The sequence below is a fragment of the Periplaneta americana genome, chromosome 16, assembly GCF_040183065.1.
Source record: "Periplaneta americana isolate PAMFEO1 chromosome 16, P.americana_PAMFEO1_priV1, whole genome shotgun sequence".
NCBI lineage: Eukaryota > Metazoa > Arthropoda > Insecta > Blattodea > Blattidae > Periplaneta > Periplaneta americana.
The window spans coordinates 172,950,535-173,094,713 of record NC_091132.1 but is presented as its reverse complement, the minus strand read 5'-3'; the positions used below and the strand labels follow the sequence as shown (position 1 = coordinate 173,094,713).

At 34.4% G+C, this 144,179-nt stretch overlaps 8 protein-coding genes across 14 annotated transcripts in view; 4 read left to right on the top strand and 4 right to left on the bottom strand.

The window, feature by feature from the left end:
* LOC138691951 (zinc finger protein 723-like) overlaps nt 1–1,507 on the bottom strand; it is a 13,294-nt gene extending 11,787 nt beyond the window's left edge. Inside the window, exons 1-2 of one of the 2 annotated variants that reach the window (XM_069814620.1) lie at nt 1,419–1,507; nt 1,141–1,238 (exon numbers count right to left, since the gene is read on the bottom strand). In XM_069814620.1, the coding sequence (XP_069670721.1) occupies nt 1,141–1,233 (93 nt within the window). In that variant the 5' untranslated portion in view covers nt 1,234–1,238; nt 1,419–1,507. Of the gene's footprint in view, nt 1–1,140; nt 1,239–1,414 lie in introns of both variants that reach the window. The other variant, XM_069814621.1, reaches the window with a different exon arrangement.
* A 4,470-nt stretch (nt 1,508–5,977) lies between these two features.
* On the bottom strand, nt 5,978–22,109 carry LOC138716548 (zinc finger protein OZF-like). Its single transcript, XM_069849707.1, has 5 exons — nt 21,992–22,109; nt 19,763–19,857; nt 14,676–14,813; nt 10,911–10,999; nt 5,978–8,296 (listed from the first exon to the last, which is right to left on the bottom strand). Exons 2-5 carry the CDS (start codon nt 19,850–19,852, stop codon nt 7,357–7,359), a joined length of 1,257 nt encoding a protein of 418 aa, XP_069705808.1. The 5' UTR covers nt 19,853–19,857; nt 21,992–22,109; the 3' UTR covers nt 5,978–7,356.
* A 7,545-nt stretch (nt 22,110–29,654) lies between these two features.
* On the bottom strand, nt 29,655–46,583 carry LOC138691950 (zinc finger protein 83-like). The gene is made up of 6 exons (XM_069814619.1): nt 46,484–46,583; nt 41,063–41,188; nt 37,230–37,367; nt 35,555–35,634; nt 33,213–33,409; nt 29,655–33,103 (listed from the first exon to the last, which is right to left on the bottom strand). Exons 2-6 carry the CDS (start codon nt 41,162–41,164, stop codon nt 31,890–31,892), a joined length of 1,731 nt encoding a protein of 576 aa, XP_069670720.1. The 5' UTR covers nt 41,165–41,188; nt 46,484–46,583; the 3' UTR covers nt 29,655–31,889.
* Nucleotides 46,584–54,362: 7,779 nt separating this feature from the next.
* LOC138691948 (zinc finger protein ZFP2-like) lies at nt 54,363–66,817 on the top strand. 4 transcript variants are annotated; one of them, XM_069814613.1, is made up of 5 exons: nt 54,363–54,457; nt 55,912–56,009; nt 58,639–58,761; nt 60,913–60,989; nt 65,505–66,817. In XM_069814613.1, the coding sequence occupies exons 2-5, from the start codon at nt 55,917–55,919 to the stop codon at nt 66,664–66,666; spliced, it is 1,455 nt and encodes a 484-aa protein (XP_069670714.1). In that variant the 5' UTR covers nt 54,363–54,457; nt 55,912–55,916; the 3' UTR covers nt 66,667–66,817. The 4 variants fall into 4 exon arrangements, with proteins under 4 accessions (XP_069670714.1, XP_069670718.1, XP_069670715.1 ...); XM_069814617.1 differs by having other exon boundaries at nt 58,657–58,761; nt 65,505–66,816; XM_069814614.1 differs by having other exon boundaries at nt 54,370–54,453.
* A 4,562-nt stretch (nt 66,818–71,379) lies between these two features.
* LOC138691949 (uncharacterized) lies at nt 71,380–86,859 on the top strand. The gene is made up of 5 exons (XM_069814618.1): nt 71,380–71,515; nt 75,768–75,868; nt 80,160–80,297; nt 82,003–82,140; nt 86,433–86,859. The coding sequence occupies exons 1-5, from the start codon at nt 71,509–71,511 to the stop codon at nt 86,562–86,564; spliced, it is 516 nt and encodes a 171-aa protein (XP_069670719.1). The 5' UTR covers nt 71,380–71,508; the 3' UTR covers nt 86,565–86,859.
* A 2,966-nt stretch (nt 86,860–89,825) lies between these two features.
* LOC138691440 (zinc finger protein ZFP2-like) lies at nt 89,826–92,511 on the top strand. The gene is made up of 2 exons (XM_069813366.1): nt 89,826–89,833; nt 90,003–92,511. The coding sequence occupies exons 1-2, from the start codon at nt 89,826–89,828 to the stop codon at nt 91,171–91,173; spliced, it is 1,179 nt and encodes a 392-aa protein (XP_069669467.1). The 3' UTR covers nt 91,174–92,511.
* A 6,625-nt stretch (nt 92,512–99,136) lies between these two features.
* On the top strand, nt 99,137–125,510 carry LOC138691438 (zinc finger protein 665-like). Its single transcript, XM_069813365.1, has 9 exons — nt 99,137–99,226; nt 104,437–104,522; nt 106,798–106,923; nt 108,407–108,492; nt 108,719–109,291; nt 116,552–116,614; nt 119,722–119,827; nt 121,359–121,499; nt 124,816–125,510. Exons 1-9 carry the CDS (start codon nt 99,211–99,213, stop codon nt 125,392–125,394), a joined length of 1,776 nt encoding a protein of 591 aa, XP_069669466.1. The 5' UTR covers nt 99,137–99,210; the 3' UTR covers nt 125,395–125,510.
* Nucleotides 125,511–144,039: 18,529 nt separating this feature from the next.
* The window catches only part of LOC138691947 (zinc finger protein ZFP2-like), a 23,518-nt gene continuing 23,378 nt past the window's right edge, over nt 144,040–144,179 (bottom strand). For all 3 annotated transcript variants that reach the window (XM_069814610.1, XM_069814611.1, XM_069814612.1), the window contains one exon: nt 144,040–144,179. This exon is cut by the window's right edge and continues 1,269 nt beyond it. The gene's annotated coding sequence lies outside the window, so the exon portion shown is untranslated.

Genomic DNA, 144,179 nt, shown 5'->3' with positions numbered 1-144,179 from the left:
AATATGGAATACGTGTTCGTAATGAACGCAGACTGGTTGTAAAAGTTATTGTCTCCAATGACATACCTAATCAATTAGCCACTCAAACACATTCTTTCTTTAAGTTTCTTTCCCCCCCCCCTTTTTTTTCCCCACACTCTATCTTACGCTCTAATTAGTATTCCTGTAAATGTCCTGTGTCAGCTAGTACGTAGTGTATCACTTCACAGAAAATGACATTTCACAGAGATGAAGACTAAGTAGATAGCTGTTTACCCATGCTGGACTGTGTTACCTTTCCCAACAATTGTAACTAATTTTCAACCAAGCTAAAGTCAGGATAAAATAAAGTTAAGAAAATCGATACATTGTATGCCTTATTAGTACGAAAATCACCAAACGCCGAATTTTAAGTTTCTCAACATTTCTTAAAAGTGAATTGTATACCACTGAGCATAATAAAAGTAAATCAAATAAATAACAGTTTCTATATAGTGTACTTTCTCGTGAACAACAACTGCTGGTGAAACAAGGGTTGAGTGAGTTCCGACGATTTTGCAATAGAAAATGTTCGAATTTCAAAGCGAATTTGATGGAATTTTTGTGGAGATGCATTTTAAAACTTAAGCATTCTATTGGTAATTGTAGAGATATGTGGCAAATTACCTGTGAAATGACACGTCCAACGTAATGTGAGTGCAAACGTTCTGTTTTCTAGTCAGTGAAACGATTTTAGTAATTTGAAACACACGATGCGATGTAATGTGAAGAACGCAGAACTGTTATTAATTCAATACGCACTGAAAAACACTCAATGCTCACTCTGTGAAAAACTTGAAATCTGCTGAGAACGTCTTATCAGATAACTTGAACTAAAGTTAAACATCCCCTTTTTGGGAAAGGGTGTAAAATACCAGTCTACTTAGAGTACATCGTGCATTTTTATTTAATGACGCTAAATCAACTATATGCGTTATTTAACATGGATGGAACTACTGACAGACAAATGCAATTCGGCGAGATGAGACACTGACTCCAATAAAAATTGATTTAAACAAACATCTCACATGTGACATTTTTTTGAAATAGGATAACCACCTATCAAGCGATTTATATCAGACAAATATCTAAGAAAATGCATAGCAATGACTTTCAGTTTACCTGACATAAAGGCTTCTTCTCTTCCGTATCTATGCCATCACTTGTTTGTATAGCCAAAGGGTCGACATCTGGTTCCGTCTTTATTATATCCATCACGACTGAAAAAATTCAGAAAGTGTCACTCATTTACTTTTAACTAGAAACATTTCCAAATTGACAGTTTCAACACAATATTATCTAAAATGCATTTCACCAATGTTCCCATTTTCTGAAAAGGATACAGTGAGTTCTAGAGAGATGATATTTGGTATTTGTATACACAATATTTACATACCTACTTTTATTAAAAATTTCGACAGCTATGTTTCAGCAGCAACAATTCCTACTGTAATTAATTACGATTCAGCTGGATGTACACCATGCTGTGTCATCAAGGTCGCCGTGGTAATACGTCAGCGTTTGCAAACTTTTACGTAAAGGATAAGCACTGGATTATAAAGTTCTTTACTGTAACGCTCATGCTATGCTCACGGAACGCGTGATATGGGAGTCATCATTTACCAAAATATATTACAATATTGATTTCATTTATTGGAGATTTTAACATATACCGGCAACGTTAAAAGAGATAGGAAAATATTTCGTAGTATATTTTTTCTTTAAATTGTAACTTACAAACTACTCAAACAATATCACAAACTTACTAAAGATGAAAAAATAAACTTGCTAATTTTAATACCATGATCAGGAATTTCGGGTATCAACTCCATCCCCATGTCAGGTGGGGCAAAAATTATTTTAGGCTACTTACTTTCAGAAGGATGGCGAGTAGGACATTGATGGCAAATCCAATCTTACATTGTCAATGATTTTAGCAATATTACGTTTTAGATACTATTTGTTTTTAACCTCATATAATTGACAAATCTGTACATTTTAACCTGATTTTATACTATTTCTTTTAAAACTTTTACCCTGTTTCAGTGATTATCTGGTGATTGTATATTTATTTTTTTTTTTATTTTATTCTTACATTTATTCATATTGTAATAGCCATGTATTATATCTACTCTGACGTTGTCTATGGCTGTAAATCGCTGAATGACATTAAATTCATCTATCTATCTACCTACCTACCTACCTACCTATATCTATAGATTTACACTTTGCTACGAAAAAAAATACAAAACTAAATACCGTTTCATTTAAATAGTCGTCAAAATAGAACTGTAATCATTCATTCACCCTTAGACTGTAATAAAAGTTCTTCGAAGAAACGTCTCTGAAATAATGCTCTACACAGTGACGTGCGGTGGCCCAACAGATTAACCAAGCAGCCATGTAGTCAAGTTTCTTTTCCTTCTTATTATTTATATTTGATTCAACATACTACTACTACTCAACATACCAATGAACCAACAAAATTACAACGAAGAGCTAAACACAATCAAATACATAGCACAAGAAAACGGATACAACCCCAACATAATAGACAACATAATACGTAAGACAAAACATAATCACAAAAATATAAGAATACAACACAAAAACAAGAACACAAAAAAATATATCACACTAACATACGAAAATAAAAACACACACAAGATTGCAACCTCATTCAAGAAATTAAATTAGAACATCGCATACAGAACAAATAACACTCTATAAAAACATCTCAACACACAAACAAACAAATACAACCACACAGGCATATACAAACTCTAATGTAACACCTGGAACAACTTCTACATAGGACAGACTGGCAGATCGTTTCGAACACGTTACAAAGAACACATCACAGCCATAACAAAATTGAAACCATTATTACAAAAACTGCCCCAGTCATTTTTAATGAAATTGAGTTAAGGACACATTTGCTACTATTTCAAATGTTTATAGACCTTAAAAAATGACACATATCAGGTACAATAGCCACAAGGATAAACACCAGTTGTACGGAAACAGCTGACATGTGTTGTTCTATTTATTTTTATTATTTACCTGAAAAATAGCAATTTTGACAAGGGTTGTTTTCGTAATAATGTCTTCAGTTACAAAACACTTCCACATGCACAACACATCACAAATGCTAACCAAACCCACAGAGACATCAACACAGACATGGAAATACTGCACATCCAACCAAAAAGCCAGAAACTAAACACACTAGAACAATATGAAATATACAGACACAAAAACACACCCCAACGAAATTCTCAACACACAACTCAACTTCAAAACACACACACTCTTTGACTCTACACTATACCACAGGAACACACCCTCACAGGAAACAGAACAAGTGGCGCCAAGACCAACAACGACCAGTTCTGAAGATGACCCATAAATAGGTCGAAACATGTAAACAAGGTACGTTGAAATTTAACACAGGAAAGTCTTACCATACATATTCCGAAATTAATATTAAAGGAGAAAAACTCCGCTCCAGCGCCGGGGATCGTAACAAGCGCTCTAACCATTCAGCTAAGCCGAAGTTCAATGTACAGTACCGGATCGAATGCCTCTCTTCTAGTTTTTTTCCCCTTTGTGGCCGATTCCAAGTTCGACATGTTGAAATTTTTATATTAAGTCAACTGCCATTGTACAAGGAGTGCACTCAGTTGAGTGACTTGGTGGCCGGGATTCCACAGCAATACGCACTGTTGCTCGAAGAATCTACGTAAAGATTAATTTTTTGGTCCTACAGAATACGTCTATTACGGTAACAATTAATTTTAGAGGAAAAAAATTCGCTTCGGCATAGCTCAATGGTTAGAGCACTTGCTACGTAGAACCAAGGACCCGCGTTCGATCCCCGGCGCCAGAGCGAACTTTTCTTCACAAATATTAATAAACTTACAAGGTTAAAGTTGTAACAGATTTATATGAATGATATAAATAAATTCCTCAAATATAGGAAAAGAGTCATGATTATTTATTTCAGTAAATTTTAAGTAATACACTTCATCAATGATATTGTGGCACAATGATATATATTTACAATAATATCTTAACTGAATTAAACGTACAATAGCGATATTAAAGATGAATAACGGAAAGAAAAATTTTTGTAAGGCAGGAAAGTTTATATTATAGTTTTATTAATTTGTCTTACAGAATAATATCTGTAATATTGACTATTAATATTTGAGGAGAAAAAATCGCTCCGTCGCCGGGGATCGAACCCGGGACCTTGGTTCTACGTACCAAGCGCTCTGACCACTGAGCTACGCCGAATTCAATCCACAGCACCGGATCGAATTCTCCTCCTTCGATGTTACCCTTTGTGGCCTGACTCCAAGTTAGGCATATATGTTGACGTATATGTCCAATGTCAACTGCCATTATACTAGGAGCGCACTCAGCTGAGTGACTTGTTTGGCCGGGATTCCGCTGTTACGTGCACAGTAATCTGTACAGACATATGCAGTGCAGGTATGAGAATATTAAAGATTTATTAATTTGTCCTATAGAATAATATCTGTAATACTGACAATTAATATTTGAGAAGAAAAATTCCTCATTCCTATGTTTAATTCTCCTTTGTATGTGTGTGTATATACAGGGTGTTTAAAAAATACGGGGTATAATTTCAGGTATGTATTTCCCACATGTAGACAATCAAAATAGTTCATTACAACATGTGTCCGGATATGCTTTATTTCCGAGTTATGGCCTTCACAACATTGAAATTCACCGGAACGTTTTTCTTTCCGCAGGTCGTTGCCGTCAAAGGAGACATTAAGAGGGCACTCTGATAGTTCATTCCGAGGCGAAGGTTACATTCAGTGTTGTGTAGGCGTTAGACTGTGCGACATGTATTCAAATCAAGAGCTGGCAGAGATACACTTCATGTACGGTAAGGCGGACAGCAATGCTGCGCTGGCTCGTCGTTTGTACCAGGAGAGGTACCCACAGCGACAATGTCCAGATCGGAAGACATCTGTACGTCTCCATTACCGTCTGTGCGAGTATGGAATCAATTGTATCCTTATCATTTGCAACGTGTACAGGCCCTTTCACCAGCAGATTACCCTGCACGAGTTAGGTTCTGTCAGTGGTTCTTGCAGCAGTGTGGTGTAAATCCGAACTTTCCTGCCTTTTTTTTATTATTTACAGATGAAGCACAGTTCACACGAGATGGCATAACAAATTTCCACAATCAGCATGTATGGACGTATGCAAACCCACGTGCAACTGTTCCATCTCATCACCAGGTGCGGTTCTCCCTCAACATGTGGGCCGGTATCATTGGTGATCGATTAGTTGGACCCCATGTACTTGTAAACAGACTTACAGGGCAGGCGTACACAAACGTCCTGGAAAACACCATACCTCATGTTTTAGAAGACACTCCACTGATCAATCGTCGTCAACACATTCACTTCTTGCATGATGGCGCTCCTGCACACTTCAGTCGTACGGCTCGCCGGTACTTGGATCGAAGGTTTCCTGATCGATGGATAGGTAGAGGTGGCCCAATTGCTTGGCCTCCACGCTCACCTGATCTGAACCCTCTCGATTTCCACTTGTGGGGCCATTTAATATCATTGGTTTATTCGTCTCCGGTGCCTGATTTGGAATCCCTTCGGAATCGAATTGTGGCATGTTCTGAGGACATACGCAATACTCGTGGAGTTTGGGATCGTGTTCGCAGGTCAATGAGACATCGATGTGAGGTCTGTATTCAAGCAGGAGGTGGACATTTTGGACATCTTCTGTAATGACAATGACCTGTGGAAAGAAAAACCTTCCGGTGAATTTCAATGTTGTGAAGGCCATAACTCGGAAATAAAGCATTTCCGGAAACATGTTGTAATGAACTATTTTGATTGTCTACATGTGGGAAATACATACCTGAAATTATGCCCCGTATTTTTTAAACACCCTGTATATAATTTTCCTCATAGTTGTATAGTTACAATTTACGTCTGAATTTGTAATTAGTAATATTGGTTCACTTACCACTTCCATATTCATTGAGTGTAACTTCTAAGCTTATATTATTTAGTGTGTTTGCATTATTTTACTCAACTTGTGCTTGTATGACTATATCAATTTTTTGTATTCTTTAAATACGTCTGTAATCATTAACTTGTATTACTGCAAACTGTATCAGTTTCTTTTGTCTCCGACTAAGTGGAAGAGAAGGTCTGGTAGTCTTAACTTCGCCAGAATAAATAATAATAATAATATTATTATTACTCCGCTTGCACTATCACCTTTACTTTTTAACTTCGCTCTACAATATGCCATTAGGAAAGTTCAGGATAACAGGCAGGATTCGGAATTGAACGGGTTACATCAGCTTCTTGTCTATGCGGATGACGTGAATATGTTAGGAGAAAATACACAAACGATTAGGGAAAACACTGAAATTTTACTTGAAGCAAGTAAAACGATCGGTTTGGAAGTAAATCCCGAAAAGACTAAGTATATGATTATGTCTCGTGACGAGAATATTGTACGAAATGGGAATATAAAAATTGGAGATTTATCCTTCGAAGAGGTGGAAAAATTCAAATATCTTGGAGCAACAGTGGCAAATATAAATGATACTCGGGAGGAAATTAAACACAGAATAAATAGGGGAAATGCGTGTTATTATTCGGTTGAGAAGCTCTTATCATCCAGTCTGCTGTCAAAAAATCTGAAAGTTAGAATTTATAAAACAGTTATATTACCGGTTCTTCTGTATGGTTGTGAAACTTCGATTCTCACTTTGAGAGAGGAACATAGGTTAAGGGTATTTGAGAATAAGGTGCTTAGGAAAATATTTGGGGCTAAGCGGGATGAAGTTACAGGAGAATGGAGAAAGTTACACAACACAGAACTGCACGCATTGTATTCTTCACCTGACATAATTAGGAACTTAAAATCGAGACGTTTGAGATGGGCAGGGCATGTAGCACGTATGGGTGAATCCAGAAATGCATATAGAGTGTTAGTTGGGAGACCTGAGGGAAAAAGACCTTTAGGGAGGCCGAGACGTAGATGGGAGGATAATATTAAAATGGAATTGAGGGAGGTGGGGTATGATGATAGAGACTGGATTAATCTTGCACAAGATAGGGACCGATGGCGGGCTTATGTGAGGGCGGCAATGAACCTTCAGGTTCGTTAAAAGGCATTTGTAAGTAAGTAAGTATTACTCCGCTTCTCCTTCTCGATTTATTGTGGATGAGCCTTTAATATTTCGCAGTTCTGTGAATGCCATTGCACCTATGCGTAGAGTGTATGATTTTCCATATAACAGCTCTTTTCAGGATGTCGTGACTACCGCGTGTGTAGGCGTTCGTGCCTCTTGAGATGCCCGGACTGAGAGAAACTCTTCCCACAGACATCGCATTTAAACGGCCGCTCACCAGAGTGCATGCTTGCGTGCATTTTGAGACTCCACGATTGCGAGAAACATTTCCCGCAGACAACGCAACTGAATGGCTTTTCGCCTGTGTGTATTCGTAAATGTTTTTCGAGATCACGCGATCGGACGAAAGACCTTCCACAGACGTCGCATCTGAACGGCCATTCGGGAGCATGTACGCGTGAATGGGTCTTCAGGTACGTTGAATTAGAGAAATATGTATCGCATACGTCACATTTTAAAGGTTTTTCACTTGTGTGCTTCTGAGAATGCCTCTTGAGATGCTTTGCAGCGTTGAAGCTCTTCAAGCAAACTTTGCATTCATAGGATCTCTGTTCGGAGTGCAACACTGCGTGAGTTTTCAAATGTGTGGACTGCGAGAAACGCTTCCCGCACATATCGCACTTGAATGGTTTATCACCCGTGTGCAGGCGCGCATGTCTCTTCAGGCCATCGGCAAGTAAGAAAGACTTCCCACAAACGTCGCATTTGAACGGCTTCTGCCCGGAGTGTTGACGAACATGCCTTCTGAGATTGCCGGACGATATGAAGCATTTCCCACACTCACTGCATTCGAAAGGCTTTTCCCCAGTATGGAGGCGTGAATGTATTTTGAAATAATCCGCATTCGAGAAACATTTTCCACAGACATCGCATTTGAAAGGTCTCTCCACTTTGTGTAGGTGTGCATGCCTCTGTAAACACCCCGGCTGAGTGAAACACTTCCCACAAACTTGGCATCTGAATGACTTCTCAGAATCAGCGTGGTCTTGCTGTATTGTTGTGTTTTGTGCATGCAGAATACTGCAACCGCTTTCTGATGACGTACTACTATCATTGGTAATTCCAATCCTGCAACGGAAACTGATAATCAGTCTCATCAACATGACAAAACACTAAATTCCAAATAAAAGTTGAAATAAAATCTATTCAAATATATTTATAACTAGCCGTACCCGTGCGCTCCGCTGCACCCGTTAGAAATAAATATAAAGTAATTACATAATTAAAATTGCACGTTTGATCCAGGGAACATTCGTGTTTGATAGAAGGATAAATCGTTTACTATGTTACTTAATTTAAATTGCATCCAAATAATTAAAATGCGATCATTTTGGTCCAGAGACCACTCATTTGGCGCAATGACAATTCCTTTAACATGTTTCGTAACTATTATTACATGCAACCACAGTTTAATGAACATTGACATCATTTAGATTTAATGTGTATACTTTATTTTACTTCCTATGTGTTTCTATTGAATTATGGTAAAAACATAATTTTAATCCTTGTTTTCTACGTATTCAGTAAATGTCGCTTGGCCCACTATGGTTTTGAACTCTTCAAATAACTTAAATAACTTAAATTATATTATGTTATATTATATATTATTATTATATTAGGCCTATATGTTATTATATTATATTATATAAAAAGTGTGTTGATAACGGATGTAACTTACATAAACATTATTTTAAAAAATACAGGAAACGAATATACAGAATAGCCTATCAAGTTTTCTGTGCATAAGAAGCTATTTTAATCTTACCTGTCCTCGATTCACTCAGAAGTTACTGTGATAACATTATAGCATTATGTCCATCTAGAGAAACTACACTTTTCAATGGTGAAATAATAATTAATTATACAAATCGGTTAATTTAGCTTCTGATATTGCTTCATACAAACACAGAAACAATCTCTGTAGGCTTTCGATTGTTGTTGTCCAAGGCCCCTTATAGACGAAGTCATTTGTTTTTTATTTCACTACACCAACTCAGATGGCAGTTGTTTTAATTTTAAAACTCATTTATCTCATTAAATATCAGTCTTATAAAAATTTTTCAAAGAATAAAACTTATCGGAAATGATTTTTAAAGAAACTTTTGTTACGTAACATTTTTCACAAAAATCAATAATAAGAGACATATTTCGATTTAATTCAGACCCCCTTATAACCCCCTTTTAAATAACGTATTTTAAATGCCATATAGCCTAAAATCTAAGTTAAAACGAACTTACTTTATATTCTAATTTTCATCGAAATCCGTTTAACCATTATCACGTGAAAAGGTAACAAACATCCAGACAGACGTAGAAACAAACATTTCAAAAAGGCGATTTTCGGTTTCAGGGTGGTTAATTATGTATGTTAGGACCAATTATTTTTGGAAAATCGAAAATTACGAGAAAAATTTCGGCTACAGATTTATTATTAATATAGATACATCTGGATTACACAGCTTTTAACACTGTATCACTTCGGAATATGTATGGTAAGACTTTGTGTTAAATTTCAACGTACCTCGTGTACATGTTTCGACCTATTTATGGGTCATCTTCAGAACTGGTCGTTGTTGGTCTTGGCGCCACTTCTTCTGTTTCCTGTGAGGGTGTGTTCCTGTGGTATAGTGTAGAGTCAAAGAGTGTGTGTGTTCTGAAATTGAGTTGTGTGTTGAGAATTTCGTTGGGGTGTGTTTTTATGTGTCTGTAGATTTCATATTGTTCTAGTGTGTTTAGTTTCTGGCTTTTTGGTTGGATGTGTAGTATTTCCATGTCTGTGTTGATGTCTCTGTGGGTGTGGTTAGCATATGTGATGTGTTCTGCATGTTAAGGTAATTTATAATTTTCTTATGGCTGTGATGCGTTCTTTGTAACGTGTTTGAAACGATCTGCCTGTCTGCCCTATGTAGAAGTTGTTGCAGGTGTTACATTTGAGTTTGTATACGCCTGTGAGGTTGTATTTGTTTGTTTGTGTGTTGAGATGTTTTTGTGGAGCGTTATTTGTTCTGTATGCGATGTTAGGTCGAAAAATGTAAACAAGGTACGTTAGAATTTAACACAAGAAAGTCTTATCATACATATTCCGAAGTGATACAGTTAAAAGTTGTGTAATCAAGATGTAGAATTTTCATGCTTGAAGTATAAAGAAGTCAAAGAACAAAACGTTTTACACACACCCCAACTATAGTAACACGAATAAAAGAAAGGTGACTGGATCAAATGAGCTCTAATTCTCAGTCGTGAATTATTATTTTTTTAGTTGGTTATTTAACGACGCTGTATCAACTACTAGGTTATTTAGCGTCGATGAGATTGGTGATAGCGAGATGATATTTGGCGACATGAGGCCGAGGATTCGCCATAGATTACCTTGCATTCACATTACGGTTGGAGAAAACCTCGGAAAAAACCCAACGAGGTAATCAGCCCAAGCGGGGATCGAACCCGCGCCCGAACGCAACTTCAGACCGGCAGGCAAGCGCCTTAACCGACTGAGCCACGCCGGTGGCTCGTGAATTATTGTTTGGTAGAAAAAAATGTTTCGATAAACATAAGAGGGTATTCTTAAACGAATCCTACCCAAAAGATCGAAAAAAAAAATATATATCGTAAGACATTACGTTATCATTTGAGTGAAGTAATAAAAACTAAGATGAAGTCAAAATATGAACCCAATGCTCACCTCTCATTGTCTGTCAAAATTTCATCCTCTTCTGTCGTTATTTCCAGCTTCAGCTCCTCCTTCATTTTGTCTACGTCACATGAGCCTTCCTAAAAAGGAAAGTAAATGAACCCAGAGGTGTCGTTATTTTAGTTCAACAAGTAGTAACTCAGTTTCTTCGGACCTGAATTTCGATCCACTTAGGTTCAAACAGATTTTTTTTTGGAAATGAAGAAGTTCTTAAGAATACTTCACCACTAACTAATATACTGTTGAAACACGTGACTAGTAAGTAAAACAAAATGACTGTCATACTCAATTGGCAAGTCTATCGTGTTATCAAAAAGGAGTGCGTTATATGGCAGTAAACATTTTTCATTCGGCTGCAAAAGGGTATCTGTCGGATACAGGGGGGGGGAGAGCCATTAATCCTTCCCATTGAAGGCTTTAAGGAACCAACCTGGACAAATACCCAATGTCCCATCCCCACCTTCCCGTGGTGCAGCTGTTAGTAAGCATAATTTTACAAGCTGTACTAAAGGGAGGGGCTACTCATCAATTAGCACTGGTCAGCTTGATGAGTTAATGACTGAATTTGGTATAATTTTCCTCTATTCAATACCTAATTCCCTCTCTACCCTTTCCTATCCAGTCCTCTGATTGAACTCTTACTTTCTTCGACCCCGACGGCATTAGAGCATTTGAGGCCTAGGGGTTCATTTCCCTTTCCTTCCTCCTCTTTCTACTTTTCTGTTCCTAGTGCTGACCTGCTATGGCACTAAAATCGTCCTCCAGTGGCTTAAGGAGGGAAAGCTGGTGATCAACAAGATCTCCCAGCTAGGTCCAATGGGCCCGTCGACCAACAGCAGGTGTGGTCCTCCAGACATTCTGGGGGTTGTGTGTGAATGAAGTAGCCACCAAAACGTTAAAATATGGTGTTCACTTAAATCGGCTACAACTTGCCATTTTTCACTCCAATATTTAAAATTGGAATATATCAGTCCCCTAACTGCCCACTGTGCAACTCTAACCAAGAAATGGATTCGGGACACCTCAAAATCTGTGCTACAGTGGCTGGTCATGATAATATCTTTGAAAAATATTGGAGTGCAAGAGGTCAAATGACTTTATTGTCAAACGCCTGGCATTAGAAAACAACAACAACATTTTTCATTGCCTTTGTATCGATATAAAAAAATCAAATTCAAAACATAAGATTATTTAGGGCCAAAATTAAGAAGTACCTAATTTCTCTACGCCTTCCATTCTGCAGGTGAATTCATAACATTCAACAATGCTTCATGAATATTTCTGTGTTCTATTAAATATAGATACTAAAACTTTGTGTTGTACCAGTAGACTATATTGTGAAACTCTTGTGTATATATTTTTTATTTTAGTAGGTTATTTTATGACGCTTTATCAACATCTTAGGTTATTTAGCGTCTGAATGAGATGAAGGTGATAATGCTGGTGAAATAAGTCCAGGGTCCAACACCGAAAGTTACCCAGCATTTGCTCATATTGGGTTGAGGGAAAACCCCGCAGAAAACCTCAACCAGGTAACCCGGGCCACCTGGTTTCGCTAACCTTTACTCCACAGATGTGGACTCTTGTGTACATATTTCAACTAGACTGTGACTATAATTAAGACCTTACAGTACTATTAAGGTTTTTTTCTTCGTTTGATATGTTCCATATTCCAGCTGTGAAGCAATGTACGAATACCATGGAATGTAAATAAATACCATAAAATAGGCCAAACAATTTTATTGTTAGATTCAGACATAATTTCCCTGTATTTCATTTTCTCTTACCACGATTAGTTACCTCATTTTATTATGACATCTATTATATTTCTATTTTAACTATAAATCACTAGGGAGCGGATTTTTATGTGCTAAAAAATTTAAATATATTTATTTTTTATGTGCTAAAATGTACGAAAATATTTGCTAAAAATAAAAAAAATATATATATTTTTTTTAATATGACAAAAATATCTTGCATAGCTTGAAAAAAACATGTTAGTAAGTACTGACCAACCACACTTGAGTGCTAGTAGCTGGCCGAGAATTGCAGTGAACAACAAAGGTCATCTCCAAATTCTCCATCACAAATGCATGCCGATTATCTCTGAACAACGACTTATACTGTGAAAACGATCTTTCCACGTCATAGGACGTCAGACGTGCATATTTAAAGAGAGGAATGTCACAAACACAAACACCGTCAATTTCACCTACAGGCTCACCCTCCAATGCAGCTCCCTATTTCAGACAAGACATTTTTGGATGTTTCGAGTTTTTTATGGTGTCACACAAAAAGCTTAAATTTGCTAATAGAAAAGCCAAATCGTTTTTTAAACAACCATCTTTCAGTATACCTTGAAGGATATCGATTGGCGAAGCCCGATAACAGGGAATCACAAGATAATTATTGTCTTACTCGACAGACATGAGCGAGAGGCGAGAGATTTGTTTAAATTAAAGAATGTTCATACCCGAGCTCTTATCTGTTGTGTTTCACAAACAAAGCGTGGAATGAAATCACCTTCAGCAATAAACATTCCTAATTATGTGTTACAAGATCTCTCCTCCTTGTCCATGTTAATTTATTCTCTAATAATAACACTGATATGCTGCCTAGCAGTTCTCAGAACTTGAGGCGAAACTATTACAAAAATGAATGACGGATACACCACACAGCGCTTAGAAACACGAAGCACCAATAATTCTTAAAAAGATAACGTACTTCTGAGTGATATAATTGATTTAGTTTTAAAATATTTAAAAGTTCTTGTAAAAAAATTATTTAAGTAAAAAATCTCCAAGATTTATGTATTTATAATACATTTCCTGAAAATATGTATTTACATAATTTTTTTGTGAAAATATGTCTTTTTATGTGAAATAAAATTCGGGTTTTAAACTTGAAACTTCATGTTCGTAATGTTTAACTTTGTTAATTGTGTTTTATCACACGCAAAAATAACATTTAATTACTTAAGAATCCGCTCCTTATTAATCACTTGTTAATATAGCTTTTATTTCAAGAAAGTATATTGAATATTAAAATAATAAAATACTCCTTCCTTAACAAAAACAAACAAAGCTAGCTCACCTTCTAACTTATGTGTTCAAATTGGTAGCCCTCAGCTGCTTTACAATGTGTCACTCGATCATAGAAACCATTTAAGGAATGATTTAACCAGGCTTTAGGAATATCTTGCACCACTTCCATTTTTATTTAGCAACACTGAATTTGTACAGAAGTATCAAGTGTGGGTACGTTTTGAAAAGCTCTTAATGAGCTTTATTCAAATATAAAAAAATATATATTGAGTGTTCCATTTAAAAGAAGAGAGTTGGAGTTACTGCCGGTTAAACCAGAAGTAGAAAAAACTCGGTAATACCATTATTGAGTTCTTAGTATATGGTTATCCTTACATACCAAGTTTCATGTCACTGAACCGTATGCTTCAAAAGTTATTTAGGTGGTGCGGGACTTTTAATTAACCCTGTATAAACTTCTTTTGTTTCTGACTGGGCGGAAGAAATAGGCCTCATGCCTTATCTCTGCCAGAATAAACGAATGAATGAATGAATGAATGAATGAATGAATGAATGAATGAATGAATGAATGGACGAGGGAATGAACAACCGACAGACCAACTGAAGAAACAAATGAAAGAAGGAACGAACAAATAAACAAATAACCAAATAAATATATTACAATTTGAAGGTTAGGAGCAGGAGATCTCGCTCAGGTCATAAACCCACCTACCTCAACCTCACTCTTCATCGAGGGAGGACTAACAGGCACTGAGGTTCCTTCAGCTTTCAATGACAATGTGAAATCATAGCTCTGGTCCACGTATTCTGTCTTTACCCGAGTTGCCTCGAGATTCAATATATGACCTTCCTGCAGAACAAAGAACATCATAAATGAATGATTTTTTTTTTTTTTTTGCTAATCTCAGGTGTTACCAGCGAATAGGGATTATAAAGAATGGACACTTCGCGCCGGTACCTTTGATGTAGCCGGACTGATTTCAATGACCTTCAAGCCAGCTAAAGCGTCAGATTCTGCTTTCTCCCTAGAGTTGGCACTGACATCACGCCAGCTAGCAGTCGACATAGCGGAAATATATCACATACAATTAATACATCTAGGTACATTATGTACTCAAATAAAATAAATTGGATCCATATTAATAAATCTGTCATTAACTGTAATGTCTAGACTCTAGAGTTCCTTTATAATGAGAGTTGAGACGTTGACCCCAACAACAATTAAAATATGTATTGATTTGATAGCGCTGAAAATGGAAAAACAAAACTCTTACGAGAAGTAAAACCATATACCTATATTATATTATATCAAATATTAAACGAATTTGATACTTAATTTTATAATGTATTATATTATTTTATAATATAATTTATTAAATCTGAAATATAAAAAAATTATTATTACAACTAGTTCGTCACTGAGAAATAAGGAAAAGCTGTTAACTTGAATTTATTTGAAGCAAAGCGTTACTGGATTATGCAATAAGGTAGGCGATGTTCGGATCCTGTGTCTCAACTCTATTCTCAATTATTATCTTAGCCTATGCTCGATTACACTAACCTCTAGCGCTTGAAAGTGGAACTAAACGCTGGAGCACAGAGAAACAAAACACAGGCAAATTCGCTCAGTGTCCATTCTTTATAATCCCTATTCGCTGGTGTTACTGGCTGCACTCCTGTTTCTTCATGCAAATGTTTGACATGCACTTACTATGTGTCCAGAAAGATTAACATTTGATATAAGAACAAAAAAACTTCGTATTCGATACACGCATAATGATACCACTTTGAAGTTCAGTGAGATTTGTCGTCTTTGATTTGAAGACAGTGTTAACGAGAAGCTTATTTTGCATTAATATGAGGTTCCGAATGTTAAACAAAAAAATAACAGTTTCTTTTGCAAGCTCGAAATATTCATGCATTTTGATCCACAACTGCTGTACTTTATGAAAAGGCTTGTTTCAACATTCTATCAGTATTGCGGAGCACAAAGGAGAATTACTTCATAGTTAAATCAAGACATACATGTACATACATACATACATACATACACACACACATACATACATACATACATACATACATACATACATACATAGAAACATACATTATATCAGTAGGTGCGTACATATTTTTATCATCCAGTCTGCTTTCGAAAAAGCTGAAAGTTAGAATTTATAAAACGGTTATATTACCGGTTGCTCTGTATGGTTGTGAAACTTGGACTCTTACTACGAGAGAGAAATAGAGGTCAAAGGTGTTCGAGAATAAGGTGCTTGGGAAAATATTTGGGGCTAAGAGGGACGAAGTTACAGGAGAATGGAGCAAGTTACACAACGCAGAGCTGCATGCATTGTATTCTTCACCTGACATAATTAGAAACATTAAATCCAGACGTTTGAGATGGGCAGGGCATGTAGCACGTATGGGCGAATCCAGAAATGCATATAGAGTGTTAGTTGGGAGGCCGGCGGGAAAAATACCTTTGGGGGGGGCCGAGACGTAGATGGGAGGATAGTATTAGAATGGATTTGAGGGAGATGGGATATGACGATAGACATTGGATTAATCTTGCTCAGGATATGGACCAATGGCGGGCTTATTTGAGGGCGGCAATGAACCTCCGGGTTTCTTAAAACTCATAAGTAAGTAAGGTACGTACTTATTTAAACGAATTTTTTCTTCATTTTTTTTTTAATATCAGTCAGTTGAAAGCAACTGTCTAAAAATGGATTTAGTAACCACGTGTGACAGTCGTAGTGTATTCATTGTGTTCCAGAATATACTTAAAAGTTTTTGTTTAGAATTATGCAAAGTTAATTGCATGTTTGCAGTATTTGTCGTATCATACGTAGCCGAATTTTACAGGAGTTCTTTATTAAACTGCAATGAATCACAATCCTTCATGTCAAGTAATGTCTACCAGAAATCAAGTTTCTTTATAAATCCTTTGATTTTTTCGCTAGCTGTTATTATGTTAAGGTCCTGGCCTTGAAAACTATTATTCAAAGCATTTAAGTAGGCTACTAAAAATGATGTTACTGTAATATCGCGTATCATTGCTATACATTGTTGTTGTGTGGCTTCACTTTGTTTATAGTGTTCTTTTTCTCTCTCTATTTCTTGTGTAGCTTTACTGTGTAAGTGTATTTTTTTTCTGTTTATTTCTATTATTGTATTTGTATTCCTGGTGTTGTGGAAGAGAAGGCCTGAAGGCCTAACTACACCAGAATAAATAAATAAATAAATAAATGAATGAATGAATGAATAAATGAATGAATAAATAACTAATAAATAAATGAATGAATGAATAAATAAGTAACTAATAAATAAATAAATGAATGAATAAATAAATAACTACTAAATAAATAAATGAATGAATAAATGAATAAATAAAAAAAAAATAAATAATAAATGAATGAATGAAAGAATGAATAAATAAATAAGTAACTAATAAATAAATGAATGACTGATGAATGAATGAATGAATGAATGAATGAATGAATGAATAAGTAACTAATAAATTAATAAATAATAAATAAATAAATAACTAATAAATAAATGAATGAATGAATAACTAATAAATAAATTAATGAATGATGAATGAATGAATGAATAAATAAATAACTAATAAATTAATAAATAATAAATAAATAACTAATAAATAAATGAATGAATGAATGAATAAATAAATAACTAATAAATAAATGAATGAATGAATAAATAAATAACTAATAAATAAATGAATGAATGAATAAATAAATAAATAAATAAATAAATGAATAAATAAGTAACTAATAAATGAATGAATGAATAAATAAATAAATAACTAATAAACAAATGAATGAATGAATGAATAAATAAATAAATAACTAATAAACAAATGAATGAATGAATGAATGAATAAATAAATAAATAAATTAGTAACTAATAAATAAATGAATGAATAAATATCTAATAAATGAATGAATGAATGAATGAATGAATAAATAAATAAATACATAAATAAATAACTAATAAATAAATAAATGAATAAATATCTAATAAATGAATGAATAAATGAATAAATAAATAATTAAATAAATAAGTAACTAATAAATAAATAAATGAATGATAAATATCTAATAAATGAATGAATGAATGAATAAATAAATAAATAAGTAATAAATAAATTAATTAATGAATGAGTGAATGACTGAATAAATAAATAAATAAATAAATAAATAAATAAATAAATAAATAAATAAATAAATAAATAAATAATCTTCTATTTTAGTCGTTCTTTGGATGGTCTTCACTAATTCTGAGTAAAATCATCGGTAGTGGCGGTCGCATACAGAAGTGGGTGCGCCTCCAAAAGGTTTGGGAACCACTGCCCTCTAGAGTAAATTGTGAAAAACTTGCAAAGTAGATTGGGAATTAAGGACATGCTCCCAGCATTCTGACGCCAATATATGCAGCTGGTCTCAGAGATTGTCATACTCTTTCCCCTTTTCTCTGAATGCCTGTTTTCTATGGAGAGATGCTTATGTTAAAATGAAGTAAATATATTAGCTTTGCACTTAATTCAACAACTTTTTTTTTTTCAAGTTACCGTATTTTGTGGTATCAAATAGACATCACCATAAGCAAAACAAATAACAGACACGAATTCAAAATGTACAGGAAACCCACTACAACCACAACACATATACACAATTCATCAAATCATCCCATACAACATAAACATGCAGCTTTCCGTACAATGACACACAGATTAATTAATATACCAATGAACAATGACAACTACACTGAAGAATTAAACACAATAAAATATATAGCACAAGACAATGGATATAACCCTAACATAATAGACACACTAATAAAAAAGGCAAAACAAAAACAGAACAAACCAACACAAACAGCACGCGAGAATAAATACATAACATTAACATATCACAATACCAATACTCACAAAATTACAACTTCATTCAGAAAACTAAAATACAAGACAGCATACAAAACAAATAACACAACACAGAAATATCTAAATAATCACATTAAACATTCAAGTAAATATAATTAAACTGGAGTTTACAAACTAAAATGCAATAGTTGCCCACATTTTTACATAGGACAGACAGGAAGATCCTTTCACACAAGATATAATGAACATATTAAAGCTATAACCAAACCCTACATCACATCAAATTATGCAGACCACATTATCAACAATAATCATGACTACAGTAATATAGAAACAGATATGGAAATTTTACACATCACACCAAAAAGTTCACAGTTAAACATCTTAGAACAATACGAAATATATAAACATACAATAACATACCCACAACATATTTTTAATACACAATTACAGTTCAATACCCACACATTATTCGACGTCATGATACGTCATAACACACAAACAACCAGCCCCCACCATAAGAGCAACACACCCCCAACCCTACAACTGACAAATGCACATCGCAGAATTCAAGATCACCAGTAGTTCAGGAGACACTGATGAAGACGTGACATCACGTCGAAACGGGCCGTCTGTCCAAGGTATATAACTTTTTTTTAAAATTGTAACACTTTTTAACGTGTGACTAAGTAATTTGATGTTTTTAACAAGCAAAGTGTTAACGTGAATTTTAATCAATGTATCAAATAGAGTTAATATGTTGGTTATAAGCACTATTATTAATGTACTAAGACTTAATCCTCAGATATTATTCTGTCAATGTATATCTAAGAGTTACAAAAAGCATTAGACATCTCGATTATATGTACAAAAATATAAGAGGTAGAATTTACCTCCAATACAAGTTTCTTCTCCTCTGTAACTGTGTCATGATTTGTTTGTGTAGCCAATGGGTCCTCAGGTTCTATTTTAATCACATCCATCACAACTGAAAGAATTAAGAAACTGTTATAAATTACGAGATATTTAAAATTAAATTTAGAAACCCGTTACAAACTAGAAAAATGCTGAACAGTTTTTCTCTCGAAATTATTCAAATCAACTTCACAGGGAGTTATACCTGAAAGCTTGATTTGCATAATACACGTCACTGTTCGTTCAAAGACAACCACAATTTAAGTCACAGAGTTAGTGTGCACTCAATGTTGGTTGTCAGCGCAGTTTGAGGTCTGTGGATATAGAAGGAAAAATTGGATCAGTGTCTGGTAGAGTTCTCGGGTAGCACAGTTGGTAGAGCGTTGGTACGTTTAACCAAAATTCCCGGGTTCGATACCCGGCCCCGGAACAATTTTTCCCTCGAAATTATTCAAATCAACTTTACAGGGATTTGTACCTGAAAGCTTGATTTGCCCTCTGTATAGCATTTTTTCTTATACGGCGATTTGTGGTGAACAATTCAAAGTTGATGTCTGAATGATGGTTTCATTACCAGCTACCTGGAGAACAAAACAGTCCAGTTCTTCAGGACAGACTTCAATTGAGAAGTTTACTTTCGCTGTTGATTATCAGACGTTAATATTGCAGAATATTTAAAATGTTATATTAAATTTTTTAATGCAATGAATTCTGATCTTAAAATTTATATATTAGTCCTATATTTAACCCAATATTCACATTTAATAATGGACATTCGGTTCACGTAGCCTATATAGGTTAAGTGTGCCAGGTAACATGTAGCTATGTAATCAACTGGCGTAGCTCAGGCAGTAGCGCGTTTGTCTGATGTTCCAGAATTTCGCTTCGTAGTGGGTTCGATTCCCGTTTGGGTTGATTAGCAGGTTGCTTTTTTTTTCCAGAGATATTCCTAATTGCACGTCGAATATCACGTAATTCATGGCAAATCCTCGGCCTCATCTCGCCAAATACCATCTCGCTATCACCAATTCCATCGACGCTAAATAACTCAATTGTTGATACAGCGTCGTCAAAGAACTGAGTAACTTAAAGGAGATTCATAGAACCCCTATAATTGCATGAAATGTTCATGTTCTTCGTATATTTAAACCTTTGATGAATTGGTTTTTATTTATATGTAAAGATTGTGAATATGATCGAATGAAATAAATAAGTATTTGTGTTCTATTATTAGTGATTATTTAATTTATAATAGTGATTGTTTGTCCTTAACTTCTTCACTGACTATATAACACATATCGCTACAAGTATTCTACGAGTATTTGCAATGCAATTACTGAGTTTCATCTGAATGATCCGACGCTAAGCAACTGACTTCACTTCCTGACTTTTCGTAACATATTATTCATTTCATACTCGGCCATAAACGTTTAATTTAAAAGAAAAACATGTATGGTACGGTTTAAATTGTATATGGAACAGAAGATAATGTCACAGATTTAAGAATATTAAGTTTTCCAATACGTCTCTACAAAATATTCCCTACAAATTCAATCATTTTGTCTTTAAAAATCAACGAAACTCAGCGTTAGACTTCTTAAGAATTGAAGTCTTGCGCCAGATTCACAATTGGTTAACACGAAAAACTATAAAACTTTTATTTATCATTATTTTAATGGGTTATTTTACGACGCTGTATCAACATCTAGGTTATTTACCGTCTGAATGAAATGAAGGTGATAATGCCGGTGAACTGAGTCCGGGGTCCAACACCGATAGTTACCCAGTATTTGCTCGTATTGGGATGAGGAAAAAGCGCGGAGAAAACACCTCAACCAGGTAACTCATCCCGACCGGGATTCCAACCCGGGATACCTGATTTCGCGGTCAGAAGCGCTGAACGATAAAACTTTTATACATGTGGTAACCGATCTCACTTGTTTGTTGAACGAGTCGAACTCAAGGACTTAAATCGGATATAGTTGAAGAAACGGAAACAGTTCGGAAATGTAGTAAATTGTCTCACATGAGAGATGCGTGGTGACAATATCCATCGCAGAACCAGTGGCGTGGGATACATTGTCGTTTGGCTCATGGAATAAGATTACTTTGGCATACTCTCTCATGGGATCCGTGCACTTTTTCAATACATAAAATATATACCGAAATATATATGTCCTTTTGTGAAATACAGACTTATTATTTACCTGTGTTTCAACTTCAAGTGTAACAAAATCACCTCAAAATTAAATCAACGCCGGAAGTTATTTATTTCCATGTTCAGTTTAGCAGGTAGGTACATTAAGTGGGCCGTGAAAACAACGGTGGTAACGTAACTGTCGTTATAGCAAAGGCTAAAATGTTAGGTTAGGTTGCGTTACGTTATTAAAGTTGATTTCCGATTACTGAAAGTATTTCTATCATTTTTACAGCGGTAAAATACGGCAAAAATGAGACTTTCAAAAAATTGTCCAAAATCCATAATTACAGGGAAATATAATACGCTCTACAACTTACCAATCTCCACACCTCCACTCTGAATGGTATGCCGAAAGTAACCGAGACCTACTGCATTTATCTTTCTCAAGAAAAATAACAAACATAAGACATGTCCACGGTAAAAATAGAGATGATTGAAGAATACTGGGTTTGTAGTAGTAGAAAACCTGCCTCTGGGCAGGAAATTATTAATGAAACTGGCGGTACAATATTTTCTTAAAATAAGAATATTTTCCCTGGACCTTAAATATAATATTAATGGAATATAAATTACTAGCTTAATAGGACCAAATTTCTGGTAAAATGGTTTAATTACACATTACCATTGATTAACTGTGGCTGTTCAAAAATTCTCAAAGCACATGCAAAATCAATTAACTATCACACAAGCAAAAATCTCAAGAAAAAAAACTACTCACGCACTCTTGGGGAAACAATTCTTTAGCAATGACACAAACACAAAAAAATATTTTAAATTACAAACACAATAAGACTTCAATAACCCGTAAAAAAAACAGCCAACAAATTCTACTGCATCCAATTTGTTTGGCTGGCATTTTTGCCAGAAATAAAAGTCGAAAGGTACAAGCAAAAATAGTTGTGTGGAAATGAAATAATTTTATTCCTCTGTACACCTTATTTATGTGTATTTATTTATCTGTACATCTTACACATACTGTATTCACCTGACGTTGTTTACGTTGTCTACTTACAGTATTCCATTCAGTGCGCTGTCTGAGGGGTGGGGACAGGAAACTACACTAAAGCAATGCAGATAGCGTAATGTGTAACGGACATTGTCGGTCCTGATATGCACGTCTGTAGACAGCAGTGTATGTGTACAAGTTGCAGTGTCCAGTCGATCAGTCCTAGTGAAATGGAGGAGTACACGAGAGCGGAATAAGCAGACCTGATTTTCGAATACGGATGAGCCAATGGGAACAGTAGACAAGCTCACAGATTGTATTCACAAGTACCTACGTAGGAGACACCCAGCCCATACCATCTTTCCACGACTGTTCCAAAGGTTAAGGGAAGGAAGGCACGTGGTGCGAAATTACAATTCCATTTCCACACAAATTCAGACAGGCAGCCAAGCGCCTTGCCCGACTGAGCCATTCTAGAATGTTGTGGGAGGTTTCATCATTCCAAATGTAGTAGTAAAGAATAGTGAAGAAACCATAATGCTTAAAATAACCTTCCATCATCTTGGAAGTAAAATACCGTACTAGTCATTTAAGGGTATATGTACATGAACAACCACGATTATTATTAGAAAATGCAGGCACTAAATTTCTGAAATTTTATAAAGAAATGAACTCACAATTTGACAAAAATTATAAGGTATCACAACAAGACTTATTAGAACTTAAATATCTGATAAAAGTATAAAAAAAGGTTACTAATAATATTTTTAAGAATTCAGTTTTTACTTTAAATTAAATTTTCCAAAATTTGAAAATTTTCACACATGTTATTTCATAACTCCGCAACCATTAGAGATAGAATTCTGAAATTTTGTACACTGATTTAACATGCATTTATGCAAAAGGTAGACTACAATAATGCCCATTTCTTTAAAAACAGAAAAATTAGGTCCCAAAAGAGTATGTAAATTTTAATATTTTTTTTATATAGGACAAGTAAAACATTAATTGTATTAAAATAAACAACTCTACATGTCTGAGAGTAGTCTACTTTTCAGAAATAAGTGTTTATTACCTGCAGGAGAAATATTAAAGATATCAGAGAGACCATAACAATGTTATAGTTACCAAATTATATAAGTGCAAAATTTCTTTTGTTTATTTTTCATACTCTGATAAAACTGGTTTGAAAAATATTTCTTATCTTTTTTATACTTTTATGAGATATTTAAGTTCTAATAAATCTTGTTATGGTACCTTGTAATTTTTGTCCAATTGCGAGTTCATTTTCTTATTAAATTTTAGAAATTTAGAATCTGCATTTTCTGATAATATTTGTAGTCGTTAACGTACATTTACCATTAAAACAACGAACATTTACCTTTTGTCTGCACTTACGTTCCCAGACAGCTGGTTAACGGACTACGACTCAAGTGTAGGAATTGGGCCAATATTATCCTTTTGTTACCATGCCTGTTGATGGACAACAAATTATGATAAAAAAGAAGAGCATAATGACACCAATAAAAAGTTTATTAATTAGGATACATTTAACAAAATAATCATCTCATCGGATTCCAAATCCAGGCACGGCAGTATTGTCCTTTCCTAAGACTGCAAGTGAAATGGGATGACAAAAAAGTTACATCTGCATTACTTAATGATGGCAAATCAGTTCTCTTCAACAGATCCCTAACATTGTGAGGTTATTGGTAACTGCAAACATAACTGCCAAAAAGAGATATCTTATTAGCCGACGACAAAGAAATTCGCGTCCTTAAATTACATATTAATTAATCGACATATACAGGAAACAATGAAAACAAATGAATGCAACTAGAATCAAAGCAGCAGTCGATAAGAGATGGGATTACAAAGAATGGACACTTCTCTCGGTACCTTTGATGTAGCCGGACTGATTTCAATGACCTTCAAGCCAGCTAGAGCGTGAGATTCTGCTTTCTCCCTAGAGTTGGCGCTGACATCACACCAGCTAGCAGTCGACACAGCGGAAATATAACACATATAATTAATACATCTAGATACATTATGTACTCAAATAAAATAAATTGGATCCATAAAATAATAAATCCGTCATTAACTGCAATGTCTAGACTCTAGAGTTCCTTTATAATGATAGTTAAGACGTTGACCCCAACAACAATTAAAATATGTAATGATTTGATAGCGCTGAAAATGGAAAAACAAAACTCTTACGAGAAGTAAAACCATATACCTATATTATATTATATACAAATATTAAACCAATTTGATATATAATTTTATAATGTATTATATTATTTTATAATATAATTTATTATATCTGAAATATAAAAAATTATTATTACTAGTTCGTCACTGAGAAATAAGGAAAAGCTGTTAACTTGAATTTATTTGAAGCAAAGCATTACTGGATTATGCAATAAGGTAGGCGATGTTTGGATCCTGTGTCTCAACTCTATTCTCAATTATTATCTTAGCGTATGCTCGATTACACTAACCTCTAGCGCTTGAAAGTGGAACTAAACGCTGGCGCACAGAGAAACAAAACACAGGAAAATTCGCTCAGTGTCCATTCTTTATAATCCCTATTCGCTGGTGAACATATAACGAATATGAAAATCCGAAGAAAAAAAAAAATCCAGAGTTTCCACGAAAAACAACAGTTGCAAAATTTAGACTATATACTGGGAATTACTGCATAAATATACCTCCCTTACAGAAACAAATGCATACCAGTATTGTGTGAACACTAGGACACGGATTTCTAGTTCCATACCAAATGAAGAATCCACTGCAAGAATGATGGATGTGATTTGGAATACATTTTTCAGGAGAAGCAATTGAAAGTTTGAAATGCTTAGCGCTCAAAGTTCAACTGTGATTTTCCGATCATTACTGGACAATGACTATCAGTGTTAATGCCATATAACTCTCTATGTACATTCTATATGTCATAAGCTATGCATTGACAGTCTAGGTTCATTTTCGACAAGAAAGTGACATCCATTATTCCTGCCGTGGACTCTACAATTTTGTTTGCTACATCATACAAGTTTATTATTCAGATATCACTCTCTATGTTTCATGTACACAAGATTCCCTTTTTAAAATTCTAAAGCTTTCAAATGAACCACGAATTTTTGTAAATGCATAAAAACTATGTTTGTGCTTGAAAAGGTCCCTTTCAATACTTTGCGTATATTTATATAATACCAGTGCCTATAAAAATGTAAAAATGCACCAAAAAACAAGAAAAAGACAATTAAAACGCAAAAAAATAAAGATCTCTCACGCACAATCAATGGTCTAGCAAGTTCGTTCCATATTGGTCTTACAAGATTTTACCTAATATCCTGGAACTGATGTTCGTTTGGAAAAATCCAACCTAACATAAAAGAGGTGGTAGGTTGTTCAGGTTAGGTGAGAGCTTGCAAATTCGTTTTCGCGTCAATGCACCCACATCATGCGAAATGAAACAAACCCATCACCAATTAGTCTCTTTCACCCTATGCAATTTGAATGAGTCTTAAGTTTTTTGTATACGAAGATCATTTCATAAATATGTATGTGTTTATTCACATTCCAAATGGATAAATACCCGGTGGCAGTGGTAACTAATTACACTTAATAATAAATTAATAATAATAATAATAATAATAATAATAATAATAATAATACTTACTTACAAATGGCTTTTAAGGAACCCGAAAGTTCATTGCCGCCCTCACATAAGCCCACCTATCCTGTGCAAGATTAATCCAGTCTCTATCATCATATCCCACCTCCCTCAAATCCATTTTAATATTATCCTCCCATCTACGTCTCGGCCTCCCCAAAGGTCTTTTTCCCTCCGGTCTTCCGACTAACACTCTATATACATTCCTGGATTCGCCCATACGTGCTACATGCCCTGCCCATCTCAAACGTCTGGATTTAATGTTCCTAATTATGTCAGGTGAAGAATACAATGCGTGCAGTTCTGCGTTGTGTAACTTTCTCCATTCTCCTGTAACTTCATACCGCTTAGCCCCAAATATTTTCCTAAGCACCTTATTCTCAAACACCCTTAACCTATGTTCCTCTCTCAGAGTGAGAGTCCAAGTTTCACAACCATACAGAACAACCGGTAATATATGTTTTATAAATTCTAACTTTCAGATTTTTGGACAGCAGACTGGATGATAAGAGCTTCTCAACCGAATAATAAAACGCATTTCCCATATTTATTCTGCGTTTAATTTCCTCCCGAGTGTCATTTAGATTTGTTACTGTTGTTCCAAGATATTTGAATTTTTCCACCTCTGCGAAGGATAAATCTCCAATTTTTATATTTCCATTTCGTACAATACTCCTGTCACGAGATATAATCATATACTTTGTCTTTTCGGGATTTACTTCCAAACCGATCGCTTTACTTGCTTCAAGTAAAATTTCCGTGTTTTCCCTGATCGTTTGTGTATTTTCTCCTAACTAATAATAATAATAATAATAATAATAATAATAATAATAATAATAATAATAATAATACTAATAATAAAATAGCAATAGTATAATAATATTAACAAGGAGCATGCTAAATTAAATGAAGCACGATCACGTAAAATATCACTTAAAGTAAGCCAAATTTGTAACTAACCCTAAGTTCTAACTAAAACTCACGACTATGATATGTCCATACATGCACAAGTACCTTTCAGCACTACAATCATTTCGCTGTCAACTCACTCACTGCACTGGAACTACGACACATATCAATAACATTTCAAAGATATTTCATTGTTCAAATACTTTACACTATCACTATAAACTATAAAACTTCACCAACACAAGCACACTTCACTTCAGTGACACAACACACTTCTTCACTGATACAACCCTTCAAATAACAAAACATCAATTACACCCTTTAAATAATAAGCATAATATAGCCTACTACGATCTATTAGTAAAGTACTTAAACCTATTTTAAATACATTTTCGGTTATTGCTAAAGCCTTTAGTAAAGCATTCCAGTCCCTGATAGTACGATTGAGAAAAGAAAACTTTCCAGTGTCCATCGTCTGTCTTCTTTCCCTCAATTTATATGAGTGCTCGTTCCTTGAAGAGTAATATGGTGGCTGCAACCTATTTTTTATTACTCTCCAGGCAGGCTCACCTCTGTATGTTTTGAACATTGCGCATAATCGAATTCGCGTTCTCTGGTCCGTGAGTGCGTCGCATTTTAATGTTGAATTATTACAACTATCATGGCAACCATGTTGTATCTCTCGAATTACCGAAAATGTGACCAGTTCAGTATATACGTTTGAAAACCTGTTGTGCACTGTACGAAATGCCACGGCCAGATTGTGCCTATGTGCATTGTATGTATGTATTTATTTACACTGCAAGCGGGCAAGCACCCGGTGGCAGTGGTATACACAATATAAACAATACAAAATAAAATCATAAACAATTCACAATAAAATTCACAATACACAATACAATTATACAATACACAATACAATTTAACACAATAATTACAATTAATAATAAAACATAAAATACCTAATTTTACAATACAACCTACATAATTATGTATAGGCCCTACATAAGTTTCAATAGTCTTTCACTTTACTCTCATCTCATTCTCTGTAGTGGCACTATGACGCATTTCACTGACACTATAGAACACATTTCATTGACGCTGTAAATTATCACTGATCGGAACTATTCACTGCACTGTAAAACCATAACTCCACTGACTCACCTCGCTTCACTGATACAACAGTTCAAATAAGTCAAATAATTACACCCTTATGCATACTTATAAGCAGAACTACATTTAAGCTAAACATTTCTAGTCTAAGGTCCTCTTACACGCTGTTTTTAAATAATTTACAATTCAAACCAAGGAAGTAACTCATCAGGCTAGATAAATACATGTCACCTTAAAAAATTAAATGTTAAATAACACCTTAATTTTAATTTGCACTTTATACACAACTTTTTAAGTTATTCTTGAATCTCCTTAAGGAAGGACAGACCTCAAAGACCGCTGCAGGCAGGTCATTCCAATCATTTATAGTTCTATTTAAAAATGAGAATTTACCTACATCCATTTTCCGTTTCCTACATTTGATTTTAAAATCATGATAGTTCCTACCATAGTACGTTGGCTCTTCTAACTGAGCCGTTATGTCTACCCATGCTTTCTGACCTAGATGTGCTCTATACAATATTGGTGGCTACTGTAGTTGACAGCTCACGCAAAAGTTAGTATGCTACAGGCTGTGCTCCAAGATGGATGTAAGTAAAGTTGACCTCTCGAGAAGCATTGGGTGATAGTGCGTTGGAACACACTTCCTACTCACCTGATCTCAGTCCACGCGACTTTGATCTCATTCCGCAGTTGAAGAAACAGATGCGCGAGAATCGGTTTGCAAACAGGGACGACATCTTAACGGCGTATCGACGAGAGGTGGTACACAAGACGAATTGCATGCAGCTGATGGTATTCAACGCCTGCATCATCGTTGGCAAAGATGTGTGGAAGCCTTTGGGGTTATTTTGCAGGGTGTTAGCTGTGAGTAATATACTTTGTTTCCTTCTCTGCATAATAAAACAATGATTTCTATTTACGCATTTTTTAATTTCCCTTACCCATTGCCTCCTGTACCCGGACCCAGTTTGGTACTAGCATTGCGAACCACATCCCAGTGACTTTCAAACGTATATAGTGAATTTCTATTCCTGCAGCTTTATTTGCTGATATGATATAGTTGCCATGACATATGAAATGACCCTCGTACATTCAGCGTAACGGAACAACTGGATAACACCCACGGCAGAGCAATGTCGATAGTCGACGTTACTCGCTGGCCACTAGTCACCGGGCCGTGTCAAACAGAAGACAATCGAAATGGTGGTAGTAAAATTCGCGACTATATTCTTAAATAAATCACTCTATTAGTCAAGTGCAAGATTAATGCCGTACAACGACGATGTTTTGAATGCACTAAAAGAAAATGGTTATGTAGTAAGATCTTAAAGTAGGTTATGACAACGAAATAAAGAGGGAAAAGGTGTGGTTCACGGAATATCATTTAAATAACGGAAAGTAAATTTCCGGTTAATGTTCACCAAAGCATTAAGTACATAATTATGACCGCGTTGCAGTTTCATTTGTGGCCTAAACAAAATACCTAGCCTTTTACGGGGAAGAAAAAGAAAAAAAAAAAACTTTCAGGGGCCATGAAATTATTCACTGCTTTAATTCATTAATTGTTTATCAATATTACGAAATAAAAACTGTCCTAAAGGGCATGACCGACTAGAAACATCGATACCGAAGAGATAAATCCATTAGGCCGTGATGAAACAAATGAAAATGCGAGAGAGATTTTAGTTCGAGATAAAGTGGGCACACAATTTTGATGAAAATATTGTAACTGGAGATCCCTTGTAAGATCTGTCTTAACCTTCTATGAAGAAATGACGTCCAAGCAAATTTGTGGTCGTGGGAATAATCATTGCAATAGATAAGAGTAACAGTGGTGCTATTTCTCAGTAATGTTCAGAACGAAGGAGGTAGAGAGAAAAAGAAACAAATTTCTCCTTCTAACGACACCACAGACCAAAATCATGTTCTTATGTTGGCAACATTGTGTATGTAGTTAAATTTGGTGGTAAACGTAACAGCATGGTTCAAAGCTACAGTGGTAATTCTCCAGTATAGTGAGCGTAAAATTAAATATTTACTAAAATTTGTTCATTGTTAATTTCTTATAAACTCCTAAATGTCCTAAATCTCTCTATTTTAGCACCTAGATATTCGCTCCCTAGTAATCACCCTGTTAGTAAAATACAGAGCATTCGCCTACGGGTGGGGCCAGGAAAGCGGCTTGCCTGCGGTGTCCCTTGCAGAAATCGTCTATCCGTAAGCTTCCGCTTTCTATACTATACTCTGTAGGGTTTTAATTTTAAAAGTTTAGCAGCAGTAAAGACTGATGTTTGTGAAACACTAACTTCCTGTGAAACATATCTTAGAGATTTATTAGGGGAGCGTGTAAATGATGCACTGATTTCATCAATTTTTTCTCTCGTCAATACTCTTCGTTTTCGCTTAGGAATTGTAGCATTTATCGACCCTGTTGTCCTTAATTTGTTAACAAGACGTCTAACATTCTCTATACCCAGAATTGGAGCACCCGAATATTTCACTTCAAATTGCCTACGCACTTCTCTACACGAGTGTGTTTTCACATGTGCATCATACATAAAAACTCTCTGTTCAAGCGTGAATATTGCGTTTGCATTATTAACAAATTTTACACAACGCTGAATATTTAAGCAACTGTGTCAAGAAACTGCACTGTACGTGTTAAATCTGCAACATCTGGCTCACAACTGATAACTTGTCGACTTTGATTGCCGTGCATGTCTGAACAACATCGCGTACAAAGCGGCGTGTCAGTACATGCCACTTTCCTGGCCTCACTCGTAGGCGAACGCTCTGTACTTTTGAATTCGGTATACAATAATCTCTCCTTATCTGCGGTCAACCTTAACAAACATTTCTTTATGTAGTTTAGCTCAACTTATCTTAATAAGAAGTTTTGTAGAAAATGTAAAAATTAGTAGCAAATTGTGTTCACTAACTGTGGCAATATCAATAACCAACACTGTCCTCAGTGGCATTACCACCCCACTATTTACATTTCATGTGCTGCAGTAGCAATCTACCAACGATTTCGGGTATCCGCGGTAAGTTTCAGATTGTATCCCCTCTCCCCACCCAGCTATATGGGGATTATTGTATCAACCATCAACTTTTCGACTGCGTGATTGATATAATTAATAACTGCATATTAATTGATTTCTATTTTATGTTCTGATGCCACTTTTACAGAAGTATTTATGTTTCAGTGTTTGTCGTTGCTGTGCATTCTAGACGCTTATCGCATCTGATTGTCTTCTAAGTAGTGTGCTTCATATATAAATGATTATTCCAATATTCCTTACTTACAAAGCACAACTTACAGATATCACATTTGAATGGCTCTCCGCTGGTGTGTATACTGGCATGTCTTTTAAGATTCGAAGAATTAGTAAAAGACTTTTCGCAGATATCACATTTGAATGGCATCACACCAGTGTGAATACTGGAATGTACTTTGAGTTTCCGAGAACTTGAAAAACACTTTTTGCAGTCATCACATTTGAATGTCTTCCCGCCAGTGTGTATACCAGCATGTGTTTTGAGACTTGAAGAATATAAAAAAGATTTTTCGCAGGTATCACATTTGAATGGCTTCACGCCGGTGTGTATTCTGGCATGTGTTTTGAGACTTGAAGCATATGAAAAAGATTTTTCGCAGATATCACATTTGAATGGCATCACGCCGGTGTGTATACTGGAATGTCCTTTGAGTTTCGAAGAAGATGAAAAAGACTTTTTGCAGATATCACATTTGAATGTCTTCACCCCAGTGTGTATACCGGCATGGGTTTTGAGACTTGAAGCATATGAAAAAGATTTTTCGCAGATATCACATTTGAATGGCTTCACGCCAGTGTGCACATTGGCATGTGTTTTGAGATTTGAAGCATATGAAAAAGATTTTTCGCAGATGTCACATTTGAATGGCATCACGCCGGTGTGTATCCTAGCATGTATTTTGAGTTTCGAAGAATTTGAAAAAGACTTTTTGCAGATATCACATTTGAATGTCTTCGATGAACAGTGTGTATCAATATGTCTTTGGAGATGCGAAGATTCCGAGAAAGACTGTTTGCAGATATCACATTTGAAGCCGGTATGTAGCATTAAGTGTTTCTTGAAATAATGCGAATTCAAATAACATTCTCCACAGAATTCACATTGGAACGTGTTTCCAACTGTGTGCTTAATTGAGTGACTTTTCAGTTTTGCCAGTTTGCAAAATAACTTTCCACAGACATCACATGCAAGGGGCTTTTGTCCGCTGAGCTGCTTTTTATGTAGCTTGAGAAACCGCAGAAAAAAGAAACGCTTTCCACAGACATCACATTTGAATACCTTCTGACCTCTGTGTTGGTTTGAATGTATTATCAGATCTTCCTCTATAGCGAAACACTCACCACATATAGCACAACTGAAGGTCTCACAGTTTGAGTTCGTGTCACTAGGTCTTTCAGGAGTTCTTGATTCTGCAAAACATATACCACACACATAATATCCCCTCACATGTTCCAATACACTTTGCATGCAAGAGAAAGTCTTTCCAAGAAAATTCCACTTGACTGAACCACTACGTACCTGCGTCAACGTCGCAAAGTGTCGAACGGGATGACTCTGTAAATTCATCGTCAACTTTCCTGTTATCAGCTCCCTCACGGGCTGGTCTTTGTGGGGACGAATTATTTTCTGGAAGATGGTAGTGCAAGGAAGAATCTCCATTCCTTATTCCTTTATCATGGGCAACTGCAATGTTGTCACCAACATATTCCAAAGATCTGCAAAATAGTTAATACAACTATTGTTCCATCTTTTATAATAGTTGTTTGTAATGTTTCATATTACAAGACTGATAATCAGTCCAGTATTATAATATGAAGTTACGACGAAAAACCAGACTCACCACATTGTTTATGGCACAAATGGGACACAAAGCATGGACCGATATCAATGCTAGATTAGCAACGCCATCATACTTAGGAAGGGCTGATCATATTAGGAAGTTTAAATGTAGAAAACAAAGAACAGAAGTGGCAAAATTTTCCTTGTTAACCGTACAATAGTAGACTGGAGCAGCTTACCTGCGGCAATCTTTCAGGGTGGTCCTCTTAAAATCAATACATTTAAGGAAAGGTTGAGAAGATTAGACTGAAAATGTAATTGGAGGTCCAGTGTAATTATTTAAGTTGTGTCATGTAATTAATTGAGTTGATATATAATTAAGTTGATATGTAATTAATTAAGATGATATGTAATTTAGTTGATATGTAAATAAATTAAGGTGATATGTAATTAAGTTGTTAATAGTTGGGTGAAATAGAAATATTTATAAGTTAGATTTACTTTTGCTTATTGTAGGCGTTATTATAGAATAGTTTTTATTTATAGTCCTAGGTTTATTGCATCTACTATTTATAGATTTACGTTTATTTTATTTTATTTCAAGTAATTGTAATTATTGTATATTAAAAATCACTGTGTTTACCCAATTCTAGTGTTAATACATACATACGTACCTACCTACACACATAAGTGTATCATACAATGTTTTATCCACTTCGATAAACAATTAATTTGTAATAAAAATAACTGTTTTATATTTAATAGTTTTGAACATGTCTTTTCTGGATATTATTATTATTATTATTATTATTATTTTTTTTTTTTTTTAATTTCTTCCTGTAATTACAATTCGTTTATGTTTGCTCTATTAGTTTTGAACATAACATGTTTTCGTTTATAACAGAATTGCAGCAGTATTAGGAGAAATATACAAATTTTGTTAAAATGGGTTCAAACGAGAAATGAAATATAAAAAATTTGTTCTAAGAAAGATGGAGGATGGAATTCCAGTTGCGTAGCAGAAGAGTATGTGGAAACATGTATCGAAAAAAAAAATCAATAGGTACTGGTAGTAAAATAATTGAGGAAAGTACCAATATTCCGATTTTCAGTATTCTGCAGCATTGTCAACTGCAGGAATTAATAAAACAAATTGTGAACATACTGTTGTTAATGTTTATAACAAATACAATCAATTCCATTTTATTTAATTGTGATTCACATTATGGAACTAGATAGGTAATACCGTTATCATTACCTAACTAGTTGCTAATAGCAGTATCATTACCTAACTAGTTGCGTAATAAAGTACCATTACCTAACTAGTTGCTCAATGAATGTGTGTACAACATTTTTTTAGTGATATAAAGTCCACACTGCATAGTCAAAGACGATAAAATAGTTATACTAGTATTGTTACGTCATATAAAGTGTATCATTACACAAGACAAGAACAGGCTGCAGTCTGTTGGGTAGGAGAGTTTCTGAGTAATTGTCTCTTTCAGTAAACAGTGTCTTGAGATAATATTTCCGATAGTAGTAGATTGCTTACATAAACCATGGTCTAAATTGAGGTACCGAAATAAAAAAAAAAACTAACTAGTCATGCAGAGGTAATTTTGAGAAAAATACAGAAACATTTCAGAAACTGCATTTTAGTTTCTTTAACCCTTGTTTTTGGTATAGTTACTTTGCACTTGGCCACATCTACGTGTTTCAACAGGACTTAATTTTCATTAGTTAATGGAATATGTAGAAAAATAGGATTAAAAACTGCTGACATGGCCCTTCTTAATCTAAAGAAACAAACATTCCTAAAAAGTAAATAAATTAAAATAGTTATAATGTCTCATAGACCCCTCTATAGTAGTTCCGTGACAATAACTCTCCATAGTACTTCAGGGTTAATGCACAGAAACAATGGAAATGGACTGGATCTTAAAACAGAAAGGATCAGAAGGAATCAACACGTGCATAGCTTTACTAATCTACATATTTTTAAGAAGGAACTCTAATATATTGCAATCTCATAAATTAATAATTGAACAAGGATGAAGTGGAAGCTGTCTCACTGCACTCACCTGTCAATGACGAAATGATCTTCCTCATTCACTTCCAGGCTATCTTCCTGTTTCACTGTGACTACATCTTGCAACTCTCTCTGAAAAGAATTTTGATGCTGAAAATTTTCATCGGTATTCATTCATTCATTCATTCATTTATTTTATTCCATAGATCTTACATGAGCAATGAAGCTTTAAGATGTGGAACATGTCAACATTTTACAATATTACAATTACAATTTTTACAAATTTCTTTATCTTCATAATTACCTAGTGATCACTTATCACTTCAAAGTTATTCCTGTGATTACAATTCTCCAACATGATGAAATTGGTCAGCTATTGTAGTTTGGGATCAATTACTTCTTATATTCAATTAACAGAAATTTAGGAACCGTTTCATTATTTGGCAAGTGTCTTACGTCACCACTTCAAATATGATTCTTATTGTTTAGTCAGTTGTTCGTAGACAGCTTTGAACCTCGTGACACCAATAAGGCATCATTGATGACGCAACTAAGCCAGGAGACAATAGGTTACGAAGGTTAGTTTCTTTCCCTCTCCATGTACACATCGCTGATTACCTACATATTACACAGATGAGATTTTAGATGCATACAAACAATTGTTCTTCCTCTGACACATACCGTCAAGTGAGATGTAATGACTGACAATAGATGTACATATCAGCCAGAACCTCAACCAGGCTAAATTTAATTTGTAAAGATATTATTCCAGGATAACAGAGAAGGTTTGGTATCGAAAGGGTTACATGTGGATGACGTGAATATCTTAGGAGAAAATCCTCAAGCTATTAAGGAAAACACGGAAATTTTACTTGAAGGAAGTAAAGCAATAGGTTAGGGAGTAAATCCCGAAAAGACAAAGTATATGATTATGTCTCGTGACCACAATATTACACGAAATGGAAATACAAATATTGGAGATATATCCTTCAAACAGGTGGAAAAATTCAAATATATTGGAGCAACAGTAACAAATATAAATGAAACTCAGGAGGAAATTAAACGCAGAATAAATATGGGAAATGCCTGAGAAGCTTTTGTCATCTAGTATGCTGTCAAAAAATTTTTAAGTTAGAATTTATAAAACAGTTATATTAACTGTTGTTCTGTATGGTTGTGAAACTTGGACTCTCACTTTGACAGAGGTACAGAGATTAAGTGTGTTTGAGAATAAGGTTCTTAGCGAAATATTTGGGGCTAAGAGGGATGAAGTTACAGGTGAATGTATTGTATTTTTCACCTGACATAATTAGGAACATTAAATCCAGATGTCTGAGATAGGTAGGGCATGTAGCACGTATGGGCGAATCCAGAAATGGATATAGAGTGTTAGTTGGGAGGCCAGAGCGAAAAAGACCTTTGGGGAGGTCGAGACGTAGATGGGAGGATAATATTAAAATGGATTTGAGGGAGGTGGGATATGATGATACATACTGGATTAATTTTGCACAGGATAGGGACCAATGGCGGGCTTATGTGAGGGCGGTAATGGACCTGCGGGTTCCTTAAAAGCCATTTTTAAGTAAATATTAGTATACTGGTACTTTATGAAGTTCAAACGTACAAACTCAGATTGTGACACAAAGTTATAAATTTGCGAACTCAATGCACAAGAACTGTAAAACATTGTGAAACAGGCACGAGAACAACCAATAAACTCCACTCACCTCAGATTTACGCCACACTGGAAAGGTAATGGGCACTGGAGTCTTCTCTGCTTTCACCTCGGAAATGAGATCACAGTTAATATCCCCGTACTCAGGCTTCATGACGGCAGTCAGCTCTGGATTAATTAAGTTTACTGCCTGCAGAAGATAAAGATGCTACATAGTTGTATTATGTTAGGGAAATCAATGGGAAAGGAACGGGAGTTGATGGAATTCCCACTGAAATAGTGAAATGCTTGGGTGACGAATAGTAGGAAAATGGATCATTATACAGGGCTACTACAAAGGCTTTACCCGATTCCATAGCCTTGTATTATGAAAAGTATGAGACATACATTATTGAAAGTTATACCAATAAAAAGAGAAACTCATCAAGTTTTTGGTCCATCAACTGCTACAAGTGCTCGATGTGACAAACATCCACTCAGTAGTCTAACTCCTGCCACACCCGCTGGAGCATATCACGATCAACTCTAGCCACTGCCGCACGGATCCAGTTATTAAGTTCTCCAAGATTAACTGGCAAAGGAGGTACATACACTTGATCTTTGACAAACCCCCATACAAAAAAAAAATCACAGGGAGTCAAATCTGGCGATCAAGGAGGCCAACGCAGAACACACCGATCGTTGTTTTTTTTTATTGGGTTATTTTACGACGCTGTATCAACATCTAGGTTATTTAGCGTCTGAATGATATGAAGATGAAAATGCCGGTGAAATGAGTCCGGGGTCCAGCACCGAAAGTTACCCAGCATTTGCTCGTATTGGGTTGTGGGAAAACCCCGGAAAAAACCTCAACCAGGTAACTTGCCCCGACCGGGATTCGAACCCGGGCCACCTGGTTTCGCAGCCAGACGCGCTGACCGTTACTCCACAGGTGTGGACCCGATCGTTGTTAGAAGCCCGTCCACACCAACGTTGTGGTAGATGCTCATTAAGATACTCACGCACTTCCAGATGGAAATGTGGTGGAGCCCCATCTTGTTGAAATAAAAACCCTGGTTTATCTTCATGTAACTGAGGCATCAACCACATTTTCGGCCTCATCTCGCTATCACCAATCCCATTGACGCTAAATAACCTGGTAGTTGATACAGCGTCGTTAAATAACCAAGTTAAAAAATCTTAATCATAACAGTACTAGTACATAATAATAATAATAATAATAATAATAATAATAATAATAATAATAATAATAATAATAATAATAATAACAACAATCGTGAATAATTTCAAAACATGGTCCTAAGAAGAGCAGTTTGGCTTTAGCAAGGGAAAAGATACAGGAGATGCAATTAGACTGCTACGAACAATCGGCAAAAGATACCTAAGGAAAAATAAAGAAGCGTAAATGTAGTATTTGCATTATGCTTCTGCAAGTAAACAACAATCGTGATTCTGTCCCCTCCATCTGTCCACGCCCATGTCACTAAAATTATTCAATTAATTTTATTGATATTTATGTGTCGACCTCTGACATTCCAACTACAAAAAAGCACGTTTGTGCGAGATCGTGCGTATTTGCTTGTTTTCCGCACAGAACCAATACGCGGTAAGTGTGAAATTACCACATTCAGTATCCCCAACGTAACACACATAACAATTTCCCTCTTCTTACCGCTTAAGCGCGACATTCATTTTACTGCTTTAAGCTTTTAACATAGGCTATTATTTTTAGAGACGTTTAACATAGTAATAATTATAAATTGGAAACTTACCACTGCAATTTCACATGAATTGCAATGTTAATTATTGTTTTTAAATATTTGCAAAAATTAAGTAAAGTCTACTACTTCACGAAACTTATTGCATTCCTGATACAAGTAACATTAAGGAAGCCGTGAAAAAAATCAACAAGATTCCAGATGCCGATGTTATTACTGCAATATGTTATATAAATAATATTGTTAAAATATTAAAATGCAAAATAAATCATTACATAACCTTACCGTTTGTTTTAAGTTCGCATTATAGACTGGGGGGAAAAAAAGACAGACGTATATCACGGCCTGCTGCAGTATAGTAAACACAGAAAATATTTTATAGCAACAATGTTGAAGAAAGATATTTTGGTTTTCCGAAGTTGCCGTCATTAAACAGAAACCAACATGGAGATTTCATTGCAACTAATTAGAAATTTGTCTTTCAGGTATGTAATAAACGATCTTCGCACAAAATAATGTACGATACACGAGAGGTATGTTAGTTTTCATGTTCTCGGAAATTAAAAAAAGCTTAACTACGTTTCGCTTTTTCAATCTTTTCCTCGACGATGACAACGTCAACATACCGCTCTTGTAATGTATATTACTATTATGCATCTAAAGTAGATTTTAACTATTACAATAGGCTCCAAAATACTTTTTCCACTCGTATTATAGGCACATCAGTAGAGAACTGAAGATGAAGATAAGTAATTTTAGGTAGCCCTACCTAAATATAATTATGCAAATTTCAGTTCATTACAGGTACCTTAGAAGGGGACCAGCAGTGTTAGAATTAAAATAGAGACAACTAAAATCCTATACCTAAATTTAATTAACTTATGTAACTGTGATATAGGTCAGTTTCTATCTGATGCTTTTCCAATTCACTGCGGGCTAAAGCAGGGAGATGCACTATCACCTTTACTTTTTAACATCGCTCTAGAGTATGCCATTAGGAAAGTCCAGGATAACAGAGAGGGCTTGGAATTGAACGGGTTACATCAGCTGTTTGTCTATGCGGATGACGTGAATATGTTAGGAGAAAATCCACAAACGATTATGGAAAACACGGGAATTTTACTGGAAGCAAGCTAAGAGATAGGTTTGGAAGTAAATCCGGAAAAGACAAAGTATATGATTATGTCTCGTGCCCAGAATATTGTACGAAATGGAAATATAAAAATTGGCAATTTATCTTTTGAAGAGGTGAAGAAGTTCAAATATCTTGGAGCAACAGTAACAAATATAAATGATACTCGGGAGGAACTTAAACACAGAATAAATATGGGAAATGCCTGTTATTATTCGGTTAAGAAGCTTTTATCATCCAGTCTGCTGTCGAAAAATCTGAAAGTTAGAATTTATAAAACAGTTATATTACCGGTTCTTCTGTATGGTTGTGAAACTTGGACTCTCACTTTGAGAGGGGAACATAGGTTAAGGGTGTTTGAGAATAAGGTGCTTAGGAAAATATTTGGGGCTAAGAGGGATGAAGTTACAGGAGAATGGAGAAAGTTACACAACGCAGAACTGCACGCATTGCATTCTTCACCTGACATAATTAGGAACATTAAATCCACACGTTTGAGATGGGCAGGGCATGTAGCACGTATGGGCGAATCCAGAAATGCATATAGAGTGTTAGTTGGGAGGCCGGAGGGAAAAAGACCTTTAGGGAGGCCGAGACGTGGATGGGAAGATAATATTAAAATGGATTTGAGGGAGGTGGGATATGATGATAGAGAATGGATTAATCTTGCTCAGGATAGGGACCAATGGCGGGCTTATGTGAGGGCGGCAATGAACCTCCGGGTTCCTTAAAAGCCAGTAAGTAAGTAACTGTGATATCATTTATATTAGATATCTTAGAAGAAAACAGAATTACAACGAAAGACAGGGGATTCGTAGAATTAATTTTAAAGAAAAACTTCTAAAAATAAAACACTGCGAAACAAAACACTACTTGTAGAATATGATCTATACCATTTGTAAAGATTTCACTTACTTTATATAGCTCAACTGTACAAACTCAGATTCCGACACAGAAATTAGCAATTTACAAACAAAAATACAAGTAATGTAAACATTGTGAAACAGGCACCAGAACAACCAAAACTCCACTCACCTCAGTTTCACACCATGGAGGAAACATAATGGGCACTGGAGTTTCCTCTACTTTCACTTCGAAAATGAGGTCGCAGTTAGGGTCCCCGTCCTCAGGTTTCATGATGGCACTCAATAAGTTTACTGCCTGCAGAACATAAAAGGTACCAATACTTGTCACGTATTGCAATTTAAGAGAAATTAATGTTATGCGTTAGAGCCAACACTCTAGGTTGCTGCTTGGAGCAAAATAATAATAATAATAATAATAATAATAATAATAATAATAATAATAATTTATCCTGGCAGAGTTAAGGCCATACGGCCTTCTCTAACACTCAACCTGGAGTAAAACTGCGTTACAAAAAACACTACAAATTTACACACGAAACTGAATAAGATAATATATTATTTCAATGTACCGAAGTACATATGATATTTCCATGCAGATATTCTGCGTCATCATACGATGGAAGAGATATGGAACGGAGAAAAATTCTCTCCGGCGCCGGGATTTGAACCCGGGTTTTCAGCTCTACGTGCTGATGCTTTATCCACTAAGCCACACCGGATACAACCCCGACGCCGAACAGAATCGTCTCTGATTGAGTTCCAACTCTTGGGTTCCCTCTAGTGGCCGCCCTTTGCACTACGTCATAGATGTCTATGAACATAGGACCGAAGTCCACACATGTGCTTAGGTGCACTCGTTGTGAGTGACTAGTTGGCCGGGATCCGACGTGGCTTAGTGGATAAAGCATCAGCACGTAGAGCTGAAAACCCGGGTTCAAATCCCGGCGCCGGAGAGAATTTTTCTCCGTTCCATTACTCTTCCATCGTATGATGACGCAGAATATCTGCATGGAAATATCATATGTACTTCGGTACATTGAAATAATATATGATATGCGTATATCACGAAGTGATTTAAGACGGCGCTTATTCCGTCGGATCCCGGCCAACTAGTCACTCACAACGAGTGCACCTAAGCACATGTGTGGACTTCGGTCCTATGTTCATAGACATCTATGACGTAGTGCAAAGGGCGGCCACTAGAGGGAACCCAAGAGTTGGAACTCAATCAGAGACGATTCTGCTCGGCGTCGGGGTTGTATCCGGTGTGGCTTAGTGGATAAAGCATCAGCACGTAGAGCTGAAAACCCGGGTTCAAATCCCGGCGCCAGAGAGAATTTTTCTCTGTTCCATTACTCTTCCATCGTATGAATAAGATAATAATAATAAAATATAAACAACAAGTAAGTAGAAATCAGACATAATATATAACATACAGAAAGAAAGGAAAAAGCATAATAAAATGTGAACAGCACGTCAAAATAAATGACACATACAAAGTATAAGAAAATAGACAATTATTGATAATAATAATAATAATAATAATAATAATAATAATGATAAAAATAATAGTAATAATAATAATAATAATGATAATTATAATGATAATACTAATAGTAGTAATAAAATAGTGCAGTACAAAGCATACAATGAATACAATATTTTTAAGTACACATAGTAAGGAAAATTATGATTATAGACAGCTCAACTTATCACATTATAGATATACCATTATCGGAAAATATGAAAACAAAAATATAAAATAAGTTAAATATCACTAGAACATAAAAAAAATGTAAATACGTGGTAACATGCAATACAACACTTGTCACAATAGTAAGTTAGTTTGGCAACTCGTCATAAAATAATTTTCTAACATGGATTTGAAAGATTTCAATGTTCGGCAGCCCTTGACTTCAGGCGGCAGAGAGTTCCAGTGACGAGAGGTAGCAACAGTGAAAGATGAGGAATACAGAGATGATGTGTGAAGTGGAATTTCTAGCGTGTTATCGCGTTGTGATCGAGTATTAATATTATGATAGCGAGAGAGAGTATGAAAACGAGCGAATAAATGATAGGGGGATGAAGTGTGCATAATTCGATATAAGAGAGAAAGTGAGTGCAGATTTCTTCTCTCATGTAACCTAAGCCATGATAACTTCTCGAAAAAAGGAGAGATATGATCATAGTATCGAACATTACAAATGAAGCGGATGCACGCGTTATGAACACGCTGTAACTGTTACACGAAGTAACTGTTCAAAATACTGGGGGTATTAAGCATATCTTTACGGGGATCACGATAAAAATGACGAATAGCAATAACTTCAATCTACATCAGAACTACATATCGCAGCTTAACTCAAGATATTCAAGGAACAATTATCAAATATGGATCTTATAGCCAACAGTTCGATGTCAGGTTCCGTCTTGATCACATCCATCGCATCAAGTCATGAGATATGGGTGTATAAACATATACGCAATAACTGATAAAAAATGACAATATTGTTTACCGAAATTTAAAGTAAAATAAACATTCTGATACAAACTTTTACTGAATACAATATGCCTTGGAAGAAAGGGCACGTTCTTAAACAATAACTTTCGATAATCATTTAAAATAGAATCAACACATTAATTACGTTTGTAATAAATTACGTAAAATAGTATATTATTTTGTTTTATTGAGGAATTACTTGTCAATAAGTTTATTACGCACAATATATTTAACTTTATTTCAATCGATAATTATGTATGGAATTATAGGATGGGGTAGCTCATTTAAATCCAATTTTAATCCACTTTATTTATTACAGAAGAAAATAATTAAAATATGTCTTCATAAACCTGTTGATTTTCCATCTCAAAATTTGTTTTTAGACTTTAATGTACATAACGTAAGACAAATTTATTATATTGTATTAATAAAATTCATACAAAAAAATCGAAATAATTTTGAATTGTATTCTCATAGTTATGAAACAAAAGGTATGAATTCTTTACGATTGTTAGAACCAAAATGCAACACTGTTACAGTATTTAAGCATGGTAGTAATTTAGGCCCAAGAATATATAACAAATTTATATTTAAATATCCTAATATTGTCAATTCTAATAGTTCTAGTATTAAATTTAAAAAGTTATGTAGGCCTATGGATTTTATAATAACTGAAAAATTGTAAATTTAAATTTATATACTATAATTTCATACTAGACATAAGACAAATTGTATTGTATAATTATTAATTTCAATTCAGGAATCCGCCCCTGAGCATGAATCCTACTCTTTCAGGGCCGAGCTAAAGTTTTCCTGTATATATTATATTTTATGTTACAATTATTAGCAAAATAATAAATAAATAAATAAATAAATAAATTGTGAATATATGCGAGGCAAAACAAAAGCCTAAACTAACCTAACCTGTCACTGATTCGATCTTACAAAAACTCCTTTTTGCTTATGATCAGTAAAGAATCGCATGAAAAGAGACTCGATTGCAACCCAAGGATGTAAATACATCTGTTCTTTAACGCGGTAACGTAAGAGTAAATAAATGCGCCTCTGGGTTTAATTCATCATAAAAGTAATATCCAATTTCATTATGTTTGAAACTTGTTTTGCTTCATTCAGAAAAATCTTAACTATTTTAAAAAGAACTCTTAAATTCATGATCATAACACTAGAGCTGCCAACAACTTGAATGTAAACTCTCATAATATTACCAAAAATCTTAACAGTACTTCTCATAGGGTAATCTTATTATATAACAACATACTGGAGATCAGAGATGAACAACGAACGACAAAGTAAAACCAGCGCCCGCGAAGCCGAAAACCCGCACGACAATGTTCTATACGTCGAGTCGTTGACGTAAAGACTGTTTGTGTTTCGAGACGTCGAGTTTGATCACTCCCGAACGTCAAGCAGCCTTGAATTGCCACAGTTTTTTTATACCTGACTGAACTTTTATCTACTTTGGCAACTGTTATATATGTATAAACAATGAAGTAGCCTTTTTTAAACATCATCTCTACCTTTCAGTGTATAATAATTCGTTCCCCAGTCTTTATTTAATTACTAGGCCCTTATTGAAAAGCTAGGAATGTTCTTTTCATATGTTTGAGATCAAGTGTGCAATCTCAAGAAAAAAGATATTAACGTTATGTTTTATGTTTCTTAGAAATGCAAATTTATTTGAGATTTTTTTTTCTATTTATATAACCATAGGTAATATCATATAATAGAACTAGAACATTTTGATAACTAAGATACTGTTCTGCTTTCTCTTTTTTTTTGTCTCATTTAAACATCTCTAATGTTATTTATTTCAATGATGTATGTTATTCAAAGTTACGAAATCTTTCCACGCCGACCAAATGCTATTTCGAGAATGATGAGCGAGACTCGAAGTGCACGAGAATGACGAGACGAGACTCGAAAGACAAATGCAACGAACACAGCGAGCGAGAGCGCCAGTTAATCTTGTTCATCTTTCCAGGAGATATTAAACATTTAAATTATGAAAGTTTCAAAACCAGTTTTGCTTCAGTCCATGCCTTTCAAAATTACTGATTTTTTACAGTAAAGCCATAGAACAGAATACCTACCTTCACTACATTTGCACATAATTTTTCCCCGAATAAATTTCAGAACACGGTTACTTTCCTTCGCCTCTTCTCACAACATTCTAACCTTCTGCACACAAAATAAATTACTGACACTGGTAAAGTGATTTTTCGCAAACATGATGATGCGCATTCGACAAACAGAGACAAATCTGCTCTTTTTAATATTTTAAGATAATTGTTGGCGGTGAGGCAACCATATACTGAAGTTATTTGTATTATTATTTTAGACGTATTTATAAATTTAAATTTATTATGTCTCTTGTTATTTATTGAGTGAAACTAGCGTTGAAGTACTTCCGGTGATTTCGGAAGTAAAATTCGATGAATTTATAAGGAATTTTTTGTAGAGATGCAGTTGAACACATATGCAAGGCATAATAAAAGCCTAACTAATGAAACTTAACCTGTCACACACTCGTATATGCAGGGTGTATACGCGGAGTACGATGGGAACTACCTCAGCGCAAGTTTTCACATTTATTGTATATTTTGATGGTATTATTATTTCTTTGAAGAACAAGCTAAAATTAAAATTAAATCCATATTAAAAACCTTATTTTATGTGCGTGTATGTATGTTTGAGTACCTAATGACGAACTTATGATGTGTAATAGATTGTACAGGGAATAAATAAATACGGCCATGTTAAAATTTAAAACAGAGGCTGCGAAAAAAAAAGTTCGAACAATCCGCACATTAATAGGAAATGCTAACTTACACCACATTCTTGAGATAGTAGTGGTATAAAAATACGATTTATCAGGAGCCAATACGTCTCGTCGTGGTTCGCAACACACGTGAAAAGCAAACAAATAACGGATGCCAGTAACTTGTCCAAGGCATTACGAACGAAATACTTTCGTCGCTATTACAGAGGTCTTACGTTACGATAGGTATTATATTACAATAAATTCTATACAACTTTGTCCAACCGTTTGTCTCTTCAAGAATTACGTACCTGAAAGTATTTCTTAAAAACATTCTTCCAATTTCTTTGTTCTCACTTTTTATGCTATCCACTCCTCGTGTTTTGTAAATGATCAATATCCAACGCAGTGCTGCCAACTTCAGCGAAATTCTTCATGTGCATAGCAGAAAGTCAATCTTAGTGAGAAGATGCCGCGAAAACTGTAAAGCTTCGGAAACGTAGCGACATTTTACTTTTCAATTCTTTCTCTTTTTTACAAAAAATAATAATAATAAAAAAATGATAATAATAATTAATAAACTTAGCACGATTTCTCAAACATTGCCAAATTAGCTATAATTCACAGTAGGCCTACTGTTAGTGTTGCCTCGTGGAAAGTCAGAATAGAAAGCGCTTTCTTTATAATGGATGATACTCTATAAAACAAAAACCAGAGAAAGAGCTTAAAATTCGAAAACCTTAGTGACCTTCTAAGGGTCAGTTTAGATTTACTAACCAAAAACAATACGAAATTCAAAATAAAAAAAAACATACCATCGTCCGATGAAGATAAGCTTCATTCTTTAGTTATTACATTGCCTTACGTCTTGTATTTCAAGTGGTTTAATGAATTCCCCTCCATCCCCATTTTAATGTTATTTATTGTGTTATAAGACGAGTAGGCCTATTATAAATCAACGGTATGAAAAATTACGATGTCACAAATGGTGTCGAAATATCGTAACATCGGTCTATACCATCAAGTTTCACCGTATAGCAAATCTCGACGTGAAAGATAAGATTTGATTATTTTGTAAATAATTATTTACTTCTACGTAAAGGAGCCGTAGCAATACTTAGGCTATTTGTGTTGGCAGTACCTACAGAGCAATGTTGAACCTCCCGTAATGGCGGGCACTTGACTCTCATACCTCTCATAGACTTACTGTTTATTATTCAACCATATGAAGCCAATTGTGTAGAACAGTAGAGCAATAAAATTTACCGACAGAGGCGTTTCCCAGGTTGCGCTGGTCTATACTACACCCGCGATGAGATGATTATGGAGATTTTTTTGGGATCATCATAAATCCACTGCTATATAAATCCGTGGTGGTGGGCATTTCAAAGAAATCTATTTCAAATGAAATTTCAATTCTTTTTTCATTCTTCAAATTCATACTCCTCAAAGATCAGAATCATATTATACAATGACAAGAGATACATGAGGAATCTGTTGTTCCTAGCCTCTAACACAAATGTTCTGTTTCAAAGTGCCAAGCCAAGCTCTTTCATGTAGGAAGTAAAACCTTAACCCCTAATATTCCTGCGATAAGTGGACTGGTCCCTCAGATCCTACTGTGAAGACTGTCATTTCCTTCATCTTCTGAACCACAGTATGTCATGACACATGTTCCAATATGTTTACAAAAAACCGAATGCAGAAATCTATTGGTGGAAAGAATTTAATTGCTTATACAGAAGGTTCAAAGTTAATTATATATAAATACATCTTTTACCAAATGTATCTAAAATTAACACAAAACTGAACTATTGGTACATGAACTTATATAAATTTATGCAAAATACTCGAATTTCAGTACCATCAGAAAGGACACAACAGGTATCTCATGTAACCACACTTTCTCGCATGCTACAAACTTTCGACTCGGTCATTTCCGGACCAGGGTTCCTTATCTCAAATTGATACATGTGCCCTCCGCCATCATCCCTGAAAGTTTGTAACACCACCTCGGAAACACTCTGTATATATAATGATAATAGATAAGTACAAAAAGTCTTTGTGCCATGTCTACTCACATGCCAAAATCTATTGGTTTAAGTGTACTTAACCCAGATAAGACTGACGTCCTATATATAGGACACCGGCCGTTTTATTTTTTAACATTGTTGTGTAAGATTTTCATAGTCGGCAATCATGATATCATAATCCTTATGTGTTATAAATTGCCTCCAATTTTTTTATTATGTTCAGTCTGTCATAGTCATTGTGGTTAACATATTTGTGTGAGTCATGGCTGTGGAGCAGAACATGTTGTTCTCGAAGTCGGTATATATCACGTGCTATAGGTATAATGCTTTTGATATTGATAGGGCATACTCGTATGATGTACTTCGTGTATAATAATTCATAATTAGATTCAATTTTTTCTTTAGTGTTATGCCATATCATGGTAAAGTTAGGCGTACTACATGTAGTACGTCAGTCATAAGAGGGGACATTTCGTGAGACTAATGGTCTCATGTTATTATAGGGGGTTTTCATTAAATGAAGCCTTACAAATGATTCGGGACGACCAAGTTGCTATACCTAAGTGCAATAACATTTCCATCACCATTTTGTCACCAAAATATGCGTGTGGTAACGTAACTGATGAGGATTCTGGTGATGAAAATAACCCTACAATTGACAATATGCCTGGTAGTCAGTTGCGAGCTGAGACGGAAGTAACCCTCAACACACAAGGAGAGGGAATGGATGATTATGATGACGAAAGTCATAATGGTGATGATGAACATAGTAAAGGCGATGGTGAAAATGGCAGTAGAAATACTAGTGATTGAGCATCCGATATAGAGATGAAGAGAAAGAATAATAAATTTCAATTGGGAAGAAGTTGACATACAGCAGGGAAATACTATATTTTACAATTTCCGTGCACACAGTTTCAAGATACTCTAGAAATCTGAAGAAGAAAATATCGGTGAAATAGCCCAATGTCATATATTAGTACAACAAAAATATGGGTGGATCAAAACATCAATCTGTACAAAACATCTATTAGAAGCAAGAAATGGTACTTTAGTAGTCTGCATTGACGTAGCAGAACAAAATGCATGGCAGTTATGCAAGATAAACTCCAACGAAAAACTCGATCATCTTGCATTTCGCAAACGTCTTGTCTTATCTGTTCTCGAATCCACTGCTCGACATGTACAGTCAAGCGGTAGACCAGCGGTCGTCAACTCACTGCACTCTCGGGCTATCGTCTCTTACCCACAGGTGCATTTGTGGCTGCTGGCTGGTATGCTCTCTACCTAATCCTGCTGCACTTACCCTTTACCCATTTCAGCAAATGCTGACGACCACTGCAGTAGACCATCTCATCTAAGACTGAGCAAAAAGATTCAAGGCTTGCTGGAAGTAATCATTTTGTGGTATCTCAAGAAAAACGAACTCGATGCAAACAGAGTCACACAAAGACAACAATAATATGTATGAAGTGTGATGTTGGTGTACATGTAAAAATGTTTTATCACGTATCACACATCATAAACATTCTCGAAAAATACAATAATCTTATTGTGTGTGAGTGATATTATAATTTTGTGTTAATTTGATGTATCGTTAAGCTAAACAATTTATATATATTTGTGCTAAAACGACTTATGTCATATAATGCTTTTTCATGGGGATATGACTGACGTCCTATATATAGGACACTGAAAATCTCGGATACTATCAACATAAAAAATTTAAAAACAGCTTTGTTATGTTATATCAATTACAATTAAATAATTCATACAAAAAAATCTTATTTTTTAACAAAAAATAGTTCAGTCTTATCTGGGTTAATTCATTTTTTTCCTACTCAAAAGATCTGTTTAAAACAGTTTTCATAACAAAAAAATTGTTATATAATTCATACTTTCAAACAAGGAAGATCAGTTTAGAGTAAAATCCTTCGTTTTTCACTCGCATCTGGTCCACGTATAAAAAGAATGCAGTTTCAGAAAAGCTTAAGGACATGTGTAAAAAACTGTGCCATAGAGGTGTGTCCGTAATCATTTGACAGACAATGTAAATAACTGAAAATTATTTTAATGTTAGGGTGAAGGTGGTAGTGATAGGGATAAGGGTAATATATCACGGAAAAACAGATTTTCCTGGTTAGAATTTTTTTTTCCTACTTCAGTACATGCCATGCCTCAGACTTAAGCAGCATTGTTGACTCCCGCTTCGGTCTTCTTAGATATTCTCTCGAGTGTTCCGGTAAAGATATAATCAATATGACAAAAAATGTCGCCATGGACAAAATTCACATTGTGCCAATTATGAATGTGGACAAGATATAGTTTGGAACAATCTCTGACTCTCATCACTTAGTACGGTAGCGTAGATCATGACTGATCACGTTTTGACAGAAACAGAGTTTGTAGCATTAAGAACACATTCTAAACTATGGGAACTGATGTTAAACTCGATTTTGTTCAGTGATGGACATAACACTGTTTGCAGCGACGCTTCTCATATTATTTGAATTACTACTTAACCCTAGAATGCATACTGGGGTGATGTGTCACCCCCAAAAACTTACATTTTGTTGCCATGTCTTTGAATGGCTTTCAACACCTTTCAAATCACAGGAATTCCTTCACTACTTAGAGTACTTTCCACTCCTCAGTAGGCTGTGAGTTTCAAAGTAGTAAACAAGTTTCACGAGCTCCATGGGGTGGTTAGTAACCCCAGGTATACAGGGTATACAGGCACGTTTGTAAGTTTTTATAACCGTTTCTAGTCATTATGTTAGTGATGGCTGTAAGAGGTTATGATATAAACTTTAGTGTATGTATCGCGGCATGGATTGAAACAAATGAAACAATGAATTTAAAAACTATTATAGTCACAATCATGCCATGGTATGAAAGAAAAATTTCACAACCTCGAGCGGGAATCGAACTTGCGATTTCCTGTTCTCCGGTCAGGCGCTCTACCACTGAGCTATCGAGTTCGTCGAGAGCGCCTGACCGGAGAAAGGAAATCGCAGGTTCGAATCCCGCTTGAGGTTGTGAAATTTTTCTTTCATACCATGGCATGATTGTGACTATAATACTATTTAAATTCATTAATATGTCACATCAACGGACGTGTATACGTCACCAAACATCGTAAGATGAAGATTACAAATGAAACAAGCTAGATTTGCTTTATGTCCCCGTGCTGAGAACAGGAAAACAAAATTGTCTTGTGTGAAGTGCAACAAACTGGCATGCTCAGAACATAGGACAGATACCTGCGTTGAATGTGCAAAATAAGGGTGTTTTTATCCTGCAAGTCTGAAAATAATACTGTACTACAATTATTTCCAAATTATGTAGTATTGTTAGAAACATGTCTCTTCTAAAAATAGTATATTCAATTTGTAAGCAAACTGTAATATATTATTTTAATGTACCGAAGTACATATGATATTTCCATGCAGATATTCTGCGTCATCATACGATGAAAGAGTAATGGAACGGAGAAAAATTCTCTCCGGCGCCGGGATTTGAACCCGGGTTTTCAGCTCTACGTGCTGATGCTTTATCCACTAAGCCACACCGGATACAACTCCGACGCCGGTTAGAATCGTCTCAGATTAAGCTCCAACTCTTGGGTTCCCTCTAGTGGCCGCCCTCTGCACTACGTCATAGATGTCTATGAACGCAGGACCGAAGTCCACACATGTGCTAAGGTGCACTCGATATGAGTGACTAGTTGGCCGGGACGATTCTAACCGGCGTCGGAGTTGTATCCGGTGTGGCTTAGTGGATAAAGCATCAGCACGTAGAGCTGAAAACCCGGGTTCAAATCCCGGCGCCGGAGAGAATTTTTCTCCGTTCCATTACTCTTTCATCGTAAACTGTAATATGTTACTGAGTTATTATATATCCCAAATATGTTATAAATTTTTTAAGCTGATGTGAGAAAAATAATTGTGTTACCAAAAATCTCTATGCTTTAAAAACAATAATAATTAAACAATTTTATAATTGATCAGTTATCAGTAATTTTGAAGCACTAACATTTCCATTACAGTTATTAAATTCAGAAATTCTGTAATTTTGTAATGTTATAAAATTAAATTGTCTTTTCTACTTCAAATAAATGTTTTCATAATCCAAAAATTCTTGCATAACCTATCCATAAAAAATATAATATCAAATAAAAGCCATTGTATACAATAGGACCAAAAGAATATGAGGGGTCAGTAGTAACCCCAGGTATACAACCAAAGCTGTCAAAATAGGGTATGCAGTCCAGGGTTAAAGTATATTTAAACACTGGCATATAACATATTGATTATATAGTGATCTGTTTTAAATTCTGTATCCCAAAGATGTAAAGCGATCAATGCCCTCGAGGCCGAGGGTGACACAGGCCTAAGGCCTTCACGTTCTATCGTCTCCTATGGACAAAGTTAAAAATGTTTCTACATTGCCAAAGATACGACCCTTATGTATTATGATATTCTTTTATTAAAAGTAGTTTCATTTTGCACTCTCCAGTTACTATTACTATATAAATGAAAGTTAAGCCGATTAGGAGCTTTGCAATAGTTCGACTTTCTCTTGCCTTCAACTGTTCCCGAGTTATGCATGTAGAGGAATAGAAAAAATGCTTTGTACAGGACACACAAAGTAGATGTGGAGCAGTTTGGGCTCTCGATGCTACTAAGATGCTTTTATGGTCATATCGAGTTTCCCCCCCACCCAGATAATTTGGAATTAAAACTGAAATTCCGAGAAAAGTGAGATAACACCAGAATAGAACTTCGCTGGTTTCAAATAAAGGGAAATAAATTATTATTATTATTATTATTATTATAATTATTATTATTATTATTATTATTATTATTATTATTATTATTATTATTATTATTATTATTGTGTTGAACTGTAATTGGCCACTGGCTGTTGTACAGCACATCTATACTAATAATAAATCTGTAGCAGAAATTTTTCTGGTAATTTTCGATTTTCCAAAAACAATTGGACCTAACATATATAATTAACCACCCTGATACCGAAAATCGCTTTTTTGAAATTTTTGTTTGTATGTCTGCCAGTCTGTCTGTCTGGTTCTTTGTTACCTTTTCATGGGATAATAACTGAACGGATTTCGATGAAAATTAGAATATAAATTAAGTTCGTTGTAACTTAGATTTTAGGCTACATGGCATTCAAAATACGTTATTTAAAAGGGGGGTTATAAGGGGGGCTGAATTAAATAAATCGAAATATCTAGCTTATTATTGATTTTAGTGAAAAATGTTACATAACAAAAGTTTATTTAAAAATCATTTCCGATAAGTTTTATTCTGTGAAAAATTTTGATAGGACTGATATTTAATGAGATAAATGAGTTTTAAAATTAAAATAACTGCCATCTAAGGTGGTGTAATGAAATAAAAAACAAAATGACTTCGTCTATAAGGGGCCTTGGATATAATATAATATAATATAATATAATATAATATAATATAATATAATATAATATAATATAATATAATATACGTTATTTGAAGGGTTCGGAACCATAGTGGGTCAAGCGCCATTTACTGAATACGTAGAAAACAAGGGTTAAAATTAAGTTATTACCATAATTCAATGGAAACATATAGCAAGTAAAATAAAATATACACATTAAATCTAAATGATGTCAATCTTAATTAAACTATGGTTGCATGTAATAAAAATTAATAAACATGTTAAAGGAATTGTCATTGCACCAAATGAGTGCCTCTGGACCAAAATGATCGCATTTTAATTATTTGGATGCAATTTAAATTAAGTAACATATTAAACGATTTATCCTTCTATCAAACACGAATGTTCCCTGGATCAAATCTTCTATTTTAATTATGTAATTACTTTATATTCATTTCTAACGGGTGCAGCGGAGCGCACGGGTACGGCTGGTTAAATATAAATAAATATAATAATAATATTATTATTATTATTATTATTATTATTATTATTAGTAGTAGTAGTATTATTAGGGATCGAAGGAAAGGGCGGAACACGCATGTTCGTGTTTTATATGTATTTATTCCATGTGCTGTAAGATGAAATAGCGTTTCACACCTTATCAACAGTTCCTAACTTCGTAAATTCCTGCGATACGTTTCACGGCAGTCTAGATCTCCCCACCTGCTCAACATGTAGTCACATCAATTTTCACTTGTACTTAAATTTGGATTATATTTATAACATTTAAAACTGAACAGTGAAAACAAGTATGTGAGTGCATTTATTCTCCCACATAATGCTGCATATTGTTACAATATTCTCATACAAGCAGAAGTTATATGATCTTGTCATCACAAAAGGATGTATTTCTTATATAATTTTCCAGTGCTATAATTTTACAATTTTTAAGATTCAGTAGACAATATGATAGATTTAAAAAAGACGTATGACTCGGTTGAGAGATAAGTTTTATATGATATTCTTATTGTATTTGGTATTCCCAAGAAACTAGTTCGATTAATTAAAATGTGTCTCAGCGAAACGTACAGCAGAGTTCGTGTAGGTCAGTTTCTATCAGATGCGTTTCCAATTCACTGTGGGCTAAAGCAAGGAGATTCACTATCACCTTTACTTTTTAGCTTCGCTCTAGAGTATGTCATTAGGAAAGTCCAGGATAACAGAGAGGGCTTGGAATTGAACGGGTTACATCAGCTGCTTGTCTATGCGGATGACGTGAATATGTTAGGACAAAATCCACAAACAATTAGGGAAAACACGGGAATTTTACTGGAAGCAAGTAAAGAGATAGGTTTGGAAGTAAATCCGGAAAAGACAAAGTATATGATTATGTTTCGTGACGAGAATATTGTACGAAATGGAAATATAAAAATTGGAAATTTATCTTTTGAAGAGGTGGAGAAGTTCAAATATCTGGGAGCAACAGTAACAAATATAAATGATACTCGAGAGGAAATTAAACACAGAATAAATATGGGAAATGCCTGTTATTATTCGGGTGAGAATCTTTTATCATCCAGTCTGCTGTCAAAAAATCTGAAAGTTAGAATTTATAAAACAGTTATATTACCGGTTGTTCTGTATGATTGTGAAACTTGGACTCTCACTTTGAGAGGGGAACAGAGATTAAGGGTGTTTGAGAATAAGGTGCTTAGGAAAATATTTGGGGATAAGAGGGATGAAGTTACAGGAGAATGGAGAAAGTTACACAACACAGAACTGCAGGCATTGTATTCTTCACTCGACATAATTAGGAACATTACATCCAGACGTTTGAGATGGGCAGGGCATGCAGCACGTATGGGCGAATCCAGAAATGTATATAGAGTGTTAGTTGGGAGGCCGGAGGGAAAAAGACCTTTAGGGAGGCCGAGACGTAGATGGGAAGATAATATTAAAATGGATTTGAGGGAGGTGGTATATGGTGATAGAGAATGGATTAATCTTGCTCAGGATAGGGACCGATGGTAGGCTTATGTGAGGGCGGCAATGAACCTGCGGGTTCCTTAAAAGCCAGTAAGTAAGTAGAAAATATGAACCGTTAAACTTAAGTAACTCTAGGAAAACTCTACAAATGTCAGCCATCATTTATAATAATTGTTTACGTATTGTAATTACGTATTTACATTTTAAAACCCTTTAAATGTTTAGTGACAAAGTAGACAAGTTTTTCTCACATTGTCCTAATCAGATTTTTTTTTTTTCAGTTGTGATGGATGTCATCAAGTCCGAACCTGACATCGATCCGTTGGCTACAGAAACAAGTGACAGCACAGATATAGGAGAGAAAAAGCCTTTATCAGGGGTATAATAAAACAGTCATTATTTGTTTTATATAGGCCGTAAGACATTTTTATAGGATTCCCACAATTAACAAATAAAAATGCATGACACTCAATTAATTTTAATTATTTTAAATGCCTTTGCATACACAAATGGAAACAAAATAATATTATTGAATGTTACATAGTCATAATAAAAATTAGTTGTTTACCTTGAAATATAAATTTTGGGTACCACACTGTATCTGTATAGGCTACTAAAACTATCACACAGTCATATATTTTCAAAATTTTGAGACTTGATCAGAGGTCTTATTTATATGTAGAGCTAGTGTGGTTTACAACAAGCGTTAATGAAAGTTTATTTTATAAACACTTTTTTACATTATATTGAATATACGTAGGGGTAGTGCAGTACTTTCATACATTATATTTAATGCAGTTTATCTTATATAAATATCGGCATGAACAACTGTCGAATACTCATAATGGCGAATATTTACATTCAGTTTGGTACGGTACTTTTGTAGCAAAATAGAGCAATCCCTGTTGAGCAACTAAGACAACTCTCGCTAAGACAGAAGTTATTCTGTACTTTACTCATACCAATGAGATAAGTACTAAGGAAATTAAATAATCTTTCCTAAAATTCGAAATTAATGAATAAATTAAAAGCGAAGTTTCAGTAAAAATGAAATAATATTTCCTTAAATTTGATATTAATGAATAAATTAAAAAAAGAAGTTTGAGTGAAAATGAAATATCTTTTCTAAAATTCGATATTAATGAATAAATTGAAAAAGAAGTTTAAGTGAAAATAAAATAACACTTCCACAAATTTTAAATTAATGAATAAATTAAAAGCGAAGTTTCAGTGAAAATGAAATAATCTTTTCTAAAATTTGAACTTAATGAATAAATTAAAAGGAAAGTTTCAGTAAAAATGAAATATTATTTTCTGAAGTTTGAGACTAATGAATAAATTAAAAAGAAGTTTCAGTGAAAATAAAATAATCTTTTCTAAAATCTGAAATTAATGAATAAATTGAAAAAGAAGTTTCAGTGAAAATGAAATAATCTTCCCTAAAATTTGAAATTAATGAATAAATTAAAAGCAAAATTTCCGTGAAAATGAAATAATCTTTTCTAAAATTTGAAATTAATGAATAAATTAAAAAAGAGGTTCAGTGAAAATGAAGTAATCTTTTCTAAAGTTTAAAATTAATGACTAAATTAAAAAGGAGGTTTCAGTGAAAATGAAATTACCTTTTCTAAAATTTCAAATTAATGAATAAATTGAAAAAGAGGTTTCAGTGAAAATAAAATAATCTGTCCTAAATTTTGAAATTATTGAATAAACTAGAAATGAACTTTCAGTGAAAATAAAATAATATTTCTTCAAATTTGAAATTAACAAATAAATTATAAAGAAGTTTCAGTAAAAATAAAATAATTTTTCCTCAAATTTTAAATTAATGAATAAATTAATAGGAAAGAAGTTTGAGTGAAAATAAAATAACATTCCCTAAAATTTGAAACTAACGAGTAAATTAAAAAAGAAGGTGCAATGAAAATAAAATACTCTTACCTGAAATTTGAAATTAATGAATATATTATTAGGAAAGAAGTTTGAATGAAAATAAAATAATATTTCCTCAAATTTTAAATTAAGAAATAAATTAAAAAGAAGTTTCAGTGACAATAAAATAATTTTTCGTCAAGTTTGAAATTAATGAATAAATTAATAGGAAAGAAGTTTGAGTGAAAATAAAATAATATTTCCTCAAATTTTAAATTAAGAAATAAATTAAAAATAAGTTTCAGTGAAAATAAAATAATTTTTCCTCAAGTTTGAAATTAATAAATAATTATTAGGAAAGAAGTTTCAGTGAAAATAAAATAATCTGTCCTAAATTTTGAAATTATTGAATAAACTAGAAATGAACTTTCAGTGAAAATAAAATAATATTTCTTCAAATTTGAAATTAACAAATAAATTATAAAGAAGTTTCAGTAAAAATAAAATAATTTTTACTCAAATTTGAAATTAATGAATAAATTAATAGGAAAGAAGTTTGAGTGAAAATAAAATAACATTCCCTAAAATTTGAAACTAACGAGTAAATTAAAAAAGAAGGTGCAATGAAAATAAAATAATCTTACCTGAAATTTGAAATTAATGAATAAATTAATAGGAAAGAAGTTTGAGTGAAAATAAAATAATATTTCCTCAAATTTTAAATTAAGAAATAAATTAAAAATAAGTTTCAGTGAAAATAAAATAATTTTTCCTCAAGTTTGAAATTAATAAATAAATTATTAGGAAAGAAGTTTCAGTGAAAATAAAATAATATTTCCTAAAACTTGAAATTAATGAGTAAATTAAAAAAGAACGTCCAGTTAAAAAATAAAATAATCTTTCCTAGAATTTGAAACTAATGAATAATTTAAAAGGGACGTTTCAGTAAAAATGAAATATTATTTTATGAAGTTGAAATTAATGAAGAAATTAAAAAGAAGTTTCAGTGAAAATAAAATAATCTTTCCTCAAATATGAATAATTTTAATGCAGCGTGTAATAATTCGAAACAGTAGCAAATTTAAGTTATTCTTTTAAGAAGATGCCGTATTCTCAAGGATGTGAATTTGCAGCATTTGTGCTTGATGCAGATAAAGGCGGAATATGAGGACCACGGCCATGATGTCACATCAGACATCAAAATCGAAGAAGCTCCATTGTCAGTTAATTTTCCGGCAGTGAAGCGTGAAGATGAGGTGAGTGTGATTCTTCTTCTTCCATTTTATAACTTTCAGTCTGTGCATCGCAGATTTTATCTCTTTACCAGCACACCTCCACCACAGGACCATCAACATTCGAAGTATGCTTTTAATTGGTTTCTTTTATTGGGACCTGGATTAAGCTGAGACATCATTCCTAGATTTTGTTGTAACTGTCATTACGTATATATACTTTATGTTCGAATTTATACTGGACTGTATTGTAATATTATTAATATATAATTTATTTTCATTTTCAATTGTTTTCATCTGAAGCATTAATATTTTCGTACTTCTATCACTAGCATTTGAAAGACCCATTATCGTTCTCACAATAGTTTAGTTGATATCGTATTTACTCAGAAATAGTCTAAATGTGAACAACGATTTGATTCTTCGTCTTTTAACACTGGTATAATTACTGAACAAGAAATAACTGCTTTCTTGATAATATTACGGTGAATTACCTGGCCGACTAGCTGATTCCAGATACGGCAGTTCATTCATATCATAAAATGACATAGGAACTGGAATAATGCCAAGAAATATCTTTGGAGCACTTATACCAAATACCTTACTATAATAATTTTACGTGCGAACAACGCTGGTGCTGCTACCTAGGCGGCCTGTGTGATGATACTCGTGAAACAAGCTATAATCAACTGCAATATATATTGTTGCTGGTCTAGTTAATAGTTTTATTAATTAGTGCTGTGTTAAAATGTAAGGGTGTATATATGCTGTTTATAATTGCTACAAAATTACAGCATTACAAATTGCTCCAAATCGTACTTTCGATTTCCGAAGGACCACAAAACGCGAGTCAACAACATTATTTAGTAGGCCTAATTCCTTCATCTTTGTGTTGATAGGAAAATACAAATTAGCTTTTTTATTTAGACCTAATAAATGAATAGAAGTTAAAATGTATTGGAAATTTTAAAGTTTTATCAAATTAAGTTTTATTGTTGTCCACATGCCTTTACTAATTATTACAAGCATCAGATTACTATCAATTTTATCTTTGCACTTGTCAGCAATGCGTATATAAAGCGTAAATTCATTCTTAATGTCAGAATTGATTTTGTCTCACTAAAGCAAAGAGAAAATATGTAACAGTTAATTACGGAAAGTAATATGAAGTATGCAATATTTCTCATAATAGGGCCTATGCAGCTTTGATATAAGATAGAAATTTTACATTAAATATTATTCAACGTTTCTTAAGTGTTTCATATATTATTCCACATTAGTAACTCACGTTTTAAACAATACTGGATGTTCATTTCAAAGTGTGTCATGACGTCACTGTTGATGAGTCAGCGATTTGAAGCGAGTTTCGGCTTTTGTGTCAGAGAAGTTGCCTATTAATCAAGGCGTTCTTCAATCTGAACTCGAGAACGTGTACGGTATAACTTGAACGTCGTAGCAACAGATGGCGGTCTGTACGGTCTGTGTGCTACCATAACCTCTTTCGAACTGTGTTTTGCGCGGGCAAGTCGTATGCAGGGTATTTGTTAATCAGTTGCGTACGGCAACATTCCACAACACAAATCAAATGCTCCGTGTCCATGTTGACCGTCGAAATTAACGTCAACAAATGCGTAAGTAATCGTCTTAACCCTCTCCCCATATCTCGACAGTAAGAAAAAACTCACCTCAGTACATGTTTCGAAACAGTTCACATTCCTGCCACTACCGGCATTACCGTACGTATCGGTGAGTACTCTTCAGAATGAACGCCGTACTTGCTAGGCAACTTCTCTGGCAGATAAGTAATACACCTCTGCGGAATTGTAGGCAGATTGAATTTTCTAGGATCATCGACTAGCCACGTGACGGCATACAGCGAGCCATGACACACTTTGAACTGAACACCCAGTAGTCCGAATCCCGCTATGTTAATATTTGTATATGTGGACGTAATTTTTTCCATCCAGCTCCGCTAGATGTCAGGTCCCCGATATTTCGCACTCACGCTAATGCTGCTAGTATACAGCTGTCCGTTATTATTATAGTAAGGTACTTGCTTATACTGTTTTGTACTAATATTGCACTTAGAGTATTACTATTCAAATGCAGGTCGCTGGTGATTTGTTCTAAATATACTTTTAACATTCTTCTGTTTTATTTGCTCTCCAATTTCAGGACCTGTGGTATAATTTGGACACAGCCAAGGAGGAGCTGATGCTGAAAGTAACAACAGAGGAGGTTTCATCTCAAAGGTGAGTGTAGTGTAGAAGTTTTCACTTCGTCTTTTGTGTAATTGTAACATTAAACTGATTACAAACGGAATGTATCTTATTTAATTTCACATGAACTGATGAATATATTTTTGTATAGAAATGACATAGTTTATATTAAAATTGTCACTACAACTGGTACTAAAATCACTATCTCTACCACTACTACCCCCTCAATCACTGCTATAAATAGTGATAGCCTGAACTCTGTTATTGAGTTTTAGTGTTTAAGGGGAGAGGATGGTATTTTTTTAAACATTTTTCCTATTTGGTGTAAAATATTAATTTTTTTTCTATGTAGAGAGCTCATAGCTGTAGCAACTCAACCAAATATAAATATTTTGAAAAAAAAAAAATTATTTGGGGGCCCAGATTTCAAAAAAAATATACCCAATGCAGGATTGTACTAAAACCGATATATCTTAACCGTTTTTAAAGATAGATTCAAACTGTTTTTTGCAATGTATTTGCAAAAGCATGTTCTACAAACTGTCTGTAACAGAATTTTGATATTATTGCCTACGTTTGTAAAATAAACAATTAAAATTTAATAACAATTTTCTGATTTCCTTTCTTGCAAACAAACGGACGTATTTTTAAAATGAAATCAATTAACAAAATTCTGTTACAGAGAAAAGTTTCCTAATAGTCTAAAGAATGTGTGTTCTAAATTTTATGCATATATCTTCAAAAGTTCAAAAATTATATCGATTTTTGTCTGGCAAAGTAGCAAGAAAAAATGAAGTTAACGGAAACCGATAAAGGTGGCATGTGATTTAAAAATCCATAGCGCAGGAAGTTTAAAAATGACGTTTCAACATCCGATAAGGGCACAAATACCCACAAAATATTATGCAATGCATTCCACATATATCAAGAATATTTTAAAGAAAAAAATTTATTTTAAAATTTAATTTACTGGAAACAACAATAAAAGTGGGCGAGTGATTTAAAAATCATAGCGCAGGAAGTTTAAAAATGGCGACTGAACATCCGCTAAGGGCACAAATACCCACAAAATATTATGCAATGCATTCCACATTTATCAAAGGTTATTTTAAAAAGAAAAACGATTTTTAATTTAATTTACTGGAAACAAGAATAAAAGCGGGTGTGTGATTTAAAAATCATAACGCAGGAAGTTTAAAAATGGCGACTCAACATCCGATAACGGCACAAATACCCACAAAATATTATGCAATGCATTCCACATTTATCAAAGGTTATTTTAAAAAGGAAAACGATTTTTAATTTAATTTACTGGAAACAACAATAAAACGAGTGATTTAAAAATCATAACGCAGAAAGTTTAAAAATGGCGACTGAACATCCGATAAGGGCACAAATACCCGCAATATATTATGCAATGCATTCCACATTTATCAAAGGTTATTTTAAAAAGAAAAACGATTTTTAATTTAATTTACTGGAAACAACAATAAAACGAGTGATTTAAAAATCATAACGCAGAAAGTTTAAAAATGGCGACTGAACATCCGATAAGGGCACAAATACCCACAATATATTATGCAATGCATTCCACATTTATCAAAGGTTATTTTAAAAAGAAAAACGATTTTTAATTTAATTTACTGGAAACAAGAATAAAAGCGGGCGTGTGATTTAAAAATCATAACGCAGGAAGTTTAAAAATGGCGACTCAACATGCGATAAGGGCACAGATAACCACAAAATGATATGCTATGCATTTCACACGTATCACAGAGTATTTTAAAGAATTTTTTTTCTTTTGAAAATTTACTCATTTTTCACCAAAAATTACCATCCTCTCCCCATAAGTATGATTTCTTATTTCTTACTATTAGACCATGGCCGTTCATGCAACTGCATGTATTTATGTATTTGGTATATTGAAAAAGTAAAATTGGATCTTTGCCGATCACGAATTTAACACGAGAAAGACATACAATACATATATTTACATCTTTCCGGCTTTCCCCGACTTATTATCTAATTTTAAAATATCTCTGACAAAAATGAGAATTATTTCTAACAGATATAAAAAATGTGTGATAAACAAAATCAATAATTAGTTGATTACTGTTAAAGAATTAAATTTATCCGACGACAATGGATACTTCTTCATAGTGAAAAGTTAGGTCGTTGTACACTGTAACATGAAGTGTAAACACTTGGGACAACAAAGTCATGTACTGTTGAGGTCATGAAATTGCTGCGACGACACTGCTGCTAGTGGGGTCTGATTTCGTACAAACAAAACTGAAGGTATTTAAACATGTGCGACAGTGAAGTCACTGGAGTGTAAATGTTCATTTGGACAGGTTTTACTGCACAACCAGTCACACCATGTGATGTCGAGAGATCGTTCTGGGCATTTAAAATGACTTTTACAGATAAAAGAAGTTTCACAGTAGGGAACTTAGAGAAATCGTTTCATTGTTAATTTCCATAATAATTACGTGAATGACAAAGAAAGTTAAAACAGAGCTGGAAAGTTAGAACGTTAAAAATGTATCAATTCAAATATGTGTGTAAAATGGATAATAGAAGAATTTATAGGAACAATAGATTTAATAAAAATGATGATTTGATGACAATTATTAGTAGAAGTTATTTTTATTTACATAATATTATTAAATCAAATAAACCTCTAAAGTAATCTTAGTCCATGTATTTCTATTTGTAGCGCATATTTCAACAATTTTTAATGTAAAGTTGCATGCTTATTTGCAGACTTTTAGTGCATAAACTTCCGTGGTTAATTAGTTAGTGGGGTTTAAAAAGGGCGCGTCAGCTACTATGGCTATTTGCGTTCTAATCTAAAATCTTTCACTAAACTCAAACACAATACAATAACCAGAATACTTAAAAGAACTAAAAAGCGTTGTCATGGTTAAAACGAGGCACTTCCGTGGTCTACTTATTATACGTGGTACAGTCATTAAGTTCTAATACTGAGCGCATAGTGGCGTTGTGGTGCACTATAGCGCATAGGTGGCGCCATGGTATGATACCTTGTCAGTTAGTCTCTCGACCCAACAAGAGACAGTTGAGTGCATGCACTGTAAGCAGAACTAAGGTCTTTGTTGTGACGGTGATTTGAATGCGCGCGTCGGAACTCGAGTAAGTTGCAGTTTGAGCACCGGGCAAACGTCACGTTCTGTCAGAAATTAGGCGAAACTGCTATAACCGATCATAACTGGAGACGAAACATGGTGTTTCCTTTACGATCCGCAACTGAAGCGACAATCCGCCACCTGGAAAACTCCATTATTTCCACGACAGAAAAATCCGCAACAAGACAGGTCAAAAGGCAAGGTGATGCTTTAACAGTTTTTTTTTATTCAAATGGAATTGTTCACATAGAATTCATCCCACAAGGTGCAACTGTAGACAAGATCCTCTACAAAGAGATTCTTGTCCTTTTAAGCAATTCAATTCGTCGTAAGTGTCCTGAGCTTTGGCATAGGAACAATTTGATGTTGCTACACGACAACGCCCCTGCACATCGCTCCATCCTTGTCCAAGAGGAACTTGCAAGGCAACAGGTCGCTGTTTTGCCACACCCACCGTACTCACCTGATCTCGCACCATGCGATTTTTTTTCTCTTTCCCCTCATGAAATCAATCCTACGAGGGCGTAATTTTTATGCGGCCGAAAAGGTCATGACCGCCTCAAGAGAAGCCGTACGGCATCTTCCTGCCAACATCTTTCAGAGGTGCTTCCAGCAGCTACACCAACGTTGGCAGACGTGCATAGTGGCCAACGGCGACTATATTGAGGGAGGATGTCGATCTGTTTAAGTGTACGCCGTATCACGCGGCATCTTCTGAGACATCCAGATTCTTGTGGGTGCCTACCCTTCAGGCGTCAGTGTCAGAACTTAATGACTGTACCACGTATTATGCATACTTATTTTTTGCACGATAGTGTGATTTCTCACCGTTACAGGAAACTGCGGCCATGATGGAAAATTGATTTTATTGAATTGAGAGTTGCTAACCTAAATATGTATGTTGAAATGTTACATATAACTCATCTAATGTTGTAATGGAAACGATTACCTTCTATGTATGCTACAGCGCACTTAAAATTCAAACACAAAAGGCAGTGTTAATTAATATATATCATACGAAACAAATCGCTGCATTTCAAAAGTATTGAACTTTATTTCAATAATTCAAACTTCATTTAAGAAAAAGAAATAAAAAATTATTACAATTGAACACCAAATACTACAAGTACTTGTATCATTTTCACTCCTTCACATTGAAGTTAGTGGTGAAGTTTGTACGTTCCCAGACTGCTAACATCAGTCAGCTGTTCATAGTGTAACCTACGCACTGTATATTAAGATATTTAAAAATATTATTTTCAAAATATACTATCGTGTAAAAAATACTGTACAATACATGCTCGTTTTTCAGACTTTACCTCGATTTTGTAAAAATCAGTTCTCAACCTTGTATCGTAATATAATATTCTGTGGCAATTGATTGACATTTTTATATTAGCGTTCCAGATACCCACGAGAGCAATGCTTCGTCACATTTCGACGGTACACTACTTAAGGAACTCCTGACGGCAGAAAAAATTTCCGATAGTTACAGGAAAACTTCCTGCCAGAATGCAGAAACACGCTGCCAGGCAACTTACAATAAAACGGATGACAATTGCAACAAGTATAATTTCGACAGTGTTTCAGCAAGTTCGTTTTCTTCAAAAAATCAAGTTAAGACTGATACAAGTGAGAAGCAATTCAAATGCACTTCTTGTGAAAAGTGTTTCCCGCGTTTGATATACTTGAAAAGACATATACTGAAACATTCCGGCGAGAAGCCATTCAAATGCGATGTCTGTGGAAAATGTTTCTCGCAGTCGGGCTCTCTAAACAGACACACACGTCAGCATAGTGGCGAAAAACCATTCACATGCGACGTGTGCGGAAAGAGTTTCACAGATTCCGGTAATTTAATTCTCCATGCCCGCCTGCATACTGGTGAAAAACCATATAAATGTGAAGTGTGTGGAAAATCTTTCTCACGGTCGTCATATTTAAAAAGCCACGAACGAATGCATACTGGCGAGCGGCCTTTCAAATGTGAATTGTGCGGGAGGTGTTTCTCACATTCGATTAATCTCAAAAGGCATATACTCAAGCACACAGGCGAAATGCCATACAAATGTGATATCTGTGGAAGAAGTTTCTCTATATCGAGTCTCTTACGAAACCATAAACGTCTTCACACTGGCGAGAAGCCATATAAGTGTGGCGTTTGTTCAGAGTGTTTCTCCCATTGGTCAACTTTGAAGAGACACGCCCTCAAGCATACAGGCTTGAAGCCGTTCAAATGCGATGTTTGCGGGAAATGTTTCTCACAGTCGGCAACATTAAATAGACATACACGTGTACATACCGGAGAGAAGCCATTTACATGTAATAAATGTGGCAAAACTTTTTCAGATTCGGGACAACTTTATGTCCACGCACGACAACATGCTGGCGAAAAACCATTCAAGTGCGAGGTGTGCGGCTATTGTTTTTCGCAGTCTGGCTCCCTGAAAGCCCATGCTCGCATGCATACTGGCGAGAAACCCTTCAAATGCCAAGTTTGTGGAAAGTGTTTTTCACAGTCGGCATCGCTAAATAGGCATGTTCGCCAGCATACTGGATAACAGTGTTGTAGTACCAACGGTCGTATGTCACCAGCGTACGTCTTCGCAACTTTAGAGGAAATAATACAAATTGTCACAAAAATACTGATTTCATAGAATTTTATGTACAGTAAGCGAATTAAAGGACACTAAAATGTATATCCCTATGTAATTTTCATTTGCATCTATCGTATGTTTAACTTTATACAGGATATTTCATTTCTATAGCTACAATGGTATATTGCCTGAGAGATTAAAATGTTAAGTTGTTATTCCTGTGTTCGAAAAGAGAGAAACGACATCTCCAAAAAATTACAGACCCCTATCACTTCTACCAGTCTTCTCCAAAATCTTTAAAAAAGTAATGCTTACAAGATTATATCATCATCTAGAAAGATACAACATTTTACTTCCAGAACAGATTGGATTAAGGAAAAATAAAGAAACGGAAAATGCAACATTCAGTTTCACTGATAAAAATTCTAGAGGCAGTTAATAAAAATTACAAATTGGAAGGATTTTCTAGTATTTATCCAAAGCATTTAAATGTAAAATTATAAAATGCTGCTAGGAAAATTAGATTATTATGCAATTGAAATACTGCATATCAATGTTTTCACTCATCTCACATAGATAGGAAACAAAGTCGAAATCAATACAACTATGAAATCTATCTACCACGACACGGGGAACTATTAACAATGAAATTCCTCAAGAATCAATATTAGGTAATAAAGGTAATAAATCGAAGATTTACAAATAATGGCACTCACAAATATCAATTACAACATTTCACGAGGAAAATTTTTTGTGGTAGAGCAAATGTGTTACCATATGCATACGGTATGTATTGATACTTAGTATTAAGTTGACTTGTCCTGTAACTGATGTTCTTACATCAGAGAGGATCAATAACGTCAGCAGTAGCGGTAGTATTCACTGTACTAAGTACTGTAAACCTACATAACAATTTCATGCAGATATCTTTGATATTTCCAGAGAAAAACATAAAAAGTATATGTGTTGAAAAAGTAGGAAACTCTTAATTATTAATTGAGCCTCCAAACAATAATTAAATAAGGTTGAATCTCATGTGTAGTGCGCGCTATCGATTTAGGCAGATGGATTCTATTAATCAGAACTCCAGAGCGAGTTACTCATAGCAGCAAGGTCGGTTGTTATCTTCGTCGCAGCTGGGATGGGTGAGACATAAGAGTAAACATACATTCCTGATTGTCCTAGTGGACTCGGATGGACAGTTATCTCCAAAAACAATGCACATATAACCACTTTTATGGAACTGTGTACATGCGTAAGAAAAGGGACCAATTCCCGGCACACAGTTTTCGAGATAATTCCAGTTGCCGCTGCATAATATTTTCCTCGTTACTATAAAGCAATAAAGACAATCTACAAAACTGTTCTATAATCAACGGGCTGACTAATCATCTTAAATCTCCTAAAACCCTGTGTGTAGGTTTCTGTTAATCCTTAGTCAAAGGATAAGACGGAGTTTTACGAAATACGAACATTAAGGGATGTAATGGGAGGTAATAATGATCAAAATTTACTGGTTTATTTTTTGAACCAGCATACATTCAGCCCTTAAATTTAAAACAAAAGCTCCTTTATAAAATAGAGTTAGACTATTCGTCTCATATCTTAGAATTGTTTCTAAAATGTATAAAGAATGTAAAAACATTCAACTTCAGGTACTACATTCAAATAACTTTTGAGGATTTTTTTATCCCCCAAAGGAGCAGAGAGGAGAGAGAAAGGAATTGACGGTTTAAAAAATTCACTCAAGTATTTTCAACTAGCCGACGTAGAGACGTAACATTTAAAATGAAGGTTACTCTCTACAATCTTAATTAAATATTTTCCGATGTTTTAAATACCATCTAAACAAAAGGCATAAAATAATAACTGACATAAAACTCAAAAGGTATATACTACGCATTAAATAGGTCCAAATCCATGCAAATTAGCGTATTTTATACATCTTGCAGACCGCAGAGAGAGAGATTTGGAATTTATATTATAAAAAAAAATATGAAATCTTACTCTCTTAGCTGGAATACGAAGACTGATATTGCTTAGAAAGGATTCACAATCCATATCACCATTAATTACTTTACAAAAAAATAATTAAGATCATGACGTCTGGTAAATAAGCTACAGCAATTAAAATGATAATAGTAATAATAATAATAATAATAATAATAATAATAATAATAATAATAATAATAATAATAATAATTTGCATATTTTCAAAATTTCTCGCACAATCCCAAATTTTAAGCATTGTCTGATTTTTTTTACAATATCTTTGCTATGTTCTCACATTTTTAGTTTTACCTTGTTGAAGTAGGAGAAAAAAATAAAGCTATTGATATTCAAATTTATATAATTTACATAATACAAACAGACAATTTATATTTATTCAAAAATTATTTTCTTTTTTGAAAAAGTGTGAACATAACTTTATTAAGTATACTTTAAAGAACATGCAGTAAAAATATCATCTTCCTAGCGTAAAAAGTGCGAAATTCTTAGCAACATGAATGCAGAGAAGTAGGGAAAAAAAGTATGGGAAAACAGTTCAAAAATTTTCATGTATTTTAAACTTCATGGTCGCTGTCTTTAAAGATAGTACAATTAATGACACAACAGCCGTAGGATTCTAAAATTTCGTCAAAGTGCAAAGTCTAAGTAGTCAGCGCAGATTCATTTCCTTAAAAAAAAATCCCCCCAAAATTACCAAATTTTCATCCATGCCTTTCCTTGTGGTGCTGAAGTCTTCGAGTCAAAAAACGAAAAGGATAATTTAAATCCTGGCCCTTCTTTTCAGAAGACCGCCACAAAGAAAAAGGACCCTGTTTGTTATTGGAGAAGAAGCGAAATTGCTGACATATACTACGAAGACAGTGAAAAAATTAAACATTTTTTGCGTTACGTAGTTGATAATGGGAGCGTCTTAATAAATACAGATTTAAATCGGTTAACGGCCGATGCTACAGGTGTACGAATTATTTCGGTATAAAAAATTCATCCATCAAGCTCGACAACTATCAAGCTCAGACTAAAAAACACAAGAAACGAATCGACGGCTTTTTTCATGACCTATTATCATTCCTTGTAAACACATGCTACGCGTGATTTAAATCATTAAATTAAGCTCTCGTATTCATCTGCTTCCATTAAGACTTTGGAACATGAGTTTTCTTGCTTGGTTTATCGAATTACCACAGGTTATTAATTGAGAAACATTCGCTCCGGGGCCGGGTATCGAACTCGTGACTATCACTAGGATCTCTAACCACTGAGCTACGCCGAGACTCAATCCACAGTATCGGATCGAATCTCGTAGATTATCGAATTACCTATTTCCTTATTTCAGCATACCTATTCTTTCGGTTATTTATCCAACGTGTCGATTCCGCAACTTATTCTCGTACTTAATGAAAGTTTGTTATTAATGAAGACAATTCGACACAACTCATATCTATTTTTCGCCTGTCGCTTCATGAATAATGAACATTTGCAATAATTTCTTGGTTCTGGTTATGCAATGCTTTTTTCCTCTTAATTTATAAAATGCAGGAGGCGAACGAAAGTCATTACGGCACTCCCATGAATCGGACTGTACAGTGGTGTGTTTATTAATTAGTGTAATAATGACGATACAAGAGGCGAGTGTGAACATATAAACAACGACAGACAGCCTTATCGCAATTCATTCTTGAAGTTCTCACAAAACATTGACTCGCCTACTGCAAATGTCATTGAGGTCATCTGCCAAAATTGCTGCCTCCAACTATAACTGTAATTCTTTTTTCGGTGTGCCAAAATAGTCTAATAAAGCTTAGATTTTAATGAATATTTAAATACTTATATAGTCACAATCATGCCATGGTATGAAAGAAAAATTTCACAACCTCGAGCGGGATTCGAACCTGCGACTTCCTGTACTCCGGTCAGGCGCTCTACCAACTGAGCTATCGAGTTCGTGTCACGACAAAGGCTTGAAATTCTCCTCTCATACCATGGCATGATTGTGACTATATAAGTATTTAAATATTCATTAATATGTCACATCAACGGACATATATGTCATCCAACATCGTAAGATGAAGTTTACACTTAGATTTTAAGTTACATATTATTTATTTATCTACATATTTTGCCATTTTTAGCTACGTATTTCTTATTTTCATATTACGTAAAATCCGGGCTCTACTTATAAATTCAATTTTCTTAAAAAAATGTCGAAGGTAAAAATGTCCCTATTTCGTGAGACATTTATGGCAGGTTTAAACAAGAGACCAAGTAATGAAGTGGTAGGAAAACAAAAGGAGAAAAATGGTGTCGTATGGAGATGTTAGTAATAAGAATAACGAGAGTAAATGTTAATAAGCTACAATTTTCATTACATTTTAAGTCACATAAAAGGAAGTACAGATCAATATACACATTAAATAGTGTTTAAGGTTTAACTACGTACAAAATATTTCGAATTTAGTGTTAATTTTCAAATAGGCTAATTTGTTTAATGGAACAGAATGGTTTTAAAAGCCAAATATAAGAATTACCCCCTTCCCACTACCACAATTCCAATCTCTGGAACTGGAGGTTGGACTGATTTAGAGCACGGCATCCCTGACTGACTACTTCATATTCTTTGATATTTTTCCACAGTCCTCTTAATGCTGTAATTGTATGTACTTTGAAGAAATTACCTCTTCGTTCGTTGTTTGATGACAAGATTTTAGGAGAAAGTCTCAAACATAACCTAAATTACATCGCAATTTTGTGACGAACTACTTTATTTAATTCTCGAAATTGTGGTAACAACGATTCAGAATGGAAGGTATACGATCTAAATATATCCGGCGTAACCATTTCATTTCTTATTATTCCTTAGGAATATTGGAAACATGTTATGTATGTACTTATATTCTGTTATAATATATCAATACTCGTTTAATATACCAATGTGTGTTAATATACGGTGTTCATTAAACAATTAAATATGCAAATACGTGTACAAGTTAGATATAATTGTGACATAATGTAATTTGTACTATCTTACATGAATGTTTATTTTAATTGATGTAGGTACATAATTACACGTTGGAATATTATTGATAAGTTCGAGTACACCTTATATACATCACTACATAATAGCAGTAACAATAGCGACATCTGAAAGACGAAGCGAGCGATAGCTAGGTAACAAGAGGCTGAGAACTACGTACTTATCGTTATCAAAAGATTAGAATGGATTAGATGAGGGGTGAAACTAGCGCTGAATTAATTCTAATGACTTCGAAAATGAAAATCCGCCATTACACTACCTCAGCCGTGGCGAAAATGTGACTCACGAGCACATTGTGGCTCGCAATGAAGCTGTCCATTTCCCTTGCCTCCTACCTCTCACAACCCCCACCTTCTCGCTCACTGGAGTCAAACTCCGTTCCATTTGTATTTGTCTCTGACCTGCGAGTGGCGTTTCGTCGCAACGTCTCTCTCGAAACCATGTACCTCTACAAAAATGAAAGTTTCAAGTGGGAAAGGAGAACGCATTTTTTGCTGCCAATATGATGAGAATATTAAATGTATGATTTGTTCACAAATATTAATAGGAAAACGGTTGTATAACATAAAACGGCATTATACTACATGTTACTGATGAAACATTAAAAGGTTAAGTGTTGTTTTGTTGTTATTATTATTATTATTATCATTATTATTATCTCTGTACGTCGATCCTTTTTCTGCAGATGTACGAATAATGCGGTTAGATCTTCAATTTAAACTCACAGATTTACTTACAATGTGATGTTAAATGAAAGCTAGATGTAAGGACTTGACAAATGTTCAACCTTTCAAATCTTTGCCAAAAAATAAATATCCGAAGCTTCGTTCTTTCGTTTGCTCTTTTGAAGCCATGTTCAGTACAACTTACGTTTGTGAAAAAATTATTTTCAACTATGAAAATAGTAAAAACCAAATTTAGATCACGACTGACAGACAAATACCTTCGTGATCAACTACGACTGGCAGTAAGTGACATAATTCCTGATTTTGAAACTCTGTCGCAGAGACATTCTGAAGACAATTTTAGGTTGTGATAATGTGTCCTATGTTTTCTTGTTCATTTCTTTCTTCGTTACACGTACTAAACATTAGTTTGTAGCCTTGTACTGTATAAAATTATATTCAAGTGCTTGACATAAGGAAAATGAAAATCTGTTAATAAGTCAGACAGTTGCTTCACTTCCCCTTCGGGTGTCCGCCGCCCTCCATAGGTGCTATGCACGTTGCAGATTACACAGTGGCTCGGCGCACGATCGCATTTTCGCCACGGCTGCACTACCTTATTACAGACCAATACTCGTAACATCACAAAACAAAAAGTTCAAGTCTTTGCTCAGCACTTGAAAATCCTGCACAGATTCGCATGTGCAATATACAAAGTCTACACTAATTAAATATAACCTGTCATAGGTTCGTATTTTCAAACCATAACAGAAACCTAAACTAACTCTAAACTAGTACAAATTCGTATATTCGAGGCATAGCGTGAGTATACACTAGCTTGAAACTTTCGTAATGTCACCAAAGTTAGGTTGGTGTGACTGAGGAGAGAGCTCTAACATAATTGTGTATAAGTGAAGTACGAAGAACTCAGCGCTAGTTTAACCGTATTTAATATTGTCACAGACTGTACGAAGCATCGCCAAAGATAGTGAGAGATAATTTTCTCGAGGGTTTACTGGTATTACGGCAGCCTAAATACTGCCATATGTTTGTTATTGTACTCATTGTTCAGTAGTGCATAAATCTGAAGAACAAGATTTAAGTACATTTATGCTCGACCATGCCGAAATGTAATATTTATACACCTGGTAGCAGCCCTTTAATGGACCTCATTAAAGTACACCTACTCATTAAAGTTCAGGCGTTCAGCCAATGACAAATCAGCTTTGTACCGTTTTAAAACCTCAGCCAATGACAAGTCAGCTTTGTACCGTTATAAAACCGCAAGTATCGATTATTCTCGGATATGCAATCGAAAGAGAATTAGCGAAAAGTCGCGGAGGCAGGAAATCTAATACTGTCGCAGAAGGTTATGTTCTGTTACTATAATAATTAGCGTTAATTGTAAATAATATTCAAATAAATTCAATTTATCATCTCGTTTTTCAATGTCTAATTTAATTTCAATGTTATATCAAAGTTAATATTTAGTTTACTCTGTAGGTTCTTATAGGCTATCAAGGTCAATGTGGACATCTGTTCCTCGGAAAAAATCAATACTTTCGCGTCTGCGCACATCTCACAATTTACGAGGTATTGCTCAAGGTCAGTTAGATACAAATAAAAAGAATACTTTCAAGTTAGAAATATGGTCGAGCGTAAAAAGTCGTATGAAACTTGACTATAATGGTAATTAAGACGCTCGTATGAAAATTATGAAACTCGCTTGCGCTCGTTTCATTAACATACTCGCGTCTTAATTACTACCATTATAGGCTCGTTGCATAATGTACTATTATAACATTATTTCTGCTGGTCATTGCGAAAACGATTTTTATTGTATTCCGTAATGATTACCATTGCCAAATTCAGTTTAAGGTGTGAAAGTTTGCGAATGAAACCGATATTAATTACATTCAGAGGTATAGGCTCTTAATTTCCCGTTTGCATCTTTTTAGTTCGATTGCGGAGCAGAGTGGAGTCTCGAAACTAAAGGAACTTCTTAATAATACTGTGTATGTGCTAGGACTCAAAATATTCCAAGATATATTGAATATAATATTAATCATGGAGGGAAGAACAAAATACGAAAGGAATAAAAACAGGTTCCTAAAATATTATGCATATGGGCTTAGTCATGAATTTCAGTTTCGGATAGAAGTTAACGATTCTTTTGTTTCTATACCTGAAGATAAAGTACCTAGTTCGAGCTGAAGTTGCCCCCCACTTTTTTTGCCAAGAAAAAAAAAAAAAAAAAAAAAAAAAAAAAAAAAAAAAAAAAAAAAAAAAAAGGAATTTCAACATTTACTGGAAACTATTAGTCAAGAGAAAATATTTAGTTTGCGGCAAGGACAACTTTGTGTGCTGTAGGAAAAAAAGGATGCAATGGATCTCATAAGAAAGCTGTTACATGCATATCTATAAAGAGCTACAACAACTGGGAAGGCTGCACAAGCTCTGCCTACTCCACGTTCTGGACGAAGAGGCTTTTTTTCCAGTCATAAAGGTTGCTATTCGCCAGTACAAATTGATGTAGTAGCTAGCTAATGAAAGGAACTGTGATATTTATCCCGCATTTTATGAACTCTAGAAGTTAAAAGCAATGTTATACATTTTCTGAAGCTAATTCTATAGCAGAAAATATATACGCAAAAATAAAACTACCAACACATCAACCTGTAGACTTATAAAATAATTATTCATGGGAAAGTATATTTTTTGCCACATGAGAGAGAATATAAATCGTTTCCTAATGTATAACTTATTTTCATTCTTATAAGTGTTGTAACAAAAAGAAGATATTTGAAAAATAGCAATTATCGACTGTAAGGCAGTATTCATAGACATTCTCAGCGCGGGCTTCCGGTGGATGATCAGCGAACTAACGCTTTTCGTATTCGTAAACCAGTGTTAGCGATATGATATGAATCCTGTACAAGTAATCAGTCGATAGCCGGGACTAGTTTAGCACGCTCGTAACACGGGCTAGTGAAATGTCTATGCATAGCACCCTATAAAAAGGGACTAAATAATCTCATATCAATAAATTAATTTAAATAAACATATTCAATCAGTAGATCACAAATTTCAATGATACATTTAGGCCCATATTGAATTTCCTCCCTTATGTTAATATACTGTATAAGTATAAAACATATATAATAACTTTATAGCCTAGTGAATCCACATTAATTTTCGTAGCAATATTTCAATAATAAAGAAAACTGTTATTTATACCCTTGTCTTGAGGATGATATTATCGGAATCATAAAAATAGAAAACCCTCTACAATATAATTAATTTGAGCCTAATAAATAAGATTTTTTTTAACATCTTACATGTTTTATCATCATTTTCAGTTGTTATGGATGACATGCTGCAGTCAGAACCCGAAGTCGATCCGTTGGCAATACAACCAAGTGACAGAATATATTTACAAGAGAGAAAGCCGTTACCAGAGGTAAACTGTTTGACAATGCTTGCTGTTTTCAATATGTGACCTTATAATAATATACCGTACCCTGCTGTTGGAAAGTGTATGTGTTCCAAAATTTATTCAGTGGACTGGGAATATGTACAATACAGATAAGGGCTCGCGGCAGTTCTTGCATGTCACATAGTTGCTTCATGATACCCCCATAGCATAGAATTCTGCATTCTTTGACCAAGAACAATCATTATCTAACCTAAGGCTGCAATATTGTTTGAACCACTTTATTCATCAGCTGGTCCACACCTGTGGAATAACGGTTAACAAGTCTAGCCGCGAAACCAGGCGGCCCGGGTTCGATTCCCGGTCGGGGCAAGTTACCTGGTTGAGGTTTTTTCCGGGGTTTTCCCTCAATCCAATATGAGCAAATGCTGGGTAACTTTCGGTGTTGGACCCTGGACTCATTTCACCGGCATTATCACCTTCATCTCATTCAGACGCTAGATAACCTAAGCTGTTGATAAAGCGTCGTAAAATAACCTACTAAAAAAAAAAATTCATCAGCTGTGATTGCTGCCATATGAGGTACAACTGACAATCGGCGCAGTTGAAAGTAGCTTTGGAATGCTACAAATTTATAACATATTTGCACAGCATTATGGTTGTCTTTCAGCTGGTACATGCTTCGTAATTTATTGTACTTTCGTTGGTGCTTAATACAATAGTAATTATGTAAGTCGGAAAAAGAAGGCTGTTATTAAATTTTAGTAAAACTTTCGCCAGTCCGAAGCAAATTTTTTAGATGTAGCCCTTCTTGCTTTGAAAGGTCCTGTAGAAATATTGAAGAACCATTCATACAGTATATGCATAGGCCTCTCACACTACCATATATCAGCAAATTTAATCATTTTAACTGCTGTTACAACCACTATATCAAAAAATTTAAATTTTATTTTGTATTCTTCGTCATTCAGACAGCTTGCTCTGGTAAAAAAAATGTTCCATTATTACAGACACATTATGTAAAAATTCTTATCATGGGTAAATATTGCTTTCGTGTTCTTCACCCGTATTACAATTTTTTATACATCATCATCATCATCATCATCATCATCATCATCATCATCATCATCCTGTCAAGTACAAGTCCCAAAAGAACTGTTACGGCCTGAAAAAGCGATTTTCTTGCCATCTTTTCATGGGTCGACCAAGTGACCGTTTCCCATTTGGACGATACTTCATTATTGCCTTAGGGATCCTGGATGAAACCATTCTTGAGACGTGTTCCTTGCAGTTTAACTGATATCTGGAGATATAGTCCAGTATTGATGACACATTAAGTTCTTGAAGGATATCTTCATTTTTCTTTCGATCCCATTTAGTGTAGCCAGCTGTTCGGCGCATGAATCTCATCTCGCAAGCTGTTAGTCTGCTTTCATCTTTTGTCCTTATAGTCCACGCTTCACTCCCTTAACATAGGACTGGTCGAGCTATTATTTGATGAAGACGAGTACGAGTTGGTTTTTGTACTAATGAAGGTTTTAAAACTCTATTAATGATGCCAATTGATTTGTTGAATTTTATAATTTTCTCTGATAAAACCAAATTTTCAACAAAAGAAAGTTTATATCCTTATTAACTCTCTCCAAAATTGTGTTATTTAAACATAGGAATGCAATTTTGTGGTGATTATTCTTCCCCGATTTCGGTGATTAAAATGGTTTCATTTCGGTGAATATTTCATAAAGAAAAACAATTTCGGGCCCTGAAGAAATTGAAAAAATAATAAAGTATTTTTTTTTTAATTATTGAAACAATCCCTTTGGATCTAACAGAAAATTGTTTCCATCATTAATTAAATTCATAATTCAATTTCATTTAACAGTGAAGGGTTGGCGGCACTGCCTTTTTAACCACACGAAAGCAGTTGTTGCGGCAAAGAGAAATTACCAATTCATGCTTGTGCTGCTCCCTGGAAGTAGCCTCTGAAACTATCGTTGTTGCTAGATGTCACATGCAAGTAATGCTGAATGATCAAAATATGTAGAAATATTCATATATATTTTATAACGAAAATTTAAAGTTTTATTTGGAAGAAAGAGTCATTTTTCTTCAGACAATCTGTTTTTCTTTTTAATATCGTGATTATGAAGTGATATCGTGGATTTCTATTAATTTTGCAAAAATTAGTGGATATATTTCACTTAATTTTGGACATTCAAGGGATTTGGATTTTCTTCGCGTGTATTGTTAATACAAAAAAATCACACCCCTAGTTACGCATGTATATCAGTTGCATGCCGCTGTTCAACTGTCCATGTTTTACCTCCCATTTTGTTCATAATTTGTCGTCTTTTTTTAATGTGATTATCAAATAATGAATGCTTCAATATTCTTCAAACCTCTAACCCTAGCTACCCAGCTTCTCGATTTCAACATTTGTCCTCATATCACGAAATAGATACTCGCTCACAACACATATCACACTCTCCATTCCTGAACACAGAACATCCTTCTACTCTTCCTCTTTCACCGTTTCTGCAGCTCATCTCTGGAACTCTCTACCACAACATGTCAGAGACTGTCGGACATTGTCTAGTTTCAAAAATAAATTAAAATTGCACTTTTTGAATTAGATTACTTTCAGTTATAAGCCCTTTTCTCTGCCATAGTTTCGTAACAATATATGCTATATATTTCTTTTTCCTTCCTTTCCCCCTTTTGTTCTCTTTATCAGCCGATAAATTTATTATCATAGCCTTTTTATCGTGAATTTTATTTAATTTTCGTATTTCTATTTTACGTTTTTCCATATTAACCATTTGTATTAAATGAGTTGCTTTCACTATATTCCAATGTATTTTGCTTTCTTTTTTTTTCTCTATTATGGTATTGTTTTCATGTTGTTTAGTGTCGATTTTATTATGCTATTATTATTATTATTATTATTATTATTATTATTATTATCATCATTATTATTATGCAACAGTAACAAATATAAATGATACTCGGGAGCAAATTAAACACAGAATAAATATGGGAAACGCCTGTTATTATTCGGTTGAGAAGCTTTTATCATCCAGTCTGCTGTCAAAAAATCTGAAAGTTAGAATTTATAAAACAGTTATATTACCGGTTGTTGTTTATGGTTGTGAAACTTGGACTCTCACTTTGAGAGAGGAACATAGGTTAAGGGTGTTTGAGAATAAGGTGCTTAGGAAAATATTTGGGGCTAAGAGGGATGAAGTTACAGGAGAATGGAGAAAGTTACACAACACAGAACTGCACGCATTGTATACTTCACCTGACATAATTAGGAACATTAAATCCAGACGTTTGAGATGGGCAGGGACGTGTAGCACGTATGGGCGAATCCAGAAATGCATATAGTGTGTTAGTTGGGAGGCCGGAGGGAAAAAGACCTTTAGGGAGGCCGAGACGTAGATGGGAAGATAATATTAAAATGGATTTGAGGGAGGTGGGATATGATGATAGAGAATGGATTAATCTTGCTCAGGATAGCGACCAATGGCGGGCTTATGTGAGGGCGGCAATAAACCTCCTGGTTCCTTAAAAGCCAGTAAGTAAGTAAGTTATTATTATTACAGACGTGGACAAATTATTAACAAAATTGACGATTTTTATGATAATTCTGTTTACAAAATTTGACTTTTCAATTTAGATTACAGTTGACAGTTTTGCATATTTCTATCATTACAGTAGATAGAAATAGGCGTATGCAAAAATGTCAACTGTATTCTAAAGTGAAGAGTCAAATTTTGAAAAAAAAATATATAATGAAAATATTCAATGTTGCTAATAATTTGTAAATGTGCAAAAATGTCAACTGCAGTCTAAATTGAAGAATCAAATTTTGTAAAAATATATAATAAAAATCTTCAATTTTGCTAATAACTTGTAAATATGAAAAAATGTCAGTGCAGTCTAAATTGAAGAGTCAAATTTAGTAAAAATATATTATAAAAATCTTCAGTTTCGCTAATAATTAGGAAATATCCGAAATATCAACTGTAGTCCAAATTGAAGAGTCAAATTTTGAAAATATACAATACAAATCTTCATTTTTTTTAATGTGTAAATACGCAAAAATGTCAACTGTATTCTGAATTGAAGAGTCATATTTTGTAAAAATATATAATAAAAATCTTCAATTTTGCTAATAATTTGTCCACGTCTGTATTATTATTATTATTATTATTATTATTATTATTATTATTATTATTATTAATGCTGACAGTAGTATTTAAAATCGATTTGTAATTACGTATGTACTCATTTATGACTTCTCTGTGTTTTGCAGGAAGGGAACATATTGGATGTCCACGTGGTTAGGATAAAGGCGGAATGTATGGATCAAAACTATGATCTCACATCAGAAGTGAAATTTGAAGGAATTCCAGATCCATGTAATTTTCCTGTGGTGAAGTGTGAAGCTGAGGTATGTGCATTTCATGGGGTGAGCATACAGGCACCTTCTCCATACAACTGTACCAATTAACTTTCTTACAGCCTGTTGTATAAATAATTAATTAGATGAGGCTATGAAATTAATCTTCAGTTAAGCTAAACCTGAATCTTTTGATAATATCAAATAATTAGCTTTTATTTTCAGTCAATTACTTATCATGTTAAGATGGCAGAAGTAGATTCTGTTACATCAAGTTACAAATATTAATATACATCACGAATATTTTCGACTTACTTTTCAAGTCATCTTCATGTGATAGTTTACTAATAAACAAGTACATTTGAACGTAGGTGAAAAATATAAAGGTAAAACACACTTATAAAACACAAGTAAAAAGTTTAACCTTGCTTACTTTATATTTATATTATTATAATGTACCGAAGTACATATGATATTTCCATGCAGATATTCTGCGTCATCATACGATGAAAGAGTAATGGAACGGAGAAAAATTCTCTCCAGCGCCGGGATTTGAACCAGGGTTTTCAGCTCTACGTGCTGACGCTTTATCCACTAAGCCACACCGGATTCCACCCCGGCGTGGGAAGAATCATCTCAGTTTTAAGTTCCAACTCTTGGGTTCCCTCTAGTGGCCGCCCTCTGCACTACGTCATGGATATCTATGAACCTAGGACCGAAGTCCACATATGTGCTGAGGTGCACTCGTAATGAGTGACTAGTTGGCCGGGATCCGACGGAATAAGCGCCGTCTTAAATCACGAAGTGATTTACGCATATCATGTATATTATTTTAATGTACCGAAGTACATATGATATTTCCATGCAGATATTCTGCATCATCATACGATGAAAGAGTATTGGAACGGAGAAAAATTCTCTCCGGCGCCGGGATTTGAACCAGGGTTTTCAGCTCTACGTGCTGATGCTTTATCCACTAAGCCACACCGGATTCCACCCCGGCGTGGGAAGAATCATCTCAGTTTTAAGTTCCAACTCTTGAGTTCCCTCTAGTGGCCGCCCTCTGCACTACGTCATAGATATCTATGAACCTAGGACCGAAGTCCACACATGTGCTAAGGTGCACTCGTAATGAGTGACTAGTTGGCCAGGATCCGACGGAATAAGCGCCGTCTTATATATTATTATAATGTACCGAAGTACATATGATATTTCCATGCAGATATTCTGCGTCATCATACGATGAAAGAGTAAGTGGTTAAATGGCGTACATGGTATTAAAATAACATTCAGATAGAAAACCTTCCAGTGGATATAGTTATAATTTATACAGTGTATTAAAATGGCATACAATGTGCCAGAGTTTGAAAAATTAAAATAGTTTGAAAATTATTACTATGCAAAACTGAAGGCTAAGGCTTGTTCATTATAAAGTTCGATATGTTGGAAGACTGTAGTGAAATGGATGTGAAAGAAATTCCCGGTCTATTCGCCGTGGTGAGAGGCACAATATCTGAAAAGATTAATCAAAAAGATGTCTTAAGAATTTTGAAGACCTCTACTGTACACCTTTCGTGAGTATTAATATAATTTAAAGCCCTTTTCAGGCTTTAGTCACTTAATTTTCTCTTCAAAATTCTTAGAGTAGGTACAAGTGCATATCTGTACATAGAAATTAAAATTTAGACCTGGAATATTGAACGCAATATGTATGATACCGCAATTTCTTTTAATTTTGATATTCTCTGTTCTGCAGGAAGATACTTTATTAGATTCTCACGTGACTGGAATAAAGACAGAATGTGGGGACCACAGCTATGATCTCACTTCGGAGATGACATTTATGGAAGATATACCGTCAGACGTTTTTCCCATGGTGAAGAGTGAATCTGAGGTGAGTGGGATTTATGGAGTATACTGATTGCTGGTTTTTCTTTTGATATAATTATTATAGGGCGGTATCTTCCCAATTGGGCTGGTGACCAGGGAATGTTGTTGCTTTCTAATGCCAGGCACTTGATAATAAAGTCATTTGACCTCTTGCACTCCAATATTTTTCAAAGATATTATCATGGCCAGCCACTGAAGCACAGATTTTGAGGTGTTCCGAATCCATTTCTTGGTTTGAGTTGCACAATGGGCAGTTAGGGGACTGATATATTCCAATTCTATGCAGGTGCTTGGCCAAACAGTCATGGCCTCTTGCCAATCTAAATGCAGCTACAGACGATTTTCGTGGTAAATCGGGAATTAACTGTGGATTATGATGCAGAGAGTTCCATTTTTTCCCTTGGGATTGTGTTATCAAATTTTGTTTGTTGAAGTCTAAGTATGTAGATTTAATAAATCTCTTGACAGAGTAATACGTAGATTTCGTAACAGGTCTGTAAGTAGCAATGCTGCCCTTCTTTGCTAAAGCATCCACATTCTCGTTTCCCAGGATTCCACAATGGGATGGTATCCATTGGAATACTATTCTTTTATTGAGTGATATTAATTGAGAGAGCATTTTAGTTATTTCTGCTGTTTGAGATGAAAGTGTGTGTTTAGAGACTATTGATAGAATAGCTGCTTTGGAGTCTGACAATATAACTGCATTATTAAATTTATTGATGTGTCATAGAAGATTCCTGAGACTTTCACTTATTGCAATGATTTCACCATCAAAAAACCTGTTGTTCCATATCCAAGAGATCTATAAAGTGAGAAGAGACAGGACGTAACACCTGCACCTGCACCTGCACCTGCACCTGCACCTGCACCTTGTTCTCTGGAGATCAAGGATCCGTCAGTGTATAAATGAAGCCAGTTTTGTGGAGGGTACCTAATATTAATTGTCTCTAAAGACAATTGTTTCATTATTTCAGTGAATGTAATGATGACTCTCGTGATTTCTTTTCCTTCTAAGTACCCTCATTTCATCACCTCTGATGACACTTGAGTCTCTTTTTTTTTTTCCAATACATTTTTGTCTTAGAACCCACGACCATTGCATGCAAAACACCTACCAGCTCATCAGGCCCATTTTCATCTTTTCATTCTTACTGATAGTCTTCATTTCGACCAAATTTAATTTAATTTACAGCCGAGAGTAGAGTGGAAGGACATTTTCAGTTATTTGCAAGCATAACTATGTTGTGCCTCTCTCATGTAGGACTTTCAGTTAGGTTTCCTAATCTTTATTGATAAGTGAAGGGCAACTCACACGGTTTCATTTACAGGGAGTTCATTATGAAAGTCACAAAACACAATGAGTTTGTACTTGTGAACTCACCTTTCTCTTTTTATCCCTAGTAGCCAGTCAAGTGCGTTTTTATATCTCGACAATACAGAACCAGTTCTCATGTAAGTTTTTAGAGCTATAGCTACTGGCTGTCAGATGCTATAAGAATCTATTAACTCGCATCCTCACCTTGTATTTTCATGGACGCACTGAATACTGAATTTCTTGGCTTATGAACCGATTATATGTTAAACTGAAAAATCATATTAAAGAAATTACCCCCAAACTAAATTCAGCTTGTTTTGCTATTAGATCTATGCAAGAGATAGTAAATATCAATACCTTAAAAACAATATACTTTGCATACTTCCACTCGGTAATGAGTTTTGAAATAATATTCTTGGGAAATTCTACAGATAGTAACAATATATTCCTTACTTACTGGCTTTTAAGGAACCTGGAGGATCATTGCCGCCCTCACATAAGCCTGCCATTGGTCCCTATCCTGAGCAAGATTAATCCAGTCTCTATCATCATATCCCACCTCCCTCAAATCCATTTTAATATTATCTTCCCATCTACGTCTCGGCCTCCCTACAGGTCTTTTTCCCTCCGTCCTCCCAACTAAAACTCTACATGCATTTCTGAATTCGCCCATACGTGCTACATGCTCTGCCCATCTCAGACGTTTGGATTTAATGTTCCTAATTATGTCAGGAACAGTATATTCCTACTACAAAAAAAAAAAAAAGAATAATTAGAATAATAGTAGGTGCCAAATCTAGGGAATCGTGTAGGACTATTTAAAAAAAAACTACAAATAATGCCCATGGCTTGTCAGTATATTTTTCATTAATAATCTTTCTCGTATGTAATCGTGAAAACTTTGCAACTAATTCAACAGTTCATAGCATAAATTAATACACGTCAAAAACATTACGTACATACTCCATCGGCAAGTCTATCATGCTATCGAAAGGAGTGCATCATATGGCAGTAAAAATGTTTAATGGCCTCCCTATGAATATAAAAATCAAACTCAATACACAAGATAAATTAGGATCAAATTAAGGAAGTACCTAATTTCTCAAGCCTTCTATTCTGTAGATGAATTTATGACATTCAACAACGCTTCGTGAATATTTCTGTCTTGTATTGACAGTAAACCTTCGTGTTGTACTAGTAGACTATATTGTAAAATTCTTCTGTATACAGGGTGTTTAAAAAAGTATCCAAAATTTTAGGAGGTGGTAGTATGCATCAAAACAAGAAAATAAGTCTAATAAAAATGGGTCCTACAACACATACTTTCTGAGATCTAAACACTTGTTCATAGGAGGTGCTCAATGTGACGTCCTTTCATGGCAATGCATTCCTCTGCCCTTCGGCGTAAGGAATCACGCACTCTGTGAAATTTGTTTTAATACGTTAATAAGAACGTCCTGATAACCATCCCCAGTTAATCTCTATGGTAGCACGTATGGCCCTATTAATCTATCACCAAGAACGCCTGCCCATAAGTTGATTGAGAATCGGTATTTATGCCTTGTTTCTTCAACTGCATGGGGATTTTCATCAGCCCACACATGCTGATTACGACAATTCACAACACCATCTCTGCTGAACCCTGCTCATATCCGCAACCAGACTTTTGTTTTCAGTATTCCATGCCAGGGGTGTCAACTACGGTATGATTATCTGGTAGTTTGCTGTACAGTATTGTAGGGCAGAGAAATGCATTTCTATGAATGGACGTCACACTGAGCACCTCCTATGAAAAAGTGGTCAGATCTGAGAAAGTATGTGTTGAAGGATCCATGTTTATTAGATATTATTTTCTTGTTTTCATGCATACTATCACCTCCTAAAATATTGGATACTTTTTTTTTAAACGCCCTGTACATTTCAACTAGACTGTGACTATAATTAAGAGTTTATAGTACTATCACAGTCTAGTATATACAGTCACGAAGCTCAATACGTAATAAATATGCATCCATACATAGTTGCTTACCACTACGATCGCTACTATCACCTCATCACAGACAATGCGAAATAGTACCGGCACAGTTTATTGTTCCTAGTATCCTCAACAACTGATGCTTCGTGACTGTATATACTAGACTCTGGTATTATTATGATTCTTTTTTGACATCTTCCATATTCTAGCAGAGAAGTGATGTACGAATAACCTGGAATCTAAATAAATATAATACAATAGAATGGCTTATATGTCTGTTGTCACAAGAACAGTGGCTTAAATAACCACTACCCTTAAATCTATAACGTCAGTATGCTAACCGGGAGAGTAACAAATAAAACCTGGATTCATTAGTGCAGCTGGCATATCTTATAAGATTTTCCTGTTTTGTTACATTTCTTTCTGTCTGATAATTATCAACTTGTCTTTTGTTTTACATCGTTTGCCTTGTCTTTTCATACCTACGTCATGGTATTTTGTTCCTAAGTGACTGAGCTCTTATAACCATGGAAACATTTTAGTGTAAGACTAGTTTAATGCAGGTACTTTTAAAACTATTCCACATATTGTCCCGCCCTTTGAGTATTTCACTACATACATAATAGATTCCCTGCTCAAATTGAATTTATGACAGAATATGGCGATGTTGATACATTAATCATCATGAATTAATCTAGATCAATCATCATAGTGTAGAGCAAGTATCTGTAACAGCTAACTTATGTACAAACTATATCATGTTGCTTGTAGATTAAAAAAGGTTGATGTCTATGAGAATGAAAATAATACTCACTACTGAGTGAACATTTCCGTGGGATTGGGCTTTATGATGTAATGGAGGCATGATGGTAATTACAGAAGTAATAATGGAATGCCTGCAAGAATATGACAGCAAAATGACGAATTCTTGCAAGAATATTCTTCTACCCTTAAAATATTTCCCTTCGATTAAATAGCATTTGAGTTCTGTCTTCTGTTACAGGAAGGGTCACGTGACTTGGATAAAGTCAAGGAGGAGCTCAAGCAAGAAATAACGACAGAACAGAATGACATTTTATCCGACAGGCGAGTATCAGCAATTACCTTCATTTCACTGCTGTGGATGGATTTATAATTTACAGCAAGATTCATTCATTCAACTTGTTCATTCATTTACTTACTTATTCAATGAATTTGTTTAGTTATTCATTCATTGAATTGATTTATTTCTTTATTCATTCGTTATATTTACTCAACACATTTCTTTATTTATTTATGTCTTTATCTATTGATACCCATTTATTCACTCTTTCATTTTATTTAATTATTTATTCGTTCATTTATCTACACTAATTTATATATTTATTAATTTCTCCATTCATTCTATGCAAGCATTTATTTGTTCTTTCCTTCATTTTACTCAGTTTACGCAATTTGCTCAATTCACTGAGTCTATTCAGTTTTCTCATTCCATTCAATTAACTGATTTTATTCAATTCACTCAGTTTACTCAGTCCACTCAATTTACTTATTTTATCAAATTTACTAATTTTATTCAATTCACTAATTTTTCCCAATTTACTCATTTTATTCAATTGACTCATTTTACTAAATTCACTCAATTTACTCATTTTATTGAATTCACTCATTTTATTCAATTTACTCATTTTATTGAATTCACTCATTTTATTGAATTCACTCATTTTATTCAATTTACTCATTTTACTCAATTTACTCATTTTATACAATTCACTCATTTTATTCAATTTACTCATTTTACTCAATTTACTCATTTTATACAATTCACTCATTTTATTCAATTTACTCATTTTACTCAATTTACTCATTTTATACAATTCACTCATTTTATTCAATTTACTCATTTTACTCAATTTACTCATTTTATACAATTCACTCATTTACTTACTTATTCAATGAATTTGTTTAGTTATTCATTCATTGAATTGATTTATTTCTTTATTCATTCGTTATATTTACTCAACACATTTCTTTATTTATTTATGTCTTTATCTATTGATACCCATTTATTCACTCTTTCATTTTATTTAATTATTTATTCGTTCATTTATCTACACTAATTTATATATTTATTAATTTCTCCATTCATTCTATGCAAGCATTTATTTGTTCTTTCCTTCATTTTACTCAGTTTACGCAATTTGCTCAATTCACTGAGTCTATTCAGTTTTCTCATTCCATTCAATTAACTGATTTTATTCAATTCACTCAGTTTACTCAGTCCACTCAATTTACTTATTTTATCAAATTTACTAATTTTATTCAATTCACTAATTTTTCCCAATTTACTCATTTTATTCAATTGACTCATTTTACTAAATTCACTCAATTTACTCATTTTATTGAATTCACTCATTTTATTCAATTTACTCATTTTATTGAATTCACTCATTTTATTGAATTCACTCATTTTATTCAATTTACTCATTTTACTCAATTTACTCATTTTATACAATTCACTCATTTTATTCAATTTACTCATTTTACTCAATTTACTCATTTTATACAATTCACTCATTTTATTCAATTTACTCATTTTACTCAATTTACTCATTTTATACAATTCACTCATTTTATTCAATTTACTCATTTTACTCAATTTACTCATTTTATACAATTCACTCATTTTATTCAATTTACTCATTTTACTCAATTTACTCATTTTATACAATTCACTCATTTTACTCAATTTACTCATTTTATACAATTCACTCATTTTATTCAATTTACTCATTTTACTCAATTTACTCATTTTATACAATTCACTCATTTTATTCAATTCCCTCATTTTACCCAATTCACTCATTTTACCCAATTCACACATTTTATTCAATTCACTCATTTTATCCAATTCACACATTTTACCCAATTCACACATTTTATTCAATTCACTCATTTTATCCAATTCACACATTTTATTCAATTCACTCATTTTATCCAATTCACACATTTTATTCAATTCACTCATTTTACTTATTTTACTCAGTTCACTGAATTTATTCATTTAACCAAATTTACTTATTTTATTGAATTCATTCATTTTACCTAATTCACTCATTTTACCCAATTCACACATTTTATTCAATTCACTCATTTTACTTATTTTACTCAGTTCACTGAATTTATTCATTTAACCAAATTTACTTATTTTATTGAATTCATTCATTTTACCTAATTCACTCATTTTATTCAATTCACTCATTTTACCCAATTCACACATTTTATTCAATTCACTCATTTTACTTATTTTATTCAGTTTACTGAATTTATTCATTTAACCAAATTTACTTATTTTATTGAATTCATTCATTTTACCCAATTTACTCATTTTATTCAAATCACTCATTTTACCCAATTCACACATTTTATTCAATTCACTCATTTTACTTATTTTACTCAGTTCACTGAATTTATTCATTTAACCAAATTTACTTATTTTATTGAATTCACTCATTTTACCCAATTTACTCATTTTATTCAAATCACTCATTTTACCCAATTTACTCATTTTATTCAAATCACTCATTTTACCCAATTTCCTTATTTTATTCAGTTCACTCAATTCACTCATTTTAACAACTTACTCATTCTACTCAATTCACTGAATTTACTCATTTACATATTCATTTATTTACAATGATGATATGGGGTGGTTTTGTAATTTATAAAAAGATTCATTCATTGAATTTATTCACTAATTTATTTACGCATTTAATCTGTTTATTTATTGATTCATTTATTTAATTTTCTTGTTTATTAATTGCACATATTTTTTTCATTCACTTTATTTATTCACTCTATTTATTAATGTATTTATCTGTTCATATTTATTTATTCACTAATTCCTTTGATTTATTTAATTATTAATTCATTTATCTATACATTCATTTATTCACTCTTTCTATGTCTTCATTTATTTGTTCGTTAATTAATTTTACTCAATTTACTTATTTTACTCAGTTTACTCATTTTGCTCAATTTATTTATTTACTCACTAACTTACTCACTCAGTCACTCTTTTATTTATTTAAGATAGAATATACTGTCGCCTGACGGCTTTGTTTAATCTTAAGAAAACTTAAAGCCATATGACTATACATTTAGTATAAGGCTATCCTCTCGACCCCACTGGGGACTGGATAAGGATATGGAGATGCACGTGTTACAATCATTTGAGATCCGACTATGCATTTCCTTCCAATCAATGATCTGTGTTCTTAATGAAAAGAAAAGTCATCTTTTGTTAATTAATTATAAAACTAGTTTCCTATGAATAGCTTAGCAGATACGGCCCTCCAATTATAGACTCTCAATATTCCGATGTTTTGGCTATCAAATTTCTCATGTGTAATGAATAATGTTGAGGTAATGCTTTGTGTAAACGGAGAAGATACTTAAAGTTACTGTAGTTTAAACATTCAGTACAGAATTAGCGTTACATTTTGAGTATTTAAATTTGCTTCATTCGACACAATTATGTATTCTAATGTAATTTTATCATTGTTGTACGGACTTATGCGTATTTTCATAACAGCTTTGCAGTTACCCTGTATAATGGAGAACCAACACCCTGTGACAATATTTCAGAAGAAGAGGACCACAATAGCCTACAGCACAGTCACAAAAATTCCGCCTCCACAGACTTTCCCACAAGTTACACCGATCGCCATACAGACACATTTTATTCAAGAGAAGACAACTCAAAGACACAGTTTGCCAGTGACAGAATTGATGATGCAATTGACAATTCCAAAAGCGAAAATATAAAATGTAAATTTTGCGGCAAGTTTTTATCGTCTGACCACTCGCTCAAAAAGCATTTGCGAACTCATTCGGGTGAGAAAACGTTTAACTGTGATGTTTGTGGAAAGTCCTTCTTAGCACGTCGGAGTCTAAGACTTCATTTGCACAGGCACTCAGGCGTAAAGCCATTTAAGTGCGATATCTGTAATAAAAGTTTCTCAACTAAGAGCATCATCACAAACCATTTACGGCTTCACACTGGCGAAAAGCCATTCAAGTGCAACATATGTGGCAAGCGATTTATACGCGTACTGTCTCTGAGGAACCACGAACGACGTCACAACGGCCAAGAACCGTACAAGTGCGATGTGTGCCAGAGACGCTTCTCGCAATTCGCACACCTCAAGAGACACGCACACCAACACACCGGCAACAAGCCGTTCAGTTGCGATCTCTGTGGAAAGTGCTACACAGACTCGGGAGGCCTGAAAAACCACTTACTTGTCCACACAGGGGAGAAACCATATAAATGCGACGTGTGCGAGAAGAGTTTCTCGCGGTCGGGAACTCTAAAAAACCACGCGCGTCTGCACTCCGGTCTCAAGCCGTTCAAGTGCGATATTTGCGGGAAATGTTTCTCTGAATCGGGAAGTGTGAGGAGGCATACACGATTGCACACGGGCGAAAAGCCGTTCAATTGTAACGTTTGCGGGAAATTTTTCACGGATTCTGGAAGCTTGAAAAGGCACGTTCGTGTTCACACCGGCGAAAAACCGTACAGCTGTGAGGTCTGTGGGAAGTCCTTTTCCGAGTCTGGACACTACAGAAGTCACGCACGGACACACACGGGTTTGAAGCCGTTCAAGTGCGAAGTCTGCGGGAAGTGCTACTCCGAAACGTCGCGTTTGAATTATCATGCGCGCCAGCACGCAGATGGGAAGCCGCAAAAATGCAAAATGTGAGGGGAGTATTGGAATATCTAGATGATACACACTCTTGAACACAGGTGACAAGTCAAAGTTGGAAGTTCCACTCGGTGTCACGGAATCTCGAACATTCATTTTACAGCTGCACAAAGCATAGCCTAAATATTGCAGTTGTGATGGATGAAATATATTAATACTAGTGACTTGTGCACCAAATGCTCCAAACTAATTTCATTACACGTTCAAATAAACATTTTTCAGATTTATTTTCATGGAAGAATACCAGACATTCTGAAAGTTATTTGCTTCCATAATAATGAAAGATACTCTCTCTCGAGCCAATACTGAAGAGAACCACGCATATAAATATCTACACCACACCGCCATTAAATATATGAAAAAGACCCAACCCCACTTGATTAATAACTATAAAAATATTTTACTTTTAATAATATTATGTTACGTAAGTTTTATAGCTTTCAGTAACATATACTATATAGCCGCCACTCAGTAATATATATATATATGAGTGAGTGATATATAAATCAAAATCTAATTTAAGTTATTCTCTACATCTACAAATATAACCCCAAAACGTTTCACTTTCACGTCATCATCAATATAGCATTAACATGTAGAATTAATGAAAAATAGTCACATCATGGCATTAACTACAATAATATTTCATTTCTAATGGTGACAATGTCATCAAACCACCTCAAATTTTGTAGTTTTTAATATCCAATGCACAGCTGTACCCAGAAAATTACACACCGCAGAATCAGACCTGTAAATTATATTTAGTAAGTTAAGTTTTTAATAACCAATTTAATTTGAGCTCTAAATATGTCAGCATTCTTGCAAATCATGGCCTTCGTGTAATATTGTTTACTGTAGTGTGTGTTTTTTTTATTCTGAAATGCAATAGCTACTTCTCCAAACTGACGACAGATGGATTTTGGAAAATAGGAAAATTATGTTGAAAAATTGACATTTCACTGGAAACTACCATTTTTCTGAAAAACTTTGAGTTCCCTCAAAATGAGGGGTCATTTATTAAAATCCGTTGAGCCGTTTTACCATAATTTCCATTACCAGTTCAAATTATATATACAGATAGTGTAATGGTTAAGACAGGCTATCAGTTTTACTTTTTACTTTTCTCTAGAATATGCCTTTAGGAAAGTCCAGGATAACAGAGAGGGTTGGGAATTGAATGGGTTACAAAGTATATGATTATGTCTCGTGACCGAAACATAGTACGAATTTGAAATATAAAAATTTCAAATATATTCTTTGAAGAGGTGGAAAAATTGAAATATCTAGAAACAACAGTAACAAATATAAATGACACTCGGGAGGAAATTAAGCGCAGAATAATGATGGGAAATGCCTCTCATTATTTGGTTGAGAAGCTTTTGTCATCCAGTCTGCTATCAAAAATGCTACAAGTTAGAATTTATAAAATTCATATTACCGGTTGTTCTTTATGGTTGTCAAACTTGGACACTCACTATGAGGGAGGAACAGACGCTAAGAGTGTTTGAGAATAAGGTGCTTAGGAAAATATTTGGGGCTAAGAGGGATGAAGTTGCAGGAGTATGGAGAAAGTTACACAACACACAACTGCACGCATTGTATTCTTCACCTGACATAATTAGGAACATTAAATCCAGACATTTGAGATGGACAGGGCATGTAGCACGTATGGGGAATCCATAAATGCATATAGAGTGCTAGTTGGGAGGCCGGAAAAAAAGACCTTTTGGGAGGCTGAGACGTAGATGGGAGGATATTAAAATGTATTTGAGAGAGGTGTGATATGATGGTAGAGGCTGGATTAATCTTGCTCAGGATAGGGACCGATGGCGGGTTATGTGAGGGTGACGATGAATCTGCGGGTTCTCTAAAAGTCATAAATATGTATGTATGTATGTAAAGGTTAACACAGAAGTTCAGAACATTCTTATATTTACGGAAGATAGTGTTTAGCGTCAAGCATTAAAATATATTTCCTGTGTATATTTGCCATAATTTTTACTTGATGTTAAGCATTTTGTATACAGGATACATCAGAAAATAATCCTACTTTCTTTTCTGTGTGAGTGAGTGAGTGAGTGAGTGAGTAATATATGAGCCGTTCAGGGCAAAAGTGGTGTAAGTGAAGAATGGGTAACAGCCACATACAACGTTTACAATGATTTACTGCTCAATAATTATACAAATCATTATGTCTATCGTCGTTGAACGTATAGAAAACATTTTTGTGTCGAATCTTTCACTTTTTGCCATGCAGTACACGGAACTACTTGTGTTAAATTATTTAATAATTTTTCAGTAAGAGGCTGATTTTTTTAAACGTAAATGAAACAGAATGATAATTTCAACAAGTCATTTTGAATATACAGGTGGAATTAAATGTTACTTATGCAGAGCGTAGTACGAAATAGTACAAAACTTGTTTCTGTTAAGAGTTAAAAAAAAAATAGATAGTAATACACCTTATCTCAGATGCCATTAGTAAGTAAGTTCAAAATTTCCATTCTGAGATTTGGTAAGACAAATTTTTGACTTTGCACGTAGCTTTATCATTTCCTTCCTTTAAATGTCCTAAAATATACGCAATTACCCATTCCTGCAATTCGGGAGTACCAACATCAAAACAAGCATTAAATCCTATATATGGGCTATTCCATATGAAGTCGATCAGTAAAAAACCTCGCATTTTTTATACCCTAATATTTTCCCTACTTATACAATGTGCTGAGGGGCGTGTATTTTCAAAAATATACTATCGAAAGTCAAACGGTTTTCGCATTATTGAGCGACAAATTTAGCGTATTTTATAAAAACAAGCCTCTTTCAGCGCTCAGATCTCTGGAACCGTTTACTGCAGAACATTGAACGGGAGCTCATTTTGAAGCTGACATTTGGTAGGTTATGTTAAGAAGTAATCCTTATTTTTTTATTGTACACAGAGAGACAGATAATCTGATTTTACTTGCTTTTAGGCTTTTTGCCCATTTGTAAAAATGTAAAAAATATTGAGAAAAACCTTGCATTATTAAGAGGGATTCGGCATTGTTTGCTTAACGGCTCGGCAATAAGTTTCGAGGGTATTAAATAAATTATTTTCACACGCCTAGACTTGAACGGCGCAATACCGCACGCACTGGCCTAGAGCTGAAGATAAACGAGCTTTGGGGGTCATTTTACTCCTGTGTTTATGAAAACCTGTGATAAAGCTAGCCCAGCCATGGCTGCTAGATGACACATCACGTGTTTGTCTCCTGGCCTTGCTTGTCTCGGCTAAGCTCCCGTCTCACAGTCAGCTGGTTACTTCACGCACGTACTATTTATTTTCTTTATTTGATATTTTCAATACTTTCTTATCAATGGTGCACCAGTAAAAAATATGTGTTTATTTGTACTTTCAATGCGGAATCTAACCATATATTTTAAAAATAAATTTTTCGTGGCCAAAGGCGTCTTAATGAAGAAAAACCTAAATTTCTCCATTTCCATAACAAGTAAGAAAAACTGTTAGCATGTCAATATAAACTTTAACTTCTCAGCATCAAAATAAACCATGATTTTCATCATTGAGTGAAAGGGTTTCGGAGCCACAACAGTTTAAAGTTGCTAATTTTATGAAAATACGATAAATTTAAATATTTTTAATTTAAACACTATTAAGTTCTGATGCCTCAAACTTTGCACAAAGCATTGTATCACAGTTGTCTACGGACAGAAAAAGTTTCATTGTATTTAAAATTGCAAGGTCAATTTTCTCTATATTTCGGTCGATTTGAGATGGAATAGCCCATATGAATTAACCATAACATGAAAATCGATGTTTTGGCGTTTACTTCCTTCTGCCTTCTGACGAAAGTCATACTGTTCCATCTGTCTGTTTTTTCTTTTACACAAAATATCTACATATGTTAGAGGTACAAGAGAGAAAAATTCTGTTTAGACATGAAATGTTAATTTATACGTCACTTTTGGTACCATGACAAAAGCATAAGGTGAACTTTGTGTCTGGTGTTTTTGTACGCGATCGTACTTCATTTTTATTTAATACGCCCAGAAGTTTTCCACAGAATACGGATTAGTGGAAAATAGAGTGAGATTAGTCACCTACAGGCTTGGGGCTCACATACTATTCCTCACAGCCTTAATTTCCTTACAAGTAAGCGCAAACATGTACCTTTTAATTGTTTGTACTCCTATTTCTTTCTTCTATCATTGGATAGAGTAAACACGGAAATGTTTGCTATATGGTTTGTGTATGTAGCTTTATGAATATAATATAAAACACATTGCATTGTTAATTAAAGATTTAAATACGTTTCATGAAGTCAGTGAGATTTCCTCAAATCCACTGTAATTTTTTCTCTCTTTTATGAAAGCAAACATTTCCATGATAAATTTTAATACTGGAAAGTAAAGCAAATTCATACAGAAATTACAATGAATCACAAATTTATCATTTGAAGTAAGTACCACGTCCAATTTAGTATATCTACGGAGAATATTACAAACGTAATTGAGTTTCTAAAAACTTGTAAAATAAAGAAAGTCAATGAACTATAGTGTTTTGATTGCATCACTCTTCAGTGGAGAATACGAGTGACAGAGTACTCTGATGTTGCAGATGATAAGCTTCTTAGATTCAAGTTAGCCTACATTCGTGACCAAGTTGTGTACTGCCTACTTGGTGTAACACTCGTTTATTTTTCGTTCGTGTAAAGAAGTGAATGCCAAAGCACAGATACTTCACCTGGCAGTTTTCAAAATGTTTTGTGGCAGATCTTAAATGTCAGCTTAATTATAACAGTTCTTCTGTTGTAATGAAATTGCAAGTTAATAAAATCCTGTATGGTGTAAATATTTTGTACAGTCAGTCCGTTTTTCAAGCAATTTTAAAGAAAGAAAGCTACCGTATTTTGAATTTAAAATTGAGCATTTTAATAAATATTATATTCCAAGTGTAATAAAATAAAATGCAAAATAAAAGCAATTATCAAGACACTACGCAAGTTATTTAAAAGGATTACGGGGAAAAAAAACCTGAATATAATGTTAAATAATTTCATTCGTCAATTTAGAAAATAGTGCTCTCGTATGACACACTAAATGAAACTTTCGCATCTACGTTTTTATTTGTAACGGTATGTAGAAAGAGTCGCTGTAACAAATGCGGATAAGGAGGACACTAATGGCTCATTGACAATGAAAATTAAACATAATACAAGCGTTAACTTAATAATACAAACGTTACGGTAAAATCAAGAAGTCATACCAGCGACCAGGGATTATGAAGAATGGACACTGAGCGAATTTTCTTGTGTTTTGTTTCTCAGTGCGCCAGCGTTTAGTTATACTTTCAAGCGCTAGAGGTTAGTGTAATCGAGCATAGGCTAAGATAATAATTGAGTATAGAGTTGAGACGCAGGATTCAAACATCGCCTACCTTATTGCATAATCCAGTAACAGCTTTTCCTTATTTCTCAGTGACAAACTAGTTGTAATAATAATTTTTTATATTTCAGATATAATAAATTATATTATAAAATTATGTATCAAATTTGTTTAATATTTGTATACAATATAATATTGGTACATGGTTTTACTTCTCATAAGAGTTTTGTTTTTCCATTTTCAATGCTATCAAATCATTACACATTTTAATTGTTGTTGGGGTCAACGTCGCAACTCTCATTATAAAGGAACTCTAGAATTTACTTAGTCTTACGTTAAAAAGTGTTAAAATTGTTAAAAAAGGTATATGTATACCTTCGACAGACGGCCCGTTTCGACGCTATGTCACGTCATTCTCAGTGTCTCTTGACAAGACATGACGTGACATAGCGTCGAAACGGGCCGTCTGTCGAAGGTATACCTTTTTTTTAACAATTTTAACACTTTTTAACGTAAGACTAAGTAAAGTTTATGGTTTTAACAAAGTGTTAACGAGAACTTTAATCAATGGAACTCTAGAGTCTAGACATTACAGTTAATGACGGATTTATTCTTTTATGGATCCAATTTATTTTATTTGAGTACATAATGTACCTAGATGTATTAATTGTATGTGTTATATTTCCGCTGTGTCGACTGCTAGCTGGTGTGATGTCAGCGCCAACTCTAGGGACAAAGCAGAATCTCACGCTCTAGCTGGTTTGAAGGTAATTGAAATCAGTCCGGCTACATCAAAAGTACCGACGCGAAGTGTCCATTCTTTATAATTCCTATTTGCTGGTTATACCATCATTCACGATGGGAACATAAACATAACAGCAAACATACTTGGTAACCATGGAGACATAACAACGACGCCATTTCCTCATATTCTATCGTATACTTCAGCGCTCCACGATTGTGTTCTGTTTGCAAATCACGTAAGCATAAGCATGAAAGTTTGGAGTTTGCAAACTTTCATGTTAACGTCTTACGGTAATGTTTATGTCAATGCTTATGTGAATCAATGTGAATGATTCCATTTGTTTAATTTTCATTGTGAGTGGGCTTTAAGTGAGTATAATGTTTGCCAAGGAGGAGACACTATCTATTGTTTCCACCGATTGATGATGCTGATGTGATAGCAACATTCATGTGTTACTGGCAGATACTGTCTCGAGAAAGTTCGAATTTCATCGTTAATGTAGTTTATTTAATGTTCATAAACAAAAACTGTCCACCTCTGCAGCACTGGAATCCAGAATTATATAAAATAATGGTTCGAAAACAAGAAGTGCTGCAAATACACACTCCAAGATTCGAGACAAGTGTGCATCTACGGTGGGGCTACATGGTGTATTCTTTAAATCTAGCTTGTTATACATTTAAAATGTAAAGCAAAACAATTTCTTTACTTCTTCTTTAATATTTAAAAAATCATTAAGGGGAGAGAATGGTATTTTTTTGTGAAAAATGAGTAAATTAAAAAAAAATCTTTAAAATACCTTGTGATATGTTGGAATGCATAGCATAACATTTTGTGGGTATTTGTGCCCTTATTGGATGTTGAGTCGCCATTTTTAAACTTCCTGCGTTATGGATTTTTAAATCACTCGCCCACTTTTATTGTTGTTTCCGGTAAATTAAATTTCCAAAAGATTTTTTTTTTCTTTATATTACCCTTTGATATGTGTGGAATGCATTGCATAACATTTTGTGAGTATTAAATTTGTGCCCTTATCGGATGTTGAGACGTCATTTTTAAACTTCCTGCGCTATGGATTTTTAAATCACACGCCTGCTTTTATCAGTTTCCAGTAACTTCATTTTTTTTGCTACATTGCCAGACAAAAATGGATATAATTTCTGAACTATTAAAGATACATACATGAAATTTAGAACACACATTCTTTAGACTATTAGGAAACGTTTCTCTGTAACAGAATTTTGTTACTTGTTTTCAGTTTAAAAATACGTCCGTTTGTTTGCAAGAAAGGAAATCAGAAAATTGTTATTAAATTTTATTTATTTTACAAACGTAGGGACTAATATCAAAATTCTGTTACAGACAGTTTGTAGAACATGCTTTTGCAAATACATTGCAAAAAACTGTTTGAATCTATCTTTATAAACGGTTTAGATATATCGGTTTTAGTACAATCCTACATTGGGTATATTTTGTTTTAAATTTGGGCCCCCAAATAATTTTTTTTTTTTTTTTTTCAAAATATTTTTATTAGGTTGAGTTGCCACAGCTATGAGCTCTCTACATACAAAAAATTAATATTTTACACCAAATAGGAAAACGGTTTTAAAAAATACCATCCTCTCCCCTTAAATGACAGTCGAAAAGATAGAGAGAGGAGAGTAAAATATATATCAAGGGAGAAAACAAGGGGTGGGGCGTAAGGCCCAGAGAAAAATTACCACGACAGCACTACTTCACATTAGATTAGGCATCGGTGTTTTGCATAGAAATCCACAATCAACTACGAAAAATTCTAGACACGGCATCCTTGATAACACTGAGCGTTATGTCGTGAATAGGCAAAGGGGCATAGTACAATTAATTTAATCTGCGTTTCTCATCTGTATTGTGATACAAAAAAAATGTTCGAAAAGGAAGGTAGTCGCTTTATGTTATTTATGCATTTTCTACCACGTTTATTACGTCAGATAATAATCGTACAAAGGCCTACTTATATTGTGTTTTATCACATTCTGTGAAAGTTAGATAGGCCTGTTTCAATTGTTCTGCTTGTTGATGTGTCATCATAGTTCTCTGCTATGTGGAAATAGATACCGCGGGCGTTCCCCAACCAAGCGGTCCCTGGCTCAATTCCTGGTGTAGGCGGAAAATTACTTCCATTCCATTTACTCGTCTTGTAATCTCTGTTCTGGCTCTTCATTACCATGTGTAGGAATCTAACAAGGCAAATCTTCAGAATAACTCGGGTAATTGTTTACAAAGTCTATATTATTGATTTTGGCCGAAAAACGTAAAAACCCTTCAATACTCCTTCAAATTTAAAAACATTTTGATGAAATTAGCACTGAGGTACAGCTTCGGTGATGTTCGAAGTGCAAATCGATTAATTTTTATAACGGATTTTTGACAATCTGCAGTTTGCTAGTGCCAATTCCAACGGACCCACTTTTTAGAAGAAGCAAATATAAAGTTTTAAAATGATCGTATAGTATACAGATAGTAACAATAAGATTTTACATACGAGTGGGAAGGTTTAGAGCTACAATGATAGTACTGGAAGAAAAAGAAACATTTTATGATCATATTAACTAGCATAACTTAAAAACATAAAAAATTGAGTTGCAATGTTAGTATTTGGGACGGTCGATATATGCAATTATCACTACAATGACACAATAACACAGAATCAACTTAGGAAACGTAATTAACAGAGTCGCAGTTTCACTTCACTTCCACTAGATGACTCTGATTTCCAGCAGATAGGTGTAGCAGGAATGCCAATATCGGCAACCTAAATGAAACTGTGAGTAATGTTACGAGAGGTGTGCTAAACGTTAGGAATGTTACAATAGGTGTGTAGCACGTTAGGTTAGGTTAGGTTAGGTTAGGTTTTGTTAGGTGTGTAAGATAATATGAATGATTACCACAGTTGGCGACACTGCAATCATTCTCCCACTCCACCTCAAATAAGACGAAATATGGCCGCCTTCTTCCTTCAAGTACGACAACGTTCCTATATAAGTAAGGAACCTATTTAGGGTGGGACCACAGCTCTCCGAGTGATCACATCGAGTTTCTACTACTCCACACTACAAAACTGAGTTATTTTCAGTGTTTGTTTTTAATTCCCTATCCTGGAAATACCATATTCAAGATTCACCGGGATTTCTTCGTTTTTAATTCCCTATACTGGAAATACCATATTCAAGATTCACCTGGATTTCTTTGTTTTTAATTCCCTATACTGGAAATACCATATTCAAGATTCGCCGGGATTTCTGTTTTTGTGGAGATGCATTTGACCGTATATGTAAGGTATAACAAAAGCCTAAACTAAACAAACGTAACCTGTCAAAGATTTGTATATGCAAGGTGTATAAGCGGAGTACGAAAAGAAAATTAACTTTGCGCTAGTCTAGCCGAAATTCGAATTTTCACTCTAAATCCAATTCAACACTCACTCATTTAACCTAACTTAATCGGATTAATGTTATCAACATCTTAGGTTATTTAGCGTCTGAATGAGATGAAGGTGATGATGCGGGTGAAATGAGTCCGTGGTCCAGCACCGAAAGTTACACAGCATTTGCTAATATTGGGTCGAGGAAAAAAAACCTAAACAAGATAACTTGCCCCGACCGGGAATCGGACCCGGGCGACCTGGTTTCGCGGCCAGACGCGCTAACCGTTAGTCCACAGGTGTGGACGTAATCTGATTCTCTTACTCTCACCCGTAATGAGTTTCCTTCACTGTAAATCCGGTAAATTTTCACATTAGGCGGACTGCAAGAAAGGGCACGTTCTTAGATAACTGTCAGTATATGCAAGGCATACGAAAGTCTAAACTAACCTAATCTATCACTTATTCGTGTATGCAAGCTATATGAAAAACTTAAACTAACCTAACATATTACAGATTCCAGAACCTCTCTGTCGGCCAACACTTTCAAAACAACTTTCGTCCCTTATTTTTGGCCTGAAATTGGCGTGGGCACTTTTTTTTTTACGATACGTGTCACTTGACTAGAAACCAAGGATGTATATACATTAGTACCTTAACATGGTAACGCAATAGTGCAGAAATACTCATCCTATTCTAACCTGTAATAGAAGCAATAATTGAAGACTCATCTACCAAAATCTGATGCGGACAGGATACAATTCTCCAAACATGAGGAAGGAAAAATGACGCCTAATCCATATCCACCACTGAACGACTATTCATACCAACTTCACTTTCAATAAATGTATGACGCGAAGGATAACGTGTCAAATGAAATCACAAATAAACACACTTTCTCCACATTCAAATGAATACGTCGAAAAAATATTATCAAAACCTGAGTGTAAAACTACAACGATTCTTTACCTTATTTATCAACATCCTTTGGTATCGAAATAATTCATTTGTGCAGTTTTCACTCCCAAGTCCTCCATATTTACCGAAAACACACGCATCTGATAAAACAAAGTACCTCATTAGGAACTCATGTAAATGTACTCCACTCAACGTCATTGTAATGAATTTAATTTCACCAATAGAACGGTTACCGTTTGCCTCCATAGCTTGGAAACAAAACACATACCGATCCGCCTCACAGTGGAAAATAAATTCCATGTGATAGCGACACATGCCACGTCATTTGAACGTCATGATCCGCTTCTTGAAACGTCATTAAACGTCAAGGAGCGCGTCATATGTCACCATGGTGCAAGAATTGAATAAGTTCCCGACAATATTTAAAAAGAAGTACATACAATACCTTAACAACTTTCCTCATAACATACCCTAAAATATATATAAATATAAATGCGAAGAGGTAACCAATCGGAAAGACACTGATATTAATCATACAATCGATAAAGTAACTGGTTCCAGATCAGGTAGCGTTTAAAGGAAGAAAAGGTTTCGTTCACAACTAGCCGAAAAAAAATCATCACAACATAATAAATTATTGATGTAAACTAAGTGCAATACGATGTCACACCACCCTTAGCTTCCTTTTCCGCAGTATCAGACTTATCTAGAAGGCAATGCAACTTCTTCCTGCATTATATTAATTATAAGACATATTTGCGCACGTTTTGAAGTTAGTCTACATTTCCTACAGTTGTATAAGCTTACAAAATTTAGCTAACGCACTGCGCAAAGTTTGCTATTTCGTAATTGTAGAATAGAGAAATGACGTACAGTATACTTTTGCTATTCCGACCATTCCTTGCACAGAGGGGTGCCGGATTACTGAGTGTGCTTAAAAATGTCATTAAATTTAGTGTTACAAGTAGCGCCAACCTCCCTACTTCCACTTCTAAATCGAAAGTACAACGTTGTACACGTGGACGACACGTGTATACATATATGTATACAGTAGAATCTCGATAATCCGAACGCAGTACAGAAGGCATGTACAATACTGGATAGCGCAGGGAACGAGAGAATACTGGAAAAGAAGTCCATTGAAACTCTCTCCTATACCCGTACTGATATATCAAACGGATAAAAGGGGATGTCTGTTGTTGATTGGTCAACTGTCCGAGACAGGTCTGAACCTCATAAGTGATACCAACAGGGCACCACTTTTGAGACAAATAATAATAATAATAATAATAATAATAATAATAATAATAATAATAATAATAATAATCCGTGGCGCTATAGCCCAAGAAGAGCCAAGACCGACCAGCCGGCTGCTGGCCTCACGGCCACATGCCGAAGCAGAGGTGGACGATCATCCAACAAGAATGGAGGTATCGTGTGGTTAGCACGATGAGCCTCCCCAGCCGTTATAGCCGGTTTGCCTAACCGGATTTCGCTACCTATCGTAGCTCCCCAAGTGCATCACGATGCTGGGTGGGCACCAGTCCCATACACTGGCCGAAATTTCATGAGAAAATTTCTTCCCCCATGAGGACTCGAACCAGCGCCCATTCCGTAACACGAGCGCTAGCCAGGATGCCTTAGACCACGACGCCACGGCTACTAGGCCAGGAAATAATGGGGTTAAGATGGCCAGTTCCTTTCTTCCTCCATTGCATATATCGCCGATTAGCTACATATTACACTAATCAGACTTCACATGTACACAAACAATTGTTGAATAATTTTGAGGGAAAAAATGTTCCGGGGCCGGGTATCGAACCCGGGACCTTTGGTTAAACGTACCAACGCTCTACCAACTGAGCTACCCGGGAACTCTACCCGACACCGATCCAACTTTTCCCCTCTATATCCACAAACCTCAAAGTGGGCTGACAACCGTCAAGCAACCAACATTGAGTGCACACTAACTCTGTGTGACTTAAATTGTGGTTTTCTGTTAACGAACAGTGACGTGTATTATGCAAATCAAGCTTTCAGGTATAACTCCCTGTAAAGTTGATTTGAATAATTTTGAGGGAAAAATTGTTCCGGGTATCGAACCCGGGACCTTTGGTTGCTTGACGGTTGTCAGCCCACTTGGAGGTTTGTGGATATAGAGAGAAAAGTTGGATCGGTGTCGGGTAGAGTTCCCGGTAGAGCGTAGAGTTGGTAGAGCGTTGGTACTTTTAACCAAAGGTCCCGGGTTTGATACCCGGACCCGGAACAATTTTTCCCTCAAAATTATTCAAATCAACTTTACAGGGAGTTATACCGGAAAGCTTCATTTGCTAAACAATTGTTCTTCCTCTAATCCTCTGACACATATCGTTCAGAAGGGGATGTTGACTATTTCTACCACCTTTTATATTTGGAGTAGTGTACAGTGTGTTTTTTTAAGTTCAGGTAGAATAACTTTATATGAGTGTGATAATCCTAACAAACTGGTAATCGGAACTACCTGACTCCCAATTAGTTGGGATTATCGAGGTTCTACTGTACGTGTATAAGTAACACATGGCACTGGTGCACATTTCCCAGAAAACTATTACAGTAGAAGTGACAAGAAAGTGGTCGGATTAGCGACAGATTTGTCTTTAATTAGCACAGATGTTAAAATGTCAGCAATAGGCTCTGAGGCGAAGGAAATGATATCATGGAATTGTGTGTCATTTCCGATGCTGTTAATTTGCCTGCTAACCTGTGCGTGTATTTGAATTAATTTTATTTTCAACACCTCAAAGACATCATGCTGTGTTCTGTCCTGCAGTTCTAATGGACGTGATAAAGACGGAGCCAGAAGACATCGACCCATTGGCTGTCGCAGATATAGGAGAGGCGAATCCTTCACCAACTGTAAGTCTAATTATTATTGTTTACCCGCTGTCTGCAGATTTCAGGACTACAGAGAACACCTGCGAATTGTACAGACCGCCTGAGACCCTAGGTTGGATTCCTTAACTGTCACACTATTTTACTCTTATTCTTATTTTTATTTTCAGTACTGGTATACTGGAAAATGTAAGCATTGTTACTGTATTAACCCAGATATGCCTGAAATATTTTTTTGCAATTTTTGTGTATTTTTCAAATCTCATTTAATGCAGTATATAACTGAAGTATTTGTATGGTGTCGAAACATTCTATATGTAACTGGTTGAGCTAGAAACAGGTGTCCTTTTAAAAGGACAGTAGGCATATGAGCTTACATTTTGAGGAATAATTGTATACTATGCTTACATGAAAGGAAACAATGTAATTGTTGTAATTTACAATTATTATTATTATTATTAACAAATTATTACGTTGTTATTTTATTATAGTTTCCTTATTATGACTACTAATATTATTCTGAAGAATGATGGATTGTGGCTAAATTCGTTTTAACTGTGGAATGCTTTTGTCATTGAATAGTACCGTATTGCTATTGATACGTAAAAATAAGTAATAGGCGAAAAGAGTGTTGGAGTTTCGAGGAGGAGGTTATATTGGGAGAGAAGTGACGATACATATAATGAAGCAATTGCTGTGGCAATGTCGAAAGACAGGTTTCAGTTCATTCTCTAAAATCTACATTGTTATGACAATGACAATTTAGATCGAAAATAAGACCTCTTCCAAAAATATTAAATGAAAAACAATAGAAACTTATGTCCGTTCAATACCTCCCTCCAGAACGTCACCAGTCCTCCACTTGTACACAGATCTTGCTGTGTAAATCTGGCTTTCAGGTATATCTCCCTGTGAAGCAGACTTGAATAATTTCAAGGGAAAAATTGTTCCGGAGCCGGGTATCGATCCCGGGACTTTTGGCTTAGCGCACCAACGCTCTGCCGACTAGCTACCCAGCAACTACACCCGACACTGTCTCAGCTTTTCCCTTCATATCCACACACCTCAGTGGGCTGACAAGACGCCAGAAACCCAATTCTGAGTGCACACGAACTCTGTGTGGCATTTGTAGGCTGCCTTATAGTGATATGTCTGTATTTGAGATGAAATTTCGCCCGCAGCATAATTTTCAAACGTAGATAGCATTTCATGCAGGGAAAATCCACTAAAATTGAAAAAGCGAAATAATTTCAAAATGTATGGGGATATGCCTACTGTCCTTTTAAAAGGACACATAAGTTTTAGTCATTGTCATGTCGCAATGAATAGATATTTCGAACACATTGTGGTTTCACGTTATATTTATGTTTATTAGGAGTCATTTGATCTACAACAATTTGTAAAATAATTCCGAACTGTAAAAATATTTAACATTCTTATCTGATTTGCTTCTCAGATGCCACAGCTGAAATAAACGAACAATTCTCACGTCCACATCTCAAACTCAACGATGTAATAGTGACACCTGTGAAAAATCAAATGCGTTGACTGTAGAGATGGTAATTTGAAACATTGACAACTGTCCTTTTAATAGGAAAGTAGCATATCTGGTTTAATACTCCTTTTTCACGTTCTGTATACTTACGTTTGAATTCGTACAGTAAGCGAAGTGCAATTAATTGTAACATCAACTTTATGGTTTGAATCCAACGGTTTTTTGCTTAATCAAGAAAAGGCTATCAACATAACTTTTACCCTAAATCATGTAATAAAAAAGGACAACATACAAAACTATACCGAATTTCTAGGACTTTTTGTAGACTCCAGTTTTAACATGGGAAAAACACATCGAATATATATGCACAAAATTATCAAGAGTTATATATTTATTAAAGAAATTAGTGACTTGTGTTTCTCAAAATTATTTAAGATGTGCCTACTTTTCGTTCTTTCAGTCGATAATTAGGTACTTATGCCTTAATTTTCTGGAGAAATGGTAGCAAAATTGGGAGCGTCTTGATTTTGCAAAAGAAAGTAATTAGAATCCTATGTCAATCAAACTATCTTGAACATCGTCGACCTCTTTTCAAACAATCACAGATATTAACTGTCATAAATTTATATATATACGACCTAGTCCTTTACACTCGACAAAATACAGACAATTACTCATCACTTGTGGCATCAAGATGCTTTTTTAGTAATGTTTGAATCAATATTTAATTTGTTGCATCAAATCAGTTCATTTTCCAACAAACAATAGCCAATTAAAAATGTATTATATCTTTGTATTCCACAGGAAGACAATTCATTGACTCCACCAACAATGGATAGCATAGATACCAGCCACGCTATAAAATGGGAAGTGAAAACTGAGGAAATTTCAGCGCCACTTCCATTTTCTATGGTGAAGTGTGAATTGGATGTGAGTGACGTTTAATTTATTATTTTCTTGTTTACTCTTCGAATATTGAGCTCGCATTACACTTTGTCATAAACATCATCTCGTACAACTTCAGGCATTGTGTTGCAATGTGCCTCACTAAACTTATGGTACAGCTGATGCAATAATAAGTAATTTAGCTTACAAGGAGAGGACACGCTCTGTATATCACCGAATGAAATAAGATTGTGTGAGATGAAAGTACAAGACGTACTCTTCAAAGTCATACCTGGTGTGGGTGGCCAATGACCCCTCGTTTTGGAAATATTACGTGGGAGTTTACCTACGAAATATCACTAGGAACATTTCTCCCTTGGGATAATACAGATCCATCTCCCATAGTGCACCATGGGTTTTATGTTGAATGTGGTTTCTTGGACAATGGTGAGAATTAAAGTGTGTATTTATGAAAAACAAATTGCAATATTAATAAATAATTTGGGATCTATACATCTTCCCAGCAAGATAAAGATCTCTTCTACGTCCCACTGGAAACTAACAATTAGATTTTCCGTATTACGATTTTGGCGTGTGTCTGATGAATGTGACTATTTAATGGCACTTTTGTTTGTACAACTTTGCATCTATTAAAGCATATCTCGAAATTTTCAAAATTTAAGATGACGGCTATTTTGTGTCTAGTTCAGCACCCTGGAAATTACCTGATGCAGTGAAAGCAAGCAGGAATTAAGAATTGAAGAATATCAAATGCAACATGTATGTTAAAATGCAACGAATAGCGATACTAACGAAGATCCATTTTGAATCTTGCGTACACTACGGTACTTTTAACACTTTAATTGATTAACTAGCGGACTTACTCGTGTTAATTATGTAAGGCTGTGCGGCTTACACACAAAAAACACAAGCAAATAAATACGACCACACAGGTGTATACAAACTCACATGTAATAGTTGCGACAAGTTCTACATTGGACAGACAGGCAGATCATTCCAAACACGCTTCAAAGAACACATTAAAGCAATAACCAGAGGACACAATACATCTACATACGCCGATCACATAACCAATGCTAACCACACATACAATAACATAAATGCGGACTTGGAAATCCTACACATACAACTCAAGAACCAAAAACTCAACACACTAGAACAATACGAAATATACAAACACACTAAAACACACCTCGATCAAATTCTCAACACACAGATCAATTTCAGTACACACACACTATTTGACTCCACTTTTCAACAATGAAACGCACCCACACAACAGTCAGAGAAGTACGAGATGACGCCGAGATCTAGTAGGCTCTGAGGATGGTGTGATGTAGCACCGAAACAGCTGTAAGCCGCACAGACTTACATAATTAACACGAGTAAGTCCGCTAGTTAATCAATTATTAACGAAGAGCATTTCATTGCATAATTCATAGTTCTGGACCATTGTTAGATTATGGTCCTGCATTAATCAATATTTTGTGTTGTATTTATTACTCAGGAGGAAAAATGTGACATGATCACAATAAAAGAGGAGAATAAGCTGGAAGTATCCAGAGAAGAGGAGTCTGAATTCATTACTGACAGGTGATTATTCTGTGCATGTCTTCGACTCCGAAAAAAAAAAGATCGAAGTCCACAATGACAGACTTTGAAAATTTAATTTTCTTATTAACTTGATGTAGAGCACTCCAAGTAAAAAAAGTCAAAGTAGGCATTTCCTACGTCGCATATATTAATAGATGTATTCTTCCATTTTGCTGTCAATTAGAGTCTTGATTTCCACTAATAAATTTTTTTCTCTCTCTCTTAGCAGTTTCAGACCTGACGAGGATGAAACGTCAGAAGTGAAGTTCCCAACTGTTGAAGCTCTTGTGTCAGAGAATCCTGACAGGGAAAGTGATCCTCAGAGTTCGGACCCAAAACTTTCTAAAAAGAACAACTCGCACACAGAATCTTGCAGACGCAAGGACAAACCGTTCAAGTGTGAAGTATGCGGCAAGTTCTTGCAGACGCTCCACAACCTCAACACACACTTCCGCCTACACGTCGGCGACAAGAAACTGAGGTGCGATACCTGTGGAAAAACTTTCCCAAAATCGGGGAAATTGATAGCGCATATACGTACGCATACGGGCGAGAAGCCGTTCAAGTGCGAAGTTTGTGGGAAGTGTTTCTCGACACCCGGACATCTCACACTGCACACGCGTACTCACACTGGAGAAAAACCATACGAATGCGATGTGTGTGGTAAATGTTTCTCCCGTTCAGAACATCTGAAAGACCATGTGCGTATCCACACGGGTGAAAAACCATTTAAATGTGATGTGTGCGGGATAAGGTTCACGCATTTGCGTAGTCTCAGTAAACATGCACCGAAGCACATGTAATTGCGATGCCTGAGTTTCTGGAAAGCAGTTATTTAAATGTGAGCTTCGTACAATAGGATAACTATGCGAAATGTTTCTTTCGACCAGCACACAGGACTGGATTTAGGTATAGTGGCGCCTCTAGGCAGTGCCTCCCAAATCCCACAATTTATAAGCAGCTGTTATACAGGTCATGTTTAGTTTAAATTAGTTTTAAATGAACTGTAACAATTCAGAAAACAAAGTACTGGAATCAAAATACTTGCATCTTACTTGTGAATTACCACGCTAAACAGATTATAAGAAGAGTGAATGTGATATCACGTGACTATAGTATGAGAGTCTGCAAGCAAGTCACTATTCTCATCCTTGATCACGTTTACCCTTGCCTGATATCCATTCTTAAATTCCTTTATTTTATACATTTATATAAATCTCGAATGTTTTATTCTTACTATTTGTTTCTACCTCATTCAGTGTTTCCTTCAAGTAATCTCTCTTTTTATTCCTAAGTGTACGACTTGCTTCCCGTCTTTTATTGAAATAATTATCTCTGTTCTCCTCACCTAGATCCTGTAAGCATTTCAATTTTGTCTGTTTCCTTCTTTCTAATACCATGCAACTATTTCATCACACCACGACTTCTTTTTCTTAGTGTCATAATAATCTATGCTCTGCTCAGCTGCAATTTTGATACTATCTCTGATATTTTCCCACACGCTATTAACATCTAACACTTTCTCAACTTCGTGAGAACTTCCTAAAGTGGCAAACCTATTCGAAAAATTTCGAGCTGATAATGTTGCTTAGTTTCCTCGTTCCTTAATTTCAGAATACTGAATTTACTAATATTAACTTGTTGCTCTACTCGCTTAGCTACTGATAGTTTTTCTCTTAAGTTATTATTATTAATATTATTATTATTATATTATTATTATCATTATTATTATTATTATTATTATTATTATTATTAGATTATGTGGTTTCCTTAAATGTATTTTTAGACCCCATTATTATTATTATTATTATTATTATTATTATTATTATTATTATTATTATTATTATTATTATCATTATCATTATTACTGTTTGGGACGCCCCCTGAAATGAACGGAGACCGTAACAGGTCACTAGGCCTAATACCTGCAAGGACGATGTTTATTATTATTATTATTATTATTATTATTATTATTATTATTATTATTAATGTTTGGGGCGCTCCCTGAAATGAACAGAGACCGTAACAGGTCACTAGGCCTAATACCTGCAAGGACGATGTTTATCATTATTATTATTATTATTATTATTATTATTATTATTAATGTTTGGGGCGCTCCCTGAAATGAACAGAGACCGTAACAGGTCACTAGGCCTAATACCTGCAAGGACGATGTTTATCATTATTATTATTATTATTATTATTATTATTATTATTATTATTATTATTATTATTATTAATGTTTGGGACGCTCCCTGAAATGAACAGAGACCGTAACAGGTCACTAGGCCTAATACCTGCAAGGACGATGTTTATCATTATTATTATTATTATTATTATTATTATTATTATTATTATTATTATTATTAATGTTTGGGGCGCTCCCTGATATGAACAGAGACCGTAACAGGTCACTAGTCCTAATACCTGCAAGGACGATGTTTATCATTATTATTATTATTATTATTATTATTATTATTATTATTATTATTAATGTTTGGGACGCTCCCTGAAATGAACAGAGACCGTAACAGGTCACTAGGCCTAATACCTGCAAGGACGATGTTTATTATTATTATTATTATTATTATTATTATTATTAATGTTTGGGACGCTCCCTGAAATGAACAGAGACCGTAACAGGTCACTAGGCCTAATACCTGCAAGGACGATGTTTATTATTATTATTATTATTATTATTATTATTATTATTATTATTATTATTATTATTATTAATGTTTGGGACGCTCCCTGAAATGAACAGAGACCGTAACAGGTCACTAGGCCTAATACCTGCAAGGACGATGTTTATTATTATTATTATTATTATTATTATTATTATTATTATTATTATTATTATTAATGTTTGGGACGCTCCCTGAAATGAACAGAGACCGTAACAGGTCACTAGGCCTAATACCTGCAAGGACGATGTTTATTATTATTATTATTATTATTATTATTATTATTATTATTATTATTAATGTTTCAGACGCCCCCTGAAATGAACGGAGACCGTAACAGGTCACTAGTCCTAATACCTGCAAGGACGATGTTTATTATTATTATTATTATTATTATTATTATTATTGTTTCAGACGCCCCCTGAAATGAACGGAGACCGTAACAGGTCACTAGGCCTAATACCTGCAAGGACGATGTTGATTATTATTATTATTATTATTATTATTATTATTATTAGTATTATTATTATTATTATTATTATTATTGTTTCAGACGCCCCCTGAAATGAACGGAGACCGTAACAGGTCACTAGTCCTAATACCTGCAAGGACGATGTTTATTATTATTATTATTATTATTATTATTATTATTATTATTATTATTAGATTATGTGGTTTCCTTACATGTATTTTTAGACCCCATTATTATTATTATTATTATTATTATTATTATTATTATTATTATTAATGTTTCAGACGCCCCCTGAAATGAACGGAGACCGTAACAGGCCACTAGGCCTAATACCTGCAAGGACGATGTTGATTATTATTATTATTATTATTATTATTATTACTAATGTTTCAGACGCCCCCTGAAATGAACGGAGACCGTAACAGGCCACTAGGCCTAATACCTGCAAGGACGATGTTGATTATTATTATTATTATTATTACTATTATTATTATTATTATTATTATTATTAATGTTTCGGACGCCCCCTGAAATGAACGGAGACCGTAACAGGTCACTAGTCCTAATACCTGCAAGGACGATGTTTATTATTATTATTATTATTATTATTATTATTATTATTATTATATTATGTGGTTTCCTTACATGTATTTTTAGACCCCATTATTATTATTATTATTATTATTATTATTATTATTATTATTATTATTAATGTTTCAGACGCCCCCTGAAATGAACGGAGATCGTAACAGGTCACTAGTCCTAATACCTGCAAGGACGATGTTTATTATTATTATTATTATTATTATTATTATTATTATTATATTATGTGGTTTCCTTACATGTATTTTTAGACCCCATTATTATTATTATTATTATTATTATTATTAATGTTTCAGACGCCCCCTGAAATGAACGGAGACCGTAACAGGCCACTAGGCCTAATACCTGCAAGGACGATGTTGATTATTATTATTATTATTATTATTATTATTATTATTATTATTAATGTTTCGGACGCCCCCTGAAATGAACGGAGACCGTAACAGGTCACTAGTCCTAATACCTGCAAGGACGATGTTTATTATTATTATTATTATTATTATTATTATTATATTATGTGGTTTCCTTACATGTATTTTTAGACCCCATTATTATTATTATTATTATTATTATTATTATTATTATTATTATTATTTAATTTTTTATTACGATGATCGCTATCATGTTTTTACGAGAGCAATACAGGATTATTTGAGTCCTATAGAATCGTACCTCACAATATCCAAAAAATTATTTATACTTCAATAATTCATAAGCGTATATAGAACAAACGATTTTACTTTTAAAAAGTCATTAATATTTAGAAATATAATTGATGACATATTTAAAATAATTATTGCCAAATGGTATATTTGGGCGTACTGTAAAATAATTACGTCATTGCAATCCCGCAGATGCTGTAGAAATCCGTCTGCTGTGCTAAACGCCTCACAGACTTGCGTGAGCTACGTTCTAATGCCGCACCAATTTCATCCAGTTTTTCCTCCGTAAGAACACGGCGCTTTACTGGCCTGTCAGAAAATTTTCGTCAGAGTTTTCGCCTCGCTGAAGCACACGATTTTCTATTCTTTATGTAGGCTACGTGTTGTATTATGTAAATACGTTCCCTTAATGAATATCTGTTTACCATGACGAAACGATCTGTCCTCCATCTCAGCTAAACGAATACTGCCGTAGGCAAAATTACAGATAAACTGACGTAGTGTTGCTATGAATGGGAATGGTCTTCACTAGCTGCGTCAGCATACTTGTTGTCTTAGCGGCAGAAGCGCGGCTTCCACCGGACATGTGGCCAGTCAATCAATGCTGGCATGATGCACTATACAGTGTGTTTCCGGGCTAGTGTTACAAACTTTCAGGGATGATGGGGAAGGGCACATGTATCAATTTGAGATAAGGAACCATGGTCCGGAAATGTCTGAGTTGGAAGTTACAACCAAAAATATTTGTATGCAAATGAAATAATTTTATTCCTCTGTACACCTTATTTATGTGTATCTATCTGTACATCTTACACATACTGTATTCATCTGACGTTGTTTACGTTGTCTACTTACAGTATTCCATTCAGTGCGCTGTCTGAGGGGTGGGAACAGGAAACTACACTAAAGCAATGCAGATAGCGTAATGTGTAACGAACATGGTCGGTCCTGATATGCACGTCTGTAGACAGCAGTGTATGTGTACAAGTTGCAGTGTCCAGTCGATCAGTCCTGGTGAAATGGAGGAGTACACGAGAGCGGAATATGCAGACATGATTTTCGAATACGGATGAGCCAATGGGAACAGTAGACAAGCTCACAGATTGTATCCGGACAAGTACCTACGTAGGAGACATCCGATCCATACCATCTTTCACGACTATTCCAAAGGTTAAGAGAAGGAGGGCACATGGTGCCAAATTACAATTCCATTTCCACACAACTATTTCTGCTTATTACTTTCGACTCAGTCATTTCCGGACCAGGGTTCCTGATCTCAAATTGATACATGTGCCCTTCGCCATCATCCCTGAAAGTGTGTAACACTAGTCCGGAAACACCCTGTATATACAATAGCGTTGCTGTGCTCTGAATATAATGTAGTGAGAGTAAAAAAAAATGCTATTCATCTTTTAAATAGAAGTAAATTGCAAGAAAATAACCTTATCTCAAAAGCAGAGGTATATACTATTCAAGGATAAGATGTTTTGCTTCTACTTAAATACAGTCGAAGGCACACCTCTATGAACACGACGAAATGAACGAATAATAGCAAGTAAGGAAACTGTACAGGTGCTTAATTAAGGCCAAGATCTAGCAGAAAAGTCGATGTCCAAGACCTTCCTCATCGCAGGTAAGTGAAGCACGGAAATCTCGTTCAGAATCATATTAATGAATGTAAGAAAAAAGCAATCTTATTAAGAAGTTTGTTAATCAGAATTATATATTTGGGTATTCAAGTAGGGCTAAAGAGATACAGTAAAAAGTCTCGGTAACATTATTATATAGACGTAAAATGTATCAATGGCTTAGTCTGAACATGTTTAAAACTGCGATTATGGAAGCACGTTTTAGGTTTTTTGAGGAGGAATATTGAACAAAATTAAAAAAAAAAAAATCATCAGCTCCAAAAATGTATTAAAAAGCAAAGGCAGGTTTTCTGCTTGAAAAAGCTTTGAAAACCTTGAAAAAGTAGCTGGACTACTTTTGTTATTGCTCCTGAAAAAATAAAGAGAGAAAAAATGATTAATTTTCCTTTTACTCAAAAGAGTGTCAACTTCATTTTTCTCTAAAGCAGCGTTTTCCAAAGTGTGGGTCGCGAGCCTGGGTTGTCGTATAAAGAGCTGAAGGGGGGGGGGGGGGGTCGCGAGATGATTTAGAAAATAAAACAAAGAAAGTCTTATTAACACATTTATGTTGTATTCAGGAACATGAACAAAATTAACGTAAAAATAAAATACATTTTAAGTAGTTATAACTAAAGTAAAAAAATAATGCTATAACGGTTTTTTTAAAGAAAATAGCTTCTCAAATTTTAGCTCTGTATTCAATATGCACACAATTACATCATTTATAATATCAAGGAGATTTCTCGCTTTTGTTTGATGGAAATCTTGAACTGGAAACTTATTTTGAATATACACGAGTCTGCAAATGCTATCAACTGTAAGAGTTTGTTTTGCAAGCTCGAGGTATTCTTTTGATCTAAAACTAATCTACGCTGTGAAAAAATTATACTTTTAACCTTCCATCAGTAAGCACATATTTTAACAAGTATTTTCCTTATTTTTTATTTTTTAATATCGAGTTGAATACAACTGTTAGAAACTGATTCAGTATCTATCTGTCACTATAATGATTGTTTTGAGTTTCTTCCCGAAGATATTCAAAAAGCTGTTCTTTCAAATTGCGTAAAGTTAATTGTATATCCGAGAAAAACAAACTAAGAATTTTTCGTGTCCGATGTGTAGCTAAATTTTCCGTGAGCTATTAAACGCACTGGAATGAATAAATTTTCTTATTTTTTTTTTCAGTAATGTCTACCAGAAAACAAGTTTCCTTATAAATCCTTCGATTTTTATCCCTGGCTGTTATGTCAACATATTCTTGGCTTCGCAAACTACCTACTATTTCAAGTGTTTTAAAAATATATCAGAAAGGAAGGCCAGTCTAAGAAGCCAAAAAGAATTCAAACAGTATATTACGATACAAGATTGAAAAGTAGTTTTTACAAAATCGAGAAGTTTGAAAAACGAACACATCGAGTTTTTCATTTTCAGATATTTTGTAATGTACTTCACAAACATGTATTTTACAACATTTTTTGCACGTTCATATTTTTGAAATTGCAAATACAATATACACAGATGTCCAATGTAACATCTATTGAAGTTCCGTTGAAAACATTAAAATTCGCCTATCCAAATAACGAAAATGTCTCCTGAAACGTTATTGCACATGCTGGGAGATCAAGGCAGCAGTGACTTTATAATTTTATGACAAATAAAATGCTAAGTAGATCATTTTTATCTTTATGTAGGACATTTCCTAAGTACTGTCAAGTAGGGCTATTATGATACAAAAAAGCAATCTTTTGCTGTAACTTCTCTATCAAAGCATACAGAAATTTGAAAAAATTAATCACGTGCCTTAACAGACAGAAATGGTGAAGAAATTGTCATTCTTAAAGGTGTTGGTGTGTTACTCTTATGCTCTGAATAGAAATGAAGCACAAGCAGAGTTGGTGAAATGTAACTGAAACGAACGGCACAGAATCAGCCAGAGCTTCATCCAGGGCAGATTTTGAGGAACGAATTACATCAAGTGCTTTCAAGCGGTGGATAAGCAGTACAAAACAGAATCAGGGCAATAACACTGGAACACGAAACATACAAGGAAGAAAACCGCCGTCGGAGAATTGGGTACAATTTTAGCTTCTGAAAAGGATTGAAATATAAGCAATGACTTGTAATACATTCATTTTTAAGTGTAAAATCACGATAACTTTAATGTGCTCTTAACTTTACTAATTAGCCTATTTCATTTAATATTCTTGATTTTGGAAAACCAGTCCTATGAAAAATGGTCATTTGGAAATGAGAAATTCGGAAAAATGTTCATTCGGAAAGCTGGTTTCGGAAAAATGACCTGAAACCTTTCATGCCCCATTTAAGTGTGGCCGGTTTGTGCGCATTATGAAATATGTGTTGCTCGGCTGTACCAGTTAAGCTTATATCTATACTAGTGGCTTGTGCAGCAAACGCTGCAAACTAAATTCGTTAGACGTTCAAATAAAAATCTTTCAGATTTATTTTCAACGAAAAATACCAGACATTTTGAAAATTATTTGATTCCATAATAATGAAACATACTACCTCTGAATGTTATTTTTATGCCAAATACTTCTTCTTGAACCTCTCCACCTTTAGTTTTTGAATTTCAACGCGAAAACTTAAGTAAAAATGTCAGGACGATCAGTGGGTTTTTCATGTGGGAGTAAAGCAATAGCTATTTCAGGTCATTGTGGATTGTAGGTGAAAGTTAAAGAAAGTCAGGTTTGCTATGCTTTGGAACAATAGACATAGCATCTTGGTATAGCTGCTGCATGTAGAGCTCGAAATGTAGAGGGTAAAATCATCTTATCCTGCTAAGAGATCTTGCTGAAATGATCGGGATACTACAAAATTTTCTAGGCCTTTTAATTTATCAATAAGTAATACCGTCTTTCCTTAGGAAATGTAATTTTTGCACTCTCTCGAGCCAATACTGAATCTACACCACACCGTCATTAAATATATGAAGTCCACACATGTGGAATAACGGCTAGCGCGTCTGGCCGCAACACCAGGTGGCCCGGGTTCGATTCCCGGTTGGGGCAAGTTACCTAGTTGAGGTTTTTTCCGGGGTTTTCCCTCAACCCAATATGAGCAAATGCTGGGTAACTTTCGGTGCTGGACCCTGGATTCATTTCACCGGCATTATCACCATCTCATTCAGATGCTAAATAACCTAAGCTGTTGATAAAGCGTCGTAAAATAACCCACGAAAAAAAAAATATATATATATATATATGAAAAAGACCCAACCCACTTAATTAATAACTATAAAATATTTGATTTTTAATAATGATATTATTATTATCTTACACAAGTTTTGTAGTTTATATATTAACATCATGGATTAACTATAATAATAATAATAATAATAATAATAATAATAATAATAATGAATTTTTAATGATAATGTCATCAAACCACCTCTAGCTTTGTAGATTTTAATATCCAATACAAGCTGTACTCAGAAAATTACACACCGCAGAATCAGACCTGTAAATAATTTTTAGTAAGTCCTGAAGCTTTTCATAACGAATTGAATTTGAACTCTAAATATGTCAGCAATCCTGCAGGTCATGGCCTTCGTGTAATAGCTTATTGTTTATTGTAGTGTGTGTTTTATTTTATTTTGAAATACAATTAGTTCTCAAAACTGACGATAGATGGATTTTGTAAAATAGGAAAATTATGTAGGAAAACTGACATTTCACTGAAAACTATTATTTTTCTGAAAAACTTTGGGTTCCAACCTTCAAAATGAGGGTTCATTTATTAAAATCCGTTCAGCCGTTGTCCCGTAATTTCCATTACCAGTTCAAATTATATATATAGATAAATCAAATTTTCTTATCTAAGATTGATTCCGTAACTGACAGAGGGAGAACAATAATCATCAAATCTAAAGTGCATACTAATAATCCACGAACATTATTACTGCAAGAAAACATTAGAACTGAAATTCGAAATCTTATAGCTGATATTTTTTGACGTGTGAATAGAAATTTGTTCCGGAGGTTGCAATAATTCTTCTTCACACATGATGGAGGGCATTTCCAAGATATTATGAATGAAAACCTTTGAATAAGTTAAAAGCCATTATTGTTCCGGAGTGAGGGTGAATGTAGAATATTGATAGAATTACGATAATGGTGAGAGGAAATGGAAAACAACTGTCATCTACCGCTTTGTCCACCACAAACTCCTTCATAATCCAAACGGTGACCGAACCTAGGTCGAGCAATACGTGTGACTAAAGCTGTCACAATAAGTAAGACACTTGCAAATGGAAATGTTTACAAGAATGCCGATGCTTTGTTTATGAAGCGCTGACAATAACAATAATCAAAGCATTTTGGTGACATCATCACGTTTGTTCAGTATATAAACTACAATCACACATTATGTAAACAGTACAGATAAAGCATACTTTTGTATGGTATTAGATAAAAATTTATTTTGCCACATTATCAGAAAATTTGTAACAACTCAACGTTTTTGTTCACAGCTCACATTTTGCAGTTAGTTCATTCATAGTGTTCTGTCCAAGGCCAAGTCTTTCACTGCAAATCCAGCATTATCCAATCTTTCCTATTTTTCGCCTTTCCCTCAGTCTCCGCATACAATCCACATATCTTAATGTCGTCTATCATCTGATATCTTCTTCTGTCGCAAACTCTTCTCCCGTTCACCATCTCCTTCCACCAATGCATCTTCATTAGGCAGTTTCTTCTTATCCAGTGAACCAACCAATTTTTTTTTTCCTCTTCCTGATCAGTTTCAGCATCATTCTTTCTTCACCCACTCTTTCCAGCACAACATCATTTCTTATTCTGTCTGTCCAATTCACATGCTCCATTTTCTCCATATCCGCATTTCAAATGTTTCTATTAATTTGTCTTCACTTCGTCGTAATGTCGATGTTTCAGCCCTATACAATGCCACACTCCACACAAAGGACTTCATTAGTCTTTTTCTTAGTTCTTTTTGTAGAGGTCCGCAGAAGATGTTCCTTTGTCTATTAAAATCTTTCTTTGTCATTGCTATTTCCCTTTTCCTGTCAGCAGATCATGTTACCACAAATAGTACACCGCAAGTATATTATGCTGCTCACACCTGTCATTTAGCTCCGGTAACGTTCTTTAGTATTAGCTCTGAATATAATATATTAGTGTTAATTTCTTAATCATCTCTTTCAGAAGTGCAGAAGGGATGGATGTCATCAAGACGGAACCTGAGGTCGATCCTTTGGACTTAGAAACAAGTGACAACACAGATATGGATAACAATAAGCCTTCAACAGAGGTAAATAGAACTCCTTACATCGCAATTCAATGTGACATGTTTAACAATGTATCACATTTCTTTATTTTTTTTTAGTAGGTTATTTTTTGACGCTGTATCAGCATCTCAGGTTAGGCCCGTAACACACTTGCAGAGTTTTCGCTAGCGAGAAATGTGTTGCGAGAAAGAGGCGAAGAGCCTTCCTCCACACACTTGGCGAGTTCTCGCTATCACAGATCACACCTCGCTATGATCATCTATGCACTGCCTTCATGCAGAAAGCATTTATCTGATTATAGTAATCACTCGTTGGGGGAAATATTATAGGTTATGTATTTACGTATATTGTCGTACTTAAATATATAACCTGTAAGTATATTGTCGTACTTTACAAATTACGTACGAACGCTATGTTGAATCTGAGTATTCAGATGACGAGGAAATGGAGTTACATGAACATATTTTGTTAATGAAAAGAAAAAGTAGGCCTAAAATTAAAGCCATAAATATCTGAATATCACATTGTATCTTACGAAAATAAGGGCGAGTTTTGGACACTGGTTTCGATTTGAATGATGATACGTTTAGGCGTTATTTCAGGTTGAATGGACCACAGTTTTTTGCCATTCATGATATGATAGAGGATTCTTTGCTATATTCTGATTAAAATTATGTAAACTGTTAAGACATATAGATACATTATTTCAAATGTTTAATCAATACTATTAAATCTCATCAAAATAAAATATAGCCCTATTTATTTTCAGATAATCAGAAATTTGTTTCCAGATTTCTTCTTTAAGTTTCGTGTTTTTATAGTTTTTATCCCGTGTATCATATAAATAGGCCTACGGGTGACATCGTACAAGTTCGATAAGTTTCTGACTGCAATTATCAGCCATATTTCCTCATTTTCAAATAAAAACAATACAATTAATCGCCACCTGTGATATCTTTTTCTACATTCAATCGTCATAAAGAGTATAAATGTCAAACATCTTTGATAAATGTGTCAAGAAAATTCGCTGAGCTACAGATTCCAGCGAGAAACTCGCGCGAGGTTTTTGCCTCGATCGAAAATCTCTTCCAGTGTGTGGAAGTCCATTTGAATCCATGTTATCAATATTTTTATTTTCTCGCAACACATTTCTCGGTGGCGAAAACTCTTCAAATGTGTTACAGGCCTTACTTAGTGTTTGAATGAGTTGAAGGTGATAATACCCGTGAAATGAGTCCGGCACCGATAGTTCCCCAGCATTTGCTTATATTCGGTTGAGGAAAAACCCCGGGAAAACCTCAACCAGCTAACTTGCCTCGACCGGGATTCGAACCCGAGCCACCTGGTTTCACGACCAGACACGCTAATCGTTACTCCACAGGAGTGGACTCGCATTTCTTAAAAAATTATGCTCCATCCTGTTTAATGAATACTGAGAAGTTAAAAGTTATGTTGACTACGCCTACGTAAAGATTTGTTTTGATCAATAATTTTTTCCGTGTTAGGTTAAGATTTTACCAGTGTATTACGTATGCATGTCTCTGTGTTCTTCAGGAAGGCAATTCACTGGATGTCCACGTAGCTGAAATCAAGACGGAATGCACCGAGGACAGCTATGATCACACACCAGAGATTAAAGATGAGGAGGAAACTACACTGCCAACTACTTTTGTTATGGTAAAGTGTGAAGCTGAGGTGAGTGGATCCCACTGACTGTTCTTGTTATTACATTATCAATATCGTGTTCTTTCGTCACAAAACATCGGATATAAGTTGTAACTATATTTTCTCTATATCCACAAGTCACCAGATTTTATGCCCCTGCACCTGGAATTAGGGATGGCCAAAAAAATAACCAGTTATTTTGATAACCAGTTAATTAACGATTATTTTTATTTGCTACTTTAACCTCATAACTAGTTATTTGCCTCAATCAGTGGCGGCTCCTGCATATTTCTTAATAGGAGGAAAGATGTTAACAGCGCAAAATGACACCTTCTTGAGAGAAACATGCTACAAATTAGCCTACATGCATACATGTAAGACCAGGTAGTGTTGGGGTTGGCCTTCCTCCATTTTGTATAGCAATAATCTGTTCTTGTAAACTGAGTTTCCTAAATTGTGCAAAATATATTATGTTTTCATTTCCATTCACTGTTGAATAATTGCACAAATTAACAATTAGAAGGAAATTCACAACCTCGCAGCATTTTTCACGCATATTACAGCATCTCACGTGTTGGAAGAGACCAGCTACTAACTCGTAACCGGAACCGTTTTACGGAAATGAGGAAGAGAAATAATCTGTTATGAAAGCGAGAACACTGCACCCACCCACGTGGTCTGTGTTGTCACATGTACATTTTACAAGTTCAGTATCACATGCTTTTGAAGAATGTCAGTTCTTGTAAAGCCATACTACCATTATTGTTCAAAGCTGCCGGTGGCCGATTAATTTATGTTAAAATAATGTAGTTTGCACTACTTACATTTTCAAAGATATTTGTGCAAAACTGACAACTTGGCTGTTGTCCTGTCTAATAGACAATGAATGGAACTGAATTTCAAAGGCCAAAAGGATCTGTGACGCTAACTGAGAACTACTTCCTCTTTGTTTTATATAAATCCAACTTCAACTTTCAGATATCCTCGAAAGTTTCAAACCATAAAGTGCAATGAATAATATATTTTGATCTATAATTAAAAAAAAAATGATATGGTGTCTTTTATAGCTTTGCGTTAAAACTGTTTTTATTGTGTCTCCTCCTAGATGTGTTTTAGTCTGGTTGAATTCAGCATCGTTAGATGGCAGCGGTAGCGAGCTTGCTGCAGACCAGTCGGTTTCTATTTCCCGCCCATGCGCTGATTCAGAGGAAGATCTCCTCCCTCTACATTCATTTACTCGCTTTAAAACTCTGCTTCTTCCTCTGGCCGCTAGTGCGCTGTTGTCTATGTATGTTAACTGAAGTAAAGGAGGAATGGATTGACTTTCCTCAACACAAACAATCTCGCATCCTTCTCACAGTTTTCTAGCAGCACATGAATGCGTGTCGTTAAAATCTCAATCAACCGAGGTTTTCTTATAGCTCTGACCTTAAAATTATCGGATCTTCCTTAAATTTCAAAGCATGTCTTTCATTTGGTATTTACTTTCAAAAGAAGAAAAATGTGAGGAGGACGTTCCTCCCTTCCCTCCCCCGAGGAACCACCGCTGGCCTCAATAACCGAATGACCCGTTATTTTAAAACTATGTCTTGAATCAAATGTATTTTAAGTCTATTTCAAATTTAATGTCAGTCGAACATTGTTTCTTCCTCTTATTTTCTACTCTATTTAATCAATTCTGTATACAAATTGCCTCGAAGGCCATTCCTAAACAGGGTATGGGTTACTGCTTTACTTACTTCATATGCCCATACATGGCATAATGAAATTAGATTTAATGTCAGTAATCTATGTCTATCTGAATCACTGACTTTCTGCTAGTTGTTATTTGATTTATATTGCAAATATCCTCTCATTCTTGTTTTACTGACTAATTTGTTGACTTTAAAATTTTAAATTATAATAACCAGAAAGTAACTGGTTAATCCCCTATCCAGCAATTGCGTAATATCCAAATCTTTTGTTAGTAAGAATTCAACTACCATTTACATTCACTTCATAACCGACTTTAGTAAGTCCATCTGAAAAACCCAAAACTAGATAATTAATTATGACCTCTCTAATGATATATAATAATGGATGAATGCAAAGATATTAATAAACACTAATGACTAATAACATTATTTTAAACTGTGCAACATAAGCTAGTAAAATTCACTAGCAATCTTAGTATTTTTTATTAGTGATCTGTATATACATAAATATACTTTGACTTCTCCAGATGGATTGACACATAACCAGATAGATCACATCTTGATAGATAAAAGAAGACATACTAGTATAGTAGACACTCCAACCTTCAGGGGGGCAGACTGTAATTCTAACCATTATTTGGTAATTGGAGAAAGAGGGTTTGGAATTGAACGGGTTACACCAGCTGCTTGTCTATGGAGATGACGTAAATATGTTAGGAGAAAATCCACAAACGATTAGGGAAAACACGGAAATTTTACTTGAAGCAATTCAAGGGATAGGTTTGGAAGTAAATCCCGAAAATACAAAGTATACGATTATGTCTCGTGACCAGAATATTGTACGAAATGGAAATATAAAAATTGGACATTTATCTTTTGAAGAGGTGGAGAAGTTCAAATATCTTGGAGCAACAGTAACAAATATAAATGATACTCGGGAGGAAATTAAACTCAGAATAAATATGGGAAATGCGTGTTATTATTCGGTTGAGAAGCTTTTATCATCCAGTCTGCTGTCAAAAAATCTAAACGTTAGAATTTATAAAACAGTTATATTACCGGTTGTTCTGTATGGTTGTGAAACTTGGACTCTCACTTTGAGAGAGAAACATAGGTTAAGGTTGTTACAAGAGAATGGAGAAAGTTACACAACACAGAACTGCACGCATTGTATTCTTCACCTGACATAATTAGGAACATTAAATCCAGACGTTTGAGATGGGCAGGGCATATAGCACATATGGGCGAATCCAAAAATGCATATAGAGTGTTAGTCGGGAGGCCAGAGGGAAAAAGACCTTTGGGGAGGCCGAGGCGTAGAAGGGAAGATAATATTGAAATTGATTTGAGGGAGGTGGGATATGATGGTAGAGAATGGATTAATCTTGCTCAGGATAGGGACCAATGGCGGGCTTATATGAGGGCGGCAATGAACCTCCGGGTTGCTTAAAAGCTAGTAAGTAAGTGAGTTAGTATGTATTAGAGATCTGTAAGTTTTGTTCTTAATATAATGCAATAGAAGTATTCTACAAATTACAAGTCACAAGTAAATTTTACTTATATCATTATGCAACAGGGCAGGTCAGATATTGCCTTTGTATCTAGTTCTAGTAATGATGCGCCATTTATTTCATCTACTGTCCTTTTTCCAGGAAGAGTCATGTGATGTGGACACGGTGGAACAAGAAAAGCTTAAGCCATTCAAGTGTGACGTCTGTGGCAACGGTTTCTGGGACTGGGGAGAGCTTAGAATGCACACGCGAGTGCACACCGGCGAAAAACCATTCAGTTGTGTTTACTGTGGAAAAGACTTTTCACGATTGGGATCCCTGAACACGCATGCGCGCGTTCACACGGGCGAGAAGCCGTTCGAGTGCAGTGATTGTGGAAAGCGTTTTTCCCATTCTTCAAACTTAAAAATGCACGAACGCAAACACACGGGCGAAAAACCTTTTAAATGCGACGTTTGTGGAAAGTGCTTTCCAGAGTCGGGACATTTGAAAAGGCATACACGCGTTCACACAGGCGAGAGACCTTTTAAATGTGAAATATGTGGAAAATGTTTCACGCAGTCGGGATCCTTAACTACACATTTACGCGTTCACACTGGCGAGAAGCCATTCAGATGCGATGTTTGTGATAAGTGCTTCTCTGTATCGGGACATCTCAGACGGCATGCGATTCTGCACACCGAGAAGAAGTCGGCCATTTGCACTACTTCTAGCGTGTAATTGTGAACAATTATTACAAATGTGCATGTTTATCCCGACAGTTAAATTATACAGAGAACTAATAAATACAGACCTACCTTTCCTTTTTACACACAACAATACAGTGTATTTGATATAGCAAACATCTATAGATAGAAGGTGATTTAATTTTGTGTAATTTGAGAAACAATTTCGTGAATTAAAAAATTACATATTCAGAACTTCTTAATACTTCAAATAACTTTCATGCTCGACCATGCCGAAATGTAGTTATTATACACCTGGTAGCAGTCCTTTAATAGACCTCATTTAAGTACACCTATTCATTAAAGTTCAGGTGTTCCACCAATCACAAAACACCATTGTAGCAATATGAAAGCGCAAGTATCGATTATTCTCGGTTATGCAATCGAAAGACAACTAGCGAAACGTCACGGAGGCTGGAAATCCAATACTGTCGCAGAAGGTTATGTTCTGTTACTATAAGAATTAGCGTTAATTGTAAATAACATCATCATCATCGGCGCTACAGCCCTTGGTGGGCCTGGGCCTCCCTTAGTAATTATCGCCATCCGTCTCTATCTTGTGTAGCAGCCTTCCAATTCTTGCACCCCAACTTTCTGGCATCCTCTTCCACTCCATCAATCCATCGCAAGTGCGGTCGACCTCGTCTTCTCTGACCTCCCGGATTTGTTACTACAATTTTTTTGCAAGGTTCACTTGGGTCCATGCGTATTACATGTCCTGCCCACCTCAATCTGCTAGTTTTAACTGTATTGATTATATTTGGCTCTCCTAGAAGTCTATATAATTCATAGTTGCATCTCCTCCTCCAGAGACCTTCCTCAAATGTTGGGCCATAGATCCTTCGCAGAACCTTTCTTTCGAAAATCTCCAGTCTTTTTTCATTATTTTTGGAGTTTGACCACGTTTCTGCCGCATATGTCAAAACTGGTCTCACTAATGTTTTGTAAAGAATAACTTTTACTTTCCTGGATAGAGCATGCGAACTAAAGTGATATTTCAAGCCGAAATATGCTCTGTTTGCTTTCATTAATCGATCAGAGATTTCTTTGGACATGTTATTATCGCTAGTGACCACTGATCCTAAATATGTAAAGTTGTCAACTTTCTCAAAATTATAATCTGATATCTGCAGGCTGCCTATTTTGTCAACTATCTTTCCATTATCTGGCAACATATATTTTGTTTTCCTCTCGTTGATAATGAGGCCTATTTCTTTTCCAGCCTGTTCCAAGGAAAGGAACACTTGCTTTACATATTTCACGGATCTGCCAATAATGACAATGTCATCCGCAAATGCCAATATTTGTGTGGATTTATAAAAAATGTTGCTCCGTGTTTGCACTTCAGACTTCCTGACGACACTTTCCAATGCAATATTGAATAGGAGGCATGCTAATGCATCTCCTTGACGAACTCCATTGTGTATTTGGAATGGTTTCGATGTTAGGTTCTGTATTTTAACTTGGTTGTATGTGTTACTCATTAGCAATTTAACCATTCTAATTAATTTAGTTGGGATATTCAATTCTTCCATTGCCACGTAGAGCATTTCCCTGTTAATACTATCATAGGCACACTTAAAATCGATAAAAAGCAGATGAATTGGGATACAAAATTCCTTCATTTTTTCTAAAATTTGTCGTAAAATAAAAATCTGGTTAATTGTAGATTTTCCGGTGCGAAAACCTGTTTGATAGTCCCCCAATAAGTTCTCTACGTAAGGACGAAGCCTGTAGTATAAGATATTTGACAACGTTTTGTATACTGTATTTAACAAAGTAATGCCTCTAAAATTTGCACATAGTAAATAACATTCAAATAAATTCAATTTGTCATCTTGTTTTTCAGTGTCTAAATCAATTTCAAGGTTATATCAAGATTACTCTTAATTTTACTATCTAGATTATATCAAGGTCAATCACATTTGTTTCTAGGAAAAAAATCAATACTTTCGCGTCTGCGCACATCTTACAATTTACGAGATATTGCACAAGGTCAGTTCCGCTCCCCAATCAGATAATAACATGAATACTTAGGAATAATTTGAAGTTAGAAATATGGTCGAGCATAAAAAGTCGTATGAAACTTGCCTATAATGGTAATTAAGACGCTCGTATGGAAATTATGAAACTCGTTTGCGGTCGTTTCATAAACTTACTCGCCTCTTAATTACTACCATTATAGGCTCGTTGCATAATGTACTACTTTTTATGTAGGCCCTATTAATCAATATCCTTGTAAATAATAATAATTTTATAGATGTATATGAAGCAAGTACGTAATATTAGAAATTACACTAATATTAATGTAATAACAGAAACGATTATGTAACAGAAAATCTACATCACATATTATTCTCTATCCTATTTTATTAATGTCGGAAGTAGTTTCGTCTAAATTATAGACTATTGTTTCTATTATAATATGTTTTATTATATTCAATGCTAGGGCAAATTAATTAAATTTACACAGAGTGAATCCTAAGTAATTTAATTAATTAAATTCAAGGGATTATTCTCTGAGATAGGATCAAACAAAAACGTTAAATAAAATGTTGTTCGTTTTTTGGTATCTTTTTGAGACATGAACTATTACATATAAAATATTTCATGGCGTGTTTTGAAAAAAGCCGCTGATTTAATTCCCAATATGCTCAGTCAATTTAAGACAACAATGTATTATGATAATAAATTATTGAAAGAATTTTAGTTTTGTTCTTTGAATGTGCAGAAATTTTATCCCAACATATGTGAATTCCTTTATCCACTTTGATTATGAAACGTGGATTTCACATCACTAATGAAAATGTTGTACACACATTCATTACGCAAAAATTAGGTAATGATGGTGCTATTACCTAATTGGTTGCGTAATGTGAACAACACATTAAATTAAATTAAATGGAATCGATTTTATTTATTATAAACATTCATATCTTACGTGGAATTTCGATTGTACTAAACAATGAATTGCAAAATTTTCAATATCTGAATCCTAGTTTGAACTCGTTTCAACAATGTTTATTTCTCCTAGTACTGCTGTTCTTCTATTGTAAACAAAACCTATTGTGTTCAAAACTAATAAAACAAACAAAAAGGAATCGTCTCTCCCAGGAAGAAACTATTAACAATACTCGTACAATTGCCCCTCTGCCAAAGACACGTTCAAAACTAATAAAAATAATAAAATTACTTTTATTAAAATAATTTTTTTTAACAAAGTGGATAAAACATTGCACGATATACTTGTCGTAACTTTATTTTACAAACCACTTTCCAATCTCGTATTGTAATCTGAAACGTTACAACATTCCTATGGTAAATAACCATTGCAGAACGAAAAGTTACATATTTTCGGATCAAATTCCTCGACATTAAAGCACAAAACTAGAACTTTTTAAAATAATTTTTTATCATAATACATTGTACGAAATGGAAATATAACAATTAGAGATTTATCCTTCGAAGAGGTAGAAAAATTCAAATATCTTGAAGTAACAGTAACAAATATATATAACACTCGGGAGGAAATTAAACGCAGAATAAATATGGGAAATGCTCGTTATTATTCGGTTGAGAAGCATTTGTCATCTACTCTGCTGGCACAACGCAGAACTGCACGCATTGAATTCTTCACCTGATATAGCTAGGAACATTAAATGCAGACGTTTGAGATGGGTAGGGCATGTAGCACGTATGGGCGAATCCAGAAATGCATATAGAGTGTTAATTGAGAAGCCAGAGGGAAAAAGACCTTTGGGGAGGTCGAGATGTAGGGGGAGGATAATATTAAAATGGATTTGAGGGAGGTGGGATATGATGGTAGAGACTGGATTAATCTTGCTCAGGATAGGGACCGATGGCGGGCTTATGTGAGGTGCGGGTTACTTAAAAGTCAGTAAGTAAGTAATACATTGCTCTTTAAGATTGACTGAGCGCATTGGGAATTAAATCAATGCCTTTTCTGAAAGACGCTTTCAAATGTTTTATTTATATACAGTCTTACTAATAAACAGTGTATAGTTTTTATACGAGACTTATGCAGAGTTGAGACAGAAAACGTTACTAATAAACCGTGAATAAGCTATGGACGTATAAACAGGCTCTAACTATACAATGGTAATTGCTTTGCAGTAGTTACATACACGAAACCCCTTGTTTAAGCGTTGTATATAGAGAAAAAATGGCCGCCCCTGTAACAGCTGTTCGTATCGACTGTCATTTTATGATGATGTTTACCGTGTAACCACTATTATAACGTCTTTGGTAACCACAGAAGCACAAACCAAAGATCATAGAATTATTACCCATAGAATAATATTGCTGTAGCTTGTACTCTTTGACCAAAATGTAGTGTGGTAATCGATTAGAGCCAGTTGTACTATCGATATTTAACACGCCACACTAGAGCGCTCTACCGGATGCAATAGAGAACCTCAGATATTCTATTAATTTTCGTAACCAAGTAATGACGAAACTATGGCGTAGCTGTGTAACAGTTGTACTGTTATACACGACGTATGTAGTGATTATTAGTAAGGAATTTACACACGACTTATAAACGAGCTACTCATTGTATAAGTATAAGACAGTTAAACGTCTGTATATAGAGTTTTTATTAGTAAGACCGATAGTAATTTTTGTCTCGAAAAAGAAGCAAGGACGAACAAAATTGTATGAAACTTTTTTGTTTGAAAAATCTGAAAGAAATTTTCTTACGATCCATTCTGTATATTTAACCACATCCCCATCTGATGTGAGGTATTTCTGGATAATTAGCAGTACATATTATGTCCAATCATACAAGTCTTTAAAGAAGGCAAAATAATAAATGCTGTACAGGTAGCTACATGAGTATTACTTTGTGCGTGCAGTTTACTAGCTGACTTCCTGGCTCCTCTAGCTCTTGCTGGTTGAGTGGAAGAGAAGGCCTTACGGCCTTAACTCTGCCAGCTAAAATAAATCGTTATTATTATTATTATTATTATATAAAAACTGGGTTATTTAAACTTCGTAACGTTGTAAACCACGCTTTCTCAACCGTAATGTACATCGCGCCTATCCATATATAACCTAATTAACACTTGATGTTCATTTTTAGGTTATAGTACATATCAATCCTGGTCCTATTCATCACAATCAACTGTAATTGTCAATCACTGCTACTTCACCTACACTTCTTATAAATTCATATCATATTTTATATGGACTTGTTCGTGTTCTAATTCAACAATTAAATCTCAACTAATCGCAGCTGTTATTTCGTTACAATTATTTAATATATGTGGTTTACAACAATCATTAAAATCTTGTAATAAATTAAACGTAATAATTCATAATGCTGGTTGTTCAATTAATGATGATTGCAAATGTCCTACTCTGAAGGAATCTAGTCAAGTGAATCTGACAGCATTTTAGCTGAGATAGGCCTCAACGTATTTATATAACAGACTTCGGAAACAATTGATAAATTTGTAATTCTTCGCTCTTACATCCCTACAAATATTCTGCGATTACTTTATTTAGGTTTGGTTCAATCTGTCATCCAATATTATGATATAATCGGATGGAGAGAAGCAACAAAATTTACTTTCTCTGCTTATATTGCGTCAAAAGCAGGTAATTAAAATTTGCTGAAGCAAGTCAATTGAGTTATTCAGATAACATTTTTTTTTATTTTAGTTGGTTATTTAACGACGCTGTATCAACTACTAGGTTATTTAGCGTCGATGAGTTTGGTGATAGCGAGATGATATTTGGCGAGATGAGGCCGAGGATTCGCCATAGATTACCTTGCATTCACATTACGGTTGGGGAAAACCTCGGAAAAAACCCAACCAGGTAATCAGCCCAAGCGGGGATCGAACCCGCGCCCGAACGCAACTTCAGGTCGGCAGGCAAGCGCCTTAACCGACTGAGCCACGCCGGTGGCTGATAATATTTTCCAAATTCAACAAATATATAAATAAACATTATTAAAATATTATAAAAATCGTCTGAACAAATAATGTGTTCTATGAGAAGAAATTCGGCATATCATTTAGCTGAACCTAAATGTTTCATAACCACTGGACTAAATCATAACCAGAGATACCGGCCAAGATTATACAACTCTATTTTGATAATAAATTCGGACCTAGGTTTATTTGAGTTTAATCAATTTAAAAAAAAATCAAATAAATTATTTAGTATTTACGCCCATTTTTTTATTTTTCTTAATTTCAACATATTATTAATTCATTCCAACTTACATTCTCATCTTGACTTGATTCTCTACTTTTATCTTCGTAATTATCCCTGTTTTGTAATAATTGTATTAGTTTTGTAATTTCATTAGAACGTTATGTTCCATTTAGTACAAATACTTAACACAACTTCCTTGAATGCAATCAAGGCGGCTCTCTTTCTTCCAACAGAGATTCAAAGAGATTATCCTTCATTATTTCTCTAATTTGTGTTTCATTGAAAACTCCTCTTTTATTGTTGAGTCACTAATAGCAGGGAGTACTGAACGAAACTACCTACTAAGAGATAGGCATCAACAAAGATTAAATTTTCCTAAAATTAAAAAAACGTATTATTAACTAAATAAGATACGAAGACAGGTTTTGAAAATATGACAGAATAACGTCAAGGTTTTAAAATAATAAAAAAATTGAAAATAGAGAATTAATGAAGTTATAAATGTATTCCGATAGCTATATTAATTATTAAAGGTTCAGAAGATAATCTGACTTTATAAATTGGTTAACTACTATATTTCAATTTCAATAAGAATGCATTTATAATAAATTTAGTAGTCATAATAATAATAATAATAATAATAATAATAATAATAATAATAATAATAATGATTTATTTTAGCTGGCAGAGTTAAGGCCGTAAGGCCTTCTCTTCCACTCAACCAGCAAAAAGTGTATATACATATGCATGAACTTACAAAGAATCCAACAATTTGATTGAGATGAGAGTTACATGTATACAAAAGTTATTTACAAATTAAAAAACAAAATACTATGAACTATTAATTAAACACTGAAATAAACTGTGTAGCAGAATTAAACTAAAATACATAGAATGTTAATATATTTCAAATAATATTAGATAATAGAAAGAGATTATTACGAGACAATTAAAATACAGCACAATCAGGATGATGTCTAAAGAAAAAAGTAACAGTGTAGTCAGTGATAGTTTAAATCAGTATGATTGGAGTGAAATGCTAATAAGGTTATCTTTTAAGCTGTTCTTAAAGGTGTTTATTGTCTTGCAGCCCCTAATACTTTGTGACAAGGAATTCCATTGACGCGAGGTGGATATTGTAAAAGATGATGAATAACAAGATGTTCTATGAAGAGGTATACTTAGCGTGCCACAGATAAGTGATCTGGTATTTACGTCGTGGTTAGAGTATAGATAAGAGAAACGAGACGAAAGGTAATTTGGTGTTGAAGTGTGCAGAATTCGAAAGAGTAAAGACAAAGAGTGTAAAGTTCTACGTTCTTTAAGTCGGAGCCACGAGAGACTTGCGAAGGACGGTGATATGTGATCATACCGTCGGATGTTGCACACGTATCTGACGCACATATTCTGAGCTCGCTGTAACTTGACTGACAATTCAGAACTTAGGTCACTTAACAAAACGTCACAATAATCGAATCGAATAATAGCAATGAATCGAAAATAAGTGCATGCGATACAACGATGAATCTAAATTGAGGTTGATTATGTAAGCAACTTGTGAAGTTTGTGTTCAAACAGGTATGCGATAGTCTTCATAGAAGTTACGCAAACGATTCTGCTGATAAGAAAATATTGCTAGAGAAAAGATTAACCTACATATGGAATGTATCGATTCAGCTATTTCAGGCTCATGACTTACAGTATGTCGACATCTGCTCACCTATTTGAAATAATAAGTTATTATGAAAATAGGATCTAAAAATTAAACATAAATACTGGATAAATAGAGCAACAGGAAAGATTGATTTACACTTGTTTACTGTAGAGTTAAAATAAAAAAAAAATATTGAAATATTAATGGTAGTAAATTGTGAATAGGAGCAGATAAATAAGGTTTAAAGTCTTAATGGTTATCACGATTGGTTTAAACATGCACTAAAACCAGACGTAAGTGCAAGTTTGAACAATTAATTACTGAGATTTGCTATAAATTTATTAGTTTAGGAAATTGTATATTTATTAGGTATAAATACTTTTGTATATAGATCTTTTTGTTAAATTATTAAGTTTTGTACTTTTGTGAACTAATATCAATAAATCTATTTATAATAGCAGGGAATTTTTCCTGGATATGTTTAAATGCTTCAGTTTCACGATTCATCCCTTTAACATAATTCTTCATTAACCCTAACTTAATGTGTAAAGGGAGTAAAATTACTTTACTTTGATGGTACAAAGGTTGATGTACAATATTTTTCTTCCCTGGGTCTAGTAATTGTCGTGTTGGCCTTATTTTTACTTTATAATGCTTATCTCGCGCACGACTGCCCCATGAGCACAGAAAAAAAAAGCAAAAATGTTGTTATCCTAATTGCATTCTAAGAAGCAATTTCTCGAAAATCCGAACTGATGGGAAATTTTGTTTGTTATTTTTTAATTCAGGAGATCGAAATTAGTAAGAATGTGTTGTTTTATGTCTGGCGCAAAATGACTTTCGTTTGCGTTACGTTTCGTTACGGTGAAGTACGTTGAAGTTTGACAAATAAAAGCTCCGCGTATTTGATTGCGGTTAACGTTAAAATGAAAGAACGCATGACGGCGCTGATTCAACATGGCCAAGGTGTAGCTTCCACAAACGCAAAGAAACGTGAGTTGAACATCATCCAATCACGAATTAGAAGAGCTTCATATGTTTTCACCTCTTCTTTCGTTGTAGATGCGGCATATTGTTACTGAAATATTAAATATAATATTACTTAAAAATTACATAATACAAGGACGATCTTGGATTGAATATGTCACGTCGCATGAATACATTTCCTCTATATGGCATAAAACACATTTTGTTTAAAATTACACATTATAGGCAGCAAGCATGAAAGCCTTCAGCCTAAGTCAACGATTTTACCTCGTAGCTTTCAGTAGCGTATTGGTCAAGAAACTGGTCATTGTGTAGATGAACCCAGGTTCGAACCTGGGGTTAACTTATTATTTTTTTTCATTTATATACATTTAGATAAGTTATTTTATTTTAACCCGAAATAAAGGGGCTTTTACTACACAAATAAAATATTCGTAATTCGCATTAGTCCAGCTATTTACTAGGAAAGACTGTTGTACCTTCAGCATAGAATAGCTTTGAACATTTTTTGTTTTTTAATTTTCGCTGCTACCTAGAGAACTCAAACTGAAATAGAATGTAGAGAAAGTCGCTAAGCAGCTCTGGTTGTAATTTCGATTTGATTTATTGCCAAGTGTGAGTTCTGTGGACGAAACAATTTTTTTAGTACCAAAATTAAACATTTATTCACTGATATAATATGTTTTCTGACACAAAATCAAGAAATAAAATCTCAATCACAGAAGCATGCTCGGGTTTATGATGGCAAATATATTTTAAATAATTATGATTGTCAGTTTTTACAGCTATATTCCCACACATTTGTTCCAACTTACAAGAGGGTATATTCCAAGGTACATGAACTTGTTGTACCTTCGAACACATTACACATATCCCTTTATTTAATTTTTTTCCTCCTAAAGTGTTTCAATGTAGGCCTACAACAGTCTTCTCTAGTATATGGTATTATTATTATTATTATTATTATTATTATTATTATTATTATTATTATTATTATTATTGTTGCTTTAACATAATCATTCTATATTATTCTGTCGTAAAATAATTTTATAACACCGGTATTTTATTTATGTTGTCTCAAAGTTACCACAAAATTCAATGTTTATTATAAACAGCTGACCGACTGGCGTGTGCATTTCAGTACTCATTATGGCCGGCAGAGTGTAATAGTTGTCACAAATGTCGATCTTAATATAGAGCCTCTGAACGTTCGGTAAAAGTTCAACTTACGGATGAACGCAACGTTACGTAACCCAAACGAACGTTCATCATAGACCCAACCTTACATTTCTTTGCGTTTGTTGAAGCTAGACGTAGGCAATGTTGAATCAGTACCGTCATGCGTTCGTTCATTCTAACGTTGACCGTAGTGAAATACACGGAGCTTGTATTTGTCTAACTTCAACGTACTTCACAGTAACGAAACGTAACGCAAACGTACGTCGATCGTAATCCCGGCCTTACAAAGGGGTTTGCAACTAAAATGTTTCTTGAATTCCTTAAAAACATATCACGAGTGTATCCGAGTCCTGAGAAAATTGGTATAAAAGTAAGTTATGACGCTTGAAGTGAAACTTTTATGTTAACAGTGAAAAATGAGGTGCAAGATATGTTTTCCGTTAATATAATTGATTTTTTATATTAATAAAATAGGTAATTTGACCCCTACTATAAACCAATGTAACGTAATCTACTTACCGAACGATTAGAGGGCAAAGCCCCTCAAACCCTGACTACCCCGACTGGGGACTTCGCCCCCAAACCCGTATCCTTAACATATCTCATTAAATATAACTGCAACAGACATAATCTTCTGTCAAATAAAGAGGAAACGATTGGCGAAAAGCGTACCGTACTACTGAAAGAAGTTCCGTATGTGTAAGAGTTAGATTCGAACAGTGATGAGATTTGAAGTGAAACTTTTACTGTGAAAGTACAAGATGGTACGGTATCATTATGTGTTAATATGGGTAATCTGAGCCCGATTATACACCAACGTAACCCAATTTAAATATAACGCGATTGGAGGGCTTTGCCTCCCCCCCCCAAGTCCCGACTTGGGGCTTCGCCCCCAAGGCCTCTAAATTAAACACATCACATTAAATATAATCTTCTGTAAAATCAAGAAAAAAAGTTTTGCTACAAAAAGTTAGATAAACTCGTCGACATAGTAACCATGACGATCCGATTGTTAGAGCAAGAATTGGCATATAAAGTCTATGCGGTTCCAGATGTTAAGAAACTACCAAATAGAGAAAACATCAGTAATTCAATTCAAGTAAATAAAACATAGCTTTGTGCGTACCCAATTCTCGAACATAGGACTTCGACTTGGAGCCTCCTTTCTTGGATCCGGTGTGTTTCTTCCATGTGTTGCAGGAATTCAGGAAACATATGTACGGAACGCTCTCACTTCTATACTAATTATTGACTTCAAACTTTTGTATTAACTTCCTTATTATATTTGCTTACAAGTTCACATCGTGGTTTGCAACACCATGCACAATTGGTTGATTCGCAAGATAATGTTAAGATTTACATAACCCTATGGATCTGACTTCCAGGCTTTAAAAGTTCCATTTTGAAACAACGTATCAGAACCTCATTTGATCACTTCAAACACGGAACACTCTTGAGTGTCACAATTAATATAATCCATCCAAGAACATACTATTACGATTGTAACTCGGAAGTACCGGTATAGAGATAGGTTTCATATGGTCACTTCGAACTTTTAGTGTAACTTGTTACATAGCCTACAAAAAAATACCAAATCTCATAAACAATATGAAATAGTAACTACCGGTATACAGTTTTCACATTGCCGCCACTTCTCTCTCGCTAACTGAAACTACGTTTATTTTATAAATATTATAGATAATGGCGTTCATAAATCAGATGTCACTCCCTTCATTCGCTATATTTAAACAATTTGAATAACGCAATGCGAATGCCTGATGTAACTTATAAACATTATCTTTTTCGATATCCTATTGACTTAATTTTTCATATCGCACAATTCACGTCGTTAAAAACCCTTGTTACGCCAAATTTATTAGAAATTCGAAAATCCACTGCGTTCTTGGGATCGCTTATTTCAATAAACAGAGCCTTGAGATTATTAATCGTAACAGGTCAATAGCTACATGCAGCGAAAGACTGGATGATATATCGATCTGACAGTTGATACTATATTACGATCAATGACATCAGTAATTACGTCATATTATACAATCTTCTCAAAATTTAGGCTGTCTTATTTCATTCCGACGAAACAGAACGAACATAATTTTTAAAAATAATGTTCTATATTTTTTCAAAATGTAAAATGAATTAAGTTACGTTATTTTCTTATCAATATCATTTGGGTAATGTCAATTAATTTCAAGCGTTTGTCATGCTAATATAGTTACTATGTGAATCAAAATTTATACGAAATTAATATTGTCATGGCAGCCAACATTATAATTATTTAACAACAAACGTAAAGTAAATCGGATGTGCACCTATAAATGCATGGAAATGTAACGGAAATTGAGCCAACAAAGTTGAGCAACGATCTGTATAAAATTACAGATGAATTACTTCTAATAAAGAAATAAGAAATGATTCCAAGCGTCATGTAGATGAACCCAACCACACAACAAATAAACTATTGTGATGAAGTTGGTACTAGCAACGGCCTTCGGAATAATACTCAAGGCCAGACATAATTACCAGGCACAGAATGCTCGTGAGGAGTGAGGGATGATTTGAGGCCTGCGCCAGGTACTATTTTTCGAGGCCGGGCAGCGACAGGAGACTTTTATGATTTTCATATTAACACAGTCTAGTATATACAGTCACGAAGCTTGAGTTGTTGAGGGTACTATTTCGCATTGTCTGTAAAGAGGCGATAGTAGCGATCCTAGCGGTTGGCAACTATCTCTGGATGCATATTCCCTACGTACTGAACTTCGTGACTGTATATACTAGACTGTGATATTATTGTCAAAATTTTCATTTATAAAGTCATATTTTTTTATTCATATTTAAACAATTTCATAATGAGGTGTATTCCACAGACCCAACGACGAAGACAACTAAGTTCCTATCGGTACCGTACTACCGAAACCTCAGAGCCAGGGCACTTTTTTGTTTGGAAATACACCACTGATAATTCCTACAATAAAATTATATTGAATATATAAGTAATAATAAAATTGTATAGTTTTGACTACCGGCACATTAATTTCACTCAATTGTCATTCCTTCCTTCCCTTCGAATATTTTTCTTCTCTTTCTCTTCTTCGAATATACAGTATTCTATAGGCTTATATTATTATGTAGTTAGTACTATTATATGAACAAATTATTCAATTCATCAGTGTACATTTAGGTAAGGATATGTTCTGCCTTGTTTCGTCATAGAATGTAACATTCAGCATATAGAACTCTATATATTCAACAATAGAATTCAGTCTCTTCATGGTTGCTTAAATAATTACGTCAAACCGGTAGTTAGAAAAATTCTAGGAAAAAAACAACGTAAGCATAAGCGAATTTCCATGTGTAAATTAACTGCACTTTTGCCAATTGTGTTCTTATTCGCTAGTCTTACGTTGAATTCAACATGTAGGCATAAATAATTATTAACAATTTCAAGGTTAGGGGATAATAATTGTTTATTATAACATAAGACTGAATTGTCGGTATAATGCTGCTTCTTCATTAAGAACACTATGTTTTCAAAATGATATAATCACACCCTATAACATAATTTCTCTTATTTCATTTTAAATACATCAGTACCAGGGGACTCGAGTGTACACCATCTCTCCACCTTTTGTCATGTGAGAACTCAGTCTCCTTACTATTTTTCATGGAGGAAGGCGTTATTTCATTTTTATTTCTCAATAGTTAAGATTTTACATAGTTAGATATTTGACAGCAATGCTTAGTACAGCAGGCCAAAATTAATTTGAATATTATTCAACAAAGCATGTTTTAAATCAAAACTATTTACTTTTTTAAACCAACAGCGTTCAGTTTCTTACTTTAATGAATTAATACCAGTTTCATAAATGCCAAGGCGGGGGGGTTCAGAAACAAAGGGATTTCTAAGCACACGAGTTAAGTGCATCTAGGGCAAGCTAAAATATTTAAAATTTTAGTGGCACATCTTTTAACCACATCACACACTAAAATTTTGAAATAAAAAATGTCACGGAATTTACGAAATCTCAAGGACTTTCAACCACTTTTCCCACAAATAACTTAAGTACACTTATACCCCTTTGCTTCTGACTCCCTCATATATTAACTCTAACTTTTCTGAAATAAACGAAATATAGCACATATTTTTGTAAACCTAAACATACTATTCTAAGTGAATCGAATATGGTCAAAGAATTACGAAGTGGAGTGAAGCCCATCTTCATCTTCAAACAATAACCCAGGTACTGTATTATGGATGATAAAGCCAAACTGATCGCACTACATCGTGGAGTAGCAAAACACTAACCTACTAATTACACTATTTATTGGAGCAGAAATAAATGGAGAGAACTTAAATTAAAATGTTAATGGTTAGTTTGCAACAAAGGTAAGTCGGGAAGTGCAATGTGTAAAAGGGTATCATACAGGAATTGAAATTAAGTCACAGGGACTATGTATTTCTAAAGATTTCAGTCGTATTTTAGTGGGTCTTGCTGATGTAAATAAAGAAACATTGGCAATAAATATATACACAAGACAGTAATTTTTAAGCATACTTACAAAGTACCTAACGTCATATTCAGATTTTCACAAGCTTGTGGATTTTTAAAGTGAAATTGGATTACAGAGGACAAAATACTTCATAGCAATACAGTTTCGCCAGCATTATAGATTGAATTTCAGGTACGACAAGGAAAAAACATACGTTCAATATATAATAACCAGGGAAAGGATTTATATGTAAATACATATTTACTTATAAAGCTAATATAATTTATATTTTGCATTATCTTTATGTTTCACAATGTGTAGGGTTGAAAAATCCTACTTTTATTTTCCATATTTTTCCATATTTTAGAGTTTAGTACATATTTTCGTTAATTTCCATATATTTTCCATATTTCATATAAAACAGTCCATATTATATTAGGTTTAACAATAAAACAAAACAAAATTCCATTAACTTTTAAAAATACATTTCAACAATAGAGATTTAAACACATGTTCAGTAATCCCTTTAACATCAGAGTTATTTGAAAATTAGCAGTCCTATCAACAATGGGAAAGTAAGTTACAAAACTGTATTAATTTAATTTAAAATTTTTAACAGACTTCAGTTGTGCAGCTCAACAGTTAAATGCCAGTCAGAGTACACATAGGTTCAGTTTTGTAAATCATACTATAAAGACGGTAAATATGCCAAAAGTACGTCATTCAGTCAATTTAAAATCAAAACTAACAAGTTACATTTCAGAATTTAAAGAAGATGGTTTATCAACTGACAATAAAATATTATTTTGTAATTTGTGTCAGTGTGCAGTATCATCTACACAAAAGTTCCTGGTGCAACAACACATTACAACTAGTAAACATCAGGCCAACAAACAACTAAATTCCAAGCAGAGACAATTGTTTTTAACACAACCAACAACATCGAATGTAAGATCTGAGTTTAACATCGACCTGTGCCGTTCTCTCATCTCTGCTGATATTCCTCTCTACAAACTAAAGAATAAGGTCTTCAGGGAATTCCTTGAAAAATATACTCAACATACAATCCCGGATGAGTCAACACTTAGGAAGACGTATGCTCCATCCATCTACGATGAGACAATACAGAAGATAAGAGATGAAATTAAAGATAGTTCAATTTGGGTTTCCATTGATGAGACTCCCGACAAAGAAGGTAGACTTGTTGGTAATGTAGTTATCGGTTTGTTAAGTGAACAATATTCTGAACGAATTCTTTTACATTGTGATGTTCTAGAAAAGTGCAATAACAAAACTATAGTTAAACTGTTCAACGAAGCTATGGGTATCCTGTGGCCAAAGGGTATTATGTACGATAATGTGTTATTCTTTATTAGCGATGCTGCCCCTTATATGGTCAAAGCTGGACAAGCATTATCTGTTGTATATCCTAAATTGACTCATTTTACTTGTGTGGCGCATGCATTTCATCGTGTGGCAGAAGTGGTCAGAGACAATTTCCCTAAAGTAGATTTGTTGATTTCATCAGTGAAAAAAGTATTTCTCAAAGCTCCCAGTAGAGTTAACGTGTTGAAAGAAATGTACCCTGAAATTCCATTGCCACCAAAGCCAATTTTAACTAGATGGGGTACATGGCTAGAAGCAGTTGAATATTATGCCGAACATATAGACTCTATTAACAATGTTCTCCTTGCATTGGACTCTGAAGATGCAGTCTCAATTGATACTGCGAAAACAGTTACCTGTGACATAAGTGTGAAGAATGACTTAGCTCACATTCAGCATACATTTTCATGCATCATAAAAACGCTCAAAAGTCTCCAAAATAGGCACCTTTCACTATCTGAAAGTTTTGAAATTATAAATAGTACTGTGGAACAACTGAATCGTGGTAGAGGTAAAGTTGCAGATGCAGTAAGAGCTAAGGTGGACACTGTACTTTCAAAAAACCCTGGATATGAAGAACTACAAAAGGTTGTTGCTGTGATGAGTGGTGAATCAACAGTGAAGATTAACTTGGACTTATCCCCAGCAGACATTGTGAAATTGAATTATGTACCAGTTACTTCTTGTGACGTCGAACGCTCTTTTAGTCAGTATAAATCTATCCTCAGAGACAATAGAAGAAGATTCACTTTTCAGCACTTGAAAGAAATGTTTGTAACCTATTGTTATGGTAACAGACAATAAAAATTGTGTTTTGTTGAAACTACATTGGAAGATAAGGTACGTCCATTATATTTTTTGTTTAGTTTGATTAAAATGTACCAATATTTAACGTACATAGTCATTTTTTTATAATTTTAAGTCCATATTTAATTCCATATTTTGGTAAAAATCCATATTTAATTCCATATTTTGGTAAAAATAACTACATATATATTTACATATTTCATATATTTTTAGTCCATATAAATCCGTTCCCTGATAATAACAAATGAATCCAGTCTTATTGATGAGTCTACATAGCTTCACATCCTGTTGTAACAGTTAATAACAATTCAGAAGTTAGTGATGAAAATGTACTTCTTTTTCTGGATGTCATTGATCTTCAGAGAACAACAGACCTGAAGTTTTCAAACCGGTTTTAAAACACATCTTCATTGAAGTCATTTGAGTGACATTTTGACTGGAATATGCTATTATGGCGCTAGTGTAATGCTAGTTATGAATTCAGCTGTTTTATAAACATTCGATAGAAAGAACCACAGACTTTTAAATGACACTGCTTATGACATGAAGTTGAATAAGGAGTTGCTTATACGATTGATTGAGATCTTCTTGGGGTGCCGATTATTACCAGTTTCTTTTAGTAATATACCATCATTCTCTTGAAAATCAACAAGAAATACAAGCAATTACACAAAAGTTAATTGCTGAGATTCTGAAGATAACGGAATTGTCTTCCTTTGGGTAGTCTCAACCTTTAGAATAGTACAACCAGATAATATGAAAATCTTACCAGGCTTTCAATTTCCGCTGTACTACATGGTTAACTAACATGACCTGAAAATCACAAGTGGGATGAATGGAAAGGATAATAAACAATTTAAGTCCTGAATTTTATTTAATCTTACATTGCCCTAGGATGTTCTAGAAGAAATAGCATCCTATCATAGTACCTTCAAAAGGGCAGTACTACTATTCCCCATTGATACAGAATAATAACAAGAACAAGAGATACAGAACAGTTGAAGGAATTCCCAGGTGTCTGCATGAAACAAGATTAAAAAGGAAATTAGAGAAAGACATTTCAAAGACGTCGTACTGTTCCTTAGAAATGAATCAAGCAAGTAAATACCGAGATTAGTAGAAAATAAATTTGTCAAAACAGTAATAATTTTAAATACAAGCTATTTCCCCACAATCATTCAGATTTAAAATTATTTATGAAAGAAAGGAATATTTGGGTATCACGAATTGGCCTGATAACAGTAGGAAAACGTGACCAATATCTATGACCTATTCAACCGCAAGAGATAGCTCTTCCCATGAACAATTCAGACGTGAAAGAGGCTTCACCACAACGAAATTAAAATCATCTTTGAAAAATTTGTACCTCGATTAATTATATGTTGATCAAACTCATATCTAACTCTGCAACTTCACACTCTAATATTATTCAGGCATTTCGAAACTATACAGCACTTTTTATCGTTAAGCTTAATATTTACGAAAGTAATCTGTATTTTTCGGACATTCATGTTAAACACAAGTATACTTAAAAATATTAAATTCAAATAAAATAACGAAAAAATTTTAGGTGTCTACCGCCAATTCATAAAGTTTATAAATGATACATAACTTACGCTACATCAAGTAAAACAAAAACCAACACAAGTAAACATCAGTGCAGGTTATCAAATATTCTCTTTTACTCACACCATAAGTGTTAGGTAAACACATTATGTTATAAGTAATTTGTTGTTATTCATTTCCACATATGGAGAATTCAATAAAATAGAAACATATAATAAGAGCTAAGAGAAAAGCAACAGACAACAAGTTATAATAAAAATTAGACATGTCTCAATATGTATTGCACTGAACATCTAAGATATATATGAATAAATCATATTGTCATTCGTGTTGTGAATTAATTATATTACTATTATAAAATTTGCATTTCCAAATAAAAACTAAATCGTGTTAATTCTTTTTCATGCAATTCTGTGTGGACATAGTTATATATTTAGTATATTAGAAGTACCACACAAATAACAGCACCTTATGGACTGTCAGTTATTAATGAATTTTAATACTCTACT

Bases quoted from the DNA above. Each gene is read 5' to 3' on its own strand.
- LOC138716548 (XM_069849707.1), bottom strand. From the start codon at position 19,852: ATGGATGTGATTAAAATAGAACCTGAGGACCCATTGGCTACACAAACA. The intron at 14,814-19,762 runs GTAAATTCTACC...TTTGTTCTGCAG, and splicing joins AGAAGAAACTTGTATTGGAG to GAAGGTCATATATTGAATCT. The intron at 11,000-14,675 runs GTAGGTGGGTTT...TTTCCTTTTTAG, and splicing joins CGATGAAGAGTGAGGTTGAG to GAAGGCTCATGTGACGTAGA.
- LOC138691950 (XM_069814619.1), bottom strand. From the start codon at position 41,164: ATGAAACCTGAGGACGGGGACCCTAACTGCGACCTCATTTTCGAAGTG. The intron at 35,635-37,229 runs GTGAGTGGAGTT...AATTCTTTTCAG, and splicing joins CAGTGTGGCGTAAATCTGAG to AGAGAGTTGCAAGATGTAGT. The intron at 33,410-35,554 runs GTGAGTGCAGTG...ACTATTTTGCAG, and splicing joins GATCATTTCGTCATTGACAG to ATCTTTGGAATATGTTGGTG.
- LOC138691948 (XM_069814613.1), top strand. From the start codon at position 55,917: ATGGATGTCATCAAGTCCGAACCTGACATCGATCCGTTGGCTACAGAA. The intron at 56,010-58,638 runs GTATAATAAAAC...GTGAATTTGCAG, and splicing joins AGAAAAAGCCTTTATCAGGG to CATTTGTGCTTGATGCAGAT. The intron at 58,762-60,912 runs GTGAGTGTGATT...CTCCAATTTCAG, and splicing joins CAGTGAAGCGTGAAGATGAG to GACCTGTGGTATAATTTGGA.
- LOC138691949 (XM_069814618.1), top strand. The intron at 75,869-80,159 runs GTAAACTGTTTG...TGTGTTTTGCAG, and splicing joins AGAGAAAGCCGTTACCAGAG to GAAGGGAACATATTGGATGT. The intron at 80,298-82,002 runs GTATGTGCATTT...TCTGTTCTGCAG, and splicing joins TGGTGAAGTGTGAAGCTGAG to GAAGATACTTTATTAGATTC.
- LOC138691438 (XM_069813365.1), top strand. The intron at 104,523-106,797 runs GTAAGTCTAATT...TGTATTCCACAG, and splicing joins AGGCGAATCCTTCACCAACT to GAAGACAATTCATTGACTCC. The intron at 119,828-121,358 runs GTAAATAGAACT...TGTGTTCTTCAG, and splicing joins ACAATAAGCCTTCAACAGAG to GAAGGCAATTCACTGGATGT.